The sequence below is a fragment of the Poromitra crassiceps genome (assembly GCF_964638095.1).
Source record: "Poromitra crassiceps genome assembly, chromosome: 15".
Classification (NCBI taxonomy): Eukaryota; Metazoa; Chordata; class Actinopteri; order Beryciformes; family Melamphaidae; genus Poromitra; species Poromitra crassiceps.
The window spans coordinates 18,572,620-18,709,504 of record NC_139634.1 but is presented as its reverse complement, the minus strand read 5'-3'; the positions used below and the strand labels follow the sequence as shown (position 1 = coordinate 18,709,504).

The 136,885-nt window shown below is 45.5% G+C and overlaps 1 protein-coding gene across 1 annotated transcript; it reads left to right on the top strand.

The window, feature by feature from the left end:
* The first annotated feature begins 48,852 nt into the window (after nt 1-48,852).
* tsc22d3 (TSC22 domain family, member 3) lies at nt 48,853-112,667 on the top strand. Its single transcript, XM_083651503.1, has 3 exons — nt 48,853-49,580; nt 109,675-109,726; nt 110,771-112,667. The coding sequence occupies exons 1-3, from the start codon at nt 49,243-49,245 to the stop codon at nt 111,053-111,055; spliced, it is 675 nt and encodes a 224-aa protein (XP_083507629.1). The 5' UTR covers nt 48,853-49,242; the 3' UTR covers nt 111,056-112,667.
* The last annotated feature ends 24,218 nt before the right edge of the window (nt 112,668-136,885 follow it).

The following is a 136,885-nucleotide window of genomic DNA, read 5'->3' as shown; positions in this document are numbered from 1 at the left end:
GTGGAAAGAAGTCTACAATCTCAAGGGCCTCTCTTCATAAAGCATCATGATCTTTGAATTAGAAAGAGTCCTATCCAATACTGCACAGCTACGATAACTTTCTCTTTTCCACATTTGACCGGGAATATTGTGACTTATTTTTGATCCAAACATCAGACAGAACTCTTTGAAGTCCAGGGTCAGGCCATCTTAAAATAAACGTGATGATTGATCTGAGACTAGCACCTCTTGGGAGTCCTGTTGAGTTTTATGTAGTTATGTGACCTGACCATGACCATATGATGGAACAGGTCAGCACTAAAGCTTTCAGCAGCCTCAGGTTTGATGAGTTTCAGGCCTGGTCATCGCTGTGAGAAGATGCCACATCAGTTTTTAGCGGGGGACAGTCTCTTGCTCTGTATTCATGAGAACAACTAAACAAGTTATTTTTATTTTGCAACAAGTTACGCCTCACCATGCTAAATTAACATCCCTTAATGATCCATTGAACTCAGAAGTCAAGGATCGAGTTATGGGGGCCGGGGGCTTGTCGGGGTTTGGCCCACATAGAGAGAGTCTGGACCCCCAAGAACACCCGTGGGGGCATCTGTAGTATGACTTTTTTTTTCTCAAATAATGAATTTTTTTAATGCAAGAATTAGTATTATTATAGTAAATGCTGCTGTTAAGTGCACTAAAACTATACATTTTTCATTCATACGTTTTTTTAGGTTAGTTTTTGATGTACTGTATTAAACGTGCATTGCAGACTGAGTAAGCAAACAGAGACAGAGTTAAATAAAGCAATTGTGTCTCATTTGTCAAATTAAATTGTTGTATTTTATCAGATGCAAATAAGTAAAACGATATCATGGCATTATATCGGCAGGTGGTGACGTGGAGGCGAGTACGAAAAGGATCGATTGATGGTTAAGAGTAAGACTGAATGATGACATCACTGTATACAGTCTAATAATTTTAAATGAGATATTCCTCTAAATCTGGCTTCAAACGGCCACAATTTGAGGAAAGAAATGCAAAAAAAATGTGGGGACGTCACCCCCATAGCTCTCAGGTTCTAACTCCAACCCAGTCAGAAGTTATGCCTATACAGTGATTCTCGTGAGACAGACAGACAACGCATGTCCAATTCATGGAGACATCATGTTGATGCCCTAACTTCAGTAAACGAGGATCTTTTACATCTCAAAACCAGAGGGGGAAATTACAAATCGGCAGCTGGTGAACAGGCAATGTGCAGGGTTCCTCCTCATTTCTGCAAGTGTAACCGCATGAATTGAATAATAGGCAATCACATGGCACACACACACACACACACACACACACACACACACACACACACACACACGGGCCCAGCTCATCAGCGTTCTCACGCTCCCCGTGTTTTGTAAACGCGTACAGGCCATCGCTTCATAATGAGACTTTACAAGACATTCTGATTAGAGCCGCCACCGTCTGACCATTCAGAAGAGCAGCGCCGGGGAAGAGCGCGTGATTGGTCGCTTCCGCTATTCTGCCTGCTGAATCGGCCCGTGATGAGGTTAAGCAATTAGTGGAGGGGGGGGGTCACTGAAATAAATGCTGGTGACCTTCTAGTTTAGTGACTATTTTCTTCTCTCACTAAAGCCTAATAATTAACATTCCTATCGACGCAGCGGAGATCATCTGACTGCAAACTGGCAGTGGTGCCCTGATGCCCTGATGCAACAGTGTGTGCAGATGTCGAGCAGAGAAGGGCCTGCCGGGGACATGATTACAGGCTATAAAGGTACGATTTGCATCATGTTTGCCAGGCTGTGAGCGTGTGTGTGTGTGTGTGTGCGTGCGTGCGTGCGTGCGTGTGTGTGTGTGTGTGTGTGTGTGCGCGCTCGCGTGCGTGTGTGAATGTAAAAGAGAAAGACAGAAAGGCACATAGAGAGAGAGAGCAGGAAGGGAAAGTAGAGTACGCTCATGCATGCATAACTGTAGGTGGAAGTCCTTACGTGGCAGCTTGGCAGCAGAGGTCGGGGCGACAGCGTGAGGTTAACAGACGTTTATCGCGGCGAATTAAAGCAAAGACGCCTCCTCTCTCCCTCGCCACCCCCCCCCCCCCCCGCTGAGATTTAAAGTAGAATGAGTGGTGACAAGGGGACGAGCAGAGGTCGCTGTCATCTTCCATTCAGCTCCCCCCCGCCTCAGCACAAAGACACTAATATATCACCACAGGGTGCTGATATACATCATCTCATCATGGCATAGCAAAGAGAAGAGAGGACCATCTACTATATGATGAAGAAGAGAAAGAGAAACATCTTATAGAAGAAGGGCACTCGGAGAGCGCAATATTGCTTGTTGGTTAGGCTTGTTTGTGAGTGGGATCTGGATCAGCTCCATAGTGTAACGGGTGCCTCCTTGGCCCATGCTGCACCCTTTCCACTAAGCCAGGCCAGTGGTTTTACTGTGACCCTGCTGACAAACCAACAACACAGAATCCAGAACCACCTCGGTGGAGGTAACAAGGCTCATCATCGCTCTATCGACACCGAGTGGAACAACAACTGGAATCGCATGATCTCTTCATACAACTCCCACACAATATGAAAAAACCACATACAGTACAATGTGCAGGTGAGGATTTTACAAACATGCAGTTTGAAGACAGCTTTAAGTAAAGGGGATAGGATTAAGCCTAATCCAAACAGACTATCTTTAAGGAGGTTTGACAGAGCTTGAGCCTCTCTGGAGCATGGCACAGTGACAGAGCTTGACCCTCTCTGGAGCATGGCACAGTGACAGAGCATGACCCTCTCTGGAGCATGGCACAGTGACAGAGCTTGACCCTCTCTGGAGCATGGCACAGTGACAGAGCGTGACCCTCTCTGGAGCATGGCACAGTGACAGAGCTTGGCCCTCTCTGGAGCATGGCACAGTGACACTCTCTGGAGCATGGCACAGTGACAGAGCTTGGCCCTCTCTGGAGCATGGCACAGTGACACTCTCTGGAGCATGGCACAGTGACAGAGCTTGACCCTCTCTGGAGCATGGCACAGTGACAGAGCGTGACCCTCTCTGGAGCATGGCACAGTGACAGAGCTTGGCCCTCTCTGGAGCATGGCACAGTGACACTCTCTGGAGCATGGCACAGTGACAGAGCTTGACCCTCTCTGGAGCATGGCACAGTGACAGAGCTTGACCCTCTCTGGAGCATGGCACAGTGACAGAGCGTGACCCTCTCTGGAGCATGGCACAGTGACAGAGCTTGGCCCTCTCTGGAGCATGGCACAGTGACACTCTCTGGAGCATGGCACAGTGACAGAGCTTGGCCCTCTCTGGAGCATGGCACAGTGACAGAGCTTGGCCCTCTCTGGAGCGTGGCACAGTGACACTCTCTGGAGCATGGCACAGTGACAGAGCTTGGCCCTCTCTGGAGCATGGCACAGTGACAGAGCTTGACCCTCTCTGGAGCATGGCACAGTGACAGAGCTTGACCCTCTCTGGAGCATGGCACAGTGACAGAGCATGACCCTCTCTATTCTAAATGCAGGACATGTCGCCTCAGTCATGGCAATCTGCTCCTAATAAAAGAGATTATTCCAATGGAGCTGGATGATACTGTAGCATCGCTCTGTTCAGAAAAGATAGTGCCGCGGCTCTGTGAGCACAAAAAGAAAGAAAGCGAGGTAGGGTAACACGAGGAAATGTATTTAAATATTCAATACGGCCCAATCGTTCAAACAAAGCTTACATGGCACATTCTGAAATCTGTTATTTCTATAAGCTCAGCAATAGCCTGCTTCCTTATTTATTATGCTGTCACTAGAGTCAGCCATCCATAAACATCACATAGCCCAGCAATGTGTCTTTCCCCCCCTCATCCTGTCACTGTGTGGAGGTGGGGAGACGGTGTGTGTGTGTGTGTGTGTGTGTGTGTGTGTGTGTGCGTGCGTGTGCGTGTGTGCGCGCGCGCGTGTGTGTGTGTGTGTATGTGTGTGTGTGTGTGTGTGTGTGTGTGTGTGTGTGCGTGTGCGTGTGCATGCGTGCATGTGTGTAAGTGTATGCACATTTGCATGACGGGCATGGAGGAGGCAACACTCTCCCCGAGGAGGAATTTATTTGAAGGCGGCCTCCCCTGACCTGGCCTGATCTTGTCCCTTCATTCCTCAGTGGGGGTTGTGTATGGTTGTCTGTGTGTGTGTGTGTGTGTGTGTGTGTGTGTGGGTGGGGGGGGTGTATGGTTGTCCATGTGTGTGTGTGTGTGTGTGTGTGTGTGTGTGTGTGTGTGTGTGTGTGTGTGTGTGTGTGTGTGTGGGGTGGGGGGGTGTATGGTTGTCCATGTGGGTGTGTGTGTGTGTGTGTGCACGCTCAATGCCGGTGGGGGATTTGCAGATCTCTCCAACGGCTGTCCCCCCGAGGAGAGACCCGCGCTCCCACCAATAGCTCATAGCTTAAGTCTGACAGCTTAGTCCAGCGGCAGGGCCCAGAACACCTGACCACCGAGGAGTCTTATCTGTGGCAGGGCGATAGGATATCCTGTCTTTCTCCCCACGCAAATGGCCAACTGCCTGTCTCGCTCTTCATCTGTCTCCATGTCTGTCTGTTAGTGGGCCACAACACTGCCTGTCTCGCTCTTCATCTGTCTCCATGTCTGTCTGTTAGTGAGCCACAACACTGCCTGTCTCGCTCTTCATCTGTCTCCCTGTCTGTCTGTTAGTGAGCCACAACACTGTCTCACTCTTCATCTGTCTCCATGTCTGTCTGTTAGTGAGCCACAACACTGCGAGGCCTACACCTACACAGCTCTCTGGGCTCGACAGGATGTGTCAGACTGTCGTAGCAACGCACTGTAGGCATTGTAAAGTTACTAAAAAAATACCTTTTTTAGCTTGGCATTTGATCCTCAATTTTACATTTACATTATTTCAGAGGAAACAGAAACACTAACACTAACATATCTGCGCTTTAAAATTTGACCAAACAATGCAATCTAATGGCATCACAGGGTTCCATTTACATATCTTGAGAACTCATAACTCAAAACCATCAAGGAAAACTCAAATACTTTGGCAGAAAAAGACAATAGCCTTTGCATTCTGCTTGTCTGTCTGTCTGCTTGTCTGTCTGTCTGAGTGTCTGTCTGTCTGAGTGTCTGTCTGTCTGAGTGTCTGACTGTCTGTCTGTCTGTCTGTCTGAGTGTCTGTCTGTCTGAGTGTCTGACTGTCTGTCTGTCTGAGTGTCTGACTGTCTGTCTCTCTGTCTGTCTGAGTGTCTGACTGTCTGTCTGTCTGAGTGTCTGACTGTCTGACTGTCTGTCTGTCTGTCTGAGTGTCTGAGTGTCTGTCTGTCTGTCTGAGTGTCTTGACTGTCTGTCTGAGTGAATGGAAACAACACAGTCTTCACTGAAGACTCTTCAGTGATGTGCCCTCATTAACAAAGTTACAAGAAGCTGCTGCCACGCCTGTAAAAACTGTAAAACTCCCCTACAGCCATCTGCCTCGCTTCAGTCCTCCTTCAGGGGCAAACGTATTTAGCTCAAATGCCCACTCATCAATCAGTGGGGTAGTTCTGCACACACCATTCAACACAGCTTGAACTAGAGGGCCCTCCTAATTGAATATTAAAGCCCTGATGAGGGCGGGCCCTCCTAATTGAATATTAAAGCCCTGATGAGTGGCAAGGTAAACTATCGAGCGCTGCTGACTGCAGGCTGTAACGCATTCCCGGCTTTGTGCTGGCAGAGGAACGCATCATTGGGCGATGATGATATTTGCCGATATCACAAAATCTGCCACGATACGATTTCGATACGAGTCGATTCAGGGCGCTGCAATCGATATTAAGACGATATGTGTTGATTTATATCAGAGGGGAGTGAATATCCTCTCCCTCTTTTTCTGGTGTGCTTGCCATATGGCCCTCGCATTGTTTGAGAAAGAGGAAAGAGGTGCGCTTGGGCGGAAATGGTGACGCAGACATGGAGTGGAATTTCAAAATAAAATACGGTAATAGTAATAATCACGTTTATTTCTCATGGTGTCACGGCGATTTATATCGATGTTTTCACCGTGCATGGATGCCTTTGGATCGCTGATCATTGAATCGATGCAGATCGATGTATCGTCCCGCCCCTATCTTTCAGATTGGCAAAGTATCTATGGACACACCCCCACGCTCACACAGAGGTGCACAGATGTGAGTGGGCATGAAGGCGTTTGGCATGTGCGTACATAAACACAGATGGCTTGAAATAAATGGTGGCACAGCAGGAGGGCTGCAGAAATGGCCTCATGTTCCACTGATATAAAGCAATACATTTGGCTGTGTGTGTTGTTGTGTTGATCCTGGTTTGCTGGAGCATGTTTGGGGAGAACAGGGAGGGAGAGATAATGGAAAGCTGTGGACAAACAGCAGATTAGATTAAGGATTATGGAACCGTGACTCATGCTAAAGTAGGCCAGCAGAAAGTACAGCCCAATTTCCCCCTTCGATAAATTCTTGTTTGCTGTTCCAGAGGGGGACACGATGTTCTACCTCTGTACTGATATAATTTAATTACATTTGAGAAGTTATTTGAAAATATAATGTTCTCATTACATTGCCTAAAACCAGGATGATGAAAGGAAACGCCTGGTATCTTTCTGTTCGATGTATTTCCAGTTGAAACGGGACATTGAAGCAGGATAGAAATAGAACACAGGGAAGGACTGATCAAAATGTGTTCAACAGTCCAAAAATGTTTTGTGCATAATCTTGAGCTGTCACAAAACGTTGATTCCTCAAAATAAATTAATTCGTTACCAGGGCAGTGGGAAAGGGAAAAGTTTTTTTTTACCACCACCTCTGTCTCTCAGATTTTATCTGATGGGAATCTGTGAGTGATGTAATATTGTTTTTAATATTTATGAAGGTCTACTGGTACATAAAGTGTATGAAATAGCCACCAAAACACACTGTTTTTCAGGTAGCCTAAAAATTGTGTTTTTGTGTTTAAAAATACAAGAAAATAAAGTGCCATGGGTATGTATGTCAAAAAGCACCGCACAATACTGTAGAAGGGGTCATATCAAACATCATCAAAACACTAACATTTAATGCAGGTAACCAGATATGCCCCGACAACCCCCCCCCCCCCCCCCCCCCCCCCTCCTACATAGTCACTAACGTCGGCCTCACGATGTCTGTAAATTGTGTTTTGTTTGTCTGATGGCTGGAAAAGAGTTTTTATTTCTGTTGAAGCTCTGACGCACTAAAGACAGCAGAAGTAAACATCAGACAGCAAAGTCTGTGATGTTTTGATGTCACAAGTCATATGCCACTTTTCAGTTATGTATTTAGTATGTATTATAGTTATGTATTATTTCAGTTTTCAATATGTACTGTAGATAAGCCATGCAGTGCCACTACCCATTAGCTCAACCTAAAGTATGTAAATGAACCTGATGTAAGTTAACTACGTCTGCATGCCCACAGGAAACGTCTTCACAGGAAGCTGTTCCATCCTCTGTGTGACTCCAGTGAAGCTGAAACAACATGACAGACCCCCCCTGGTGCGTAGAGGCGCCCTGTCTGTTAAAGCACGCCAAGGGGCTGACTCATGTCTAGTTTACACTACAACAGTGGTTCCCAACCTTTTCCAACTCAGGGCCCACTTTTATGTCTCAAAAATGTTCGCGGCCCACCTCCGACCCCATAAATACAAAGGCCATATAATGCGTTCTCAGAGCACTTTTTTATTGAAAATTGAACATAAAGGACTGAACTGAATACAGGAGAAACATGTTGGAAGCTCCACAGTCACTAACACAGCACCTGTAACATGTTGTAACACCTTCAGTATTACAGTTTTCAAGGAGCTGTCCACACACACACACACACACACACACACACACGCACACACACACACACACACACACACACACACACACACACACACACACACCAATCATTCAAGGAGCTGTCCATCAGCACCACACAGATGTCAGAAATGACAAGCAAGGGGCTGTCTGTAACAGGCTAATTAACAAATGATTAATAAATAACGGTATCCTTCAACAATGGAAAAATGCATTCTCATAACAATTTGACATCCAATATCAGATCCAAACAAAATCCAAATATCAGAAGAAAGCCCATTAAATCGATAGGGTTACAAATAAACACAAACCCAATATAAAGATGATGTAAAGATGAAACTTCAATTCAAGCAAAAGCAATAACATCAAAGAAACAAAAATCATACTTTTTCAAGTATGATTTTTCAAAATCTTTCAAAAAAAAAATTATTTTTTTTTTTTTTTTTTTCAAAAATCATACTTTTTTGGAAATGATTTGGCGGCCCACTTGCAATACCTTCGCGGCCCACCAGGGGGCCGCGGACCACAGGTTGGGAATCACTGCACTACAAGATATGTCCCCCGGTTTTACACAGGATTTCCAGTTGGGCACAGTCTGTCTTTGTATACACTAGTCGTCTGCAGTTGTTGTGCCAGTCGGCACCCAAATCTGTTAGTGTATGATGGGTAAAGATTTCTAATCGTCCTGCCTCCCGACGCCAGACGGAGCCACAACGATTATATCAAACATGTTTGAATTTCCAAGACGATTCTGAACGCAATCGGCTAGTGTCAACACTCAACTCAACAACTCATATAAATGCCTCACTCACACACTCAGCTGCTGACAGACAGACTCTTAGATAAACACCTCATTCACTCAGCTGCTGACAGACAGACGAGACCAAAAGTCATAAACGTCCTCATGATGGGTTTCCTTCCAGGCGAATCCAGAGCTCTGAGCGTGGAGCCTTTATTCAACTGTAGAGAGAAACGCCCAGGGCAAAGTGAGGGATATGACGAGTGGCTTTTAAAGAGAACTTCTGTAACTGTTGTCGGTGAGAGACAGAGTCTGATCTATTCCTCTTTGCATCAGAGAGTAAGTGATCCTCTGTGACATTTGGGATCTCTCTCATATCAGTGATGAATAGTGGATCTAAATGTGGGAACAACTTATCTAATGCTTTAAATATTTTGGAGGAGTTATCAAATTTTTACATTTCACTCAAGAGCGCTTTGTAATTATCCACAGGTATTTAGCTCCATGAAATGTCTAGCCATGACACATGGCTCAATTAGTAGTACGTTTTAGCAACAGCATAAGAGGGGCGGGGTTTAACCTTTTCGCACAATTTGATTGGTGTCTTTGCTTCAGGTGAGATACATCAAGCCCAGATAAGTCACTGGATCAAGAGGGAATCCAGTCTTTTAATTTGATTATAAAAACGTTAATGGTGTGAAAAACGTACGTGATTAAAAACAACAACAACAATTCAAGTAGGCTATACTCGATCCGTGCGCAGAGCACAAGAAAGCATTGTTGAAACTTAGTCTTTTCATTCATCTTAACCAGCATTGATAGGGCAGTACTTGCCTTGCAGTGGCGGGCAGTTCCACAAACTGATACCCTGATAGGTCAAATGTGCTGCAGAGGCAACCAAGTACTGTGTACTGCAGCTGTTTAGCTCGATTCTATCCTGGGGGAATCATTGCAGTCAGAGTATAAACACAGAGCACCAGCCTCATGTCACTGCTGCCACCATCCAGACAGAGCCTAGAACCAGCCTCATGTCACTGCTGCAACCATCCAGACAGAGCCTAGAACCAGCCTCAGGTCACTGCTACAATCATCCAGACAGATGCCTAGAACCTGCCTCATGTCACTGCTGCAACCATCCAGACAGAGCCTAGAACCTGCCTCATGTCACTCACTGCTGCAACCATCCAGACAGAGCCTAGAACCTGCCTCATGTCACTGCTGCAACCATCCAGACAGAGCCTAGAACCTGCCTCATGTCACTGCTGCAACCATCCAGACAGAGCCTAGAACCTGCCGGTGCAGGGTGCGACCTACACACTGGCTCTCCTTTAGAAAGAGGCACTGTTCTTGTCACCAGTGTAATGTCTTAATAATGATCATCTAGGGGAGAGAAGAGACAGAGACAGAGATAGAGATAGACAGTATGTAGGCAGCACCCTGTAGACTCATGATGAATGAGGTTGTCAGCTGTATTCAACCATCTAGCAGGACTGTCTCTGAGAGGGTCAGGCCCCATGTGCTGAGACCTGTCTCATTACCCAGCCATCGTGCATTAACAAAAGAGAGAGGAGAGAGAGAGAGAGAGAGAGAGAGAGAGAGAGTAGGAAAATAAATCATTTTCCATATGAACCACCAATTTCTGAAGTATAATTATCGCCTCAAAGCAGTAAGGTCATGCTTTCCCTGCCTCCTACATCACCATACTTTAGATTCCACTATGTGCTCACTGCTCAGTATAATACTGTATCATGTGCATGACAGTCTTAAGTAGTCGTTCACACCATACGCACACCACACCATGCCGAAACCACGCTGAAGCCACGGTGAAGCGATAGTTCAGGCTTCAGTTCTATTTTCCAAGCGTGCAGCGCGCTGAACCCGAGCTGCCAGGCATGAAGTCAATGCAAGTTGTGGGCGGGGGGGGGGAGGGGGGCAGCGCCGAGCGAGGCGCTCAGGAAAAGAGAGTGCTTCTTGTGTGACCAGTTTAGCGTTGACACTCAGCTTCTGTTCAGCGCAGCTTCAGCTCTGCTTCTGAATAGCACCCAGTGTGGAACCAAGGCTAAGGATGGGAATCTGATGATTTTGGAGTAACTCAATCGTTCCATATCAGTGTCAGAAATGCACAGTGAGGCAAAGGGAGCACTCAGCCCCACGGTCATGCTCCTGCTTTGTTTTGGGGTCCTGCATTATTGATGTGTGCTGCTGACATTTTACACTCTGCTCTTCAACAGCCACAGTGCCTCCACCCACTCACACCTGCAGTATGTCTCCATCACAGTGCCTCCACCCACTCACACCTGCAGCATACAGTATGTCTCCATCACAGTGCCTCCACTCACTCACACCTGCAGCATGTCTCCATCACAGTGCCTCCACCCACTCACACCTGCAGCATGTCTCCATCACAGTGCCTCCACCCACTCACACCTGCAGCATATGTCTCCATCACAGTGCCTCCACCCACTCACACCTGCAACATATGTCTCCATCACAGTGCCTCCACCCACTCACACCTGCAGCATATGTCTCCATCACAGTGCCTCCACCCACTCACACCTGCAGCATGTCTCCATCACAGTACCTCCACTCACTCACACCTGCAGCATATGTCTCCATCACAGTGCCTCCACTCACTCACACCTGCAGCTATGTCTCCATCACAGTGCCTCCACCCACTCACACCTGCAGCATATGTCTCCATCACAGTGCCTCCACCCACTCACACCTGCAGCATGTCTCCATCACAGTGCCTCCACCCACTCACACCTGCAGCATGTGTCTCCATCACAGTGCCTCCACCCACTCACACCTGCAGCATGTGTCTCCATCACAGTGCCTCCACCCACTCACACCTGCAGCATGTCTCCATCACAGTGCATCCACCCACTCACACCTGCAGCATGTGTCTCCATCACAGTGCCTCCACCCACTCACACCTGCAGCATGTCTCCATCACAGTGCATCCACCCACTCACACCTGCAGCATATGTCTCCATCACAGCCATACTTACACAAACTCGAGTGAGCTAATACTAGAATTGTATTCCTATAGGGAGGGACTCCTGTGGTATTCAATATTAAGTTTGTGGTGTCCTTATGTTGTGCTTTATTGTATTTTTTTCTTTTGTCTATTATGTCACAACATTGTAAACCTTTCCTGAGATACTTCGAGATTATATTGATTGGTAATAGTTATTTTATGGTTTTCTTGCTTTACTGTGTGTAAGGCTGAAGAATAAAAAGTAACAATATTGTATACAGTCATAACTTTGACCAGAACCAACCGACTACATAATGCCAGGGAATACTACTGTAACCCTTCAGGGATCAAGACAATGAAGTATCCAAATATGACAATTGCACTGGATAGCACCATGCATGTGCGTCTGCAAGTCAGTTTAGGTTATTGGCTCGAAAGCCCCCCATAGAAAGAGACCTGGGAGGGAATGCATGGAAAGTAATTATTTATAAGGAGCATGGGAATTATTCACTATCACCTAGTGGACTTCTGAAATGTTATGGGACAACCTTCCAGCTAGGATATCATCCAGAAATGTCAAACAACAGGCTCTAGTGTCACTCGACAGAGGTGACAGTTGCAGCCCCGACCATGCATTCACACCTGTCTTTTTCAAACAAAGATAAATGCATTCGCCTATAAGGCTGACACACTTAAACATTTGTTGCACCTTTGCTCTAGCACGGCGTGTTTTCCAAATGACCATGCAGCCAGCCCCTCCACCACACGCAGTTCCATCCGTGCACGAGAAATGCTTTCAACACAGTGAACAGCTGATTTGATCCGTTACCCTGTTGCAACGCATCATTCCACCACATCCATTACGCAGTGTTTTGCCTTTGATACAATAAAGTAACAATATGACGTTTAAAGCCGCACATTTCTGTCAGCCACACAACGTGCGTACACCTCCAGCAGCAGAAGTACACGCGGCTCTTTCATACCCATTAAAAACATTATTAGAAAGCAGCGCAGCTTACCTCGGTTGGCAGTGACAGCTCCAATATGTTGACTCGTAGTGGCTGGCTGGCAACAACGTCACGCTCGCAGTAACGATGATCACAGTTGGTATTATAAGTTTGGACGAGTCGGCGGCTGATCATACACAGAGACAGATGGAGCAGTCGTGTGGACTGAACGCTATGACAACGCCCCAAAACAAACCTGATCTGCTTAATCCGCTGCCGGGGATAATTAACGGTTGTCAAAGATGTTGCTGTCCAACTAGGCTGTGCGTAAACGGTGCGCGCCCTCTCCCTCCTCCCTCCCGACGTGGTCCCCAAACTAAACACTCCCCGAGGACACGTGACCAACCCACGGGGGACTGGAATAGCTCTCATCCCCCACGGCAGCAGCTGGGATCTGTTAGACTACACCGCTGCTCCGGTGCCGGTGCAATAGGCTACAACAGAGGTTTTCAAAGTGGGAGGCGGGAAGCAGTTTCAGGGAAGGCTCAGTAAATGGAAGTGAACAAATATTACGTTAGTTATCAAAAGGAGATCACATTAATTTATGTCAAAATCAACTTCCTACCTACATGACCAGTCATAGGCTACATCAGTCCAGCATTTGCCATAGGGTGTCTGCAAACACTGGTGTGGACTTGCACATTTCAAATGACAATAGAAAAACTTAACAACATTTGTCAAATTGTTGAAGAAAAATGTATTCATGAGCTGATGAAAGAATTGTACTGAATGTTCACTCTAAGTTGAAATTTGTGGTAACAAATAAACGTGTCGTTATTAGTTTGAAATGTGGTCTATAATGCACCAGTGTGTATGAGTGGACCAAGGCTTTCATTACATTTGTTGCATTGAGTCTCAAGATCAAGTAAATATAAATTAATTCAGGCTCTCTGTAGTCGTACTTTGAAGTTGGGCGAATGGAAACAACACAGCCTCTGTGTTCATTAGCCTGCTATGCACATGTAGGCAGCAGCAGAGCCATTACCGCTGACTCCACACACAGCACACTCCTTGCCTCTGCATTCCGTGTAGCCAATGTGTGGGATAATGATTGTCAAGTCCAATGTATTGATGTGAATGGCTGTGTAGATAGATGGCGCCGGTCTCCAGCACCTGAGATGTGTGGCACAGCAAAACTTGAAATGTTGGAATCCAGGGCCGGAAAGTTGAGCCTCAGCCTATTTCCTTCTGGAACAGCATGGTATTCACATGGGGGATGAAGTGTTTACCCTTTGGGGCAGCAGCCGGCAGACAGGGCTAATGCAAAAGAGCCATGGGAAATTGAAAAGTAGGGGAGTTGGAAGAAAAGTGAGTCTTATCGTTTCTGTGTCAGTCGAATTCAGCTGCCCTTGAAACGCTTGGAGACTAGCCTATGGGTCTGGAGATGGGGATGAGAGGAGTTACGGGCCTGTAGGTGAGCTGATGTGGGTGTGCTGCTGAAAAACAAGGATTTGTCTGCTGAATTGTTGGCTTCAATTCACACTGTCAGCTGTGCATGGGACTAGGCATCGAAAGGTAGCAGAACAGTACAAGTTGCTAACTTAAGTTGCTAACTTAATTAGTTCCTCTGTGACAGGCTGTGCATCATTCACTGGAGACGAGAGGCAACTCAATGCTGAAGTGAAAAGTGATAGGTAGTCTCTCATTGCTCTCTCCCCTCCCACAGATACACACAGCTACCACACACCATTTACCTCAAACAGATCATTACTGACTGATTATTGACGGATTTAAATAGACTGAAAGTGCCAAGTGTTAGCCAAGATCCCTCACCATTCGGCCTGTCGAGTCACAACATAGAAGAAAATACGGCAGAGCGCAGAGCCGGAGAGAGAAATTCTTGCATAAAATTTGATGGAGGGGGCATGGTTTTTCTGCCGCAGAGGTATATCAGGAATAGAAGGAGAAAATCCTCAGCAGAGGGAGCACAGAGGGAAATCTGTGGCACTTTTTATAATTTGCATGCTTATATACATTTCCTGAATGTGAGCAACTGCAGTGTTACTCAATTTCCTCTCGGCGATCAATTAAGTATTTCTGATTCTGATTGAGAAGAGGCTAACAGGAAATGCTACAACCCCCCGCACAGCCTGCATAGAGAATATGTGAGGATGTTTGCATTTGATCTGAGAAGCGGGAGCGCCCTGGGGGAGGCCGCACACAGAGGGCATCGCGCCCGCCCGCCCGTCTCGCACGCATGTTTCTGCAAGAAGTCGATAGATTTGGTCCCCCGGGTTCGCCGTGACCGCGGGTGGCAGGTGGTTCTCTGTGCCGCTGTGTGACGGCTGCAAAACAGGTTCTTCCCCCGGAGTACCAGGCATTCTGAGCTAGGCGAGTTTCAACTCGCAGCGGCGGCCATTTCAGAGCACAGTGCCAGGGAGACAGAGGCAGACACCACACCCGCCTGACTTCCTATGGTGTATCCCAACATCGACACAGAATTCATTTTGCGGTCTCGTTCACTTTATTCTTCAGAAATCCAAGCATTCAGGTGAACAAAGCAGCTGTGAGACAGTCAAGTCTTACCTGAGAATACTTACTTGAGTTGTTTTTGTGTTGTAGTGTTGAATTCTAACCTGCTTCAGGGATGCTGCTGGCTGACTCTGCCCTCTGACCTTTCTGTCACAGCCATGGACTTAGTATCCCAGAGTCTGCCTGTAAGAGGGTTTCTACAGCTTCAAAACAATACAGTCAAAGAAGTAAACTCAGCTTTGTACTTCACTGAACGTGACACGAGGAGAAAAGGATTCATTTGTTCCTCCGTTGTCTTCTTGTTGCCATGGCTACAGTGATGCTGTAAACAGAACTCAAATGGATAGAAGTCATGTCATGCTGTTATATCTTAATGCCATGCCGCCGGCGCCGGGCCTCTGGCCCAAACGTCTTTCCTCATCTACCGCAGCAACAGGCGGTGATTAACACCTTGGTAAAATGGTAAATGGACTGTATTTATAGAGTGCATTTTATGTAGTCTATCTGCTCGTCGGGTGCAGTTAAGGCTTCAGTGTCTTGCTCAAGGCCGCTTCGGCACACTGCCGGGAGGAGCCAGCCTCGAACCGGGAACGTTCCGATTCCCAGGCGACAGCTCTACCTCCTGAGCTAATGCCGCCCCTCTCGGCATGGTTCACTTGTTTTCTATCATAATCCTAAATATGAAGCTGGGATAATGAAGCTCTCATGGATTGTCTTTGATGTCAAACTGAAACTATATGGTTTGATGGAGGTTTACAGTTCAGTCAGTTTTCTATAGGACGACACCAAGATATGCCACCCGGAACCACAGCAGTTACTGTAACTACTATGACTTGTGCCAAACAAATGTTAATATCTCAAAAACTATACATCACATCGCTTATATTTTGACATTCTGAGTGAGAGTTGTGAGTGAGTTGTTGTGTCAGCTAGATTTAGCTAGACATATTCTCTGTGAAGCCCTCTGAGACATGCTTGTGATGAATTAGGGCTATACAAATAAATTTGACTTGAGAGCAGAAGTAACTCAAGGGTCTGATGTATTATGTATGTCGTGTTAAAGTTGTGTCTGTCACAGTTTTAAAATGAAGTGAATTTAGTAAAAAGCACAGCCTGCTAGCGTGAGACACTCAAGGCTGGCTCCATAGGGCCCTATTATAAGCTGCCGTTTGTTTATCAACTACTGATCCCTCGTATAGCAAGCAGCTAAGGAATATGCTAAACAACAAATGTTACTGTTTGTGCCCACTGCTGTGTGAGCCAGTGAGTGTAACTGCTTTTATGTTTTTGTTTATTGTTTCATGTTTATTTTTGCAGCCTAGGTTAGTTGTTTATTAAAGCATAGACTGTATAAAAATATGGACATAGCCACCGTGATGTCACTTCACTCATTGGTTTTTGTACTCCTGATTTGAAGCCTCGAGTTTCGCATTGTGACCGTCGCCATCTTTGTTTTCTTGGAGCCAGAAATGACCATATTTGGATGAGAAGAGCTGCAGCTCCGCCTGCTATTGATCTGTGATCGACGAGCTGCGCAATCACTGGACAGGCAACCTGTCAATCACGCCCCAAAACACAGTCCGCTGTATACGGGTGAGTTACATAAAAATTCACCACACAGTTGTTATGAATGGTAAAATAAGCTATATAGACCAAAAACCTTTTTTTAACCAGACTGTCCCCCCCCCCATTTTTTAAACCAGACTGTTTGTATGTATGTATGTATGTTTATATCTGCTGTAAAGTCGGGCGTTTTAACATGGGAGCGAATGGGGGATGACTCCCTTTTGCAGCCACCCTCAAGTGGCCATTCGAGGAACTGCAGTTTTTGGTCCACCCACAAACATCCTGAACCCTCAGAGGTCGTTAAAGCCCATGTTGCGATGGCTAACTGGCAAATTGCTTTATGTCTTACAAAGCTCCCTTAATTTACATAGCAATTAGAGCATATTCTTAATCATTACAGGGTTTATGAATAGTTAATTGAAGACGAGTACATGAAACTGGGGAAAAGTAATAATTAATGAGACCGTCTGCAGATGGGACAGTACATTTTGGTAGTAACAAGAGGCCTATTTTGGAAGCTGTTTAGGGTATTGGGTTAAAGTTAATTCAAAGAACCTGAACTCTGACAACATTCAAAACAATAAAGATAAATAATGAGATAAATATAATGCAATAGGATCATGTAGAACTTTTCTTTATGTTAAGTTTCTTGACTATCTTGCTAATCTGCAAAATCATATTTTGAATCATCACCGTCCAACATTTGCCATCTTCTGAACTGACCAGGGGCAAATCAGCAACAGACATTTTCTTTTAGGAAACCCAAGCTGGCTTCAGCTGATTGGACAAACTTTGACAAGTGAAGTGAACCAATCAGCATACACACACCCTAATGTCAAGCCTTCTAATCTAAATGACACATAGCCAACAATCTATTCTCAAAACTGAACTTATTGCTGTGTCATTATCACCAATAAAAGAAAACAAGTCTTCTTCTTCTGTCGTATGTCCTTAGACCTTCAGCTCCGTTGCAGCAAGCCAGTCCAGTGTGTCATTGTCTAGGTCAATTAGCCCACGATCACCATTCGGTGGCCGGTATTTGGGGCAGCTGGTCATCACATGTTCCACAATCTGTGATGGGTCCCCACATTCGCAGTGGGCACTGTCTGTGAGACCCCACTTCTGCATTGATGCAGCGAAACGACCCACACCTGTCCTCAGCCCCAGCGCTAGAAAACAAGTTGTCCTGACTTAATCTTGTTTGCGTGACAATCCACGACACAAAATCAGTGTGTATAATAATAATTATCTCAGCTAAGTTTTTCTCCAGTTAACATCTTGGGTATGAGAAGAGACACTAGTTTTGGTAGCGCACACTTTCGAAGAAAGATCTGAAGGGAAGAGGCGGCGGAAGGCCATGGTCATGCATAATAGATTGGACATTACGTAATTATCTCAGCGGATGATCCCTTCCCCCACCAGACAGCTTTAAGTCTTGAAGTTTGAGAGCATTTCTTGTGTTAAGTCGAGCTGAGGATTTAAGGGGAGCTTGCTGCCGGTCTGTCAGCTGTGATGCAGGAAATAAGCAACTGCCAGCTGCTTTACTCCCTGCTTGCTGTCAGTGAGCCAGCATCAAATAAGATTGTGAAGTCACACCACTTCAGAGCTCTGTAGGTCAGCAGCAGGAGACGTGAAGGTTCAGAAGCCCTCCATATCTCACTGATGAAATCCTTGTGTCATCCATCAGATACGTGGTTTACTGTACTATATTGTTCACTGCTCGACAGGAACTGCTACACTAGACCTGACACTAGACTTTGACCTGGACCTAGACCTTCAAAACGTTCTCAAGAGGATTTAAGAAAGGCTGTGCACTTACTGTAAGTCAACAAGCATTTCACCACCACCCCCCCCACCCCACCCAAACAACAACAACTTTGCACTTTACTGGTATTTACATGTTATGAGACTTTACACTTTTACCCCACTACATTTCGGGGGGGCTAGTTATGGCTACTTATTTACAGAATAAGGTTTTACATGCAAAACTTAAAATAAACTGATAATATGTTGCATTGCATTGTTAGAGTTTTACTCAACAGTAGGCTATATGGAGCAGTTAGAACTTCAACATTAAAATACGTTTTACAGGTTAATAATGCATCAATAATTTAACACTCAGAGGGATTGTGTTCTTCAGATACTTACAGTACAGTATAGTACAGTACATTGCAGTACAGTACAGTACAATGCAATAAGTACATTTTAGAGCTAGGCCTATATATAAGTATTTTATAGAAGTATTTTTCCATTATGGTATTGCTACTTCTACTTCAGTAAAGGATTTTGAGTACTTTTTCCACCAGTGAATCCAAGGAAAAAGAGTTGTATAGATGAGCCCAGAACCTGCAGGACTTGGTTTGGACCGTTTGGAATCAAAGAAAGACAGGTGGATTAGATGTTCTCTCTCTGTGGTTATTTAGGTTTGTTCCACAATGCTTTTCATTGATCAGCCTTAGAGTGAAAGTAGACTACACTTCAGAAATGCTCAGCAGGTTACAGCGAGCTTGAGTTTATTACCAGCGGGTAACCAACTGAACCGAGATTTCCTGACTGAAAATCTATAGTGTTGCCTTTGCCCAGCAGCAGGCCAGGTGGACGTGCATATAGCATTTTTTTTTTTATGTCAGACTCTGGCTCGTTTACAAGCTTGCCAGCAAGTATTTTTCATCCGCTGAGTTCTGGTTCCCTGGGCAGATGGATACAGTAGAGGAATGCATTTCAATTTGGGTCAGAGGCAGTGTCACTATTTGACCCACCCTGTGCGCTAGCTAGCCTACTAGAGGGAAGTCTCGATCTCCACATCAGTAAAAATAGAGAAAGTAGTAAAAGTTTGATAACAGATTAGCCCAAGGGGGGTTGGGGCTCTGGCAGCTGAGGAAAAGGCTTGCTATCTGGAGTTTTTCTTCGCCTTAGATATCTACCACTATCCCAGTTGCATGCTGATAACACACGCGGAGGGACTTGGATGTTTCCTCATAATTGAGATAGACATATGAAGTGAGGCAAATAAAAGGCGAATTAGAGACCGAAGCAGGTGGCGGCGGCGGCCTTGCTGAGGTACATAAAGGTAGTCCTCAGCAGGCGGCGTGCACCACTAAAGCCCCTTCTGTCAACAGTTGGCACTGCTCAGTGGGAAAAGTCTGCAAGCTCTCCTCACTGTTGGAGGACTGCTGGGTGAGAAAAGAGAGAGAGAGCAAGAGGAAGATAGACAGGAGAGAGAGAGAGAGAGAGAGAGAGAGAGAGAGGTTGGCGTCTGATTCTGGGTGTGGATGGAACAAGCTGGTGAGAGTGTTGATCAACCTGCTCACTTGCGTAGTTTTTTTAAGCTCCAGCTTTATTACTGCGAAGCACTTGGAACCAAATATAGCAAGCTGTGAATATGGAGTTTAATTGGTTTCTTGATTAATTAGTCACTAAAGGAAGAGGGGCGAGCATGGATTGTGGATCACTCCTAGGTTTGAAAGGCCCCTGCTTGACTAGATTTGCAAGTCTTTAAATCACTTAGGGATAAGAAAGTGTTTGCATCAGTAACCCACTCACACGTTCTGGACACAGCGGTACACGTTCTGGACACAGCGGTACACGTTCTGGACACAGCGGTACATGTTCTGGACACAGCGGTACACGTTCTGGACACAGCGGTACATGTTCTGGCCACAGCGGTACACGTTCTGGACACAGCGGTACATGTTCTGGCCACAGCGGTACATGTTCTGGACACAGCGGTACATGTTCTGGACACAGCGGTACATGTTCTGGACACAGCGGTACATGTTCTGGACACAGCGGTACACGTTCTGGACACAGCGGTACATGTTCTGGCCACAGCGGTACACGTTCTGGACACAGCGGTACATGTTCTGGCCACAGCGGTACATGTTCTGGCCACAGCGGTACACGTTCTGGACACAGCGGTACATGTTCTGGACACAGCGGTACACGTTCTGGACACAGCGGTACATGTTCTGGCCACAGCGGTACATGTTCTGGACACAGCGGTACATGTTCTGGACACAGCGGTACATGTTCTGGACACAGCGGTACATGTTCTGGACACAGCGGTACATGTTCTGGCCACAGCGGTACACGTTCTGGACACAGCGGTACATGTTCTGGCCACAGCGGTACATGTTCTGGCCACAGCGGTACATGTTCTGGACACAGCGGTACATGTTCTGGACACAGCGGTACATGTTCTGGCCACAGCGGTACATGTTCTGGACACAGCGGTACATGTTCTGGACACAGCGGTACATGTTCTGGCCACAGCGGTACATGTTCTGGCCACAGCGGTACATGTTCTGGACACAGCGGTACATGTTCTGGACACAGCGGTACATGTTCTGGCCACAGCGGTACATGTTCTGGCCACAGCGGTACATGTTCTGGACACAGCGGTACATGTTCTGGACACAGCGGTACACGTTCTGGACACAGCAGTGGATTTCTGGAAGCTTAGGTAGGGGATTGAACTCTTCCTGTCACTCGTTCCTACAGTGGACAGTGAGTGTTTTTGGTATCCCTGTAAATTACAGGAGCTTATTTATGCAGTAATGAAATAACTAAGTAATATATCTATATACAGTAGATGTAGTAACTAGTTATACAGTAGCATTAGAATGCCTGGTGGTATACTCCATACCAACTCAAAACAAATAACAGAAAAAAAGAAGAATGTGCTTAGCTGGTAAAAAGTTTTTTTTTTTTAATTATTACTTGTATATTTCAGCTGTAATTACCAGTCACTCTGATGTTGTAAGTAGTTATTATATCTATTTTACTTGGAAATTACTTATTTCCAGTAGTTGATGGACTGTAATTTTAGGGTTATGAAAACACACACTGTTCACTGTGGGAACTAGCTACAGAAAAAGTTCAAACTCTGCAATCCACAACTTTTTTGTTGCCGTTTACATCTAAAGAATGACGCCAGGTGGGTGTAGCAGTAGCTGTAGCCTAGTGGGAGCTTTTAATTCCCTGGATGATACCTGTCCCAGTTCATCCCTCCATAAAGATGGCCGACGCCAGCCTTGTACAGGCGGGACAAAGCATTCTCCAGCTGCTGAGCACCCAGGGAGTGTCACTTGTGCCACAGCAGAGTTGGACAACATAGCCAAGCACCTGCTCCTACAGTACCTGCCCGGCGGACATCTCCAGATTAAGAAACCCCAGACAGGTCTCTGATTATCTGGACCCCCGTCTAGTACAGCACAGGCCCGGCTGGCAGGGACCCACGGGGCAGTGTCACCAGCCTGAGATTGAATTGGGGAGGATTTAATGGGTTTAAAGGCTTTGGGTCTCAGTGTGATGGAGTCAGATAGGGGTGAAAACACCGGAAAGTCCTGACCGACCGACAGACAGACAGACAGACAGACAGACAGACAGACAGAGAGAGACAGAGCAACAGAGAGAGAGAGAGAGAGACATAGCAGCAGAGAGAGAGACCAGCACAGAGAGAGAGAGGGAGAGAGTTAGACACAGTTGAGGCAAGTAGATTGAAAGTGGGTGATGGGCCTGATAAGGTACAACTCCTCCGAGGTGAGTGTCTCTGTTGGGTTCAGTTCTGATGTATCCGACATGCATCACATACACCAAAAACATGATACGCAGATGAATAAGATCCCTATCTTCTTCCCCCAGTGTGTCATTGCTCCAGCGTTGTGTTATTGTTGCCCTCAGGAGGGAATGATGTAAACAATGATTACATTCATGAAGCATGGAAACAGAGAGTGAAAAATCTCCTCCTGCCCTGGTGCTGGGGACAGTACATGAGAAAGTAGAGCATGGAGCTATTCATACTGCTTCTATTATCACTGACGCCGAGGCTATTAGAGGCTCCAGTGACTCCAAACACTGTTACTGTACCAAATAAAAGTGACAATGCTGCTGAAAATTGCATTAACTTGGACAGACTGTGCACTACATAATGGAATCTCTGCAATCTTTAAGAGTACATTACAACACAGACCAGCTAATATTAAGCACAGAATGATTCTCGCCTTTTCTCTAGTCTAGTGCAACTCCGTGTCGCTTATGTTCCCTCTTGAGCTGAATTTAATCCCCTTGCAACAGGAATAATTGCTGTCCTTGAATAAGCATTTTGACTATTTTGCAACACTTCTGACTGAGAGAAAATGAATAGTTAATCCACTGTGGCCCCGCGGTGAAAAGGAAAATGAGTGATAGCTGAGACGCAAAACGATGACGGCTCTTGTGTAACAAATTAGCTCGAGGGCAAGAGTGACGGATGCATAAATTAAGGGGAAAAAATAAATCTCTGGGTTTGAAATGAAATGGGAGGAAAATGCTGGTGGATGGCAGGTAGAGCGTCAGCAGCATGTGCACTTTCATTTCTCTCCTGATGCTCATGAAAGACAGATCAATCTACGCAGGAGGAACATTCACAGAATAGTGTCAGGAAGTCTAGCGTGACGCCGCAACGCAGACTTCCGAGTGCGTTAGTATTTCAGATGGCAGCACTTGTCACTGGCTGTGGCCTGACCTGAAAAGGGAAGCGCCGTGTCAGCGGTACTGCGACGCAGACGGACTGACTCGCGATCTGCTTTGACAGCTACTACTTTACGTGTCAAAGAAATATATAAAAGTAGTAGATCTGCTTTGACATCTGCTACTTGATGTGTCTCTTTGATGTTGCTCTCTCTCCTGAGTCCCCTGTCCAGAGAAAATGCAGGAAGGAAGGAAGAAAAAGCTGATCAAAACACAAATGTCATGTTTTTGAGTCAGAATTCTACAACTGTGTATATTCATCTCACTCGTCAGAATAAAACGGCATTTCACATATCTGAAAACCAGGGATATGTAGAATATCAATGTACATTTAAACAAAATGTTTGCAAAATACATTTCTAAAGGCCTGTCCACACATACCCGGGTTTTGAAAACAGCTTTTCAATGCGTTCTGGCCTCCCATCCACACGCAAACACCGTTTAAGTATAATATCGCCGACTTTTGGAGTTGTGACAACCAGTGTGCATCGAGATTTTGGTGTGTGACATCACTAGTGTGCGCCGCTATTTCCAGTGTTTATGCCTGTCGCCTAGGCAACAATCTGCTCTTCAAGAGAATGTCTACTTTCGCTGTGACCATTATGGTAGGAGCAGTGTTACAGTATTTGAACGAATGTTTGACCAAGGGGGCGATGCTATTTTCAAGCAAATTAATCAAATTAATTGGCCCCCGCCTCCCGCACCTCTCCTCCCGCCACCCGCCTCCCACTCCCCTCCAGCTCCACTCCTCCAGACCTCCACTCCGCCACAGCGAGCAGTAAGCACTGTCTGTTTTCCCTTGTGAAGGAAGCTGCTGGTCCGGGCAGGCTGACTGTCTGTCAACACCGCTACACTGACAGAACTCTCTCTCTCTCTCTCCAATCACATTGCGTGACAAAATGACGGTGTCAGACACAACATTCTCCAGGCAGGCGACACCAAAGAAAAGTGTGGAGAGACAGTTTCAAAAGTGTCGAGAAACTAAGCATAAATGACAGATATAGCAGATTCGATTATAGAGGGTACCTTGCACGAGGTGTGCTCGTGTTTTATTTAATGTACATTATCAACTATTCTTACTGTTTGTTTATTGTTTGTTTTGTTGGTCTTTGTTTACCTTGTCTGACTGTAATTTTGTAAACTTTGTATAGCCTATGTGTTTTGTTGTAACAGGGCGCTCTTGTAAATAAGAGCTTGCTCTCAAGGGCCCCGTGTATAAATAAAGGCACACACACAAAAAAAAATCTGCGATCGCACAAACCCAATTTTCACTCTGCAGAGGGAACAAATGGCAACACATCGTCTGTTCCTGTAGAGGAGTGTTTGTTTGTGTCCCAAAGTGTTGTCAAGCCCAGTCTATATATATATAGCTTGAGGGGGAAATGTAGGAGGCTGAATGTGGCTGATTGTGCTGTACAGTTGTTTCCGACAAAGCACAGAGCTGAGAGATCACTGTATCCAGATAGCCATGCCAGCGATAAGGACCTGCTGAGAGATGGAGCTATGTGGGCAGAAACCAGAGCCAGGGCTCAGCTCCATGCTGGAAAGGCAGATGGAAAGAGGGCTCTGGCTTTTAGTGACAGCACATCTATCTACTCTACCCTAACTCACTGTGCAGGCCCATGGGCAAACAACCACCACAGAACTCACTGTGCAGGCCCATGGGCAAACAACCACCACAGAACCCACTGTGCAGGCCCATGGACAAACAACCACCACAGAACTCACTGTGCAGGCCCATGGGCAAACAACCACCACAGAACCCACTGTGCAGGCTCATGGACAAACAACCACCACAGAACCCACTGTGCAGGCCCATGGGCAAACAACCACCACAGAACCCACTGTGTAGGCCCATGGACAAACAACCCCCACAGAACTCACTGTGCAGGCTCATGGACAAACAACCACCACAGAACCCACTCTGCAGGCCCATGGGCAAACAACCACCACAGAACCAACTGTGCAGGCCCATGGACAAACAACCCCCACAGAACCCACTGTGCAGGTCCATGGGCAAACAACCACCACAGAACCCACTGTGCAGGCCCATGGACAAACAACCCCCACATAACCCACTGTGCAGGCCCATGTGCAAACAACCACCACAGAACCCACTGTGCAGGCCCATGGACAAACAACCCCCACAGAACCCACTGTGCAGGTCCATGGACAAACAACCACCACATAACCAACTGTGCAGGCCCATGGGCAAACAACCACCACAGAACCCACTGTGCAGGCTCATGGACAAACAGCCACCACAGAACCCACTGTGCAGGCTCATGGACAAACAACCCCCACATAACCCACTGTGCAGGCTCATGGACAAACAACCACCACAGAACCCACTGTGCAGGCTCATGGACAAACAACCACCACAGAACCCACTGTGCAGGTCCATGGACAAACAACCACCACATAACCCACTGTGCAGGTCCATGGACAAACAACCACCACAGAACCCACTGTGCAGGCTCATGGACAAACAACCACCACAGAACCCACTGTGCAGGCTCATGGACAAACAACCACCACAGAACCCACTGTGCAGGCTCATGGACAAACAACCACCACAGAACCCACTGTGCAGGCTCATGGGTAAACAACCACCACAGAACCAACTGTGCAGGCCCATGGGCAAACAACCACCACAGAACCCACTGTGCAGGCCCATGGGTAAACAACCACCACAGAACCAACTGTGCAGGCCCATGGGCAAACAACCACCACAGAACCAACTGTGCAGGCCCATGGGCAAACAACCACCACAAAACCCACTGTGCAGGCCCATGGACAAACAACCCCCACATAACCCACTGTGCAGGTCCATGGGCAAACAACCACCACAGAACCCACTGTGCAGGCCCATGGACAAACAACCCCCACATAACCCACTGTGCAGGCCCATGGGCAAACAACCACCACAGAACCCACTGTGCAGGTCCATGGACAAACATCCCCCACAGAACCCACTGTGCAGGCCCATGGACAAACAACCACCACAGAACCCACTGTGCAGGCCCATGGGCAAACAACCACCACAGAACCCACTGTGCAGGCTCATGGACAAACAACCACCACAGAACCCACTGTGCAGGCTCATGGACAAACAACCACCACAGAACCCACTGTGCAGGTCCATGGACAAACAACCACCACAGAACCCACTGTGCAAGTCCATGGACAAACAACCACCACAGAACCCACTGTGCAGGCTCATGGACAAACAACCACCACATAACCCACTGTGCAGGCTCATGGACAAACAACCACCACAGAACCCACTGTGCAGGCTCATGGACAAACAACCACCACAGAACCCACTGTGCAGGTCCATGGACAAACAACCACCACAGAATCCACTGTGCAGGCCCATGGACAAACAACCACCACAGAACCCACTGTGCAGGCCCATGGACAAACAACCACCACAGAACCCACTGTGCAGGCTCATGGACAAACAACCACCACAGAACCCACTGTGCAGGCTCATGGACAAACAACCACCACAGAACCCACTGTGCAGGCCCATGGGCAAACAACCACCACAGAACCCACTGTGCAGGTCCATGGGCAAACAACCACCACAGAACCCACTGTGCAGGTCCATGGACAAACATCCCCCACAGAACCCACTGTGCAGGCCCATGGGCAAACAACCACCACAGAACCCACTGTGCAGGCCCATGGGCAAACAACCACCACAGAACCCACTGTGCAGGTCCATAGGCAAACAACCACCACAGAACCCACTGTGCAGGTCCATGGACAAACATCCCCCACAGAACCCACTGTGCAGGCCCATGGGCAAACAACCACCATAGAACCAACTGTGCAGGCCCATGGGCAAACAACCCCCGCAGAACTGTCGGTCCTCCGGGAGGGACTGCTGCCTTCAGCTGCGCATCAGAACCAGCTGGCCTGGGGCACGGCTCCAAGACATGGCTTTAGAAGGAGAGACGGAGGAAGGGAGGGAGGAGGCTGGTGGAAAAGACAGTAGGCTACATCTTCATAAGTTTACTCTTAAAGAGGAGAAATAAGTGGGTTAAACTTTACAAAAGTCGTTAGAACTTCATACACAAAACTGAAATCCCACTGAAGACTAATCTGCAGGCGAACGCAAACTGGGAAGGTTTCTGAAGACTTCTCTCATCCGCAAATGCCATCAATTGTAGGTGGAAAGTGATGAGAGGAAGTGAGAGAAGAGGTATCTCACCCAGAAAACAACAGATGTTAAGGTTACTTCCTGCTCTCAGCAATTTAGATGAAATGGGACTTAAAGGAAGTTCAGCCAAAAATGAAAATTCAGTCATTACCCGTCCTTCCATGCCAATGGAAGGGAGGCTTTTTAGTCCACAAAACATCATCATCAGCATTCCAGGGACGAATGCCATCAAATGTCGGTGGGAAGTCGTCGTGATGAAAGCAAGGAAGTGAGAGAAGAGGCAGCGAGACATGTCGAGGTATCTCGCCCACAAAACAATTCAGATGAAGTGGGGACTTAACCCTTCGTTTCCAATTTTGCTTCCTGGCAGAGGGGAACATGGCGGTGACGACATGTTGGAGCGTGTGGGCAATGAGCAGCTTAGAGAAGGAGACGATCACGCTGCGTTGTTGGAGGAAACATCAAAGGCTTGTGTGACACACTGGGTGACCCAGCAGCACTCCACTTCCTCCATATGCTCGCATGCTAACACATACAACTCACACATACACACTCCTGCATTGCACGGGTCTACTCGTCCCCAATCACCCTGCCTCCTCCTTTTCACTACTATCAGTTCTTTGCTGTCTTAAGGTCTTATCAGAACAAAAAGCAAATAATCCATGCAAATAAATCAAACTTTGCGGTGCAGATTTTGATTAGTTGTGAATAGTCCCAAAGAGGTTGCTTCCAAACCATCCGAGTGAACTAACCCTGGGCCCCTGAGCGATCACAGTCTCCCAGATGGAAATCGGTCACGGTTGTCTTGACCCCTTGACCTCTAACCCCTTTGAAGCCCAGTCACACCATCCCACCGGCACCGCCCCCCCCTTACAGTACGGTACCTCTCTGTGTGGCATGTGTGGCAAAGCACAGCCGTGTGTCTGTTGCTAAAGATAGAGTAGTAGAAGTCAAGCCACACAGGGGGGAGGAGACTGCAGATGCTTTCATTTGAGTACCACAGTACAGTGGTACAGTATGTGTACGATCAAGACATAATATGTGTATATTACATGAGAATCAATCATAGAACAAAAATGCTAATTATAAACAGACTTTGGGTGGGATTAAATGTTTGATTGACAAGAACAAGAACAGCCCCTTATTTGTAGCGGCTTTCAGGTCTCGTTGAAAAAGCAGATGGCATTTGGGTAGAAATTGTCCCTGAGGTTCTGGTACCGCCAGACACCAGTCTTCTGCCAAGGAGAGGACCTAACAGCCCGAACACACCATACGCCGAAGCTACGCTGAAGGTACGCAGCGCGGTGGCCGTTTCATTTCAGCGTCCTTGGTAACAGGCGAGACGGATCACACCAGCCACACGCCACGCCACGCTGAAGCTACTCTGCATGCGTGCTGCAGCGATAGTTTCTGCTTCTGTTCTATTTTGTAAGCGTGCAGCACGCAAGCAGCAGCCAGGCATGAAGTCAATGCAAGTTGTGAGCGGGAGGAGGGCAGCGCCGAGCGAGGCACTGAGGAAAATAATGCTTCTGGTGCGAATGGCAAGGCTCCTGCTCAAAGCTTCCGTGAAGCGCTGCTTCAGCGCTGCTTCAGCGCTGCCTATGCCATGGTCTGAACCAGGGCTTAAATAGTTTATGACCTGTGAGAGGTAGGCCATGATTGTGCGAGACCGCTTCCGCGTCCTGACAGTATGTAGGTCCTGAAGAGATGGCAGGATGCATCCGGCCACCTTTTCAACACGGCGGATGATGCGCTGCAGTCTGGAGATGTCCTTGCGGGCAGCAGCAGCAGCAGCAGCATACCAGACGGTGAGGGAGGAGGTGAGGATGGACTCGATGATGGAGGTGTAGAAAAAAATCTTTGGCACCTTGAACTTCCTCAGGCGCTGCAGAAATTTCAGAAAGTAAAAGACAATACATAATGCATCAAATTCAAAGGCTGTGTAAGAGTGCACTCGACAGCAGTCTGACGCATGCCTTACCTGAGACACTGCAAATGTGTCTAGCAGTCATTTTGAAAATCTGCTGCATAAACATGATTTGATCAGTGTTTCATCAGAAAACCTGTCATAACCGCTACTCGTAGGAACAAAAGTGTAGAAGGCACTCAGAACTATTACAGAATAGCCATTACACAGCGGACCAGAGAGCTGTTAAGACCACTCTCCTCTCCTCTCCTGTCACGATGACAGTTATTTTTCTCTCCAAACTCTCTCCTTGAACTAACACACTGAAGTGAGTGAAGAGAACAACCTTACAGTATGCAGGGGTAAATCCAGGACAGTATCGTGAGACCAATCATTTTGAGAAGCCCTTCAGGAGGAGACGGCAGGAACAAGAAACACACTGACTTCAGACATCCAGCTGGTACTGCACTCCTCATTACAGCACTGTTTACCATTAGGTGACCATTTTCTCTCAAAGTTGCCAGTGTTTGATGTAAGTGACCTTATACTGAGTCTACTATTTTCAACAGTGAGGCTATATTTTGGCTTCCAAACTAAACTGCCTGATCAAAACACACTCCCCTCTTGAGGTGTACATGAAATAATACGCACGCACAAACTCTCTCTCTCTCTCACTCTCTCTCTCTCTCTCTCACACACACACACACACACATGCACACGCACGCGCACGCGCACGCGCACACGCACGCACACACACACACACAGTAGAAAAATGCATCATCATCAAGGCTGTTGTTCTTTCAATGTCGTTTTAAATTCAAAGTTTCAGAAACGCTAAAAACCCACAACATTGTTCCAATTAAGAACAGCCACCGTCCACTCTTCCTGTCTCTATCAGCTGACAATTCATGGCAGAGAACAAAGCACATGACAAACATGAGGAAGAAGAAGAAATCATTTCACTGCGATGATTCTCTTTGAGAACATCAGTGTGAACGCGATGGCACAGCACCTGCTGCTGCCAGTGTGCTGGGTGTGTTTGACCAAAAGCACAGGAGGCCTCTCCATGGAACCACCGATGGGAATTAATTAGCGGGTAGCGCTGGTGCAGACTGAGGAGCGGGGCGCCGCTGTATTGTCCCCCATCCTCTCACACAAGATACGGCTCTGCTGCCCGCCACAGCAGGCACATTCTAAGCTGCTTTGTAGTTCTTCTTGGCTTGCGGCAACTAACAGTCCCAATCCAGCTGGTAAAGTTTGTGAGTAAAGCAAAAAAAAATCACTTTGCTCAAGTATGATCACTTCATGGCCAAGTATGACCTTTGACCCTGGAGTCTTACTCTGAGAGGCTTAAACAGGATCAAATACTTCATCCTTTAAGGATCAGGCTGGTGTGTTTTTCAATGCATTTTTGGTGTGTTTACCATCAACAAATCCTATGAAAATTAGAAAATCAACAATGTGTTTGCTCTATCCGTCACTTTCCCTTTTGATTTTCCACGTTCTGCTTTTAGCCATCAACCCGGAAGTCATCGGCTCCAATTGTAAGCTCAAAACCTTGAAACACAGCTCACAAAGACAGTTCCAAGTTTGAATGCATTAAAAACACACCAGCCTTTAGCCCCTGGAAACCCAAATCCACAATAACCTAAAGTGATGTTGAACTTTGATAGGCCTGTTGTGTAACTTCCTGGTCATGGTAATGTCCCAAAATTGGTGAATCTCTGTTGCTCTATTGTAGAGGCGATTGGATAATCATCCCCCCCGCCCCCCCTCTCTCTCTCTGCCATTGTATTGAGGAACAGGTCTGAAAATCATACTTCGAGCACATTAACGCGAACAAAGCAGATTTTGACAATATATCTAAAAAAAGAGAATATTTCTGCTGAATCATTTTGATGTGATCTCTTTATGACCCTGAAGAAGGCAGTAGCCGAAACATGTTGGTGTAGTCCAATTAAATATTTTTTTAACTGCAAGAGACGAGTGTGCAGTCTTCATTTCTCTTCTTTATTCTCACTTTCTTTATGTCATTAAAACTTTCAGTTTGAAGAGTTGTAACATTGAAATCTGCAGGAAAGTGTAAGTGTAATTTATACTGAAGTGAGAAACTTTGACAAAGCAGATTCTGCCAAAGTATAAAAACGAGTCTCACTTTTTCGTTGATTGAAATGTTGATTTGTCATTTCAGTATGCATCGTACTGTAAACTAGCAGTGAACCTGGTTTTGACTTTGCTGTGATGTGGATAATTGACTTGTTTGCCCTCAACCTGCCACTGAGGACACACATCCTCTCCGACTGGCCAAACAAATATTGAGTGTTACAACTGGCCTCAGGAACAAACACACAGGCATCAGCAGCATCAACTCACCTCAGGAACAAACACACAGGCATCAGCAGTGTCAACTCCCCTCAGGAACAAACACACAGACATCAGCAGTGTCAACTCCCCTCAGGAACAAACACACAAGCATCAGCAGTGTCAACTCACCTCAGGAACAAACACACATACATCAGCAGCATCAACTCACCTCAGGAACAAACACACAGGCATCAGCAGTGTCAACTCACCTCAGGAACAAACACACAGACATCAGCAGCATCAACTCACCTCAGGAACAAACACACATACATCAGCAGCATCAACTCACCTCAGGAACAAACACACAGGCATCAGCAGCATCAACTCACCTCAGGAACAAACACACAGGCATCAGCAGCATCAACTCACCTCAGGAACAAACACACAGGCATCAGCAGCGTCAACTCACCTCAGGAACAAACACACAGGCATCAGCAGCATCAACTCACCTCAGGAACAAACACACAGGCATCAGCAGCATCAACTCACCTCAGGAACAAACACACAGGCATCAGCAGCGTCAACTCACCTCAGGAACAAACACACAGGCATCAGCAGTGTCAACTCTCATCAGGAACAAACACACAGACATCAGCAGTGTCAACTCCCCTCAGGAACAAACACACAGGCATCAGCAGCATCAACTCACCTCAGGAACAAACACACAGACATCAGCAGTGTCAACTCCCCTCAGGAACAAACACACAGGCATCAGCAGCATCAACTCACCTCAGGAACAAACACACAGACATCAGCAGCATCAACTCACCTCAGGAACAAACACACAGGCATCAGCAGCATCAACTCACCTCAGGAACAAACACACAGGCATCAGCAGCATCAACTCACCTCAGGAACAAACACACAGACATCAGCAGCATCAACTCACCTCAGGAACAAACACACAGGCATCAGCAGCATCAACTCGCCTCAGGAACAAACACACAGGCATCAGCAGCATCAACTCACCTCAGGAACAAACACACAGGCATCAGCAGCATCAACTCACCTCAGGAACAAACACACAGGCATCAGCAGCATCAACTCACCTCAGGAACAAACACACAGGCATCAGCAGCATCAACTCACCTCAGGAACAAACACACAGGCATCAGCAGCATCAACTCACCTCAGGAACAAACACACAGACATCAGCAGCATCAACTCACCTCAGGAACAAACACACAGGCATCAGCAGCATCAACTCACCTCAGGAACAAACACACAGGCATCAGCAGCATCAACTCACCTCAGGAACAAACACACAGACATCAGCAGTGTCAACTCTCATCAGGAACAAACACACAGACATCAGCAGTGTCAACTCCCCTCAGGAACAAACACACAGGCATCAGCAGCATCAACTCACCTCAGGAACAAACACACAGACATCAGCAGTGTCAACTCCCCTCAGGAACAAACACACAGGCATCAGCAGCATCAACTCACCTCAGGAACAAACACACAGACATCAGCAGCATCAACTCACCTCAGGAACAAACACACAGGCATCAGCAGCATCAACTCACCTCAGGAACAAACACACAGGCATCAGCAGCATCAACTCACCTCAGGAACAAACACACAGACATCAGCAGCATCAACTCACCTCAGGAACAAACACACAGGCATCAGCAGCATCAACTCGCCTCAGGAACAAACACACAGGCATCAGCAGCATCAACTCACCTCAGGAACAAACACACAGGCATCAGCAGCATCAACTCACCTCAGGAACAAACACACAGGCATCAGCAGCATCAACTCGCCTCAGGAACAAACACACAGGCATCAGCAGCATCAACTCACCTCAGGAACAAACACACAGGCATCAGCAGTGTCAACTCGCATCAGGAACAAACACACAGGCATCAGCAGTGTCAACTCACCTCAGGAACAAACACACAGGCATCAGCAGCATCAACTCACCTCAGGAACAAACACACAGACATCAGCAGTGTCAACTCCCCTCAGGAACAAACACACAGGCATCAGCAGTGTCAACTCACCTCAGGAACAAACACACAGGCATCAGCAGTGTCAACTCCCCTCAGGAACAAACACACAGGCATCAGCAGTGTCAACTCGCATCAGGAACAAACACACAGACATCAGCAGCATCAACTCACCTCAGGAACAAACACACAGGCATCAGCAGTGTCAACTCGCATCAGGAACAAACACACAGGCATCAGCAGTGTCAACTCGCATCAGGAACAAACACACAGGCATCAGCAGTGTCAACTCGCATCAGGAACAAACACACAGACATCAGCAGCATCAACTCACCTCAGGAACAAACACACAGACATCAGCAGCATCAACTCACCTCAGGAACAAACACACAGACATCAGCAGCATCAACTCACATCAGGAACAAACACACAGGCATCAGCAGCATCAACTCACCTCAGGAACAAACACACAAGCATCAGCAGCATCAACTCACCTCAGGAACAAACACACAGACATCAGCAGCATCAACTCACCTCAGGAACAAACACACAGGCATCAGCAGCATCAACTCACCTCAGGAACAAACACACAAGCATCAGCAGCATCAACTCACCTCAGGAACAAACACACAGACATCAGCAGCATCAACTCACCTCAGGAACAAACACACAGGCATCAGCAGCATCAACTCACCTCAGGAACAAACACACAGACATCAGCAGTGTCAACTCGCATCAGGAACAAACACACAAGCATCAGCAGCATCAACTCACCTCAGGAACAAACACACAGACATCAGCAGCATCAACTCACATCAGGAACAAACACACAGGCATCAGCAGCATCAACTCACATCAGGAACAAACACACAAGCATCAGCAGCATCAACTCACCTCAGGAACAAACACACAGACATCAGCAGCATCAACTCACCTCAGGAACAAACACACAGGCATCAGCAGCATCAACTCGCCTCAGGAACAAACAGGCATCAGCAGCATCAATCCGTCACTAAGCTGTCACGGCACGATGGATTTTAGCCGCACAGGCAGCCCGTCCAGACTGTTTGTGATTCCATTTGGACCGCCGACTCACTCATCGCCCACGTAGAAAACAAATGAAAAAGGAGAGTTGTAAATAAACATATCCATTGTTCTGATGCTTTAGTGAAGGGCTATAATTAGCCAGGAGGAGGTGAACCAGAAGCCAGGCGAGACCAATCAATGCTGACCCTTCTGGGCACTGAGCAGGAGAGGCTTCCTCTAACTCTATAATCCCTGGGTAATCAGGTTGAGTGCTCAGGCCATTTCCAACTAGCAGAGTTGAAACTAATTCTAATAAACTAAGAAATGTCATGTCTTGAAATTGAAATGTGTGAACGACAAGTGAGACAAAGACATTTCCCCTCATGAAAGCATTCTGTGGAGGAGACACAATAGAGACATTGAACAAGCACAATGGGAAGTAAAGGTGTGGAGGTCGGAGTGGTGGATGGGTGTTTACAACATACACCAATGAACACCAATGACGACCCGGGTTCAAGTCCCAGCTCATACCAAGATGTGTTATACTATGAGTGAAGGAATTGTTTTAGTTGCCTAAACCTAACCCTAACCCTAACCTGAACCCTAACCAAAGCCTTCAAACGTGCTTTAGCACAACGGTTTGCTCACCTTTTCACGTGACGAACACAAGAAAATGGCATGTCCAATTTGTGCTATTGTCACGTAATCATACAATTCGTGTCCACGACCTTGTGCTCATTTTGCATGTGTGTGTTTTTGTGTTGATCTGAGTGTGTGAGTCACACAGTATACGTCACTTCTAAAATGCGCCGTGGTCTGGAATTGAACTCTCCCCATATGAGCTTATGGTCGATCTTTTACTGCCTGCTTTTAGCTGCAGTCGTTTCATTTATTTTGCCTCCATTAAAGATAATCAATACTTTATGGATTGCCATTTTGCTCCATTTCACGAGAGGTTCCCGTACACAAGGGCATTTGGAACATTTAGAGCAGGGTTGGACGTGTGCATATCCCAAAATGAACGTGTTCAAACCATTTGCACATTCATCAACAGCTCCGATTTTATTTCCAGAAATGCCCACAGGCTCATGGTCACACTATGCCTCCCCATGGTTGCAAACATAATCTAATGTGTTTTCAATGTTTCATAATGCAAATTACAGGGATTTTTCAATAACAAGGATATTATTTATCGGGTTAAGACAGACATCGGTCCATATTGAAAGGCAGATATAGAGTGTACAGGTCTGGCTTTAAGCAGCACCACTGGTATGAACCTTGATCTCAGCGTCTGCTCCAAGCTTAGTCTTAATTTATATCTTTACTCCAGGATATGTTGCAATTCACAGAATGCCGCTAATCCCCCTTTTCCAGCCTTTACAAAACAAACACATGTGCCAGTCTGCAGTAGAGACTGCTTGAAAGCAGGCCACGCTCGCATAAGAATATCCTCTTTCAGTGTCAAACACCATTACCCAAAATCCTCATTTTGTTGCGGCGTACTTGATGTTTCCCAGAAGAAAGAGAGGCGGTAATGAAAAAACGGGCTTCACTGAGTGATCATGGAAAAGGATCTCCGCACGCTGCCGTCCAAAGCAAATGGACTGTCATGCAGAAATCTGTTTGAACTCGGACTAAAGCCGGAGACAAAAGCTGCAGAGACGTCAAGCACATAAATCAAAGATGCCAGCACTTCAAACGTCCGACTGCACGGACAAGTGGATCAGAACCGCTGCGCTTTTTTCTGCCAAGAGACAAAAACGTTATCGATCTTCAATATGTGACAATACCGTCCTCTAATCTGTCTGCTCCGATGATATAAATCATATTTTATTCATGCTGGGCTCAGGCTGTGGATATAAAATTCTTATTCTTATGTAGTTAAAAAAAAGTATATTCAGGACATCACAGGTCATTGTTGCATCAGAACCTCTCGCTGTGTCTTGTTCATCGTTTCTCCAAATGTTAAATTTAGCCGGGAGCTCAAAGGTTTCTAGCCATTGAGAGGAATCTAAATTTAGTGTGGAGCTCAAAGGTTTCTCGACATCTGCCATTGAGAGGAATAAGGAGACTTTTCCCCGTGTGGATATATAGCTTGTCACAAAGCATCATGAAAGGACGTGGCCTTCCTTCCTTCTGTGACTTTGAAATCACTTCAGGTCTTATTAGGGGGCATGATAAGACTCTATAGTGCCTTCTCTGGCAATTATTCTCAACCACAGCTCTCTGACAAACTTAACAGCTTTTCTGACTTTCAAATGACTCTGCTGTGCTGCTCTTCTCTCACACAGTCTCTCTCTCACACACACACTCTCTCTCTCTCTCTCTCTCTCTCACACACACACACACACACACACACACACACACACACACACACACACACACACACACACACACACATTCTCTCTCTCTCTCTCTCACACACACACACACACACACACACACACACACACACACACACACACACACACACTCTCTCTCTCTCTCTCTCTCTCACACACACACACACACACACATTCTCTCTCTCTCTCTCTCTCTCACTCTCTCTCTCTCTCTCTCTCTCTTTCCATTTTGGAAACCTTACAGGCGAGTGTGAGAAAGCGAAAGAGAGCTACGTGGGGGAACTCGCGACAGTTTGCAACAAAGTTGGCGGCGAATGGTAATCAGGTTGAAACAAAGTGGTGGTCAGACGTCACGGCGGGTACAGTGACACCGGATGGATAGGGCGACCTCCTTGCTAGGGGAGAAGAGTGAAATTGTGAAATTAAAGTAAAATAGACGGGAAATAGAGGAGAAGGATAGAGAGAGGGAGCGGGAGAGAGAGAGAGGGCGAGGGAGAGCAGTGAGTTCAGACCTCAGTTTCCTGACAAGGGTAATTACTTCCCTGGCTTAACTCATGGCCTGAATCTCCTTCACAGCCAACTAATACTTACCACTTGGGTATGCTACTGTATATTCCTGTGATGGCAGATTGCCTGTAAAGCGTTTGTGCTTTCGATCCGCGGCTAACGGAGGAGGGAGGACGGGGGATGGGGGACGGGGGACGGGGGGAAGGCGAGGGCGGTCACACTTCTTAAAGATGACCAAATTTAATCCCCAGAGGGCGAGCGAAGTTTAGGATGAAACTGCCATATCTCTCTCACCCTCCAATGAGAGGATTTGAGCCGTGTGGCCCCCTGGTGTCTTCTCTGCCAATCGCGGCCCTGAGGCACAGGATCAAACTCACACAGAAGAGAGCAGCCGTGAGGAAACGGTGGTGCACGATAACGGGTGCAGTGTGAAAGAGCCTTGATGCTTTCTTATGTGTTATTTAGATGCTTCTTTGGCCTTCTCGTGATGAAAATGCACCATGATCAGGATGACATGGAATGTGTCGTTTGGTTTGAAGAGTAATGGCATGACCATGAATGGGACTTATAGTATACAGTAAGTCTGTATAGTATACAGACTTATAGTATATAGTATACTTACTGAATGGGAGTTATAGACAGATGTCTCATTTAAAATAAAACAATAAGTTGTTGAAGAAGTTGTCTGTAGTTGTCCATACAGTAAATGTATATCTATCTGCATCCTTTTATGAAATTAGGACCTAAATATATTTTGGATCTTTCAATTTCAAAATAAAAGCTGTTTTAATATTGCTTTTTTACTGTGGCATCTTAATATATTGTGCACATTTTGTGCTCACTTGAGGCGATGTTGAACTTGCTTGCATCACTCAGCTGGCATGAATGAGCCAAGTCTCCAAAAGCCCCGAAATGCCAAGTTGAATTGAAAATACATCATTTACGCCCTTTTTTAGCTGAAATCTTCACTGTATGTGAGCTGAAAGTCTCATTTTCACTTTGACTTTTTCTCTTTAAGCTCACGGCTACAGTGAAGATTTCAGATAAAAACAGGGTATTTAAATGTCTTTTCAAGTCGCCTTGGCTTCTCAGGACTTGGGGAGATCCTAACGCCAGGATTGTTTTGTGGTCTAAAAAAACTTCATAGTAGATAATGACTGAATTTTTATTTTTGGGTGAACGTATCCTTTAAGTTTGGCATGGATGCGTAATGACTTTCATCTGTTATGCATTAGCAGTGGCTAGGTTTTGCTGATGCTTGCGAGACAATTCAATGAACTGAATCAGATATCCCTCTTTCACTGGGTTCTTAAAAGGCTCTGAGGCCAAATGGCCATCTCAATATCCTGTGAAAAAGAAAAATCATTAACTTATGTTATCTTTTCCCTGGTCCCTGCACTGCCTGCATCGACCCCTGGTCCCTCCACTGCCTGCACTGCCTGCATTGACCCCTGGTCCCTCCACTGCCTGCACTGCCTGCATCTACCCCTGGTCTCTGCACTGCCTGCAGTCCCTGTATCTACCCCTGGTCCCTGCACTGCCTGCACTGCCTGCATCTACCCCTGGTCCCTGCACTGCATGCCTGCATCTACCCCTGGTCTCTGCACTGCCTGCATCGACCCCTGGTCCCTGCACTGCCTGCATCTACCCCTGGTCCCTGCACTGCCTGCAGTCCCTGTATCTACCCCTGGTCCCTGCACTGCCTGCATCTACCCCTGGTCCCTGCACTGCCTGCAGTCCCTGTATCTACCCCTGGTCCCTCCACTGCCTGCATCTACCCCTGGTCCCTCCACTGCCTGCAGTCCCTGTATCTACCCCTGGTCCCTGCACTGCATGCCTGCATCTACTCCTGGTCCCTGCACTGCATGCCTGCATCTACCCCTGGTCTCTGCACTGCCTGCAGTCCCTGTATCTACCCCTGGTCTCTGCACTGCCTGTAGTCCCTGTATCTACCCAGCTCACTTGCACCAAGAAGTCATTTAAGTTGTACACAAATGGTATAAGGTCAGCTGAGCTTGTTGCACTGTGGTAGACAAACAAGCTGTTTCAACCTTTATCAGTAATAATAATTTGTTGTTGTTTATATCCTTTGTTGGGATTGTTTGGATTTAAAAGTGTAACCCCCCTCCCCCCAGCACGCATGCACGCACACACCCCTTAGAGCAGAGCAGCAGTAGCATGTCTTCTGTTTGCTCTCAGCACCCTCTAGTGTCCACAGCACAACAAGGATTACTGAGTCTAAGGAGGATTCTACATAGTATACACCAGATTGGCAATACATCATTTTGTGTAGGCGGCTGCTGGTGGCACATGTTCCCGCCCCCTTTTAGGGGGGAAACACAAGTGGATGAATGTAACTACAATGGGCCTCAGGATCTCATCACGGTATCTCTGTGCATTCAAATTACCATCAATAAAATGTACCTGTGTGTCTGTAGCATATGGCCAGGCTGCCCATACCATAACCCCACCGCCACCATGGGGCGCTCTGTTCACAACGTTGACCTCAGCAACCCGCTCGCCCACACGACGCCATACACAGCTGCCATCTGCCCGGTACAAGACTCACGTGTAAAGAAAAAAAAAAAACACAGTGCCAGACGCCATCGAAGGTGAGCATTTTCCCACTCAAGTTGGTTACGACAACGAGCTGCAGTTGCAGGTCAAGACCCTGGTGAGGACAACGAGCACGCAGATGAGCTGCCTTGAGACTGTTTCTGACAGCTTCTGCAGAAGTTCTTTGGCTTTGCAAAGTACCAACTGCTGCATCAGCTGTCCGGGTGGCTCATGGTCTCAGATGATCTCGCTCGCCGGTGAAGTAGCCGGGTGTGGAGGTCCTGGACTGGCCTGGTTACACGTGGTCTGTGGTTATGATGAGGCTGGTTGGATGTACTGGCAAATTATCTGAAACGACATAGGAGATGGCTCATGGTAGTGAGTGACATGAATATTCAATTCATGGGCAACAGCTCAGGTGGATATTCCTGCATTCAGCATGCCAATTGCGCGCTCCCTCACATCTTGTGATATCTGTGGCATTGTGTTGTGTGATCATTAAAACTGCCCATTTTAGAGTGGCCTTTTATCGTGACCAGCCCAAGGCACACACCTGTGCAATAATCATGCTGTATAGCATCATGATATGCCACACCTGTCAGGGGGATGGCTTATCTTGGCAAAGGAGAAATGCTCATTAACACAGCTTTAAACAAATTTGTGTGAAAAACTTTAGAGAAATATACCTTTATTTCAACTCATGAAAAATGGGAGCAAAAACAAAAGTGTTGCATTCATATTTGTGCGTCTCAACTCTCACTCTCAGATCAGACCATTGCTTGTACAGTAGACCAATAACGATATGGTAACACAAATACAAACAAAGCAAAGTTCATTATAGACTTATGATGGTTTGAGGCTGCTCTGTTCTTCATGGATGGACACAGGAGGACTTTGATCCCTTCTAGTGGTAACTGGGTCACTGTGCTGAGTGCAGCTGCTACTGTGTCTGTTGATTTCCAAGCAATGGCCTGTCCACCAGTGCAAACAAGGAAGAATATCGTTTCCAGTTTGAACCGCTTTCAGTGGTTCTCAGAGATTCTTTGGTGTAAAGGTGACTCATTTTATGTGCCCGTCTTGCTGCAAGTGTTATGCAGAGACAAGAGACAACCTGTAGAAAGAAGACATATTTTTTCTCCTGAAGATTAGGAAGCGTGAAATGTCTGAGTACAGAGACACACAAAAAATGTCTTAAAAATAATCGTAGGTTCGGTTGTCATGCTGTACTTTGCAGTGCAGTCTTGCCATAGAAGTGGATGACCCAGCAGGTACAGGCTTTGGGCCGCCCCGTAGGCAGATGACCCAGCTGCAGCAGGTACAGGCTTTGGGTTGAACACAAAGCTTAGTATTAGTAGGCAGATGACCCAGTTTGCCGTGGCCTCTATTGATAGTATTCTGTTACATCACCTGCACGGCCATCTTGGTAGGAAGATAACAGGTGATTGTAATCAATTAACAGGTGATTACACAAACAGCCAATGAGCTGTGTGTATTATAGCGCCATATTGGTAGGAAAATGCTTGTGACATCATGTTTCCACTGACACAACCTCTCCATCCACCACTGTCCTCACCTCTTTTCTGTTTGTCTATTTGATCGTTTCTTTCTCGTCATCCTACTCTCCTCTCTGTCTCCCCCTAGCTGTCCCAGAAACCCACACACAGTGATGGGTAGCTGTGCATACTTCACACAGTAATGTCCAAGGTACACTTCACAGCTAACTGTCAAACTCTAACTTCTCAGCTCTCATGATACAGGTGGGACTCAGTGTATGTGTGTTAGGTTATGTAACCTTCAGGATGCCAGTTTACTGCTATATTTCCAGCCATCCAGGGCCAAACTCATACAGTACAGCTTAATTTCCTTCTGACTCTGCCAGGTCAAGTTAGGTAACCATTTGCCCTTTATTCTTTCATGTTCATGGCAGGCATGTTTGGATTGGTCTGTGGAGCGTTTACTTATTTAGTTTGATTTGTTTGAGTGGGTAAGGTGATGCATACTCCAAATAACCGCATTGAGATGGCTGAGAATGCAGGTCTCTTCTGAGCTGCAGTGCAGTTTGTTAGGAGTAGAAACAAAATCTGAACTAAATATCCACCTTATTCCTAGCTGCCATGATGCCTTACGTGAAATATGGGTGCTTCTTCCGGTGTCATCCTCCCAGCCCCCTCCCCCCGTTACGTTTCTGACACGGACACAACATAGCCCGTCTGTAAACGATGTTTCAAAGCTGCCGACGAAACATTGGCCAAACATCTCGCCGATAAATATCCCAACTTGTTCAAAGAGCAACAGGTTAGCGGATAGATGTGATAGATAACATACCGGTAATTACATTCCCTTAAATAAGTCATCAAACAAGTGTTATTTCTTTGTGACAAGCAAACTTTTTTCAACGACGGAGTTTGACGAGGAAATGCGCTCAGTACGAGCAGCGCAGACCCTCTGCCAACAAGTATTTAAGTGAACAACCAGCTGCTATATTCTGGAAGGTCAGTCATGTTCTAGACCGGACCTTGCACCCATAATCATTTTACAGCGGGGCATTCCAAAATAAGGTGGATAGGAAACAACCCAAAATGACTGGTTTTATGGGCATAAGGAGATGGAGGTTTGACAGCCAGCAGTTCCTTAGACTAACATAACAATGCAAACCAAGGCCTGAAGGTCAAACCGCAGACTGATGCTCATATTGAGCTATATTTTGTATGTTTTCTTAACTGGTATGAGAACACCAGAGAAGGTCAAATACAGCAACGGGATTGGAATCAATCAGATGTATTTAGACTGCCAAAATCTATAACCTCACGAGATAACAAAGTTACCAAATCTCCATCCAATAAACGAGCTACTTGTAGTCCATGCGGCTTTTGTTTACAAGCTCTGGTTCATTGTAATTGGGCAGTGTGAACCTAAACGAACCCGATACAAAAAATGCAATAAAAGTAACATTTTCCACTGTGCTCCAGACCAAAGAAAACAAACTGTAGGTGTGATCGCACCTTCAACGCTTTTGGTGCCAATAACCCCAATTGACCCATGTAAATGTTATTCACACTGACAGTCTGCTTCCTGTAAGTGAAGTGAGCAGAGGAAGCCAGAGAGCAGCACAACACTGAAGCCCACAGTCCAGCTTGGTGTGGCAGTGCAAAATGACTTCAATATGTCTCCTGCCAGGGAACTGTTCCCACCAGAAGGTGTTGTTTACCATGCAGCTGCCTGGGCACTGCAGCCCACGCACGCACGCACGCACACACAGCCAACTCTGCAGATGTGTGCTGCAAAACACTGCCAGTCATTCAATCCCCTGCCATTGTGATAATATGGGACAGGGAGAGGTGTGATTATCGCACACTGAGGGCATAGCGTGTCTGCAAGACCGAGGCTTTCAGAAGAAAGACGCTCACGCCAAGGGAGAGATCCTGTTACTGCATTTTTTGTCATCAAAATTGCCTGGATATTGAATACTACTGTAGCTGTTTCCATTGTTTGGTTGCATGAAAGAACCTACAATATTCTTCACAAAAGTAAGAAAACATAAAAAAAAATCAATGGAATTTTAAAGAAAAAGGTTGAAAAGGGCTGAAAAGGTGGTCGGGTGCAGCCTGCCATCCCTTGGGACCTACACACTGCCAGGATGCTGAAGCGGTCTCAGAAAATCATGGCTGATCCCACCCACCCAGGATATAAACTCTTCAGGGCCCTCCCCATGGTCGAAGACTGATGTCTGGCAGTATCAGAACCTCTCGACACCGGGACAGCTTCTACCCAACTGCCATCTGCCTCTTCAATGAGGACCGAAAGTCCCCACGAATCAGGGCTTTGTCACTCCCCCGATGCCACCTGAGCACAACTCTGTAGTTGATTGTGGAACAGCGGTATGGGGAATGGGTAAAATAAGCCAAAATTAGGATGTGATCTGTGGAAAAGTGATATGTTTAATATGAGAGAACTCCAGAAGTAGTACTAACATAGAGTAAATGCTACATGTGATTTCACTCGCAAAGTAAAAAAGATGTTAATAATTTTGCACTCGGATCTTATATTTTACCTTGTAACACTCTGCTCTCTTCTTTTGATCTATTTTATGTAAAGCCCTTTGAATTGCCTCTGTGTATGAAATGTGCTTTACAAATAAACTTGCCTTGCCTTGAATTATGTTTTTGTACCGATAAAGCCCTTTATTGTACCGATAAAGTCATTTTTGAAGCCCTGGCCACTGTCTTGCTGCAGTCTCCTTTAGAACCTTCTCCTGTCTGGCTGTCTGCCATTTTTGGGGTCGTTCCAGTACTCCAATACTTAAACGCTACTCAGTCGAACTTATTAGCCCACACCACTTTACTAGCTAGGAGATTGATACTGTTCAAATGGAAGGAGAAGCCCCTCCCACTTTTGCACGTTGGATTAAACAGGTTATGCAGTCATTAAAACTAGAAAAAGTCAGATATACCATGAGAGGATCAGTATCCAAATTGTATTGAACATGGAAGACAATTCTTGATTTTGTAGAGGGTTTAGATGCTCAGGCTACTAGCCAAGATTGATAAGTCTATAGCTTTGACTCTTTCACCCTTTTACTTTACTCCCCCCCCCCTTTTCTTATTTTGTGTGTGTGTGTGTGTGTGTGTGTGTGTGTGTGTGTGTGTGTGTGTGTGTGTGTGTGTGTGTGTGTGTGTGTGTGTGTGTGTGTGTGTTTGTGTGCGTATGTGTGCAATGTAATATTCTGCACTATCTTGCCAAATGGGGTGAGAATATGATGTTTTTATGGGTTTGTGGGGTGGGTGTGTGGGTAAAGGGAGGGGTACCGGAGCTATGAGCCCATTGTTTATTTCATAATTTCTTGTATCGCCTGTTCTTTACTTTAAAAGCTGAAAATAAAGCTTGTTGAAATAATCACCAGCACTTTCTACAATTCAACTCCCCTGAAACGTCATCACACGGCCTTCTGCAATATACTGAGCATGAGAACAAAACGGTCATGTGCCTCCTGACCTATTTTCATACAGCCGATGCTCCTGACGGACTAAACTTATCTGTCATTTGGACAGATTTGAGGAATGTACCAGACAGCAACCAGCTTCCACTAACCTAGTTTTACTGACCTACTTTCGACAGCTGTGGGAGTCCGTGTGTGTATGAGGCAATTCTGCTCAATTTAATCATTCATAAATACTATCTGCATCATTGAGCTCCTATTTCTGAACAGTAAACAAGCTACCAGAGAAACAAAGCTAACCTGATTTATGAAGTCATGGACTGTTTGTCCCTAAGTTTTATAGCTATTAATTCTGAATTACAATATGTGTTTTTATCCCTTCTGTGCACTGTTTCTGGCCCTGCATGGGAGACAGTAGTGAATGTTCACAAATACAGCATAAACTGCCTCAAGGCATAGGAATATTAAAGGCTGAAATTATGTTGTATTCCTCATCTTCAACACAGCAGCTGTGTCCTGATGCAAAGATCCTTCGTACTTAGCATTCTAGTGGAATTACATCAGTACAATTGACTTCAGTATCCAATCAATGACTAATTAAGAAGCAGCAATAATATGTACTGTATATATTATGTACATTGACAATTCGCCCTTATGGTGAAGATTAGGGGAGGGGGTGCCAGATCATTAACAGACACCCCAGGGTAACTTGGGTAACTTTGTGTGGTACTATAGTATTATATTATCATATAACGCTAGTGCAATTCTTACTGAAGTGATAGTGTTGGGAGGGTTACTTTTAAAAAGTATTCCACTACAGATTACTGAGTGAATACATGCCCTAAATTTGAAACGTAGTCCATTTGATTACCCAATTTAAGTAACGGATTCTAAATACTTTGGATTACTTCAAAATCGTCCTGCTGAGCCCATTTGTGTGGCCGGGTCAGTCTGAATCCAGTTAACACTGGCACATGGATGGATCACTGACCAACCAGGCACACGCGCCTCCCAGGAGCAGACAGGACCATTCTCTTGTGGTGCAGGTGCACTGCACGCACACACAATTGATACCAATTGTTTTAAATCTGTTCATGGGAAATGCATGCCGCATGAATTTTAGAGTAAATAAAACAAAATGAACAAATAAAGTAATCCATTAAAGTAATACTTTTTTTTATAGATGGAAACTGTATTCAGAATATCAATTTAAACTAACTGTAATGGAATACAGTTATTCATATTTTGTATTTTAAATACTGTATTTTAAATGTATGGATTTCCCAACCCTGATGATTGATGCAGTGATCCCGAAGCTCTGTTGTTTCTGTGAGTCTTTCCCTTATGCCTGTCTCTATCTGCAGCCTCCCTCTCCACCCACCCAGTCTAAACTCCACCCACCCAGTCTAAACTCCACCCACCCAGTCTAAACTCCACACACTCAGTCGTCTAAACTAGTGTTTTAACCAGGGATATAGTGGAGGCTAAACTCATCTACACTCAGTTTACCCTATATAGACTGATGTAAATCATTATAAGGTTAATTCAGATTATACATCATAGGAAGTAGCATCAAATGTAAATTATATGAGGATAATATCTTCAGGAAAAAAAGCTTAAATTATTGAATAAGAACGAACCACTGATTTTGTTTATATTCTTTGCTGTTTTCCTTATGATGATCAACAGACCGGAGGTCACAGCTTAGCCACTTTATTTTCACTACATCCCTGACTGTGACACCAGTCGTCCCCTAGAGGGCAGCCTCTACCCAAATGCGCCCTCATCCCCATTCTTCCGACAGCCAAACCGAGGCAGCCTTAGGAGATCATTACACACTCAATAAAGCAATAGTCAGTCATTTTCTTTGCCTAATTGATCCCACTGCTGCCCGGCAATGTGTGCTGTGACATCTCTTATTGCAGTGGTGACAGCAGCAGCAGTGCCTCAGAGAAAGACATGCTATTTGCCATTATGCTGTAGCTGTGTCCCTGCCTTGCCCGGGCCATCTGTGGCCAGCATGGAGTACACTTGTTGGCCAGCGGTGGAGGTCAGGGGCTCAGCGGTGTGCCCTTCTCTCAGCCGTCTGCAGTGCGGCTGTAATCACACTGTCCCGGCCACTTGGTACTGGGCCTCGTTGCGCAACACTCGTCTGGGAGACAAGAACACAGCATTCTGTTGCCCAATCCAACACTATCTGTTTGGGAACAGATATGGAAATGGGCAAAATCATAAACAAACACAGGGGAGGCCTGATAAGATAGTGTTTATGTTTACTATGCAAGGAGGGCAGAGTCTGTCTCTCTCTCTCACTCTCACACACACACACACACATACATACATACACACACACACACACACACACACACACACACACACACACACACACACACACACACACACACACACACACATGCAAGTATCTTGACATAATTATTTATGACATTAATGAATGCATCAATTTGTAAAACATGAATTGAATTTGTACTTTAACATTCCTTTGAGTCGTTTATTAAAAACAAGAATAGGTGTGGTAAATGCGTCGGAATATTCATAAACCTTCAAAGAGGAGGCCTACTCAGTAAAAAAATCTTGCATTCTAAACAACTAGCGCACTGCCCGTCCCTATTCAGTTAGTCAGGCCTCACTCACAGACTTGGCATGCAGCCTGTCCTCTCTCTCCCCAGAGGGGTTTCATAGTCCACTTCACTGGCTGATTACAACTCTGCTCACCTGTGTGCTGCTCCACTCTGGAGCTCTCCATGGTGCTGAACCTGTGTCGAGGCATTTTCACCAATAATTAACCATTATAAAATCCAGCTCCGTTAGGGCAGGGGTGCTCTTTACACTTCCTGAAAGAGTCAGGGTGATCGCACGTAAAATGGCATAGCTGTGGCCGAACCCAATTCTACACACACACACACACACACACACACACACACACACACACACACACACACACACACACACACACACACACTCACACTCACACTCACACTCACACTCACACTCACACTCACACTCACACACTTTACGTTCTTATTATAGGATGAGTAATAAACAAAACTAGATTTCAGATGTAAAGAGATGATCTTGCGATGAGATCACACCAGCCGCGATGCTTGTGACTTATTACGAATTGACCAGGGCCGTAAAGTGGGGGGCCCTACTCCCCGGGCTCCCTGCTCAGACCACACCCATTTTTGAACTGATGTCAACTACACACCTGTAAAGTTCCATGACTGCATCTTGCACGGTTTTAACAAAATCAAAAGTCCACAGACACACAGACAGACAGACAGACAGACAGACAGACAGACAGACATATAAACACCTGGCAAAGGATCACATTTTGCCATGGCACACACACACACACACACACACACACACACACACACACACACACACACACACACACACACACACACACACACACACACACAGAGACTCACAAGGTGAAAATAATACCAGCCACATGCTTTTATGGCTCGTAAAAATATTCAGTAGAAACTGGTCCAAATGTATTAGAAACACACAGACAACACTGCTTTAATTTGACAAACCAAAAATGGCATGCAGGCAAGCCCCCCCCCCCCCCCACACACACACGCACACACTTTTCACAAATCAGCGAGAGAGACAAGCTATCGTAGCGTTGTGTGTGTTCCTCTCTCCCTCGGCGGGCCACGCCTTTGCGCTGTCAGCATGGCAGGGTGGAGCTCAGAGCTGCACATGTTTGAAGCATGCTGGAGGCTGTCTGCCTCTCCTTCCTCCTCTCTCGAAATGCGTGCCGGCCGGGGCCGGACTGAGAAGGTAGAGGGGGAGGAGGGACCCGGCATGCATTGACCAATCAGCAGGGTTCCCCCACCCGCTCTCCATGTCCCTCTCTCACTCGCTCCATCCCCTTTTCCTCCCTCCCTCTGTCTCTAAGCACGCCAACCCAAGAGAGAGAGAGAAAAAAAGAAAAGTGCAGGGAAAAAAGTGATAAGCAGCTTCTGGGTTTTGCTTTCAGGCGCACTCCTGCTGAATCGTAGGGGTGTGCGTGTGTTTGTGTGTGTGTCTGGGCGTTCACTCTTCCTCCTGCCACAGTAGCAACACATCGCAGCAGCGAACAAAAGGCTAAACGCAGCAGAGCCACAGGAGGGGAAACTCAGGGATAAGAAGCAGGCCCAGAAGACGACACTTCTCAGGGAGGAACCCAACCTGCTGGCCCTCGGAGCAGAGACGGGACACCAGGCTAGCCCTCTGTCTGTCTGTCTCAGCTGGGGGAACACGCCCTGTTGCTGACTGCCTCTCTCTCTCACGTTTTCTCTCATCCACACACCTCTGCCTACACCTGCCCCTCTCTCCACCTGCACCTCTCTCCCCTCCTCTCCAAGATGTCGGACGACGACTGCCGCTCGCCCATCGGCCTGGACTGCTGCAGCTGCTGCCTGGACCTGGCCAACGGCTGCAACGACGAGTCCATGTCGGAGGGCCCGGGCCACGGTGCCGGCGGGGGCCTGCCGGCGAGCCCCACCGGCCCCAGCGTCAGCCACTTCCGGCAGCTCCGCGACCAGCTGATGTACGAGAACCTGAACACGGACAAGCTCAACAACATCATGAGGCAGGACTCCCTGGACTCGGTGGTGAGGGACCCCTGCTTCCTGCTCAACGAGGGCATCTGCAACTCCAACATCGACCAGACCATGCTGTCCATCCTGCTCTTCTTTCACAGGTACGGCTGCTACGGCCCGGGGTCACTTCACTTCACTTCACTGCCTCCCACTCTATTAGGCTGCTAATGACTGCTCTCTCATTAGGAAATCAATTGGTGTTTGCATTTTGTACTAATTGAATTTGTAAGTTCATTGAGTTCCAGCTCTCTTTGGGCCATTCAACAACACCAACACAACTGTCTGACCTGTGGGTCTGCAGGTATGAAGAGTGTTGCTTAAAGGAACACTCCGCCCATTTTCAACCAGCTTTGTATTATTAGAACATCAGTAGTATATCAGAAAACTGTAAACGGTTTTGAAGTCTGTCATTTAATTTGACAGTTATTGAGTGTTAAAGTGTGGACCAGTGACATCACTGGTCCACACTAACTCAAATTAATAACTCATTAACTCAAATCAACTCTCAATAACTGTCAAACTATTCATCATTCATCTAGTTTGACAGTTATTGAGAGTTGATTTGAGTTAATGAGTTATTAATTTGAGTTAGTGTGGACCAGTGATGTCACTGGTCCACACTTTAACACTCAATAACTGTCAAATTAAATGACAGACTTCAAAACAGTTTACAGTTTTCTGATATACTACTGATGTTCTAATGATACAATGCTGGTTGAAAATGGGCGGAGTGTTCCTTTAAGGAACAGGTTTACCGCTTAGTTTCACTAAATGAGATGGTTAAAGGGGATTGGGTCAGTTGTCCATAGTCAGAACTTCTACTTTAAGACTGACACTGACACAGTATAATGCTTAGAATCGAGAGTTCATTCTGACTGTGTTCAAGAAACTAGTTGAAGTTCAGGCTGTGGAAAAGCCCCTCATTGTTAGCATGTAATTACTACGTAAATACAATTAGCTCCACAAGAAATGACAGAGCAGTATATTGAGATGTAAGTGCAGACTGTCAGGTTGGCTTTGAGTGGATTTCCAAGTCTGATTTCCTTAAACAAAGCTGACAGTCTGTGTTTAATCTCACAGTGGTGTCATTTCACACGATCCAAATCAACAGAAGTAATGGAGCCAAAACCTGAATCAATGTTACTGACATACAGTAGTATCTTGGTACAGCTACGTCTTCCATGTCCACATATTGTTCATGTTATATCTGATTACATTCACTTACATTGACAGTGACTTCCTTCCAACTTTCCTTTCAAATTGATGTTGTCTCAGCCAAGTGTGAATGTTTCCAATGACTTTTCCCCCCCAGCTTTGAGAAAAATGTTTACTTTCAACTGTGCCCAGATTCAGCTGCAAAATAGAACTGACCATCAAACTAAAGAGGACTCTACTTCAAAACAACAAACGGTTGCATGCAGCAGAAAAAACAAAAACAAAACAGCCAACCTATAAAGTCGGCCTAACAAACACGAGGTTCTTCTAAAACACCAGTTTGTTGTCATATTGCTTCAATTAAAATGAGCTTTATTTGCTAGAGGTCAATTAAAACTTGGCCTCATGCCTTCCCCGTCGCTGCCAAACAGTGTTTATGAAGACGTTTGTTTGGCAGCTCGCTGACATGTGTTTGTGAGGATTAGGTTGTCCTGCTACATACTTACTGCCAGTTGGCTACTTTGTTTGGCAGTTATTTTTCCGATGACTTCAGCCTCAAATGAACAGTTAGCGTCTTTTCAGTCAGCGAACTCCTGAAGCCCAGCCAGCCGTTGGTTCTGTACAATGCTGACTTTGAGAGGGCATCATTACAAACGGTCCGTCTAGCTATCGAAGCAGTAAAATGTGGAGAAACGGCAAACAGGCGCACCTGCTACCAGACAACACAACCCTGTTATCATCTTAAAGGCCACCTTTGAATGTCGTATACTCGGAAGTCGCCGGCGTTCCTGCCAGTAAAGCGGAGATATGAGTTAACGGTTCATGACATAGGCCTACAGTACATGTCGGACGTGTGTCACATGATAACGTAAAAATGATCGTTCAGTAATAAAATAGGGATTTTCCATTTCTGGGAGGCCTCGTGATATGATCAGTCACCTTTGACCCGGCGCTTCTCCTTCTGAATCCCGTCTAAGGACTGTTATCTTGAAGTCTCTGTGCATTCAAAACCACACAGCCGTTTTTCCACCCTATTGACTCTCAACCATGCTTTTGCTTAGATGTTTTTATTTTCCTCGTATTCCCGACGCCGCATATTCATAACATCCAACAAGCAAGTTCTTGTTCCATCAACATTTCATGGTCAAGTGGAAAGAAACAATTTGAGGAAAACGATCTGTATCTTAGATGGAGCTGGTTGCTATGCACTCCCAGCCAAACTGTAGGATACAGTACTTATGTGCAACTTTAAATCACACAACTCAGGCAAAAAACAACAAAATAAATCGATATATATATATTATTGTTATTTGCAAAATCAGATATCTCTATTTGTATTTACTATCATATATACAGTATATATATATATATATATATATATATATATATATATATATATATATATATATATATATATATATATATATGGTGTTCATTTTGGCTTTTATCGGTATTTGCAAATTAACTCTGCAGTCAAGCCTCTCCTGATGAAATGGACGTGGAATGGACATTAGGTACATGTTATCACGGATTCAGTTATTTGCAGTTCAGTGAAAATGATAACCTTACTGTACCTTAATGTTCTCTGGCAAGAAGGCTTGTCAATATTTTGTATTAAATGTCTCCAGCAGCCAAGCTGCCACAGAATATCCAAACATCCAAGTTAAACTTTAACATGCGTTATCGCAAGGAGGCTGCCTGGCTACGTAGCTACAGTACAGTGTGACTGTAGGCATATTTTTATCACTTAGAGATGATAACTAGATATTACATAAGTACATTCCGCAGAATAAAGGCAGTAAAACCATCTACTGGATACGGTCAAACAACTGAGTGGGCTTATGGCAGCAAATTATTTCATGCTTTTTGGCTGTGAAAACAACTTGTGCAACATGTAGGAATTTGTTTTTAATTTCATATTAATTATGCCTATTTTTTAGTACCTGACATACAGCCGGATTAGCTTTTGGCTTCACATGTAGGCTATTTAGTGAATTTCCATAGATTTCCATAGTATTTTCCCACCTGTTAACTTACATAACGGCTCTTTTAATGCTCATTAATCTGACAGCGCTTGCACCGGAGCTATGGTTCTGGCTCTGGCGCTCCATGATTTGCCGCGGGAACACTGTGTACTTGATTTCTTTATGATAGGCGGGGCGTGGCGCTGTGATAGGATATAAGAACAACGGGTGGAGAACCTCTGGCCCGGGGGCTGCAGCAGGCAGGCTTTATCTGCTGCTTCCTCCTGACACAGAGAGCTAATGAACTCGCTAATGAACTCCATCAACTAATAATGCTTTTCCAACTGACCTGCATTCTGATGAGTCTCGAGACCATACGATACGCTCGGACCAAGTACTATTCAGCGCATTCACTATTTAGCATACCGTGAATTATGCAAAGCAAGGAGAGCTTGGGCAAACTGTTACAAGTGGTTTGTTGTTCTACACTCCAGACATGCTCATAAACTACTGTCTGCTTTTCCAGCTTCAGCTTCACGCATTCCCTCAGGCCCTGATGCCTCAATCAATTAGCCAAGGGGACATTAGACTTCCATAGGGTGTCCCAGCTTTATAGTGGAAAGCATCGGTATCAATGAAAATATCAGTTGTACATCATTACAAATTGATTCAATATTGATAGCTTGACGTCCTTATTCAGTTATGAGAGAGATCAGGACACAAATGTACAGTGTAGATGATTAAATGACACAGAGCAGTCAGGTTATAGATAATTCTGGCTGAGAGGCAGTGTGTTCAGCCTTCTCTTTGCCCCGTGTGACCCCTGCATCTGCCTGTGCCAGCTCAACTGTTTGCCTGACAAACAGAAGGTTTGAGTCAGAACACTTTGTCCCTGCACCGCCCCCTTTCCAGAGGCACCGCCCCCTTTCCAGAGGCACCGCCCCCTTTCCAGAGGGAATAACGGATGCGGATCATGTGGCCTCTGCGGAAGGCTTTCTCACTGGATTAAAACATTGATTTTGAACGTGGACCCTGATAACACTGCTGCATGTGCACGAGTACATGAGTACACGCTCAATCACACGTGTATCATACATGTATCATTTTCATACATGTATGTGCACACAAAGTGGAATCCTGTCAGCTAAAGTAAGAAAGCTGTCCTATTGAAGTGAGGCATGCAGAAGTTCAGACATTTTTTAAATACTTGGCATCAGGAGGGCCAAGATTGGGATGAAAGCCTGGCTGAGGTTTGTGCTGTGGGTGTCCAAATCCACAGAGCAGCCATCTTTAATCCACAGAGCAGCCATCTTTCCCATTTGTTAATAGAATGAAATGTTCAGTACAGCCCGGAGAAGCCCAGCCAGGACATCTCTTGGACTGCAGCAGCAGCAGCAGTGGTGGCCAGAAAACTGGTTACGTAAAAATGCTTCAAGGGTCACAGCAGCCGGCATGCTGGCTGGAGAACTTCAGCTCTTAAGTCTTGTTTTGGCGTTTGAGCGAGAGCCAGAGAGCCAGAGAGCCGTGAGCAGGGAGAGATCTGTGATTTCCACTGGATAGAAAAGCAGAGGAAATGGGCTGAGTACACTTTGAGGCTGAGACAAAGAGAGCCATGATTGGCTGGAATGAGAGAGATACTCTTCTGCACCTTCACCCCAGGCAGGCAGGCAGGCAGGAGGCACGCAGGCACACAGGCAGGCAGGCAGGCATGCAGGCAGGCAGGAAAGCAGGCAGGCAGGCAGGCAGGCAGGTAGGCAGGCAGGCAGGCAGGCAGGCAGGCAAGCAGGCAGGCAGGCAGGCAGGCAGGCAGGCAGGAAAGCAGGCAGGCAGGCAGGCAGGAAAGCAGGCAGGCAGGCAGGCAGGCAGGCAGGCAAGCAGGCAGGCACGCAGGCAGGCAGGAAAGCAGGCAGGCAGGCAGGCAGGCAGGCAGGCAGGCAGGCAGGAGGCACGCAGGCACACAGGCAGGCAGGCAGGCATGCAGGCAGGCAGGAAAGCAGGCAGGCAGGCAGGCAGGCAGGCAAGCAGGCAGGCACGCAGGCAGGCAGGAAAGCAGGCAGGCAGGCAGGCAGGCAGGCAGTGCTGCTTAGTAGCTGCTAAATACCATCACAGGTCAGGTTGAGGGTGCACAGCATCTTTCTCTGCTACTGGATGTACTGGATGTGTCAGAAATGCACAAATGAGGCTCTAACTAATCTTCAAGAGACAAAATGCACGATTCTGCTCTCAAAATGCAGTTTCATTTGATCTGTAAGTAATGCAAAGATGAGGCCACTGTCCTTCTCCCAGCTAGAAAAAGAAGAAGAAAGAGAGAAGTTGCACAGTGAGATATAAAGATGACATTACTTTCATTTCTTCTTTTACAATGAGGGGAAGAAGTTTCCAACCTGCTCCACACCGAAAACTCAGATTATAATTTTTTTAGGGTCAAGCAACAGGGCCTACTGTATGCCAGCAAGGCACTAAGACCAAGGTGCTGCTTTGCAAGATTAGATGCACAAGAAGGATTTTGAGTTACAACCTCTGACCTGCAGTGACGTCCTGGTTTGAGACGATGAGTACGCATTGCCTAGTGATACGTGCAACTTCTGCCTCGTTATATGGCCCGGGAAGTTCTCCACTTTGTGCTAAATCGACAGCTTGGCCGTTGGCTTTGGTCCAGCTGACTACTGAACACACTGTCCACAGCAGAGTGCAGACAGGATCCAGATGTGTGACTACTGAACACACTGTCCACAGCAGAGTGCAGACAGGATCCAGATGTGTGACTACTGAACACACTGTCCACAGCAGAGTGCAGACAGGATCCAGATGTGTGACTACTGAACACACTGTCCACAGCAGAGTGCAGACAGGATCCAGATGTGTGACTACTGAACACACTGTCCACAGCAGAGTGCAGACAGGATCCAGATGTGTGACTACTGAACACACTGTCCACAGCAGAGTGCAGACCGGATCCAGATGTGTGACTACTGAACACACTGTCCACAGCAGAGTGCAGACAGGATCCAGATGTGTCAGCAGCCTCCACTAGGGTTTAAAGGCCCAATCTGTAATCCTAATGTCAACAAAACGTTACAGTAGCCCCAGCACAAAAGGTCTGAGAGGGCAGGACTATTTTTAGGGATGCACCGTGGAAGTAATGGGAAGCTTATTTTCTATCGGCGAGTCTGCCAAAAGTTCATACATTATACATATAAATACATATAAAACCATGACATTACCCAAAACCATGAATGACAGTGGATAATTACACTGCTTAATGACACCACAGAATAAGAAATATGAATCCTCTTCCTGGCAGAGATGCTCACAAGTCATTTTTTGCAAGTCCAAGTCAGGTCTCAAGTCTTTGAGCTCAGGTCCAAATCAAGTCTCAGGTCTTTGGTCACAAGTCCAAGTCAAGTCTCAGGTCTTTGGTCACAAGTCCAAGTCAAGTCTCAAGTCTGCTTAGAACACTGCATAGCTAAAACGAAGGAATTCAAAGCATGTACTGTATTATCCTCCTCACTCCTTTATCTATTAGCATACAGTATATCAGCAATGATTGGATGACATTAGTAGACATTTCCTTAATGTTAAGGCACCAACAAATCGAAATAAAATAATAAAGATTGTTCACAAGTCCCAAACCTCAAGTCTAAGTCAAGTCTCAAGTCTTTGAGGACGAGTCTCAAGTCACTGTGTGTGACTTAAGTGCGGCTCAAGTCCAAGTCTCAAGTCCAAGTCCCCATCTCTGCTTCCTGGACATACTAGTGTCCAGTACCGTTAATTGACATGCTGGTCAGACGTGAAAACAGGAATGCTCCTACAGTAGCAGGCAGAGTTAGCAGAGTCCAGGCTGCTGCTGCTCTTTGAAGGCATCAGATTTGCATAGATCTCTCGGGTTACAAAGTGATACATGTGAACTCGGTGGCTACCTTTCAACGCACCTTGTTGCCCTCCTGTCTCAGACGTCACAGCCAAGTGAAGCCGCTGAAATCATCTCACATTTTGCATGAAGAGCACCATTTAGAGTAGCACTGTTAATCAGGCCGCATGCCTTCAAAGTCTTTGAAGGTGATCTGTCCTCAGATCAGCACTCCTTTCTTTTGATGTTTTGATGGAAGAATGAGAGGATTAACTGAGCCGAATTTTGAACCGAGTTTCAAATTGCCAACACCTCCCACCGCGACAAAGAAACTCCTGAGAGAAAACACAGTTATAAAGTCAAATAAGGGAAAGTCTAGGGAGAGGCTATGTAATGTGGATGTGACACACTACAGTATGGGGGGAGGCCTTAGATGCTGAGTTCACAGAGTTTTTATACCATTCTGCTCATTGCTCTGCTTGTTTCTGTCCATGTTGCCACATGAAAGACTCATACATGTCACAAACAGCCTTGTTGACGACGGAACCTGCGTCCAATTACAATGTTCTGCTTCTTTTTTGGACTCAGATGTTGCTTTGTCCTTCATAATGAATCAACACAGTGTGACTCGGTGTCCCTTGAGCAAACACGGGTCCCACAGATGTTTCCAGCAGAGTTACATAACTCCATGCAGGTGACACAGGAGGCGGATGTAAACGCAAGTGGGCGATTAGCGGAGAGAAGGCGGAGGTACGAGCAATGCAACGGAATGGAGAGAGAGAGGGAGAGAGAGAGGGGGGGGGAGAGAAAGAGAGAAGGGGGGGGGGGGAGAGAGAGAGAGAGAGAGAGAGAGAGAGAGAGAGAGAGAGAGAGAGAGAATCAGAAGGGGGGGGGGGCAGTATGAAGACAAAACAGAAAGAGTTGCTAAAGTGGAGACGTGGAGGACTTCTAAGATACATGATGTACGCAGGTAGAGTGCAGAGCTTTGTAGCTTTGTATGACTTAGGAAGTCATTGTTTTCCCACTTTGAAGCGGAGGAAGTGCAAAGCCATGAAACGCGTTTGTTTTACGGCTGCTTTTACGGGTTTCCTCAATAACTTTTAGACTTCTTAGAATTCTGCGTAACATAAAGAGAGACGCCCAGGGAAAGCCAGATTGATTTACAATATCAAAACAGCGTTAGGCTTTCTAGAGCTTGGAGGTGGGATGAGCGTCTGCACCACAGACTAGCCCTGCACTAAATGGTATCACTCAGGGAGCGATACATACTGTAGAGAGGGCTACAATAATGCCTTTTTAATGGACCTCTTGAGTTACTGCCTTGTTGTGGCTGCGTGAATAGGCTGCTCTTGGTGCCAAGCCAGAAGATGCCTGGAACCATTGGCGAATGGTGTGTGTAGCATGCGTGTGTGTGTGTGTGTGTGTGTGTGTGTGTGTGTGTGTGTGTGTGAGTGTGTGTGTGTGTGTGTGTGTGTGTGTGTGTGTGTGTGTGTGTGTGTGTGTGTGTGTGTGTATGTGGGGGGGGGGGGGGGGGGGATTGTTTGGACGCTTGCTCTACTGGGTGCACCAGGCACTGTCTGTAAAGTGGTAATCAAGTTGTTGTTGCTGCTCTTTGTGGGTACGGCACCCAATGAATCACACACACACACACACACACACACACACACACACACACACACACACACACACACACAAACACACACACACACACACAAAGTAGCTCATTGAAAATGCCATCATCATCATCATCATCATAACTGAGTGCAGCAGACAGACAACAGTGTGTGTGTGTGTGTGTGTGTGTGTGTGTGTGTGTGTGTGTGTGTGTGTGTGTGTGTGCGTGCGTGCGTGCGTGCGTGTGTGTGTTATGTCACAGATCCGCCCAGTTAGCAGGCACACACCCTCCACCATGGCTCACCACACCTGTGTACAACTGCGGTTACACATTCAATTACCATTGGGATCAAAAAAATGGGTGTGTTATGCTATAAAAGTATATAATAATATGCTATAAAATGTATACATATATAAATAATACTTTTATATGAAGATGCTGAAGGATCATGTTCATGTCTGTGCGAAGACTGTACACTTGATCCCTGCAAACAACAACAACAACAACAACAACAACAACAAAATCGATATTTCTGGATAATCCAGTAGAATTTAAGGTCTGAATGTCAGGAAGAAAGAAAATAACCTAGTCCAACACTCCCATTGGAGGCATTCTAAAAACTCACATATCGAGCTGTCAGGTAGTGTAGCACCTCCAAAAACATCTCAAATAAAAAAGGAGTCTAATGATAAGGTGTGCCTGGCTTTTCGGGGAGAAGTCCAAAAGTTTAGTGTGGTGTTGGCACCTTGGCAGAAGTTGGCAGCGATGATTGGTGCTGGTCATTTCAAGGGTAAGCCTGTAGTAATCTGTTAATAGAGCCATTCTGTACTCAGTGACAGAGGCAAGGGTCAAGAGTGAGTTATCAGTGTGCCCGTGCCTGCCAGCTTAAGACACACACCTTGGACACACACTGTTGACATGTCACCATGGCAGAAACTGCCTATGTTATTTTGTCCCAAGTGACAAGGCACAGATATGTACAAGAGCTGGATTAGAAATCCACTTGCCTAAATTGCCGCCCAAGCCACATTTTCATGATTGGGAAATTCATTGAAGGAAAAATTATGACGAGGGATTTATGCCCCAATCTTACAAATGTACTTGGGATCACCTAATTATGTAAAAGTTCAAGTTCAAGTTCAAGTTCAAGTTTATTCATATGTCCCAGAAGGGCACTTTGGGTTGCAGCAGAGCAAAAAACAAAACAGTCATAAAATCACACAAGACTCGAAATAAAAACATGAAAACAAAGTGCAGACACAAATAGACCATAAAAACCATAAAAGACCATAAAACCATAAAAACAAAATGGAGACACAATAGACCACGACATAGTGCAAAGTAAGTTCAGTTCAAAAGTGCCAGTGTAGTTTAAAGTGCATTAGAGGCCGATAAGTGCAAATACGATGAGTGCAAAATGCAAGGCAGTCTAAGAAGGAGACTTAGCCACACAGCGCTACATATTACAGAAAGTAAATGCTACAATATAACTATTGTATAGGAGAACACAAATAAATAAAAACATCAAATAGATGTTACATTACTGTATATTCTCTTAAGTAGCATTTAAAGCTTGAATCGAAGCAGGCACAAAGGAATTCCTATATCTATTTTTCTTGGCCAAGGGAGCACGAAGACGAAGGCCAGATGGAAGCAGCTCATATTCAGAGCACAGCGGATGGGCATTGTCTGAGCAGATAGCCCTTGCTTTTTTCAGCAACTGCAAGTTGAAAATGTGGTCTAGGCTCCTAAAATGGATTCCGGTTATTTTAGAAGCCGTTTTCACGATTCTCCCTAGGGAGTTCCTATTCTTGATGTCGAGGCTGCCATACCAGCAAGCAATAGAGAAGGTGATCACCGATTCAATGAAGGCGCTGTAGAACAATTTCATCAAGGTCTTGTCTACCTGGAATTTGGCAAGTTTCCGGAGACAAAAAAGGCGCTGCTGACCCTTTTTGCACAGCGACTCTGTGTTTAGATCGAACTTCAACCTGCTATCAATTACAGTGCCCAGATATTTATATTCAGTGACCAGGTCAACTATCTGACCATTAACAATACTACCTTTCGGAACAGGGGGGGAGCGTCTAAAATCAATGCAAATCTCTTTCGTTTTTGAAACATTGAGTTGCAGAAAGGCATCTTCACACCAGGATACAAAGTCATCAATGACTTGGCCATGGCCGACTTCATCATCGTCAAGCAGGCTGACGATAATCGAATCATCAGCATACTTGATAATGAATCTATCGGCATAGCGACTACGACAATCATTGGTATACAAAATGTACAGAAACGCAGATAAAACACAACCCTGAGGTGAGCCAGTCGAAGATGTTAGAAAACTAGACAGTATCCCATTTACTCTTACCTGTTGAGATCTGTTGGTAAGAAAATCTAAAATCCAGCCAACCAAACATGAGGTTAAAATAGATTTTGTTTGCCAATTTTAATGTTTTTTTTTGTGTTTTTCACAGCCAACATGTACTGTGAACCTTTTACAGTCACTGATATGGATCTGCCCCTATTGCCACTGCCACTGACACTACTCTCACTCTTAAGATAACAGATGCTGGAAAGCTCACTCAATTTCAACGTCATCACGCGTCAAACAGATCACTTTCAAATCTTCAAGTAACAAAATGCCAAATTTTGTAAAGCGTCCATTTCCAAGGGCAATTTTGTGATTGTGTCCCAGGCTTAGGCTACGAAAAGCATTTTGTGATCAGTGGAATGCTGCGGTGTGTTACAGTACGCCATAAACCATAAATGTCCAAGGACAAGGTTAGGGACTGTTTGTGTTGTGGACATGGAGGGAGACAATTTTGCAGAATTTCTGTTGAAAACAATTTGTAAGGCTCAACTTTGCCTCACTTAACATGGCTAACACACTTAGGGTAGGCATTCCTGAAACGGAGCCATGAAAAATGAAATGAAATCAATCAATAAAAAAGAGTCCACCTCAGTCTATAGACACCTTTTAAAACCCTTTTGGGAACTGCAGATTTGACTATGTTTAAAAAAAGATATATATAAATACATAAGGCCTCTTGACAACATGATTCCACAAATACTTCAAAAGAGGAAAACAGAACTACCCATTCATTAAAATCCTTTCTTCTGGCACGCTTCAAGTTTGTGCCACTCTCTGTCCCTCCCCCTTTCATTTGCTCTCCATCTGTCTTCCCCCCTCCATCTCTCCATCTGTGCCCCCCTCCATCTCTCCATCTCTCCATCTCTGTTGTTCTAGTTGGCAGCGGCTGGTCTTATATAAGTCAAAGTGAAGGGGGGGTTATGGGGTTGGAAGTGGCCATGGCTACTGCCTATTGCCTTATCTGTTTGGACCACTGCTGTGGCGCCTATTTAGATAATAAAGTCTGCCTGTCAACAACACTTGCCATCGCACACACGCCATTACACACACACACACACACACACACACACACACACACACACACACACACACACACACACACACACACACACACACACACACACACACACACACACACACACACACACACACACACACCAGTATACCTGACTACGGGGCTGTTGTTGTGAACTCAGGAGCGGTGAGTAATAGCAATACAAATAGCCATTATGTTGTAATTGCTCTCTTTAAATAGCCATTAGACAATGATACAGGTTGCGTCATGCCAGACGTCGGGCACGGCTTTCACCTCGCTCTCTTTACAGAACATGACTGCATCAGACAGCACCCTAAAACCGCAGACAGACAGACAGACAATGGCAAACGTCTGTATCGTAATGTCTACCGTATAAATGTGTGGTCTGCACGCAGGGCTGCAAGCTGAGAAAATTGGGCATCACCCATGGGTAATGTGCTGTTATCAGGCTTCAACAAGCCTGGGGCGAGCAGGCCCGGGGAATTCAGATGTCTGTCTGTCTGTCTGTCTGTCTGTCTGTCTGTCTGTCTGTCTGTCTGTCCGTCTGTCTGCATGTCTGTCTGTCTGTCTGTCTGCATGTCTGCATGTCTGTCTGTCTGTGTGTGTCTTATTTCCATTAGCATGGGTTCCCTCACTCTTCACTTTCTCAACGTCTGCATGAGAGAGGGGGAAGCCTGCTCTCCCACCCTGCCAGCGTGGGCCAAGTTCAAGTTTGGCTTGGCGGATCTGGAGTGAAAACCTCACTCAGTCTGCATGAAAACCTCCTTCTCCAGATCCCGGTGGAAGCACGTAATTCTGCTGCCTACATTTGTCTGCTAAGCTTGAAAGTGCCTGTCCTTGAATGACTCTTTATGGATCCAAACTGAAAGGCAGTTTTCATATCAAAAAGCGAGGGTGAGATTCAGGGGCGGAGCGACCCTATCAGCCCAGAGGGGGCGAAGCTCTTAGGGGGGGAGGCCCCATCAATTTTTTTTTTTTTTTTTTGAAGGCCAGGCCAGGCCGCGAAGAAAAATTTGCCTTTTTTCGTTTGAATCGGTTTTAGCCATATTTAGTGGAATATCTAATTTTAAACACCAATGTTATTGTCTATTGATTGAATTCCTCTCACACTCACACCACTGACTTTATTAAATAGTCATTTTAAGTCACAACTGTAAAATAGCTGATAGCCCCTATATCTGAAAACACAATTTGTCACTCATTGAGCCAAGTATTATGTCCAAGAAAGCCTACAGTGAAGCCACTTTACAGACAAGCTTGTTCTGAAGAAGAAAAAGAAAAACACAGGTTGCCAGCTGGCAGGTGGCCTGGCCTGGCCTGCAATTTTTTTTTTTTTTTTTTTTGATGGGCCCCCCTGACGAGTGGGCCCCGGGGCGGGCGCACCCTCTGCCCCGGTGTACGCTCCGCTACTGGTGAGATTCCTACGCTAAATCCTGCATTTTTTGCCTGGCAGCGCCCCTTAAAAGGACGGGCATCCCGCCAGCCTGCAGCGCTGATTCCCGTCCGTGTTTATCCTGCCTGTTTCTCTGGAAGGCCATTTCATAATCCCAAGTGCCTCCATTCCAACACAGAGTCAGAGTTTTCCTCCATCCCAACACAGAGTCAGTGTTTTCCTCCATCCCAACACAGAGTCAGAGCTTTCCTCCATCCCAACACAGAGTCAGTGTTTTCCTCCATCCCAACACAGAGTCAGTGTTTTCCTCCATCCCAACACAGAGTCAGTGTTTTCCTCCATCCCAACACAGAGTCAGTGTTTTCCTCCATCCCAGCACAGAGTCAGTGTTTTCCTCCATCCCAACACAGAGTCAGTGTTTTCCTCCATCCCAACACAGAGTCAGTGTTTTCCTCCATCCCAACACAGAGTCAGTGTTTTCCTCCATCCCAACAGAGTCAGTGTTTTCCTCCATCCCAACACAGAGTCAGTGTTTTCCTCCATCCCAACACAGAGTCAGTGTTTTCCTCCATCCCAGCACAGAGTCAGTGTTTTCCTCCATCCCAACACAGAGTCAGTGTTTTCCTCCATCCCAGCACAGAGTCAGTGTTTTCCTCCATCCCAACACAGAGTCAGTGTTTTCCTCCATCCCAACACAGAGTCAGTGTTTTCCTCCATCCCAACACAGAGTCAGTGTTTTCCTCCATCCCAACACAGAGTCAGTGTTTTCCTCCATCCCAACACAGAGTCAGTGTTTTCCTCCATCCCAACACAGAGTCAGAGTTTTTAGTCGACACACAATAGCCAGACAGAGGCTTTGTGAAGTGGGCTTGAGCCGGGCCTGTCATTAGCCTATCTCATCCTCCCTGGGCACTATTCACACACAGGTCAGGTACATGCTGTACCCCACACGCACACACACACACACGCACGCACGCACGCACGCACGCACACACACACACACACACACACAGGGAAGAGGGGAGCGGCACTCAAATGCGCATCGGGGCCGTATCTTTTGTCGGCTGAATGCACGCAAAACATGCACACCCACTCTCGCGCAAATCCGTGCATGCACACGCACGCGCACGTACACGTACACACACACACACACACACACACACACACACACACATGTACACACACACACACACACACACACACACACACACACACACACACACACACACACACACACACACACACCACCCACACACACACACACACACACGCACACGCTAGCAGAGTGTTTTTGCCCCCGCAGGGCACGGAGCTAGCATTCGGCACACTTTAGCTAAGTGTTGCCACAGCTCATTACTGAGAAGTGAAGAGTGTGTGTGAGAAGAGATCATTACTCCTCCCTATATTTCTGCATGTCATGGAGTCATGTTTTCCAACACAAGAAAGGTTGCAGGCAGCGACAGAAGGGACTAATGACAGGCTGGATTTGTAGAAGTTGCTGGACGCCTGCCGTTACGCAACAAACAGACTTGAGTGTTGTTCTTTCCGAGCTGCACTTCTGTATTCTCCAGTAAACAATTTGGAGCTGCGGAGCCCAGTGTGTCATTTAACTCTCCCAAACACGAGTCTGCTGTCATGCAACAGGTGAAGAGCAGTAAGGGAACACAATTCTGGTTGGACAACATGAGCGTTCACTTGACAAGCCCATTAAACAATTCATTAATGGAAGTACTTGACAGTTAATGTCTAATCACACTTATACTGGATGCTCCTGCAGCTGCTTGCCATCATGTTATATAGACTTAATTGAATCTATTTGTGTGGTGTTCTAACATTAGCCACACCAAAAACATTTTCTGAAGTGTTTATCTCATGTTGGGAAAAAAATGTCACCACAACACAACCCAACCCAGATCTGAGAGCTTTCACTGTCCCATCTGTCATTGCATCATCCAAGTGGGCCTTTTCACAATATTGAGAAGAGGAAAAAACCAAAAAACCTGAGTGACTTCACAGCTTCTCGAGCTGGAAACTGGGTGGAGAACAGTTGGGCAAGCTGCTACTTAGGGCGATGCAATCATTTCCTACATTGCAGTGCTGCTGTGTGTGAACCCGTTGAACTTGCACTTCTCCCAAAGGGACACCTCGCCTCGTATAGGGGATCCTGTGTGCAGATGGGCAGCTGTCACCACTCCCAAGTGGAGAGCACAAATGTCTCTGTGAAGGCAAACGTTGGCAGAACCTATGTGGAATATGTAGTAACTTCAATACTAGTAAACAGACTCAATTCTCTATTGACTCAGCAACGGCACTGCAGTCATTTATTGATTAGTCACTGGTTACAACTCCCGTCTCAATCCCCTATACTGAAACACAGGCTCCCGCTAGGACCCCCACCAGGACCCCTTAGTGGTCCTCTGCCTGCCTGATAGAAATTCCCAAACATGAACATTCACATTACAACATTCCCTCCCCCCATAGTCCACACATAACAAAATATATATATGTGTGTACTTGAACTTTTCCAGTGTTTCTCTTTTCTTTGAACTTCAACTAATCTACGAGGTAGGGAGTCGACGGCCCTCCTCGAGACACCCCAGGGGATATTTCTGCCCCTTCAAGTATAATAATCCTCAAGATAAGGGGGTGCCCTCCTTACTCGCTCTGGATAAGGGTTGTCTCTGCAAGGGTCCGGTTCTGGGGGTACAGGCACTCCCGCCTCTGGTGCTTGATCCTGTCGCTCTGGATTCTCTGGTGCTTGATCCTGTCGCTCTTGATTTTCTGGTGCTTGTGGTGTCGGGTCCACCGGGAAACTCTCCTCTTGAAGATTGGATTCAGTTTGTGTCCTGTCGTAACGTGGGCGGATTTGATCCTGATGTCGCCTCACCAGCTTGCCGTCATGTGTTTTCACTCTCCACGATACTGGGCCTGTTCTCTCAATGAGTGTTGCTGGAATCCACTTCTGCCCCGCATACCCACGCACATAGACTGAGTCCGCCTCTGTGAATGTGCGGTCCCGGGCATGCTTGTCATGACGTTCTTTTTGTTTGGCCTGGTTCAGTCCCACTTTGCCCGCCAGTGACGGACGCACCAGATCCAACTGAGTCCTGATCCTCCGGTTCATGAGCAGCTCAGCCGGTGTGGCTCCGGTCGTGGTCTGAGGGGTTGATCGGTACTTGAACAGGAACCTGGATAGCTTTGTCTCCACACTACCCTCCCCCATCTTCTTGATTCCTTCCTTAAACACTCTCACAGCACGCTCAGCACAGCCATTAGATGACGGGTGATATGGTGCGGTTGTGACATGCTTTATGCCATTCTTCTTCACAAAATGCTCAAACTCTGCACTCACCAAGCTAGGCCCATTATCACTGACCAACACTGCTGGGATTCCATGGGTGGCGAAGATGCTCCTCAGCTTCTCTACTGTAGCTGCGGAGGTTATAGACGTCATTGGGTGAGCCTCGATCCACTTTGAGTAGGCATCTATTACGATCAGAAACATTTTTCCAAATACTGGCCCACAAAAATCCAGATGCAGTCTCATCCATGGTTGGTTGGGCCACTCCCACGGATGTAGCGGCGCTGCGGCTGGAGTGGCTTGGTTTGACTGACATGCATGGCATTTGCGCACTGCTGACTCCAGATCTGCATCCATGTTTGGCCACCACACGTAGCTGCGGGCCAATGTTTTCATTCTTGAGACCCCCGGATGAGCCTCGTGAAGCTCTACGATCATGGTTTGTCTCCCCGGCGGTGGTATTATTACCCTGCTGCCCCACAGAATGCACCCCTCCTCCACGCTCAGTTCATTTTGCCTCCTCATGTACGGCTGCACCTCTGGATCTGTGCACTCTCGGGGCCAGGAACCCTGCAGCACCCACTGATGTACTCTGGACAAGACACGGTCCCGGCGAGTCCACTCCCGGATCTGTTTCACCTGCAGTGGTGTTCCATTCATGTGCTCCATGAGCATCACCACCTCCCCTTCTCGTGGCGTGGTGACAGGGCTGGTCGGCAGTGGGAGCCGGCTCAGTGCATCTGCGTTCCCATGTTTTGAGCCCTCCTTATACTCCAGTGTATACTCGTATGCTGCCAGGATTAACGCCCACCTCTGCATCCTGGCCGCCGCCTGCTGTGGGATGCCCTTACTCTCTCCCAAGAGACCCAGCAGCGGTTTGTGGTCAGTCACGATGGTGCAGTGCATACCATACAGGTACTGGTGAAATTTCTTCAGGCCAAAGATGATGGCTAGCCCCTCCTTCTCGAGCTGAGAATATCCCCGTTCTGCTGGTGAGAGTGAGCGAGACATGTAGCCGATCGGCCTGTCTGTGCCGTCAGGAAAACGGTGGGATAAAACCGCCCCAACGCCATATGGCGATGCATCACAGGCGAGGTAGAGGGGTTTTGAGTCATCAAAATGCACTAGCAATTGTTCAGACTGTAGGCACTTCTTTGCCTCCTCAAATGACACGTCCTGACGTTTGCTCCACCGCCATGGGGCCCCTTTCCTCAAAAGCTCATGTAGCGGCTCCAGCACGGTTGACACGTTTGGCAGGAATCTGTGGTAATAATTGAGCATGCCTAGGAAAGACTTCAACTGTGTCTGGTTAGTCGGCTGTGGGGCCTTCACGATGGCCGTAACCTTATCTGAGACGGCTTGAATCCCCTTGTGGTTAATTCTGTAACCCAGGTACACCACCTCTTGTGCCATGAAAACACATTTGTCTCTCCTCAGTCGTAGTCCGGCCGCTGAGAGCCTTCCCAGTACCACCCCTAGGTTCTGCAGATGGCTGGCATCATCGTTCCCAGTCACCAGAATATCATCTACTCTCACTACCACCTGTGGAAGTCCTTGCAGTAGGTTGTCCATGGTGCGCTGGAATATGCCCGGCGCCGATGACACCCCGTAGGGCAGTCTGGTGTACTGATACAACCCACGGTGTGTGTTGATTGTGGTGAACTTCTTAGATGTGTCCTCAAGAGGGAGTTGTTGGTATGCCTGAGACATGTCTAGTTTTGTGAACTTTTGCCCCCCCCCTAGTACGGCCAGCAAATCCTCTGTCTTTGGAATGGGGTAATTGTCTAACTTGGACACCGGGTTCACTGTGACTTTATAGTCCCCACATATTCTCGTTGTTTGATCTGGTTTTAATATGGGAACTATAGGAGCAGCCCACTCTGAGAAACTCACTGGCTCAATGATGCCCTCCTTCTCCAATCTGGCTAACTCTGTTTCCACTTTCTCTTTGAGAGCGTACGGCAGCGGTCGGGCTTTAAAGTAACGTGGCTTGGCCTCTGGGTCCACATAAATTTTCGCCGTGGCCCCCACTAGAGTCCCCAGTTCGCCCTTGAAAACATCCTCGTATTTTGAGAGTAATGCTTTTAACTCCTGCTGCTGCCCTATCTGCAGCCTGAAAATAGCTCTCCAGTCTAACTGAATGGCTTTAAGCCAGCTTCTCCCGATTAAATTTGGGCCCTCCCCTTTTACCACCAGTGCTGCCAACCGTTTGGTTTCTCCCTTGTAGACCACTTGTGCGATCAACTCACCTAAGACCCCCACCTTGTCTCTGGTGTAGGTGTATAGGTTTATTCTCGTTTTATGGAGTGGTCCCCCTCCCATCTCCCTATATGTTTTTTCATTAATGATGGTCAGGCCTGCCCCAGTGTCTATTTCAAAGTCAATGTCATGGCCATTCACCAACATCCGCTCTTTGTATGGCTCCACTCTCTGTCCATCATCCAGATTGTACAGCATGTGCGTATACTCCTCTTCATTTTTCTCATCCTCCAGCATGTGGGTTGCGCCTCTTGCCGTTCCCCTTGCATCACCTCTGTCCTGTCTGGGTTGCCTGGCGCTGCGACATTTTCTAGCCAAGTGCCCCCTCTTTTGGCAGTTGTGGCAAACTGCATCTACAAAACGGCAGTCAGCAGCTCCGTGACTTCCTCCACATCTGAAACAACCTGTCGCCGCCGGTGAGGTTCTGGGCTGGACTTTGTGGACAGGAATCTCCACTCCTGCCTGCTGTAGCTCTGCTACGTCTTTAGCTGCCGTTTCCATTGACGTTGCTAACTCCATGGCCCTCGCCAACGTTAGTCTGTCGTCCGCTTCTGATAACAAACGCCTCTGCATGCGATCGTCATTAATGCCGCACACCAGTCTGTCTCTGATCATATCATCCAGTGCCGTCCCAAACCCACAGTGCTCAGTGAGTCTCCTCAATTCGGCCAAAAACGATGCCACTGACTGTCCCTGGCGTCTCACCTTTGAATGAAACTTGAAGCGTTCCACAATGATGCTGGGTTTCGGTGTGAAGTGGTTGCTCAATATCGCCAGTAGCTCCGTCAACGTAAAATCTACCGGCTTGTTCGGCTGACATAAATCCCGTATCACAGCATAGACTTTTCCACCACATGCACTCAGGAAGATGGCACGCATCTGCAATGCATTGTCAATTTTATTCGCCGCAAAGTAGAAATCCAGACGCTCCATATACTGCCGCCAGTCGTCTGTTTCCGGATCAAACTCGGCTATTTTTCCGTATGTCGCCATGCTGGGCAATCTCCGAAGTATCCTCGTCGCCAATGTAGTAACTTCAATACTAGTAAACAGACTCAATTCTCTATTGACTCAGCAACGGCACTGCAGTCATTTATTGATTAGTCACTGGTTACAACTCCCGTCTCAATCCCCTATACTGAAACACAGGCTCCCGCTAGGACCCCCACCAGGACCCCTTAGTGGTCCTCTGCCTGCCTGATAGAAATTCCCAAACATGAACATTCACATTACAACAGAATATAACTGCCACTATAAATTACACTTGCCAGTATGTGTGTTTAAAAAGAAAAAGGCCAACTGACTGGCAAAACCCCATGTCCTCTTACCATAATCAACCTCTCAGCGCTGTAATGAAGATGGTTTCCTGTTTGTTACCGGGGGCTTCCAAGTTTCCTAGCTCTCATTTGCTCCAGGTCTTCTCGCACTTTGGGAGACAGCATCTGTGAGAAAGAAAGAAAGAAAGAAAGAAAGAAAGAAAGAAAGAAAGAAAGAAAGAAAGAAAGAAAGAAAGAAAGAAAGAGAAAGAAAAAAGAAAAGATGGAGCAACAGAAAGAGAAATGCACGGTCACTTTATTCAGTGAGCAGCACATTTTGAGTCAGCGGTGACGATGCAGTGGGTTAGATGGTGTCAACAACCCGATGCTGCCTTGTGCTGCTGACTGCGACGGTTTCACTGTGTGTAAGTGCAGCTCTTAAAATGAAGTCAGTTTTTTACTGACTGCACCTTCAGAAGAAAGGCGAGGCGTGCCAGACCCTGGTCCAGTGTGGGCCCATTAGCATGGCAGCCATGCTGCAATGAAAAGGTGGATTTGTTCTGCCAAAACTCCCCCCCCGCCCCCTCTCTCTCTCTCTCTCTCTCTCTCTCTCTCTCTCTCTCTCTGGATGCCTTTCTGGCAGATGAGAGCAAGTGAGAGAGAGAGAAGAGAAAAGAGAGCGCGCATGCCAGGTTTCACTGAGTCAGTGATTGTTTCTGGCCTTTCCCCAGCAGAGAGAGAGAGAGAGAGAGAAAGAAAGAGAGAGTAGGAGAGGGAGAGAGAGTGGGAGAGGGAGAGAGAGTGGGAGATGGAGAGAGAGAGTGGGAGATGGAGAGAGAGAGTGGGAGAGGGAGAGAGAGATGGAGAGAGTGGGAGAGAGAGAGTGGGAGAAAGAGAGAGAGGGAGTAGCACTAGCAGACTCAAATGAGCGAGAATAACAAGATGTATCCTGTCCAAGACCTTTGGCTTTTTGTCCTTCTGTTTACCAGAAGCAGGCACACCTTGCGTTGGGGAGGGCACCTTGGGGTGGGGAGGGCACCTTGCGTTGGGGAGGGCACCTTGGGGTGGGAAGGGCACCTTGCGTTGGGGAGGGCACCTTGGGGTGGGGAGGGTCAGAAGCAGGCGCACCTTGGGGTGGGAAGGGCACCTTGCAGTGGGGAGGGCCAGAAGCAGACGCACCTTGGGGTGGGGAGGGCACCTTGGGGTGGGGAGGGCACCTTGGGGTGGGGAGGGTCAGAAGCAGGCGCACCTTGGGGTGGGGAGGGCACCTTTGGCTGGGGAGGGCCAGAAGCAGGCACACCTTGGGGTGGGGAGGGCACCTTGGGGTGGGGAGGGTCAGAAGCAGGCCCACCTTGGGGTGGGGAGGGCACCTTGGGGTGGGGAGGGCACCTTGGGGTGGGGAGGGGACCTTGGCGTGGGGAGGGCACCTTGCGGTGGGGAGGGCCAGTGGCATCTGATGGGGATTTATGATGCCTTCTTATGGGCCATCAACAAGGGCCATTAACAGCAGTGACATTCAAAGAGCTCCTCTGCATTCCTTCCAGTGTGGAGTCATGGAGCAGAATGAGTCACTCATCATCATTGAGACACACATCATTATGTTGTTTGCATGCTCTGTTTAAACAGTCAGGATTTAGGGTCTAAACAGCTGGACTCTGTGAAACACAGAGCTGGTGCTGGACTGCAGAGCTCCGGACCTGCCAAGACAGTCCCGGACACTCCAGAACACAGGAATGTTCAAGAACCCCCCCCCCCCCCCTTCCATCCATCTCTCCCCCCTCTCTCCCCCTCTCTAGTAAAACTTTACAATAAGGGGTGCATTAACTAACCCTTAATTAACAGTTAATTAATGTCATTAATCATTTACTAATGGTGTTATTAATTTATACATTATTTAATAGTTTAGGCTTGGTTAATGGTTAGGGTTAGGTTAACTACCCATGAGGGTTAGTTAGTTAATAAGCTATACATTATTAAAGGATCCATTAAAAGACATACAGTAATGTCATGTCATGTCATGTCTATAGTTTGCATTTTGGAATCTCTTGGAATAAGTGCACTACAATAACAATTTCCACCACTGCCCAGGGTGAGCGAGTTAGTTAAGCGTTAGTTAATACACATTGACTAGATGTCAGTTAATGTACGCTTATTGTAAAGTGTTACACCTGGAAACACATGCACAGGGAGTCCATACAGGCTCAGACACAAGGTCTTTCAGGAGGCCTCTTCCCTCCAGACAAAGACCTGTTTGTCACCAACCTGAATGCAAGGTGTCATATAAGAGGGATGAGAGAGAGAGGGAGAGAGGGGGGAGAGAGAGAGAGAGGGGGGGGGGGCGGGAGAGAGAGAGCGGGGGGAGAGAGAGGGGGCGGGAGAGAGAGAGAGACATGGGGGGGGGGGAGAGAGAGGGAGAGAGGAGGGGAACTTATGTAACGCTGGGGGTCATGGCCTCTTCATTGAGTGGACCGTGTGGAAGTCCAAACTGACAGTTTGACCTCCTCTTCACCTATAAAGTATCAGCTCAGGGTTCAGTAGGCAGCGCCCACAACAAGCCGGAGAAGTGAACTCCCAAGAAAAACCACGTAACTAGACAACTTAAGCCTCGGATAGTCGCCTAGACAACTTAAGCCTCGGATAGTCGCCTTTTCAACACCGTTTTATATTTTGAGCACTCCGTTCAGTTTAATCCTTTCCTATACGATACTCCACTGTGTGGAACGCCCATGGCTCAACAGGAAATCACAGTGATGATGAATCTGTATGCGCTTCCTTCTCTCAGCCCTGAGACACATGCTCCCGCGCTCACCCCAACGTGATGTTTGTACTGATATGGCGCCCTCGGGCGTATAAGCACCGCTCCATAGGCTGCCCTGCCGTGCGGGGGCGAGGCGAGGCGAGGCGCGTGGGAGGAAGATGGCGAGCACACAGAGTGAACACGGTGATTCCCGATGAACTGTCGGGATTCCCGGGCCAGAATGTAACTGTCGAAACGACCGCCGTAGCTGGTTAGTCGAGTGTGGTGCTCACTCCAGCGGGAATAAAGTGCACGAGCGCACGCAACAAAGACAGATCTAACCTAGCAAGGTCAATTTACAGCAAATGAGAGGAAGTCAGTTGGACTTGCATCCTCTCATTTTGCTCAATTGGCCTGGTGGTATTTATAGCTTCAAAATATACTCCACTTTACATCAAGCATTACAAAACAGCAGCAAGTCATACATTATGAAAGGATCTGCTAAAATATAGTTGTTGTCTAGTTTGCATTTTGGGAATCTCTTGGGATGAGTGCAAAACCTACAATAAGATCATTTCCAGCTTTGATCCAGTGTTAGATTCCACCCAAGCACAGAACGAGCAACACTGTGGTATCATGGAGCCGCTGTGGCACGAGGGCAGGTCAACATGAGGCTGATGCTGGATGGTTCAGGGTCCGGAGCTTCTCGCCAGCGAGTGCAGGGCCCCAGACTTCAGACACGAACCATCTCTGTGAAGGCTGCTGCCTCTTTGACTCCCAGACGCCGATGTGTTCTCACCGCCAGTTACATAACAAACCAGACAGACGCAACAGTGCCTACATGTTAGCATATCAAAGACAATCACGCCGTGCACTTTTCACCATCACGCCGTGCACTTTTCACCAGCGGGATCGTCCGTCTGAGAAGGAACGGGCGCGTTGTTGTTATCTGATTGATGTCGTGTTATGAGCGAGGGTGTATTTCCAGCGTTCTTCTCATGCACGGCCTGACTCCCTATAGCGCTGCAGAGGAAAAGGATGCTATTGTAAGCTGCTATCAATGGTAAATTCAGAGAAACACCCTGATAAAGAACAAGCCCCGAGCTGTTTTTCTACGGGGGCCAGCAAGGGGCCGATAAAAAAAGACTTGTATTCTTACGCTCTTCAGACGACCAAGATGCTTCCTCCTATTCATATTGAAATTAGCCTTCCAGCGGGAGATATCAGATTCAGACATGATAGTGCAAGTCCTGTGAGCGCTGTGTGTGTGTGTGTGTGTGTGTGTGTGTGTGTGTGTGTGTGTGTCTGTGTGAGTGTGTGTGTGTGTGTGTGTGTGTGTGCGTGTGTGTGTGTGTGTGTGTGTGTGTGTGTGTGTGTGTGTCTGTGTGTGTGTGTGTGTGTGTGTGTGTGTGTGTGTGTGTGTGTGTGTGTGTGTTTGTGTGTGTGTGTGATACGACAATATCTGGGGCACCACAGTGAAAACAATGTCTTGAGGGATCTGAGTCTTTCATGTCGCTTCTCAAGTTGCCGTCTAGCTGACTAGGTGTGCATGTTATGGAAACAGAGATCATTACATACGTTTGCTTTGGAAAGATGTGATGTTTTAGGAGATATTGGGTGGTGGGATTCAGGCCTCCATAGAGGAATACTATACTACCCAGCTTGTATCATTCAATATGTATAACATATAGAGGATAATGTGTTATCATCTTGTCAACAAAGGGCTTAAGTTACATAGGTTCCATTCACAAGTAGTGCAACTAGTTTTATTTGATGCTATCAATCATTTTATAAGAGTGTAGGTGCCATTTAAAAAAATGTTTTGTTGAGTTTGGATCGAAACTCTTCGGTGGTAAAACTACGGGCTTAGCATGACATCTCGGTGACATCACAGGTTCATGTCCTGGTTTGCTGGTGTCTGACTACAGGAGAGAGTTGCCAAAAAACCTCTCTGTGTTGTCCTCCAGCATGGGAACAGCATGCAATGAAGTCATAAGCTTGAGAGAGGTGTCGCAGGTCACTGTCAGCGCGCTGAAGAGTGGAGCGCCAAGCACACGCTGTCATCAAGCCAGCGGTACATACAGGACAGATTAAAGACTTAGATTCTGCTTATCATCTTAATCCCGCGATAAGAGGTTAACAGGTTCTGCAGATCTCAGCGTTATTACCCGGGCACAATGTCACACCGAAACTGTAAACACAGGTGGCAGTTTGGGTTGATCATATTACTGTATATAATTTTTTTTATAGTTACAGTATATAGTTTTATATTTACTTCTTAATTAACAGGATGCCAAATTTCCCATTACATACATTTGTTTATGTATATTATATGAACTAAAAAAAATATATATATCTCGTGACTGAGGCTGAAACATGAAAATCAACCAAAACTGGAGTTGCAAGGTTTTCACATGATATATAAAAAAATGGCTGCTTGAGTAAACAGCATTTAGCAGAGAGCGGCTCGCTGCGGTGCGTTTAGTGCTGAATGCAGGCCAAGTCCTACAAACAAAACCCATCAAATAAGGTTAACTAAACAAATGTCGTACGGGTAAGACGCTCTCTCTCTCCCCCGTCTCCCTCCTCCCTCTCCGCTCAAGGTAACCATGTTTTTCGACAGTTTACCTAAAGAACTGGGAGTACAGCCAAATCCTCCTATCAGAGGAAACACTGCCTAACAACAGCTGTGAAACCCCTCTCTCCCCTCCCCTCCCCTCCCCTCCCCTCCCCTCCCCTCCCCTCCCCTCCCCTCCCCTCCCCTCCCCATCTCTTCCTCATTTTTGCATTTCCCTGTTTTGGGTGTTGGGTAGCGCCGCGCTCGGGCTCCGACACAAAGCCAGGGGTTGTCCTCAGGGCTGTGGAACACACAGAGAGAGATCTGCTCAACTGTGTCGTGACGGAAGGCGATACCGCACATTCTTGTTGCAGCGATACTTTGTGCAGGGGGGGTTTCTCATCTCACTCTCTCTCTCTCTCACACTGTGTTATTATGCAACTTTGAGAAGAGGGTATAATATCATTAGAATAGAATAGAATAGAATAGAATAGAATAGACGTGCTGCCATGTCTAGTAGTCATCACTAATGGAAAGATGATTATGATGTGGTCAGCCAATTACATAATGTCCTTTAAGCTCAACAGAGGAAATACTGCCTGAAAATGTGGTGAGCTGTATCTCTGCCAAAAGGAAATGTGCATATCTTGCAGCACTTCCATCACTTCCATGTTAGTGTGAAAAAAGTCTGATATCTGACTAAACTTATTATGTTCCCCATTTATTGGAGTCCTTGTCACGCAAAAGACCGACCCATCCCTTCCACCAGCCGTGCAACATCCTAACAGACTAAATAAGACAACAGCAACAAGTTGCTGGACGGTGTGTAAGCGTGCAACATCCTAACAGACTAAATAAGACAACAGCAACAAGTTGCTGCACGGTGTGTAAGCGTGCAACATCCTAACAGACTAAATAAGACAACAGCAACAAGTTGCTGCACGGTGTGTAAGCGTGCAACATCCTAACAGATTAAATAAGACAACAGCAACAAGTTGCTGCACAGTATGTAAGCGTGCAACATCCTAACAGACTAAATAAGCCAACAGCAACAAGTTGCTGCACGGTGTGTAAGCGTGCAACATCCTAACAGACTAATTAAGCCAACAGCAACAACTTGCTGCACGGTGTGTAAGTGTGCAACATCCTAACAGACTAATTAAGCCAACAGCAACAAGTTGCTGGACGGTGTGTAAGCGTGCAACATCCTAACAGACTAATTAAGCCAACAGCAACAACTTGCTGCACGGTGTGTAAGTGTGCAACATCCTAACAGACTAATTAAGCCAACAGCAACAACTTGCTGCACGGTGTGTAAGTGTGCAACATCCTAACAGACTAATTAAGCCAACAGCAACAAGTTGCTGCACGGTGTGTAAGCGTGCAACATCCTAACAGACTAATTAAGCCAACAGCAACAACTTGCTGCACGGTGTGTAAGTGTGCAACATCCTAACAGACTAATTAAGCCAACAGCAACAAGTTGCTGGACGGTGTGTAAGCGTGCAACATCCTAACAGACTAATTAAGCCAACAGCAACAACTTGCTGCACGGTGTGTAAGTGTGCAACATCCTAACAGACTAATTAAGCCAACAGCAACAACTTGCTGCACGGTGTGTAAGTGTGCAACATCCTAACAGACTAATTAAGACAACAGCAACAAGTTGCTGGACGGTGTGTAAGCGTGCAACATCCTAACAGACTAAATAAGACAACAGCAACAAGTTGCTGCACGGTGTGTAAGCGTGCAACATTCTAACAGACTAAATAGGACAACAGCAACAAGTTGCTGCAGGGTGTGTAAGTGTGCGTGCGTCTGTGTGTGTGATTACACAGTTGGTGCCATGTCTTCGGCACTGTGAAAGCATGGTGGATGGTCTGGTATCTTTGCAGCTTTTCTTGTTTCATAACGGCGTGCTAGCAGGGCAAGACTGGGCAGCTTGAAGCATGCGCTCGAAAGCACTCCTGCGTTGGAGAACACGCCACAGACACGGAACACTGGCAAAGTCAACACGAGTATCTAGGATCATTGTGATGCGGTTTTACCCTGACCCGCCCTCCACCCCATACCGTGTTAGCATGTACAGTACAGTACAGTACAGTACAGCAGGGCGCTCTTACCCTGTCAACAGAACACGCATGGCGCAATAAGCCAACACCTGTGCCACAAATAGGTTCGCTTGTACCAGACGAGCTGTAGGGCCGGCCAGACGGGTCAGAGACAGGATAATTACCTGCAGGGCAGAATCAGGGTTAGGCAGGGCTCGAGCCTGCCAGCCAGATAAGGTGGCTCACAGACTGTGTAAACGGATAGCAACAACAACACTGAGGAGAGGCAGAGCGCATCAGAGAGGGACTAAGTGAGAGAGAAACCAAAGAAGAGACAGGCACACACAGACAGACAGCAGGGCAGAGGGCCGTGCACAGAGAGACAGACACACACACACACAGACAGAGAGCAGGGCAGAGGGCTGTGCACAGAGAGACAGACACACACACACACACAGACAGAGAGCAGGGCAGAGGGCTGTGCACAGAGAGACAGACACACACACACACAGACAGAGAGCAGGGCAGAGGGCCGTGCACAGAGAGACAGGCACACACAGACAGACAGCAGGGCAGAGGGCCGTGCACAGAGAGACAGACACACACACACACAGACAGAGAGCAGGGCAGAGGGCCGTGCACAGAGAGACAGGCACACACAGACAGACAGCAGGGCAGAGGGCTGTGCACAGAGAGACAGGCACACACAGACAGACAGCAGGGCAGAGGGCTGTGCACAGAGAGACAGGCACACACAGACAGACAGCAGGGCAGAGGGCCGTGCACAGAGAGACAGGCACACACACAGACACAGACAGACAGCAGGGCAGAGGGCCGTGCACAGAGAGACAGGCACACACAGACAGACAGCAGGGCAGAGGGCTGTGCACAGAGAGACAGGCACACACAGACAGACAGCAGGGCAGAGGGCTGTGCACAGAGAGACATGCACACACACACACAGACAGAGAGCAGGGCAGAGGGCCGTGCACAGAGAGACATGCACACACACACACACACAGACAGAGAGCAGGGCAGAGGGCCGTGCACAGAGAGATAGACACACAGACAGACAGCAGGGCAGAGGGCCGTGCACAGAGAGATAGACACACAGACAGACAGCAGGGCAGAGGGCCGTGCACAGAGAGATAGACACACAGACAGACAGCAGGGCAGAGGGCCGTGCACAGAGAGATAGACACACAGACAGAGAGCAGGGCAGAGGGCCGTGCACAGAGAGATAGACACACAGACAGACAGCAGGGCAGAGGGCCGTGCACAGAGAGATAGACACACAGACAGACAGACAGAGAGCAGGGCAGAGGGCCGTGCACAGAGAGACAGACACACAGACAGACAGACAGCAGGGCAGAGGGCCGTGCACAGAGAGACAGACAGACAGACAGCAGGACAGAGGGCCGTGCACAGAGAGACAGACACACAGACAGACAGACAGCAGGACAGAGGGCCGTGCACAGAGAGACAGACAGACAGACAGACAGCAGGGCAGAGGGCCGTGCACAGAGAGACAGACACACAAACAGACAGACAGCAGGACAGAGGGCTGTGCACAGAGAGACAGACACACACACACACAGACAGACAGCAGGGCAGAGGGCTGTGCACAGAGAGACAGGCACACACACAGACAGACAGCAGGGCAGAGGGCTGTGCACAGAGAGACATGCACACACACAGACAGACAGCAGGGCAGAGGGCTGTGCACAGAGAGACAGACACACAGACAGACAGCAGGACAGAGGCCCGTGCACAGAGAGACAGACAGACAGACAGACAGCAGGACAGAGGGCCGTGCACAGAGAGACAGGCACACACACACACACACAGACGGACAGACAGCAGGACAGAGGCCCGTGCACAGAGAGACAGACAGACAGACAGACAGACAGACAGCAGGGCAGAGGGCCGTGCACAGAGAGACAGAGGAGAGAAGCAACCCGTCACCGGCAAGACACATGCAAATATTTCCCATGCTAATAAAAAAGCGCCTCCAAATGCAAAGGGGCACATATGCTATTAATGAGTATTGTTAGGGGGCGGGTGTGTTTTATAAGCCGGCAGCTCCCTCGCAGGCGCCACGCTGTGCTCCTTCCTTTGCGGTGGGACCATAATTGCAGCTTTGCCAAAAGAAAAATACCACACTTCTTAAACCAGTGTGAAGAAGACGATCTGTTACTGCATGTTCTTAAACCAGTGTGAAGAAGACGATCCCTTACTGCATGTAGGCTCACTTCTTAAACCAGTGTGAAGAAGACGATCCCTTACTGCATGTAGGCTCACTTCTTAAACCAGTGTGAAGAAGACGATCCCTTACTGCATGTAGGCTCAGTTCTTAAACCAGTGTGAAGAAGACGATCCCTTACTGCATGTAGGCTCACTTCTTAAACCAGTGTGAAGAAGACGATCCCTTACTGCATGTAGACTCACTTCTTAAACCAGTGTGAAGAAGACGATCCCTTACTGCATGTAGGCTCAGTTCTTAAACCAGTGTGAAGAAGACGATCCCTTACTGCATGTACTGTAGGCTGGAGAACCAAGATAAAATGTGCTTTTAGTGTCAGCTGGTATTGTTGAAAAACGTTGATTTGAATGAGTGAGTGTGATTGTGACTTTGTGCATGTGTGTGTGTAGGCTTGGAGGCATTCAGGCGGTGTGAGAACCTGTGAAATATCCCATTTTGTTTCAGTTCTGCAAATTCCAAAAGAGTTCCTCAACATCAGACCTCAACAGCTGTTTGACATTTATAGATCCTCGCTGGATTTACTGTCATAACAAAGCCGGTTCCATCGAGTGGGTTAGATGCTGGCTTCAATGAACTAAATTTGCAATGACCTGAAAGTGAAATATCCACAGAGAAACACTGTAGATGACATTTACATCCAAGAACATGGTGATTTGACCTCCTGTCCCCTCCTCATTATGATTCATCTGCACTCCCAGCAAAATGGTAGGCCTGAAGATCTCACATTTCACCACATCCTGTTATAGTGCATGCATATAGACATTAAGATGGATGCATGGCAGACATTCAAATATATTAAAGGCACTTGCAGGATGAGGTTAGGTGAGCTTCTACCAGCAGGCTGGTCCGATGCTCTCAGAGGGCAATCTATAGAGACTGAGGCTTCAGATGAACATCCAAAAGGAGACTGGAGCATACGGATCAAGTGTATACAGGTTTCTTTATTGACTAACATTTCCACAGTGTGTCTTGTCTTCATCTGATGAAGACACACTGTGGAAACGTTAGTCAATAAAGAAACCTGTATACACACTTGATCCGTGAGCTCCGGTCTCCTTTTGGATATTTAAAGGCACCTCACACCCGCTCACGTGAACATGCAGATGCCCCACATGCACACGTGACATCATTCACAACACGATGTCATCGATAGGCCCGGGCACACATCGCTCCTATTCCACGATGCTGCTGCGGCACGCAGGCTGCTGTATCATTGCAGGGTTGAAGCCAAAGAAAACCCTGGATCAGCACATTGATATGGAACGGAGCCACTTAGCGTTTAGCCCTCGCTGACCTCACCCCAGTGTCTCTCTACCCCCTCTCTCTCTCCCGACCCCCCCCCCGCCCCCCTCCCCCTTCTCTTATTTCTTCTCTGGAGGGTTTCGATCGCTCAGGAACACATCTGCATACTGTATATAAGCTGCCTTCATTCACGCTGTCGCCCGCTGCTATCCGTTTCTCCTTCGCCTCTTGTTGCGCTGGCAGGGCGCCAAGGCGCTGCCATGTCGGTGGGAACCTCCTCCATCGACGCCTGAACTCCTGTGATCCGGCCAGCAGATAAGGTGACAGCTCGCTGGCTCCCGAGCACTGCCTACGTGGGCAAATGTAGGTCCCATCTCCAAAACAATCTGCTGCTCTTACGCACATCTCCGCCGCCAACAGGCCAGATCTGATTAGGGATTTTTTTCCCCCCACCTTTCATACACCGCAGATCTCATGCTTTACCATCGTCTTCTCAAATCGCTTTCTTTTGTTGTCCCCGACTCACAAACACGTTTGCAAATGATGCAAAGCAGTCACTCAAAGGCAGCGTTGAAAGTCATTATCGTGTGATTGTCAGCAGCCGGGAGTGACTCGCATTCAGCTCGCACGTCTGCGTTCATCTCCAGGTGGGAGAAGGTGTTTTCAAGGAGGATCTCATTACAAAAACACACGCTATTCTTCTCTTTTGTCTCGTCACAGCTCAAGGTAGCGTGAACGCCGCCGCACGGAGCGAAGAGAGGGAAGGCTTTTCTTTCACACGGGAAACAGGATAACAAGGTGGCACTTGTTAGATTTGTGCTTTAGAGTGCAACAATGTCACCGAGCATGTCCTGAAATCCCGCCAGTATCCGGTCCCTGCTCCCCGCCCCCGCTGCACGTCTACCAGTGGACTGAAACCAAGACGAAGAAAGAAAGAAAAAGGCCCCCGAATGACCAATCAGTGGAGCTGAAACCAAAATGACCAATCGGTGGAGCTTAAAACCAAAATGACCAATCAGTGGAGCTTAAAGGATGTGCGTGTGTGTCTGAAGGGCTTTTGAAAGCAGGATAGGCTGGGGTTCCTGTAAACACCCAAACAACCTCCCTGCCTCGTTCAGCCCGGCACAGCGCTGTCTGCTGGGAGCACGCTGCAGCTTTCCCCCCTGTCTGAGTCACATCCTGAAATAGTGCTGCTCTCTTGCTACAATATGAATCCTGCCGCACTGACATCACTCACGGGCAAAAAATAGACTGGAATAATATGGCTCCACATATGTCAGCCTGAGCCCAGAATCTCAGACTTTTGGATCGCCTCCAACACTGGAGAACGTCAACACAAAGTGAAGCCTTTTGAACCTTTCCAAATATTTGGGTCAAACTCAACTATTATTTGATTGGCTATGACAGAGCCAAAACCACAGTCAGTGCAGATATGAGCCGGGGGGGGGGGGGGGGGGGGGGTTGAAAAGTGTAACTTGCATTGTACCTTTCTGTGTGTGTGTGTGTGTGTGTGTGTGTGTGTGTGTGTGATAGAGAAAATTTAAGTTCCATTTGCCTCATTTCATAATCAATAAGGTATAATATATCTATCTATCTATCTATCTATCTACATTTGGCAATGTCGACTGTTTCAAGAATTTTGTCCAGCCACAGCTATGCTGTTTTACGTGCGATCGGGCTGAGACTTTCAGGAAGTGTAAAGAGCACCCGTGAGGGACCTGATACCTGACGGAGCCTGATTTTTTAATTAGGGCAGATTAATTGCCCTAAGGCTGATTGCCCTAAGGCTGAGGCTATAGTTCAGTGATGATGTCACTGATGAGATCACTGATGACTGACATCACTGCTCAATACAGATACTCAATACAGACGTCATACTCAATACAGACGTCATACTCAATACAGACATCATACTCAATACAGACATCATACTCAATACAGACGTCATACTCAATACAGACGTCATACTCAATACAGACGTCATACTCAATACAGACGTCATACTCAATACGGACATCCTACTCAATACAGACATCATACTCAATACGGACATCCTACTCAATACAGACATCATACTCAATACAGACATCATACTCAATACAGACATCATACTCAATACAGACGCCATACTCAATACAGACGTCATACTCAATACAGACGTCATACTCAATACAGATGTCATACTCAATACAGACGTCATACTCAATACAGACGTCATACTCAATACAGATGTCATACTCAATACAGACGTCATACTCAATACAGACGTCATACTCAATACAGACGTCATACTCAATACAGACGTCATACTCAATACGGACATCCTACTCAATACAGACGTCATACTCAATACAGACGTCATACTCAATACGGACATCCTACTCAATACAGACGTCATACTCAATACAGACGTCATACTCAATACAGACGTCATACTCAATACAGATGTCATACTCAATACAGACGTCATACTCAATACAGACGTCATACTCAATACAGACGTCATACTCAATACGGACATCCTACTCAATACAGACATCATACTCAATACAGACGTCATACTCAATACAGACGTCATACTCAATACAGACGTCATACTCAATAGAGACGTCATACTCAATAGAGATGTCATACTCAATACAGACGTCATACTCAATAGAGACATCATACTCAATACAGACGTCATACTCAATACAGACATCATACTCAATACAGACGTCATACTCAATACAGACGTCATACTCAATACAGACGTCATACTCAATAGAGACATCATACTCAATACAGACGTCATACTCAATACAGACGTCATACTCAATACAGACATCATACTCAATACAGACATCATACTCAATAGAGACATCATACTCAATACAGACGTCATACTCAATACAGACGTCATACTCAATACGGACATCCTACTCAATACAGACATCATACTCAATACGGACATCCTACTCAATACAGACATCATACTCAATACAGACATCATACTCAATACAGACATCATACTCAATACAGACGCCATACTCAATACAGACGTCATACTCAATACAGACGTCATACTCAATACAGATGTCATACTCAATACAGACGTCATACTCAATACAGACGTCATACTCAATACAGATGTCATACTCAATACAGACGTCATACTCAATACAGACGTCATACTCAATACAGACGTCATACTCAATACAGACGTCATACTCAATACGGACATCCTACTCAATACAGACGTCATACTCAATACAGACGTCATACTCAATACGGACATCCTACTCAATACAGACGTCATACTCAATACAGACGTCATACTCAATACAGACGTCATACTCAATACAGATGTCATACTCAATACAGACGTCATACTCAATACAGACGTCATACTCAATACAGACGTCATACTCAATACAGACGTCATACTCAATACAGACGTCATACTCAATACAGACGTCATACTCAATACAGATGTCATACTCAATACAGACGTCATACTCAATACAGACGTCATACTCAATACAGACGTCATACTCAATACGGACATCCTACTCAATACAGACATCATACTCAATACAGACGTCATACTCAATACAGACGTCATACTCAATACAGACGTCATACTCAATAGAGACGTCATACTCAATAGAGATGTCATACTCAATACAGACGTCATACTCAATAGAGACATCATACTCAATACAGACGTCATACTCAATACAGACGTCATACTCAATACAGACGTCATACTCAATACAGACGTCATACTCAATACAGACATCATACTCAATACAGACGTCATACTCAATACAGACGTCATACTCAATACAGACATCATACTCAATACAGACGTCATACTCAATACAGACGTCATACTCAATACAGACATCATACTCAATACAGACGTCATACTCAATACAGACATCATACTCAATACAGACATCATACTCAATACAGACGTCATACTCAATACAGACGTCATACTCAATACAGACGTCATACTCAATACAGACATCATACTCAATACAGACATCATACTCAATACAGACGTCATACTCAATACAGACATCATACTCAATACAGACATCATACTCAATACAGACGTCATACTCAATACAGACGTCATACTCAATACAGACGTCATACTCAATACAGACGTCATACTCAATACAGACGTCATACTCAATACAGACATCATACTCAATACAGACATCATACTCAATACAGACATCATACTCAATACAGACGTCATACTCAATAGAGATGTCATACTCAATACAGACGTCATACTCAATAGAGACGTCATACTCAATACAGACGTCATACTCAATACAGACATCATACTCAATACTCAGATCACTTATAAGGCACATTAGCAGCCCCTTCCTATCTCACACGTTCACGTTCTCACGGTGCCCTGTCACGATGCCCTAGGGCTCAGAGTCTTCCATGAGAACCAACGTTGCCAAACCTGCGTCTGCGTAAATCTCTTGGCTGTAACTCCCCCTCCCCTCGACTAAGAGACGTGACATGATGTACTGTATGTGAGAATACTATGTGAGATATGTGAGAATACAGTATAAAACCTTTGACAGTGTGTCATTCGGTACTGCGCTCCTGACCTGGAAACTTCACTCTTGGCTTTATTATTATTTTGATCTCAAATGGTTTTATCTCAAAGCTGCCCACCTGCACACTCTCCGCAACAGAGGTGTTGCTTATGCGGGAGAATGATGATTCAATTCCATTCTACAACTGCCGTCACGAACTACAGGATACCTACGGCAGTTCTCAGGTAAGGTGAATTCATTTCAGAATTCCTTACCTGTGAACTGTTGTCTGATATCAAAAAGAACATTGGTTACTATGTTGTGGGTTTCTCAAGACGAGGGGGACGCCCCATGTTTAGATAACCTCAGGACCATTAGACACTCTCAGGGGTCTCACCTATCAAACCTTTCGTAGAATGAATCCCTCCTAAAACCATGACATGAAAGTCTGTTTTCCCCGTTCACACTTCCCCGCCTCAAGTCAGTGGAAATGTTTAGAACGTTGGAACAATCATAGTCTACCAGCCAACAGTGTAATTTTAAACTCTGTGATTAATTATTTAAATCCATCTGGTCATGAATGGGCTGTTAATGGTCATTTACGGTATTTCTTTCTTTCTATATGAATAGTTCACTTGCAAAAACAGATTTAAAGCCATTCTTTAAATTAGCCTTTTAACACAACACAACACAACACAACACAACATTTTAACACATGCTGATACGCCATAGCCTATCAAAGTGAAAATGATTAGGTGAAAGTTGTAGGCCTAATTATGAAGAAATATTAAAAGATTATATGACAGGTGTCGGACGCGATGAGATGCGAGTGCCAAAATGTGACATTCACACTTCAAGTTGTACTCTTTGATTGAATGGTGATAAGAACATAATTGACACACATAATTAGCGAGCAGATGACAGAGATTACAGAGAATTTCTAACCACAGGAATCGGAGAATCCATGGTGACAGGCAGGTTTTGCGTCTGTGCGCATTTGGCACAGCGGCGAGAGGAGGGGAGGAGAGCCACGGCTTGGCGCTGAGAAGTGAATACAGTGATTAATACATGATGTTTCAGGTGCAATGTTATAATACACGTGGCATTCTGATTATCACACCAAATCCCCCTTTTTTCCCTCCATCTCCAAATCGGACCACTTTTTTTCTTTTTTCCTCTGTTGCGCTCACTGCATTCACCGCAATTAGCAACATGTTGCCACTCTATTTTATTTTGAAGCGATAGTCAGGCTCGTTTATATGCGCTGTAACTTCATGTTGTGGTTTGCATTGACCATTGGTTGGATTTGAGCATGCAAGGGACGGGATATGGGGCAGATCCCCGTGCGTAATCACTGTGGCAGCTGCGCTGCTGGTAACGGGGAATTGCGTGCAGGTGTAAGCGCAGTCACTGATAGCTTAGTCATTCTTTTGAACACAGTCGTAGTAGGGATTCTATGCAAGGTTTGATAGATGAGACCCCAGGATGGTCCAGCGGGAGCTGCACGGCGAGTGAGCTTGAGTAGCAAATCTCAAATGGCTGAATACATTTCTGTGCGACAACTTTCTTGACTCCTGGCTTTATTATTATTTTGGTTTGATAAAACCATTTTTATCTCAAATGGTTTTATCTCAAAGCTGCCCACCTGCACACTCTCTGCAATAGAGGTGTTGCTTAAGCGGGAGAAGAATGATGATTAAATTCCATTCTACAACTGTGTGTGTGTGTGTGTGTGATGACTTCCATGTGCTCACACACTCCTTTTTCTGTTGCACAACCTCTGCATGTAGTCCATGAATGTATAATGAAGCTGTAAACGGAGCAGATCGAGGCAGAAGGGACAAGTGCGTGTGTGTGGCTCTGAAAAACACAACGGCAAATAAGAAAACAAATTGCAAATCAAATTAACACTTAAAACTGGACAACAAATGAATCAGGGATGTTCATCAATTATCGAAAATCGATAATTGATCGTTAAGGATTGGAATCGATCCTGTGGCATTTGGATCGATTTTTTAATTATTAAAAAAAAAAAAAAAAAAAAAAAATTGGACTAGGTTTGGGTGGAATTCGTTCCTCCTCGCCCCACTCCATTGCACAGCCGACTAACGTGAGGTGGAGCTTCATATAGTCTCTAGTTTTCTGGCTGGGCACGGGCCTTTGTGCCAACAAAACTGTTTTAAACATGGGAAATTCACACCGGCATGCGCCGGGGACAGCAGTGTTGGAGAGGAGACACATTGAAATAAAGAGTTAATTGAGGAGAACACGTTGTCTTATGTATTTTCTGCCATAGGCATTCATTTTGAAAAAAAAAAAAAAATGAAATATATAATATAATAATAAGTATTAATATGATCGATAATCGATAATTGATCGTTAATTTTCACCAATTATCGATTTTGGAAAATTTTCAAAATGAACATCCCTAAGATGAACCAACACAGACATTCCATACAATGAAGAAAACAAAGCGTAGTACTGGTATGGTATGCATACAAAAGTAGATTACATGTAGAAAGTAATGTATGGTTAAAATAACTTACAGTATGTGCTCAGAATGATGCAGCAAAATGGTATGTTTTTAATTTCCCCTTAAAAGCACCATTTTAAGCCTGTGCGTGCGTCTGCATTGATACCCGATTTAATCCATACTCCAGGCATGTGTGCATCATGGCTCAGACTTATTATGTAAGTCGTCCACTCAGTGACAGATATACCACACTTGCTGGCAAGCCATGCAGACTGTTGCATAATCACAGGTCATCGATCATAGTTGACTTGTAGCAGCCACGCATGAAGAGCACAGATCAAAGGGCTGAGGTGAGAACAAAACACCATCAACCCACCAATTATGAAAGCGTCTCGCTCCGCTTGAGGAAGAGACGCTCATCCAGACGGGCGTTTAGGGCACAGCACAGCTGGACAGACAAGTGCACGGCTAATGGAGCGTTTCAGAGTCACAGGATCACGCTATGCTGCGAGTGGTCCTAAGCAGAAAGACACTTTATCCTGACAAGTGTAGGAACTGGTAGGGTTGGCTATCGGAACCCCGTACCACTATGGTACCGGTACCTTTACAACTGGTACTACCGGTACTGAATTGCAGATTTAGGGAGATTTAGGTGGCTCATTTAGGTGCCATGCCCGAGCATGTATCCGCCCTCTGCTGCTCCGAAACTGGCGTTTGGAACGCGCCACTTGAAATCCTCTTTAAGTAAAAAAAGATCCACTTTAAATCTGCTTTAAAGTAAAAAAAAAAAAAGCAACAACAGCAATAAATGGGTGAACCCAAGAAGAAATAGAGTCCGCACACTGGAATATATGGCTCCCGGTCAGTTTAATAACGTTTCGATCACAAAGATCTTCATCATAAACTTCTGAGTCTGGTTTGACTCTGATGAAGACGCTGTCGCGTCGAAACGTTAGTCTGCACCTATTAAATTAATTTCCAGTGAATCGAGTGCTCCAGGTTCTTCTTGGGTTCACCCATTTATTACTGTCGTTAATGCTGTCCTGTCCTGAGAGGCCCGACCTTCCTTTGTGGAGGGGCTGAAGCGAAAGAGACCTTCTAAAAAAAGTATTAGTTCAGGCACATTTTAGGGTAGCATTTTTAAAAGTATCGTTTTAGCACCTGGGATCGGAAAAATATGAAATGATACCCATCCCTAGGAGCAGGTAGATCAAGACAGTTGCTACAAGTCACACTTGCATTAGCATTACTACAAGTCGCACTACAGAGCAAAACATCCTTCTGGCTTCAATTACATTTCCAAAATGTTCACTACAATGTGATTTCTTTTTTAAAGTGCGGTGTCATTAACACTGCAATAAGTCCTCATTACCTTCACTCATTCTAGCAGATTGAATGATGATGTAATATTTGTGTTTACGGCCCAGCCTGTTTCTGTTTACAGTCTGCATGCGGGTGGCCTGGAAACATCTGGAGATACGTTTCAGTCTCTCTCCTTAAGGAGATGTGGCCGCCTTAATTGCACTTTCTCATTAAGTCTTCTCAGGGGCTTTGTTCCATTAAAAACAGCAACATGTTTCCCTTCAACACTCAGTGGAACGGGGGCCTGCACATCTGGAGCGGCCCCGCGTCCGTCTCGCCGCTGTCCCGACTTGGTACAGGAGGGGATCCTCCTCACCAGGCAGATGGGCTGGGGGGAAATATAGCGTACACCATGTTCTCCCAGCCTCCTGCCTCCGCTCATCTGCTCACATGTGGTCCACTGTAGTGCTCTCGCACTGCATAGATCTTCTCCCCATGTGGCTTTTGCAACTCAAAAGTTGAATGGATTTGATCCACGATGCTATTGGGACCGGAGAGTTATACACTGCTTTGAATATACATGAGGTCCGTATTGCACAGTTCCTCAGCTGCATTCTGAGTTATATCGGGTTCCCCTGTGAGACACATAAAAAAACGAGTCTTTTCCTTCTGAATGGTTCTAATACAACTGTACGGCTTGGCTGGATTTATGTGCTTATTTACATATGAACACAACAATGCTTCATGTCCGTTTGCACAGATGCAGCGTCCGAAGCAATAAATCACGGCTCAAAGCTGTAAAGCGAAGTCTTGTGTGTTGAGAGAACAGCGGGTGAGATGAGACCCCCAGAGCCGTTACAGTGCCCCTCTGGATCAAATGTGTACATTCAGTATGTGTAAACATTTCACTTTTTATTTCGCCTAACTGGCGACCCCCCGATTCCAAACTATATAATACTAATGCTAACCTGTGGGTTCATACTGTATGCACATGTATGAACATTTTCCCATGTATTCCCTTTTTACCCCCAGATAAATCCATTGAAATGAAGCTAAAATAGTGTGTAAACACTGCCCCTTACAGTAGCTATCAAGCAATGTGACTTCAACAGGACAGGCCCCTGTATCTGGAATGGATTTGCACATGAATTCACACATGGCGCAGACCGCAGGGGCACTTCTGCGCCGAAACCACAAAACTGTTCTATTTAATTGAATACAATACTATTATTTCACAAGCCACATTGCTGCTGCTGCTTCTGAGAACATGGCATTATCTAACCTCTATCTGAATACGTCTCAGTCCAATTTCATAAACCAAATTGCATTAGATAAAACCCACCGGTAGATCAATATTGTGATATTCTGTCATGATGGTTGAGGTTGACGGCGTTGCTGCTTGTGAGTCAGAGCATGTTATGTGTGGACGGAGGGGAGCTGGGCCTGAGTTATTGCTGTGGTCTTGTTGTTGAAGGAGAATCATGTGATTTATTTTGGAGCACTTGTCACTTGGAAACCGGGCCCCCGGGTGCCCCGGGCCCTGTGTCCCGGCTCCAGTCAGCATTGTGGTGGCAGAACTGCCCCAAGCTAATATCAGCAACTTATTACACACCACAGCCTGGGGACCATCGCTATCTTTCAGTTAGACGCCATTTCTAGCAGGGTTCTTATTTATATGATTTGTAGGATTTATTTGTATGTCATGGCTTTTTGCGTCTGAAAAACCTAACACTTTTTATTTTTTATTTAACCAGAGCTGCTTGTCCAGTTGGCAAAGTTTCACCATTGTAACTCACTATACCATATGATTCATGGCCTTGGAGATTGAGAGGGATTGACACATGGCACAGAATGAAAATTGATAACACAACAGACAGGCTTTAAGATACAAATAGATGTCCCTCCTTATTTTCATCAAAGCTACGCATCGATATCGCCTTGAGCTGTCCATATAAAACAGACATCACGAATGACCGCCAATGACTTGTCTCATTACCCGTGGGAACTTAATTGTTGCTCCGTCGTCACTCCGCAGGTGACAGCCGCTCAGCTTTTAGTGCTCAGCGGAGTCTGTGGGAACCGTCCAGTGTTTGGACGACGCACGCGGCGACAGTTAGCGGGGCGGCCCGTCATCCAGTCCCATCCAGAATGTGCCGCTGAGGCCAGACGCACATCAGCGTGCAGACACACACGGCAAACACAAACACACGCACAGCATCAGCGTGCAGACACACACGGCAAACACAAACACCCGCCAGCACACAAACACACCCGCCCGGGGGACGGCTCACCAGGGCCCGACGCCCCCCACTCGTCCCAGTCGCGGGTGACTCGGGTCACGCAGCTGCAACAAGAGATGATCGAGAGAGGATTGGATGGATGGTTGGAGTGAGGGAGATTTAGAGAAGGGAAGCTGGACATGAGATGGTTGGAGTGAGGGAGATTTAGAGAAGGGAAGCTGGACATGAGATGGTTGGAGTGAGGGAGATTTAGAGAAGGGAAGCTGGACATGAGATGTGTGGCCAGAGGGAAGCAGATGGAGATGGATGGATCGGATGCCACTCAACCAGAGAGGAGGTGGTGACCAGTCAAATCGGCTGCTGTAGGGTTTTCTAGCCCTGTACTGAGATATGGCAACTGGATGAGGTGAATGGATAGGAAATGCAATTTAGAATTGAGCTAATCCACTACAGTATTACTGGCCTGGGCATAGTATGGGAAAACTCAGAGAATCATCATCCTAAATTGACATTTATAGCAAGCATTTCTGAATCTAGCAACATAGAAACTAAATATTATGGTACATGTAGGTTTACTGCGTTATTATGGAACCCACCGCGGTTCCGGCAAAACCACGCCCTGTGCCCGCCTACGCAGCCAGGCGCCAATGAGGTCTAATAATAATGCTCGCAGCTCATCACTCAATAGGGAAATAAGGCAATGATGACTGAACTTCTCTTAAGGAAGTTAAGGAAGAAAAACAAGTTACAAACACATGAATAATGTCATGGGCAAACTAGAGGAGTGCAGAAACGCCCGTTGGATGAGCCGATGAACGGATGAGCCATGGGTGGCGGCAGTAAATCAATTGGCAACTTTGATATTTCATCTGCGCATTGAAGCCGTGGTCTCCCCTCCTTTCTGCCAGCTCAACTAATCCAGCCGCTTTGATCTGTTACAGCCCCCGATTCGCACGCTACAAGCCGAGAATATGAACTTGTATTTTGCTACAATTAACTCATTAACAGTGTGTAACAGAATATATTCAGTGTGCAACATAATAGCCTACATTCTGACTGTGTGTTATGGAACGCATCTTGTCGTTGTGGTGGCCACTGGTAGATCATCTACCAGTGGCCACCACAACGACAACTGGGCCAAGTTAGAGAAAGCGTGTTAAACCAGAATACGGGACTATCTGGAGAAAACAAAACAAATAAAAAATCTGAGCTAGCGATGTTGTTTTGTTGTGAAATGCGCAGTGCAGGGAGACCTGCACTGCTGCCTTGACCGAATAGAGGTGAGCATTGCTTCTTTGTGAAGAATGGAAAATTTGCACTATCTCAATTTGGCCATACCAGCGATAATTATAATAATTTTGAGCATATTATGCATCATAATTTAATATTTTATTTCATGCAGATGTGGCCTTTCTTATCTCATATAGTGCAAGTCCAGCTGTTTATGTGCTTTTGTCCCATGCGTGATGCCCTCGCGCTGCCTATGATTTACATTGACATTGAACATTTGTTTCACAAGCGAAAATAATTTTGTTCGGGGCCGTTAATGAAATCGCCGGCCTGGGTGCGGACGTGTTTGTGGTGTGGGAGATTCAAGCTGTCAAGAGGCAAGAGCTGTCAAAAGGGAACAAAACACTCGCTCCTGGCCAATCCCGGCGCTTGACTGCTGCGTATGCGGGCACAGGGGGTGGTTTTGCCAGAACCGCGGTGGGTTCTACAATAATGCAGGTTTACTATGTGGTGCAAGACTTTAGCTTCTTACTGTATCTCCTACATCCAGTTCTACAGTATGCTAGGTTAGCTCACATAGTCACATATTGTCAATTTTCTCTGTGTCTTCCATATTTACTGTTAGTGTCTCCTGTTATATAATCTGGCATGAATAAATAAATAAATAAATAAATAAATAAATAAATAAATAAATAAATACAGTAAAGGTGCCATGTTTTTTAAATATAAATATATACCGTAAATTCCGCACTATAAGCCGCACCGGAGTATAAGCCGCACCTGCAAAGTTGACTGTTTTTTACATATATAAGCCGCACCGGACTATAAGCCGCGGGTGTTTTAATGGTATTTTTTTTTTTTTTTTTTTTGTGTGTTTTAATGTTTAATTATCATATGTAAGGGTTCATGCACAGAGGGGATTGTCGGGAAAGAGATGGCTGTTTGAGGAAGCTCCCATTTATTAACATTTCAACAAAACAACATAACACAACACCACCTGTGTTGTGTTATGTTATGTTATGTTATGTTATGTTATGTTATGTTATGTTATGTTGTTAAAAGAGGGCAAGAGAGGAAATTAAAACAGAAGTGGATTTATAGTTAGAAAGAGTGCTAAAAAAGAGAGATTTTTTTTTTTTTTTTTTTTGAAAAAATCCATAGATAAGCCGCACCGTTATATAAGCGGCAGGGGCCAAAAAAGGCCAAAAACGGGAAAAAAGCCACGGCTTATAGTCCGGAATTTACGGTAGTTGTCAAATTAAGTGTGATACCTTGGTATAATTACTGTAAATAAGTCACCCCATGAGATTGGTAGCATCTGTCTATCACTAATAATATCGGTAGTCAAAATGAAGACCATGTTTCCCATAAACACCGTTGCCACCTGTTTTCTCTTGGACTTTACGGCAGAGGATAAACATGTTCGGAAGTGATTTTTCCATCTGTTTCACTCCCTGCACCATCTGCTATTGTGAGAAACTCCAAAACTCTCTTGAGCTCTGTTTACACTGGATTTACATTTTCTGTTTTGTGCCATAAAGCAATCTCCCTCTGTGCCTAAAGCAATCCAGCAAATGTCCCACAAAATCCGACATAGCACACAATATAATTGCAATGTGGAGGCCGATAAAGGCTCTCATTTGCTTATGGTAATTATAGCTACTAAAGTCTGAAAAACAAATGGATAGATGACACATTTAGTGAGTCATGCAATAAATATTGAAACTACAACCTGGGATCAAAGCTTTGTGAAAACCTTGTGATAATCCGGCCTGTGCTTCAGCCTCACATCACATGCTGTGCTTCAGCCTCACATCACATGCTGTGCTTCAGCCTCACATCACATGCTGTGCTTCAGCCTCACATCACATGCTGTGCTTCAGCCTCACATCACATGCTGTGCTTCAGCCTCACATCACATGCTGTGCTTCAGCCTCACATCACATGCTGTGCTTCAGTCTCACAGCACATGCTGTGCTTCAGCCTCACATCACATGCTGTGCTTCAGCCTCACATCACATGCTGTGCTTCAGCCTCACATCACATGCTGTGCTTCAGCCTCACAGCACATGCTGTGCTTCAGCCTCACAGCACATGACCTGTGCTTCAGCCTCACAACACATGACCTGTGCTTCAGTCTCACAGCACATGCTGTGCTTCAGCCTCACAGCACATGCTGTGCTTCAGCCTCACATCACATGCTGTGCTTCAGCCTCACATCACATGCTGTGCTTCAGCCTCACAGCACATGCTGTGCTTCAGCCTCACAACACATGACCTGTGCTTCAGCCTCACAACACATGACCTGTGCTTCAGTCTCACAGCACATGCTGTGCTTCAGCCTCACAGCACATGCTGTGCTTCAGCCTCACATCACATGCTGTGCTTCAGCCTCACATCACATGCTGTGCTTCAGCCTCACAGCACATGCTGTGCTTCAGCCTCACAGCACATGCTGTGCTTCAGCCTCACAGCACATGCTGTGCTTCAGCCTCACAGGACATGCTGTGCTTCAGCCTCACAACACATGCTGTGCTTCAGCCTCACAACACATGACCTGTGCTTCAGCCTCACAGCACATGCTGTGCTTCAGCCTCACAGGACATGCTGTGCTTCAGCCTCACAACACATGCTGTGCTTCAGCCTCACAACACATGACCTGTGCTTCAGTCTCACAGCACATGCTGTGCTTCAGCCTCACATCACATGCTGTGCTTCAGCCTCACAGCACATGCTGTGCTTCAGCCTCACAGCACATGCTGTGCTTCAGCCTCACATCACATGCTGTGCTTCAGCCTCACAGGACATGCTGTGCTTCAGCCTCACAGCACATGCTGTGCTTCAGCCTCACAACACATGACCTGTGCTTCAGCCTCACATCACATGCTGTGCTTCAGCCTCACAGCACATGCTGTGCTTCAGCCTCACAGCACATGCTGTGCTTCAGCCTCACAGCACATGCTGTGCTTCAGCCTCACAGCACAGCCTCACAGGACATGCTGTGCTTCAGCCTCACAACACATGCTGTGCTTCAGCCTCACAGCACATGCTGTGCCTCAGCCTCACAGGACATGCTGTGCTTCAGCCTCACAGGACATGCTGTGCTTCAGCCTCACAGGACATGCTGTGCCTCAGCCTCACAGCACATGCTGTGCTTCAGCCTCACAGGACATGGTAGATTTCTGTGTCGCAACAGACTCATGATGGATTTCAGTGCTGCATGTACCGTTAGCCTGATGTCAGCATTTCACAGCTGAAGGGGACCCCTTCTCAGAGTACGCACACACACACACACACACACACACACACACACACACACACACACACACACACACACACACACACACACACACACACACACACACACACACACACACACACAGACAGCTGAGGTACACACTGACTAAAGGAACATGGGGGGATATATACAGACAGATGGCTTTGACCTCAGTAACCTTTTGTTCTGGGATGTGACTCAACAGTGTATTTCTCCACTGGTGCCACGCCAAGCGACGGCCGTGGCCACTCAGTGAGATTTGGAACCAATTTTTTCCAGTGTAAACTCCCAGACTGTGCACCAAGCCTATGCGATGCCTTTCATTTATCACAATCCAAAGCTGATTCTTTTGTTTTTCTACCCTGCATTCTACCCCATTGATTTTCAGTGGTGTGTGTACGTTCAGCAGAACAGGCAAAACAGGCAGCACAGCAGTGGACCAACAGATCTTTGACAAGGTCTGTGATAAAGCAGCCGACCCATAATGAGTCAAAGAGCTCAGATATGGCCGACTGAATCCACAACCTTTGACCTTTTCTGGGGCATCTATGGAGCTATTAGCGAGACAACTTTACTGTATCCAAAATAGAGAGCAAAAGTCACGCCCCCTGTCGATTTAGGCATAGGAACCAAGGGATTTCATCTGCCTTCATTTTTTTCCCCACAGACATTTGGTAAAATGCTTATAGAAATCGTTTTACTTGGTCAAACCAAGCGATTCAGCGAGTCCATAGAACATTTCACTCGGAACTTAAAAACAAAAATTTAATCCGCAATTTATTATCATTATTATTGTTATGTTAGTATTATAATTATTATAATTATTATAATAATAATTATTTTATTTATTTATTTTGGTCCGAGTGAAATGTTATACGGTCTCTCCTGACCCCTTATCTTTCAGAACAGACAGTCTGTGTGTACGTGTGTGTACATGTGTTTTCATGCCCTCATGTGTTTGCACTAAAACACAGATGGGACTTGTCTTTAGAATGGCCTGCATTTATATAGCGCTTTTATCCAAAGCGCTTTACAATCAGTAGATAGTCTACATTCACCCATTCATACACCGATGGCGGCAGGCTGCCACGCAGGGTGCCTACACACCATCGGGAGCAAGGAGGGTTAAGTGTCTTGCCCAAGGACACAACGACAGCAGCTGGGAGGGAGCGGGGATCGAACCGCCAACCCTTGCGTCATTGGCCGACCCGCTCTACCTCCTGAGCTAAAGCCGCCCTTTAGGAGAGGACACAGCTCCTCTGAGCGTCTGAGGTGTGTTTCTGCATTTGGCCTAACAAGGACTCACCATGCAGTGGTCCTCCCTTAACACTCCCCAATGAGTCTCTGTCCTATTTCAGTGTTTTCACACTAAATCAAGCCACTTTCTCCCTTACAAGCCAACGTAAATCTTGACATTATAGCCTACAGCTGTCTGACTAAAGCTGACTCACACAGCCTGCGGCCGGATGCCAAGTCCCCAGCTTTGCTACGTACAGTATGTGCTCGTTTCAGTGTAAAGGAACAGTTCACTGGCGTAGCCAGACTTGGCACATTGGGTGTGCCACAGAAAGACAGGGTGTGCCAGGAGGTGAACCCCCCAAAAATTGGCCTTTTCAAGCCCGATTTAGAGGAATATGATGATAGGACGATGTAACCATAACCATCAATGTTTGCTCCTTTTCGCACTCATTATTAGCAGATAGAAGCAGTCAATTAAATTTTATCTTTTGGCAACATGTAAAACCACTTTGGTATCTCAAAAAAGTCTCACCTACTTTTTCCAAAGAGTGTTCTAATCGGAATGCATTTGTTTACTTTACTAGACAGCTTAGCTAGTTTCCCATCATGCTCTGGGGCACAGAGGCATATGTCAGCAGACAGTCGGACACTTGACAGCTGATCTGTTTTGCAGACAAACAAACAAAAAAAATTACCCCCCCCCCCTTTTTTTGGGGTGTGCCAGCTGCCTCTTTGGGTGGCACAGGCACACCCTGGCACACCCGTGGCTATGCCATAGGTTCAGTTGCCTGAAAATTGGAACGCTGTTGCTCGTTGGGTCCCTGAGACAACTGGAGGGGACAGCGTTCCCACGAGACAATGGACCACTGTGCTGTCTCTCAGCGTGAACTCCAATGAAGCCTAGTGGACAGCACATCAACTGAATGACCATCTCTGAGGTTGTTGTGTAACGAAGTATCGGCCAGTGTATGTGTGTGTGTGTGTGTGTGTGTGTGTGTGTGTGTGTGTGTGTGTGTGTGTGTGTGTGTGTGTGTGTGTGTGTGTATTGTGTGTGTGTGTGTGTGTGTGTGTGTGTGTGTGTGTGTGTGTGTGTGTGTGTATGTGTTTCCCCTTCCTGGTTGTGATGAATGAGGTTGGGATGTCTTTGTGACATATGTTTTTAACTAACAAGGCTCTCTGTCAAGATTCTTATCAGACAGTCGCAAATCACACACACACACACACACACACACACACACACACACACACACACACACACACAGACACACACACACACACGCACGTCTCCTACAGTAACAATGTTAGGTATGTTAAGTAGGGGAGCACGGGGTAAAATAAGCCACTTTTTAAATGTTGTGATACTATGGCATTATAAGTGTTGGAGAAAAATATAAGTTCCATGCCATTTCCTAATCAATAAGCCACATGAGCCAGGTGGTATGGGAGGGATGTTTTTCTTTTCATGCTGTCTAAGAATGTCTCTCGCCCGCAGACGTTCCGCTTTTCGTAGTTTCCAAGGTTCTGGCTGCCCCACTCTCTGACCTATTATCACTCATTTTTACAGGTCCCAGAGAGGGAATCAAGCCATTTTTACAGTATGAGACAGGAAAAAAGAGAGATAGCTACTGTTTTGTTTATCTTACTTGTGATCTTGATCTGTCCGTGTGTGTAAAGTAATTTTCAACACCTTACCTTTTTCAATGTGGGGTATTAATTGTTATGTTTATCAACTATAACAATAATAATAACAAAATTTAAGTTCACTATTCAATATATGCTTGTATCTGTACTTAATTGTGGGCCAGGGCTGGGGTTTGAAAACATAGGAAAATATTAAACATTGAAAAAGGTTTGAGTATATTTATTCTCTATCAATAAGTGTGTATCTATTTCCAACACTAATTGGTATGTACTGTACAATTGGTATTTGTTTGGCATTCATGGAAAATAAAACATTTCTGTAGTAGTTTCAAAACATATATTAAATAATAATTACATAAATAAATAATATAATGAAATAATATATATATATATATACACACACACACACACACACACGCGCACACACACACACACACACACACACACACACACACACACACACACACACACACACACACACACACACACACACACACACACACACACACACACACACACACACAGGTGTTGTACAGTACAGTGTGAATCACAGTGTGTGTGTGTGTGTGTGTGTATATTCTCAGGTACAGAGAGTGTGAATCACAGTGTGTGTGTGTGTGTGTGTGTGTGTGTGTGTGTGTGTGTGTGTGTGTGTGTGTGTGTGTGTGTGTGTGTGTGTGTGTGTGTCAGATCGCAATTACTTTGTCTGAGGACACATAATTACATGGCACTATTTGCGTGGGTGAAGAACCAAAATAAGATGTGTTCTCTCATTTCCTTTCTCTCATCGCTCCATGAAATGCATCAGTGCATTGACATGGAGGAGAGGGTTTTGTATGGAAGCATTGGAGCAGGTTATCCTCTGAGCAGCAGCAGCAGACGAGCGCCACACTTGAAGAGAGAGTCACACCTACCCAGAGTTGAAATAAAGGCCATATCATATATCAGCAGTAGAAACTCGGCATGTTTCCATGCTTAAAGGTGATCTCACACTGTTTTCTTTGGTCTGAAGCAGAATGGATGAGTGTACTTTTTACGACTTCACTTTGCCTATTTACCAGAGAAGCAGTCCCAGGTAAAGAAGTTGAGTGCTGATTGTGATCAGTAATGGTCAGGGATAGACTGGGTTTATATAGGGATCGAGCGAATCAAAATGGCAGCACTGCGAGGATATTTATGACGGTGTTTGTTGACTTAAAGACTGGTGTGGTGATAATTCACTCGAGGCACAAGCTCTCATTGTAAACAACACGGCAGTGAGATTTACAGTTTGTAAACATCACAAATCATTTATTAAGCCCTATTTTGACCAAATTAACCTTTTCTATTCTTCTGTCCGTGCTCTTCTCTAAGACCACTACTTGTAGGTTAGTGCATAATGCTTTATCTGAATCTGAATGAGCGTTCTGGTGCTCATATGGCACTGCAAGATCAAGTCCTCAATACTGCTCAATGCTGATGCCAAAATATTACACACCAAATCATCTGCATGCCTCGGGAGAAGATTAAAGAACAATAGAGAATACTTAGGTGAACAAAAAGACAATTATGCAGATACTGGTTAAACATGACGTCAATGGATTGGATAGATATTTACCCGGACCTGCCAAACTAGATACCAGCGTGCCATCAATCTTGAGGGAGGCTTAGTTTTGCCATTCCACCTCTAGCAGCACCAGAACCTCTCCCTGCATAAGTGCATTCATTCTAGCCGTGATGACACAGGAGGCTTATTGAAACCCGACATACCCACTTAGTCACAAATGAAAGGTGTTGAGAGGATAATGAACACCAGGCATCTCTGCGCTTCACCTGACCTATTATATAATGCCCCACTTAGCCCCTTTCATCTGCCTCAACTTGATTTGATAGTGAAAACAAAACTCGCAGGGCGTCCGGGTAGTGCAGGGGTAGATCCCCTTCCTACCAACATGAGGGTCGCAGGTTCGAGCCCCCGTGTTACCTCCGGCTTGGTCGGGCCTCCATACAGGCACAATTGGCCGTGTCTAGGTTAAGGGTGTGTGTCCTGGTTGCTGCACTAGCTGGGCTTGGACTTCCGTGGGCACCACTCTCTCTTTAAATATCTCTCTCTTTAAATCGATGTTTCTCATCTCCTCCCGATCAGAAATGTGGGCTTTTCTTTTCGCATGCCAGAGATGATGGATTATTATGATTATATATCGCCTCTTCTAGTGCTTTCTAGCACACATCAGCTGACTGCAAACAGGCAACATGCGTCGCAAACTGCAGTTAAAACCCTGATTGAGAAGCATTATTCCGAATGCGCTGTATACATGATCAAATAATCCTCTTTGATCAATCCCAAAACCCGAATAATACTGGAATAACCCACGTCTTAATCGGAAAATGCTGAATTCGGAAAAAGGCCAAATTCGTAAATTGCAACTTGCTGCTTACATGACCCTTATCAAATTCGGAATAATGTCATTTTCCGAATAACAGTGGAATATTGTGTGCATGTAAACGTAGTCAGTGAGACAGTTTCTCTATGATGAAAGGCTGAAATATCAAAGTGCCCTTTCCATAAAATCCAGAATGTCAGTTAGCATAGTGAAACTATAGCTAATATCAAAATAACCTGCACTTATTGTTTGACTGCGTTTCTTGCCTGGGAAAGTCTGGTGTAGGATAAGATCACAATGTGGAGACTTTTAGTTTCTTACACATCATGGAACAATGGTGCAGCTGTACACACATCACTGTTTGAATGAGCTATGGAGATAGGCATCATGAGATCAGCACCATGAGATCAGCACCATGAGATCAGCATGATGAGATCAGCAGGTACACTTAGAGATCTTTTGATTGAGTTGTCTGCCATGGAGTTCCAGTAATGTAAAGATGAAACACTGGCACCGAATCATGTTGTCATTTTCGTTAGGAATCTAGAGCTATCTGTAATGCATTAGCTAATGCATCACACGCATGCCAGTCTGTGCATGACACATCACATGTGTGCCAGTCTGTGCATGGCACGTGCCAGTCTGTGCATGACACATGCCAGTCTGTGCATGGCACATCACACACGTGCCAGTCTGTGCATGACACGTGCCAGTCTGTGCCTGGCACATCACACGTGTGCCAGTCTGTGCCTGGCACATCACACGTGTGCCAGTCTGTGCCTGGCACATCACACGCGTGCCAGTCTGTGCATGGCACCTCACACGTGTGCCAGTCTGTGCCTGGCACATCACACGCGTGCCAGTCTGTGCATGGCACATCACACGTGTGCCAGTCTGTGCATGGCACTTGCCCCTCAAGGCTGCATGTCCAGAGGTATCGCAAGTGCTCAATTGTCTCTTTGTTGCTTGGAGAGCAGGCTGCTGCGGGCAAACACCAGCGCAGCAGCAAGCAAGAGTCAAAGGGTCCCTGCCTCTTGAGCGTCCCCTTCATTCGGCAGCCAGGATGGGGCAGCGTCGGTCGCGTCCTGCCGAGGTCCCCCCCACCGGGGCCGAGCCGCCGTCTCCCGGGGCGGTGTGCGCCCGCCGCCTGGCCGAGCCGCCCCACAGGCCCTGCTGTCACTACCAGCACATCAGCTATCCCCACAGAGCCGAGTCCTGCTGTCACTACCAGCACCTCAGCTATCCCCACAGAGCCGTGAGCTACGCGCCCCCTTACTCGCCCAGTCTGTTCAAGAGGCCGGACCGTCGGTAAGTGGCGGGGAGGGAGAGAGGGAAGTTTGATGTGACGGTGACAGGTGACAGTGACTGATGATGATGTGCAGGTGGAAGTGGCTTCATGGGAAAGATGAAACGTGCGGGAGGCGATCGACAGAGAGCGCGGCTGTGTTGTTCATTCGGAGGGCTTTATTATGACACTAATTAATGCAGCAGGGCTGTGGGATATTTCAGTCAGAAGGCTTTTCTCTCAGATGATCACAATGCCACTCAAAGAGAATGCTCTTTGAAAGCTCTCCTGCAGATTGTTAGCGTAATTGTTGCTGACAAAGGTCAGACATCTCAGATAGTTCAAAAAGAACCACAACTGAGGAGGATTTCTCTAAAACATTTTCTCCCTGTCGGCTCATCTCCAGTCGGTCTAAACGCATATAGCATCTCCAGTCTAAACGGATACAGCGGCAAAGAGAAGGATTTGAGATGCTATTCACATTGTGTTGAGAGTGTAGAAAGCAGAGACGTCTCCACCAGCCTCTGGGTAACAATGTCAAGACTGTCAGTGTCTCGTGAAGCTTACCAGCCTTCTTAGTACCTCACACAGACTCAGTGAGTCACTCTAACGCAATATTCAAGTAGATAAATAGCATGTGTGGTCTGTTCTGTGAATGGCAAATGAGCTCGGGCTTTTGCCATGGAACCGTATAGATTTTGTTGGCATCATTTTGGACACGCGTACACATGCAACAAGGCAAATTGATTTGTTGTTTTCACATTGCAGCCCTTTGACAGACATGCGGCATGCAGAATGTCACACAGTTTTACATCCCCCAGTCCGAGGGCAGAAATTGACAGTCAGGTATATTGACAGTCAGGTAGATTGACAGTCAGGTAAATTGACAGTCAGGTAGATTGACAGTCAGGTAAATTGACAGTCAGGTAGATTGACAGTCAGGTATATTGACAGTCAGGTATATTGACAGTCAGGTAGATTGACAGTCAGGTATATTGACAGTCAGGTAGATTGACAGTTAGGTAGATTGACAGTCAGGTAAATTGACAGTCAGGTAGATTGACAGTCAGGTATATTGACAGTCAGGTATATTGACAGTCAGGTATATTGACTGTCAGGTATATTGACAGTCAGGTAGATTGACAGTCAGGTATATTGACAGTCAGGTAGATTGACAGTCAGGTATATTGACAGTCAGGTAGATTGACAGTCAGGTATATTGACAGTCAGGTAGATTGACAGTCAGGTAGATTGACAGTCAGGTATATTGACTGTCAGGTATATTGACAGTCAGGTATATTGACAGTCAGGTAGATTGACAGTCAGGTATATTGACAGTCAGGTAAATTGACAGTCAGGTATATTGACAGTCAGGTATATTGACTGTCAGGTATATTGACAGTCAGGTATATTGACTGTCAGGTATATTGACAGTCAGGTATATTGACTGTCAGGTATATTGACAGTCAGGTATATTGACAGTCAGGTATATTGACTGTCAGGTATATTGACAGTCAGGTATATTGACTGTCAGGTATATTGACAGTCAGGTATATTGACTGTCAGGTATATTGACAGTCAGGTATATTGACAGTCAGGTAGATTGACAGTCAGGTATATTGACTGTCAGGTAGATTGACAGTCAGGTATATTGACTGTCAGGTATATTGACAGTCAGGTAGATTGACAGTCAGGTATATTGACAGTCAGGTATATTGACAGTCAGGTATATTGACAGTCAGGTAGATTGACAGTCAGGTAGATTGACAGTCAGGTAGATTGACAGTCAGGTAGATTGACAGTCAGGTAAATTGACAGTCAGGTAGATTGACAGTCAGGTATATTGACAGTCAGGTAAATTGACAGTCAGGTAAATTGACAGTCAGGTAGATTGACAGTCAGGTAGATTGACAGTCAGGTATATTGATAGTCAGGTATATTGATTGAAAACCCTCCTGAGTGAGACCGAGGCCACACGCCTTCTTTGCAATTCCCGGCCGAGGAGACTTCTGGGTGATGTGATAATAATGATTTTCCCTGCGTGCCCGGCCTAGTGTATTCCGCTCAGTATTCATGGCTTGTAGCCGGCTCTCTGTCTTGCCCACACTGACAGCCCCCTCCGGGACCCCTGTGGCAGTACAGCCTATGGCGAGCGAGGGTGTTGCCACGCATTCCAAACACTGAGAGCACGGACGGGACAGACAGGGAGAATATATAGCAAAAGAGCGTCCAAACAGGATAGAAAATGCATTTCTCCAACCGGACAATGTTTCTAAGCCGTGTAAGGCTGTGTACAGAACGCCTGAAAATGATACGCAAACAAAGGCAGAGTGCTTGGAGGCATGTGGGCTGTTTGGACGTGCGGCGCAGATGAATCACAGCGCTGGCTCTTTTTCAAGGGACATCTGACGGACAGCGTGCTCCATCGCCAAGCTTTATAGTGACTCACTGGATTTGGCATCAGCCAAACATGGTCAGCCAGTTGCTATCCTGCAGGAATATTGGAGTGCACGCACAATTTCCATTTAAATATGTTATTTAGACTTCAAGTATTAGTCTTTTAGTATGATTGAGTCCTGAAATTGTCATTTTCTTATTAAATCAAGTGACAATTCACTTCTTGTTTACAATGCCAATCAACTTGCGGTGGGAATTTTGAAGAATTAAGTGTCGTTTTCTTCGATCATGTGTTGCAGTGATCTGCCTTGTTTCAAGACAGTCATTGCTAGAGAATTATTGAAGCAAGTGCGCAAAGTTCTGCATGGGAAACATAAATGGAATGATCTCATCATCCCCTTGGCAGAATTGTGATCTCGTTTTAAGAAAAATAAGATCTGAAGGCTGAATATGAGACCTGTTAAGATGGACGCACAGTAAACTGTGGATAAAGAACACGAAACAGGAGAGTCGTGAGCAGGACGGCTCCCCCTGCTGTCTTCAGTTTGTATCTGTGCACCTCGACCGAGCCACTGGCAATCAGCGCCCCCCCCCCCCCATCCAAACACAACCCTATGTGAAACATGTATGTAATTCAGGGGCTATATATATCCTTCGCAGATTTAACGTTATTTGGATAAGTGACAGCCTCTACTGTGATGCACTGTGATGTCCGCTCCAGCCTCCAATAAGACTTGGCTTACTTGATGTGCACGCCCACTATTTTCTTGCCAGCTGCTGCGAGACGAGAAGGAAGAGAAACGAGCATGCAGCCGACTCTGCTGAGCTCATGTTATTTGTAGTGAGCAATGCCATTGCCCAGGCGTTTAAACGCAAATGAAAACACCCTGGCCTTTTTATCTCTTTTATTCTTTTGAGCGGAGCGGTGAGTGCGAGCGGGTGAAATCTGTATCGAGCAGGGATCGGTCTGGAGCGGAGCGGTCTCCCCAGGACCTGATACCCGTCTTCCGGGGTGTCAAACTAGGCGAAACCATGTCCAAAAGACTGACATGCCAGTCTTTTCGTCAGGGCGTCATGAGGCGTCCCCGACGGTCATATTCGGGCCCGACGCTGAAAATCTGTCGCGCACGACCAAATCGGTCTAATATCGGGCTGAATTTGTGTAGTCTGAACCAGGCATAGTCTTGTTAGGCTGACCAAAACTCACCAGTCTTTCCAACCCAATTGTTTTGTTACGTAAGAAAGCTCTTTTCTCTCTGGCTAGAACATGGCAGACTGAGCCTGAGGTTACGTCGCACTATCTGTGATGCGGTCCCTTTACCTGTGACAGATAACTCTAGAGCTGCTTATGGAACGCCAACAGCGCTCTTTGTAACAGGTGTTTTGGCTTTATGTTCCTTGTGTATTAAAGAGAAAATGAAACTGCAACAGCAATTCCCTGGTAGAACGTTAATGGTCTTGTTATCACTAATGAGTCTGAGAAGTGGAACACCAAAAGGCAACATGATATGACAGCTGAGCAGCACTACAGGCTATTAACCTGGGCACCAGCAAGCTAAACAACAAAGGGATATTGCGCGATAACAGCTACAGTCAGTGTTCTGTGGAAGATGCCGTGCAGGAGAGAGAGAGAAAAAGAAAAGAAAATATATAAGAGACAGGTGATGGTTTTGTAAGTGAACTTTTCACTCTGTGTCTTCTGTGTTTTGGACTTGAACTGCAACTTGTTGATGATCATGTGAGGCGAGCTCTGTATGTGCCATGAACATTACCATGTAAATTGGAGAGATTATCTCAAGTGCAAGAGGTCATAAACCAGGGCAGCACCAGCATTCCTGCTACAGGCTGACATTATGTATGTATGACGATATGGACAGTGAGAAGAGACACTGTCAGGTTTGATCCTGAATACAACCACTTTATAGGGAGGGATAGATCAAAATCACATGTTTTGGCCTAAATACCTTTGACTGTGACTAGATTTGCTCCACAAATTGTACTAATTTAACGCAGGGTCAGAAAATACATTGCACTGTCTGTTACTGCTGTTAGTGTAGTTAAGTAAGTCAACAAAAAATGCATTTGGGATGTCCTTCAGTCTGATTTCCACATATGTTTTCCCAATTTATGGGGGGAAACATCCTGAAGCACGCAAGAGGCTCATAAAAAGGAGCACGGAAAATTCCTTCATAAACATTGTGTCCTGAACCATAAGCCATATGTGATCAATATTGTCCCTCATGGGCCGGTGCATTCTACACTGTCGCCACTAGAGGCCGATAGAGTTCTGAAGTAGACAGGAAGGGAAATGTACTGGGAGTGACGGTGGAAAAGTACCTTTGCTTTGGACGGGAAAACCATGGAAAACCGGAGTGGGGGATGGTGCAAGACGTTCTGTTATTGCAGCATCTGCAGTTACTGCAATAATAAAGTGAAAGGAACAAACTTTAATATAAGCAATTAGTGCATAGTCAGAGTATGAAGAACATGGACTGTCACAGTTAAGGTTTACATTAAGCAGGAACTCGTGACAATGTAATGAGGATAATATGCACATTAATAGAATAAAACGATATGGTCCTTTACAAAAGCACTTAAATGAGCTTAGTGATTAAATGAGAGGGTAATAGACAAAAGAAACACCTGGTGTTATGCAACTTTTCTGGTGGCCATGGATCAGCCGAGCAGCATCGCGTCACTGGGTGGCAACGGCAATGGAACCCTATGGAGCCCAAGTGGTGCGAGGTTGATTGTCTGACTCTAGCCAGTTAACTATGTTTACATTTTAAAAACTGCGACAGTTCACACAACTTTAACACAACATGCATATATTATACATCAAGCTCTTGAGCTACTTCTGCTCTCACTCATAATGTCAAAATATAAGCGATGTGATGTATGGTTTTTAAGATATTAACATTTGTTTGGCACAACTCATACTATTAACTGCCGCGGGGTTCGGCATTTCTGGGTGTCAAGTGACGTCACGCTGATTCGTCCTATTCTAGTTTTTTCTTATATGAGAGATGTCGACTTCTATATAAACCCAGTATCGTTACCTTGGTTTTTATTGTGTTTGTTGTCGAGTTTGTTTGTTCGGTGAGGAGTTTCAGTTTTGGTGAAGTCGGTCTGCAGGTCAACTGAGCAGAGGAGAGTTCAGAAGCGGGACAGAGTCTATGCTGCCTTCACGTGTTCTTCCTAAGCTCGTACTTTCTGTAACTGTCAGGTGTTTTTTCCTCGAGAAGTAATGACAACATGGAATCTGTAGCAGTAGTTTTTTGTATTGCCCCTTTTTATTTTAGAAATTAATTGACACATAGCTACTTGCACTGCAAAGACTGATGTTGCATGAAGTTACTTTATCCACCAATTTTAGTACATTTATCAATATCACGTTGTTATGGCTTGATATTCTCACATTCTGACATTCCCAGGTGTATTTACCCATCTTTACAGAGGTAAATAATAAATGTGTGTAAACAAACTCCAGGTGGTGTTCATCATAAGGAGAACAACCACAAATTAAATAAAAATCAGTCACTTTCAAATATCCCCATTTCATAAAACATACTATATAAATCTGTTTGGTATTACACGTTCAAGTGTCATATGCATAGTAGTGATTAGTCCAAAACGTGTAATAAAATAGCAAAAAGTAGCTAGTGAACATAGTCACACTAAAATAAAGTATTAACATTCAAGCAAAAATATTTACAATACAAGCAAAAAGAAAATAGCTATCAAAGGCCATAATACAAAGTTGTGCAACTTCAAGGTTTGTGCAAATATAAAACAGAGATAAAGTGGCAAAAACCTATGTGGGTTGTGATGAAAAATATAATAATATAAGTTATGTTTAAAAAAAAACATACTAATGCATGGTTTTATAACATGAAATTATGTCCTAAAGATTATGTCCGGCTAAAAAGGCAGGTAAACTGTATTCAGCAAATGAATAGGTGGATAAACTGAGTTCAGATGTGTCTACTCTCCACTGACCTACTTTCTTGTATTTATTTACCACTCGGTCGATGATGTGTGCTCATTGTGTGCTCCAATTTCCGACCTCATGTGAACGCACCACACAGTATGGCCTCACGAACTCATTTGACTAAAATATGCGCGCGTAAAATGACGTCAGGATCTGAGCCACTCATATACCGGCCGGTGGCAGAAATAGCATCAGTCGCTAGTGAAACCTAAACGAAGCTCACATCACACCGACACTGCACTGCGCTCAGCCAGCAGAGAGTTAGTGCATCGTGATTTAAGCTGAACACAAATCCGGATTGTAATCTTAGGTGACCATCCAGTCGCAAACGTGGCGAAAAGTTTTATCCAAACGAGTCTGGTACTCAACATGAGCACGGAGATGTTCGCCAAAAACCCAATGGAAGTGGCCGTCTACCAGCTGCATAACTTCTCCATCTCTTTCTTCTCCTCGCTACTCGGGGGAGACGTGGTTTCGGTCAAACTTGACAACAGGTAATTAGCCTAATTATTCGATACAATAACCTCATGCGTAAATACATTGTTTCTGTTAATAATGCGTAAGAGAATTGTTATAAATAGACTTCAGTGTATAGGTCTAGTATCAAACTGGGGAAAAAAGGGGGGTGACAAAATGGTTAAAAAAAAGAATGCACCGAAGTACCGATTTTAATGTAAACTTTTGAATTATGTAGAACCCATATACTGTAAAAAGAGTTCCACTGTCAGTTTGTGGCAGTGGCTGCTTCCCTGCTGCCGTTTGTTTGTTTGGACTTTGCACTGAACAGTTGCGTCTCCCGTCTGCTATCTCTTGTGTAACCATTTGAGCCACTGCCCTGTAACACTGTAACCCAGATCTAAACGTGATGTAAAAAAATAATATTGTAGGACTCATTAGAAATAAACGAGATAACAGGCGAGTGAACAGTTTCCCTTTCAGTTCCTGCAGGGCTCTCTTGGTTACAGTAAACAGAAACGAAAAGAGTGAATTCAGGAGGCATCTATCTGTAGCCTACATGTCTTCTTGTGTTGTTGGATAGGCTGGAAATGGGTTGCTATTAAGCCTGGGGCTCTCCACAGTATGGGAGAGAGCAGGTGTGCCTGTGAGATGTTTTGACCGGTTCACTTATGGCCTCTCTCCCTTCTCTTCTGCAGTGCCTCTGGTGCTAGCGTTGTGGCCATCGACAACAAGATTGAACAGGCGATGGTAAGCTGAGATCACACAGCAACACCACCCACACACACACACACACACACACTGCTTGCACCATGTTTTTTTTAAGCATTCAAAGTGCATTCAACTCCTAATGTTACAACTTCTGCAATGCACGTATCTCTTTGATCTAAAGTTTACATACACATTTTAGTCAAGTAGATGATGCTCTTATCAAAAGTGACTTGCAGTGAGTAAGAGCACCCGGTTCCACGTCTTGCTCATTGACACTTGGCTGGTAATGGACCCACATTGGCTATCGCCGCCCGGGATCAAATCTGCAACCTTTTTGCTATTATCTCGCGGTTCAGCTAACCACTAGATTTCCTTATGAAAGCAACACATTTGCATATTAGTACAGCGGGATCAGTCACTGACCTCCCAAGCATTAACAAAGAAAACAAACAAATGAAGAGGGAAGGGCCTGTCATGTGTACGCAGCACGGGCTGCAGCACGGAGTGCACGCTTCAAACACGTGAGATAGACAGACGGAGCAGAGCTCTCTGTACCGCAGGAGAGCTGGCAGCAGGAAGCCATAGAGAGAGAGAGACAGATGACAGTCAAACATGAAACTTATTTACTGACACAATTTGTTTGTTTACTGCCACATGCCAAATAAAGCAATCCCATAGCAGTATTTACAGACTTCCACACCAGGGTTCACACAGGTCCTTGAAATCCGTGAAAGTTTGTGAATTGGAGCAAATGAAGTCACAGTTCAGAAGTGTTTACAAATTCTTGTTATAAAAATTCAGTGTTGTAACAGTAATTAAGCTTGAGCCGTGCCTCAAACTATGCTGTGTTGGGTCCTAGAATTTGAGGCAATTGAGCCTGGAAAGTCCTTGAAAAGCCCTTGAATGTGATGTTTAAGGAGCTGTGGGAACCCTGCTGCCACAATTAAGAGTTGTGGATATCCACTGATGGCAAAAGCCACTCAAATACAGTAGATAAGCTATGCAAGCTGATCAGTCTGCACATCTCTGTATGCTCCCCCCCCCCTTCTAAACGGATGTCTCTCTCCCTCTTCCCTATGGCAGGATCTGGTCAAGAACCACCTGATGTACGCGGTGCGCGAGGAGGTGGAGATCCTCAAGGAGCAGATCAAAGAGCTGGCCGAGAAGAACAACCAGCTGGAGCGGGAGAACAACCTCCTGAAGAACCTGGCCAGCCCCGAGCAGATGGAGAAGTTCCAGTCTCGCGTCCCGGCAGACGCGCTGTCGCCGCTGGACAACCAGCCCGCCCACCTGACCCCGGAGCCCTGCACCCTCAGGGCCCACCTGACCCCTGACCCCTGCACCCTCAGCGCTGGCTCTGCCGTGTAAGTGGCTCTGCCTTGGGGCGGGCAGAGCCACTGCCTCTTCACAGTAATGGACCTCCTTTTTTTGACGTACGCGTTGAGAAATCGTCACCGGCGAGAAACCCCTTCTCCGAAATGGAGCTGACGAGGGAGAAGCGTCGGTGCTGTACACAAGTGATCGATGTGGACACATGACAACTGTTTTGACATTGAAAAAAAGCACAATGCAGAATGAAAAGACGCTCGGAGCCGGTGCGGCCTCGCATTGGGGCCCCGTCCTCGTGGACACCGTTAAAAACTCATTTCTTGTTAGTCTCTCTTGCGTAGACAAAAGCGCTACGCGAGGGGACTGACTGTGCACCGACGAGCGCTTGCTTTCAGACAGAGGGCGGAGCCTGCCCTGCCTAGCCGTACCCTCCTAACAAGCCCCCTTTGCTCCAGAGAGAGAGGGGGGGTGCGCGAGGAGGTGTGATCGGGCTGGCCCTGCAGGTGCTAACTTGGGACGGGGGGAGGGGCTGCCTCTCCCCCACCCAGAGGAGACCTGATGAGATGGTGTCCTCCGTGTCTCTCAACACAAGGAGCCCCATCATGTGGATGTGTCTGATCTCATACTAGCTCCGTGGATTCACAACTACTGTATACACGCAATGAGGACTTTTCACAACTATACACTTCAGCCATGCTATGAGGACTTTTCACAACTATACACTTCAGCCATGCTATGAGGACTTTTCACAACTATACACTTCAGCCATGCTATGAGGACTTTTCCTGCATCCACGCTGTATTGCTCACATGTTAATGTACATTTAAGCATAACCAGAATAATCAACGGGACAAGCTAAGGCGACAAGAGGTGGAGGTTAACGCAGTATATAGCCTTATAAGAGCTGGTGAAGCAGACTCTGATCAGTCTGCTGCCATGATTGGTTAAAATGCAACGCTTGTATTGTCTGCAGTTGGGGCTTGCTGCTTATGGGGAGGGGATAGAATCCTGCAATATCTTGTTTTTGTTTGTGATTCTGAACAAAAATCAGCTGTAAAATAGGAGCCATGTACATTGTTCTGTAAAGATGATTTTGTTTTAATACCGGGAGGGGACGGACATATCTGCCTGTCATTGGACCGCCTAGCTCTTCACAGTAAAGGAAGACTATGATGTAGATACAGTCGGGACACCCCGAGGTTAGCCTAGTGGAGACGGTGTGGCAAGCGAGTGGGACACGGTTGCATTTCTTGCTGCGGATGCACTCCTGTCTATTGCAGCGTCACACAGTATCTGGTCTCCTTGTTATGAAATCATGTTCCAATGCCAACTTGAAAACAATGGCATGACAACAGTGCCTGTCTGTAGTAAAGAGAGGAGCATGTATCCACACAGCGCTCCGTTGTTGTTTCCTAGCTACCAAAGACTTTGCCTTATAACTGTCAAAGCAACAGGAGCCAAGCAAACCCAGGACCATGTGCAACACTTCAGAGAGAAGTCTTGTTAGCTAGTGCTAAAAGTTTCTATTGGTTTTTGTAAAGATAACGGTGTTGTTGCTGTACTGTATCCATGAAACAGGTGTTCACTATGGTGTATGGATACAACTGCACATTTGCAATAAACCTTATGTTTACATAATACTTGACGCTGACACCAGTCTTTTCTTCCATTCTCCTAGCTGGAATAGCCTGCATGACACAGACAGAAGGATGCTGTTCACTATTTCATTAATTTAATGACAACACAGGGAAATGAGATCATGTCATACTGTACCTATTGAGACCCATTACAGAATGGCGGGAAGTAAAATTCATTACAACCACACTATTATTGAAATGACTTTTCAAAACCATAACAGTATACAGTATAGTGTTTTTGAAGGTTTGAGTAATGAGTATCTGGTAATAATTATTTGGGGATTTATGAATGAAACCTCTTACTGGTTATTTTGCTGTTAGATATTTTGGGATTAGCATTTTATTCTACATTTGTTAGACGTTGACAGTGGAGTCTCTTGATGCCTTATGCAACAACAGAATGTAGTTAAAGGGGGATAGCACTGACAACAGAGCCACTATTTATTTCCACATCCTGTAAGTCTCTTGCGGGTGTCATTTTGAGCTTACATACACAGTTCCCATGTGTTTTCATTGGAAACCCAGTGGGCAGATGAGGCGGCTGTGACGGCACCCAGGATGAGTTTAATCTTCCTGGTGCCGGAACAATAACACAAGGATGAAATCCCTCTCGTCTGAGTTTCAGAGCAAACAAATAAAGAGTGTGCCTTCACAATATCCAGCTCATTCTCTGAAACCCACACCCCACAAACTCCAGGCTCAGTGTATATCTATCTACCTAGATTCATTTCCAGTTAAGGATATTTGTCAAATTCACCACCATATTCAGTTTCTCTAGGAAGAGGAATCTCTGCGTTCAACGTTATGGATTCTTCTAAGAACAAGCTGGGCCGACAACGCCAGTGCATAGGCTAGGCAGTTTTCTCTAAAAGTGCACACGAGAGTGACCGCTAATGACAGTGAAGTAATAATAGCTAGGTCGCCGGCCGAGTGGAATCTGCAAGAGAGGAGGAAAAACACTTTGTCCTGGTAGCGTTTCCCCCTCAGACGGGTTGGCAGCCAGTCAGCGAGGCCTGTGTGTAACTGGAGACGTTGTGGCTTCCCTGGTGTGCCGTCCAGGCCCGGATCCATCCAGCGCTGAGAGCTGGGAGCTGATGAGTTGGCCTTTGGAAAAGCTTCAAACCGCCACGGATCAAATGGCAAAAGAGTAAACACGGTGTCTCACCCTTTTGTGTCCCCCGATACAGGAAACCGTGAAAGCGATGGACCTGATCGATGTACCTGCTCTAAAATGCCCTCCGTATTGCATTAGTGTCAGCTGGGATGGGCAGCGTGCACTGCTGCTCAGTGAGGACAGTAGTCTAAGGCAGTGGTTCTCAAAGTGGGGTCCGGGGACCCCCAGGGGTCCTTGAGTGGGTTTCAGGGGGGTCCCCAGCAAAAAGGTGAATCATTTATTTCCACTATAATGCCATCCATAAGTAACACTATGACAGAATGTATGACTATTTTGGTCATGGGTTTCATACACGTTCTGGAATAAAACATCTAAAAGCAAAAGTCTTATCAGATGGGGGACCCTGGGACAAAATCTTATCAAATGGGGGTCTGTGGTCTATTAATTTGTGCCAGTTTAGGGGTGACGTGAAACCGTTTGAGAACCACTGAGCTAACGAAGTAAATATAAGAGAGGAACAAACATTTATTGGCTCTCTCACAGTGTTTTTATATCTAAATGCATGAATACAAAGCAGCATAGTGGTAGTTTTATAATGCTTAGCTAACGGCTAATGTGAGCATTTCTTAACCAGCTGCCTCACAAACACTGTGGAAAATTCAGCTGGCTGAACAGCAAGTGTGGACATGCCACAAACTCCTGAGGTTCACATCCAATCTGGAGACAATTAGACATCAGTATTTTGTTTTTGCACTCGTTCTGTCATTCTATTTCCAGGCTGGTTTGGTAACGCTGTGTTCCTCGTTCTGTCATTCTATTTCCAGGCTGGTTTGGTAACGCTATGTTCCTCGTTCTGTCATTCTATTTCCAGGCTGGTTTGGTAACGCTGTGTTCCTCGTTCTGTCATTCTATTTCCAGGCTGGTTTGGTAACGCTGTGTTCCCTCGTTCTGTCATTCTATTTCCAGGCTGGTTTGGTAACGCTGTGTTCCACATTCACTTTTGCACATTGTGCTTTATTCTGAAACCAATCGACCATAACTCTGAGGACATAACTTTGAGAACATTTTATTTTCTCATTGATAAAATCGCATTCTCTGTTCAGGTTCAGGCCAACGTTTTTCTGTTTTTTTTTAAAGTCAAAAACCTGATTTAGTAGAACTGATCAGGTTAGAGTTCCGGCACTAATATGAAATGGTACGCCGAATGCGCCTCCACAAAGGCACCGATGACTCACACTGTACTTGGGTTTGTTACTCTTAGTTCACTGACACACTAACGAGGAAAAGCATCTGTTGGACAGTGACTCAAGCACTGGTTATGTAAGCCAATAGAACACTTTGCTAATCATTATACATGCATTTACATAACCTAATTTACACAACGAGAGCATGTCTGCATTTCAAAGTTGAATATTAACCAATGATCTCACGTCTGGTTGAAAGCCTGCTATATGGTTTACAGTACGTGTTCACACACACTTGTTAATGACTGAAGAATCCATCCGTTGTTGGCTGTCACTGGATTTAAGAAAAAAAGAAGAAGAACGCATTGCTCGTTAATTTCAAACAACTCGCCGTGAAGTACAGTTAAACATTAAAGGTGATGGGAAAAGCCTATAGGTGTAGAATGATACTTTTTGACCGGAGTTTGCTTAGAGATTTCCTGCATCGATGCTTCCAGAAGGCATGGCAGGCACTTGCTGTGGATTACTGCTGTTATGCAATGAAAAAAACAGACATCTGTTTCAGATGGAAATCCAGTGGGTGCTCTCTCTCTCTCTCTGGGATAAGCAAGCCCTGCCTAAATGTGGTTAGGTTTGCATGCGAGGCGATCATTTGGCTAGACCGCTCCTCATGCAGACATACACAACGTGTGTGTCCCTTGAGATAGCAGTATATTCCCTCGTGTCAACATTGAAGCCGAAAATTGTATGGAACAAACATCTGGAGCTATATGTTGTGGTGCTGTTGTATACTGGGCGTATGTCGTGGTATCAACAAGTAGCAGTTGTGTTTTCCACACGCAAAAAAGCGGTCACAAGAGCTGCAAATGTTTGTTGACAGCTGGTTACATAACATGAAAGATGTAACAAAAAAATAGACTGTCACAGTATGCCGCAGTAGAAATCTAGGTTACGAGACACAAGACTTCAAACGTGACTTTATTAACATGTTCATTGACTCCACGTATCTGCTTGCACTGCTATGGCCGCATTAAAGTGGACATACATTTTGACCTCTGAAGGAGGCGGGGTCAAGGAACACACAACAAAATACAAGAGCATCCATGGTTTAGATACAAGCTGTCTGAGGCACAACGATTCACTGCTGCCTTAGTGGCCTGTTAATGTGTTTCTCTAAAGGGTCTGTGTCTGCTGTGGCATCACAGAGAAAAGAAGACAAAAGAAAATACTATATATATATATGTATATAAGATTCCTGGAAAATCAAATTAGATTATGCCATTTTATTCAGATCGTGTCTGTAGGATTGTCATCAATTACACGAGATGAGGTGTTTTCCGGCCACAGAACCGGAATCCGGTCATGGTTTTGATCAATAACGGCTTCACCCACAAACGACATGATGTTCTATGATGTTCTTGGCCATGCAAAGTCCAACCACAGAGACAGGGAAGTGGCTGCATGAAACAGATGCTCCTGGCCTTGGATCAGGCATAACCAAGTTAATCCATAGCTAAGTCTTTGTACATCTAACATAGACGGGTTTACCTCCCTTTAAGTTGTACAGTATGTACGCTTCTATTCCTGTCGACGTGTTCCATTGACAATCCTGGAGCAGGTCATCAGAATCAGAAAGGATAGCAGGAGTAGACTGGTTCAAAGTGCGTGCAGGATCTAGACTCCTTTAACGGCCATGGCTCTGGATCAGTTCAGAGTTTAAAACAAAAAGAGAGAGATTTCCAGGAATGAGACCTTTGCAATGCTCCTCTCTTACACAACATGCTGGCAGCCATGGTTTGTAAACAACATTATGATGCTTGCAAGCTAGATTGGTGTGAAATCAGCTTTTAAATATCACATTTGTTTTTCATTTGAAATGTCACATTTGCCAAGTGTTTGAGACGTGGCACCTACAGCTATATCAGTAGCAATGCTAATGTCAGTAGGAGGCTGAACTCAGTGAACCCATGTGAGCATCAACGTTGGGTCAAGTGTCTGGACTCTGTCATGCTGCTGGAAACAAGACGCAGCATTGAAAAGCTAGTCATGACCTCACCTGAGGAGGAGGAGGAGGAGGGGCTTGATTGAAAAGCTAGTCATAACCTCACCTGAGGAGGAGGAGGGGCTTGTGTGAGCTAGACTGTGACTAACTCCCGTGGCGTGTAGTGATAGCTGGGCTCTGAAGCAAAAACAAGCCCATCCAAAGCCTATTTACATAGGGGTTACTCTGTACATTCTCACTGCTCCACAGGTGCGCTACGGGATCCTGCCAAACAGTGAGCGCTTGTTTTCAGAACTAGTCATATTTTAGAACTTTACACTCGCAAAATCTACGATGTCATTTTATCGCAATCATTATGCAAAAGCACAAAAGAAGTTCATTCAAGATTTGACTTCACTGTCAGCAGCATCGTTTCAATTCAGAGAATCGGCCTAATTCGATCACACAGGAGAGATTGCAGAAGAAAAACAATGAAAATATAATCCGCAATAATCCAGTCCCTTTGCCCAAGATATTACTCTACTCTGTCGTGAGTAATCCCCTGCAAAGCTCTTGAGTCCCAGCGGTGTGGGCCGGGTCGGTACCTAATGGTCAAAGCCACTTCAGGAATGCGGCCAGCTCAAGTCATCTCATTCAAAACAAACAGGGTAAAGACAAAAGGTTGAGAACTTTTGGTTCTGGATGTGTTGTAATACCCTGGTTTCACGGCACCGCTGGCTGCACAGCAAGGGCTCGCACCCCTGCCCCAACATGTAACACGCACACACGGGTCAAAGGGGAGACGCTTACATAATCTGCACACTGGAGAAAATGGGTGCAATTTACACAATTCCTGTGCTTGATCCTCCACGACTGTGACATCATATTCCTGGTTGCTCTTAAAGCCCTCTCACATTAATCAGAATGATCCCTATGTTGATCACTTAAAATGAACACGCAACCCCAGTTCACTCTCTTAACCTTAATTGCTATTTAAATTTCATAATGTAAAAGCCAACCTCCCCCTTCCCCCACACCTGTTCTCCAAAATAGTCCCAGCATAATTGGATCTAAGACCATTTGTTTTGTTTTCACACGATCATCCAAAGTGTAAAAAAAAAAAATCATGTTGAGCAATATAACTTTGTTGTCGAGACTCAGATGGTTTGTTAAGTTCTTCTTAGTCATTTTTCAAAGAGGTTTTTGTTTATCGTTGTACACAGAGAAATGTCAGTCTTGCTTTTAATGTGATGGTGGATGTTGTTCAATTTAATTAAGGTTGATAGTTTGTCACACACCTGTACCGAGCTGCCTACATAAATACACATTTGAAAGGTGACAAAAAGTAGATACAATTATAGTTAAAAGTGTCACTTGCCCATTGTGACAATTGCAAGTATCAACAAATAGTCACTTGATAGGAAGTTCCGTATCAGCACTGCAATCTATTCATTGCTTGCTACTGTAGACTGATTGCTTTCACAGTGAAGTCCAGGAGTGAAGCTTGTGTGATGACTGACTGCTTTCACAGTGAAGTCCAGGAGTGAAGCTTGTAGTATGTGTTAGATGTTTGAGGTTGCATGTGAAAGGAACGGCCAAAGGGCCTTTTTCAGGTCTAGTCCAGCGCAGTAAAGCTAACACTGGGGTGAACATTGACGCTGTGCAAACCAAAACGTTCTATTTCACAGCATCTGTATCAGCTGGATTACATTTGAACTGCACTGCTGAGAGGCATGCATTTCTTAGTATTACTTCAATGTTGAGAGGGCGTTACTGCAGTCAAGAGCAATGGTTCCCAAAGTGAGGTCTGAGGGCCCACTAGGGGTCCTTGAAAGGACCTTTGGATCTTTTGGATGTGCAGGTATGAATAGAGAATCTTCAAGACCTATACGGTAGATTTCAAACAATGTCATTTGGAAAATCGCAATCAAAGCTAACAGAACAGCCACATTATGCAGTACAGTGCAAATACAACTTGAAAGGGAACCTTTCATCTATATTTAGCCAGTGTATCTGACACAAGCTATAAGAATGTGAGAGCACATGATAACCAGTGAAAGATGTTGAGGTTTTGTGTGGGAATACTTAAACATGTTAAATTCATTCCAGAGCCTCAACAATTCCAATAAACCGCTGCAAAAAGTGCAGAGACACGTTACACTTTTCAGTGCAAAATGAACATTGCATTATTGCAAGTCAAAACTAAGGGTGGCCTAAAACTGCAGTACGCCTTTCTGATGATATCAAGCTCTACCGCAAATACAGCTGCTTGAGCAGTTACCTGGTGTTGGGTGGATTATTATGTAACCATCTCCACTCCATCGTGGTGTGGTTGTGTGACTGACTGTGCCCTTTGTGTGGTACGGCCCTCATCCTGTGTTCCAGTTTTGGCGCCTGTGAAGAGAGCTGTCACTGAGTCTCAGGAAGTTGAACATGTAAACACAGCAGGAAATGAACTGCAGATAACCTTGGGAATAGCTTTGTGTTACGGTATAAATGACTTGTAGAGGGTTTCCCATCGGACCTGTGTACTGTAGGCGGGAATCAAGTCTCGTCAGTAAGGAACTAGTCTCACTTGCCAGACTCTCTCCCTGCACAGTAATGAATGAACAAAGGTTGAAAGTCTTTGGTGAAGTTATTTTATTCATGGTTCACCTCAGCGTCCCAGACGAGTGTTATTATAGGAGGCACAGCAGTCGTTGTTTATTCCTTACACCTGTAATACACAAGCATGTGATGAGATGTTGGATATCATTGTCAAAGCGTGAAAAGATCATACAAAATCATAAATCCTAACCTTAGGGGTAAATAGATTTTTAGGATGGGAAATATGACAGTATGAAGGAGGAGGATTTGATACATTTTAAGGCATACAGGCTTAAGTGGGATTGCTTGCAACATGTATATGACATAACTTCCTGGCATCCACATAATGCATCTATATCCTGGATTAGTCTATGCTGCTGGGTAGACAAGTCCTGTCAGCGCCGAGTCAACGATCCATCCATCACAACCATCACGCCACTCTGACTGTCCCATTTATTACCACACAGAAAGGCCATGTTGTTGATGTTGTGACACAGCAAGGGAACAACAACAGTGTGAGAAACCTGACCAGGGCAGAGTTGATATCCTGGAAACTTTATGCCATTAAAGGCAGGTAGCAGAATGGTTTTCAAACAAAACCGATCAAAGATTGATGTCGTTTCATGTGCCCAAACAAGTGTTGGAATTGAGGAGTGCAATAAAATCACTCTCTGCTTTAGATCATTGTTAACATCCATGGCTACATTTGAGAGGCACGTGTACAGTAAAGGCAGCCAGGAAACAGCACTCTTGTCACATTACTTTGTACATTTTGTGTGGCAACAATGTACTTTTATTTTTCTCCCATTTAGTTTCACTTTTGTTTGCACAAAATTAAAAAAGAAAGGAAAAAAATCAGCTGCTGCTTGCAGGGGGGGGGGGGGGGGGTCTATCTGATCTAATTGAGATTGGCTGATTAACAATGATCAGCAACATGCATGGCAGCACAAGCCACAGTGTCCATTTTTGGTTGACTCCAAAGTTAACCTCTTAGTGTCAGATGATGCACAGAGTGACGAATAATCACCCCAGGCATTTCTGAGACACTGAAGGTTGTAAATAGTGAATGAGGTTATTGGGTTCCTTTCCCTGAGAGGGCAGAGATACGGAGGCCCAGGCAATGCCACGCAGGATGTCTCAGATTTTGTCTATTTAAGGAGACGCATACCAGAATACCAGAAATAGCAGAAATGAGCAGGTGAACATTAATCAATAGTCCCACACCTCCCACAGTTTGTCTCAGATTGAGAGACAAGACGACATTCTGCAAGTAGATCAAATACCAGTGGGATTGTGAGAGAACAAATCATCAATAGTCTAGTCACACATTTTCCTTCTCCGTTACAGTTCCAACATTCGTGGAATCCAGTCAAACATGTGTGTGAACGAGCAGGATAATGTAACAGAATATGCGTGAACGAGCAGGATAATGTAACAGACACTTGATGATTTCCATTTTGCTGCATGAATTTTGGCCAATTGGAGACAGAAGCTCCGGGGCATGTGCTCACCAACGAGCTCCAGGTGCTGCGCCTGCTTTCCCATGGGCAGAGCGTGTTCTGAAAGATCCCCTCACGCTGCATACGAGGAGACCTCTTGCCATGGATTTCCAAACTGATTTCTCATAAATCGACTTAGAAATGGAAAGGAGAACTGCCTTATTCAGCAGAAGTTCCCTTCCTTCAACCCCATTCTTGCTCAAATATGTTTCCAAATTCTATGTCAATAATGTACTGGCTATAATAATGGAAGGCTGATGATAGACAGTAGCAAAACATATTTTATTTTCTTCTTTACCCTCTGGCTCTCTCTCTCTCTCTCAGCGTGTCTGACAGGTAGACATCCCAGGGGTGCGTGCGTCAAACAGTTACATGTTGTCAAGCTGTTGCATAAGGTGCAGCCCGACAGCTTCCTTCACCAACAAAATTGTAACAAAAAGCCCAATAGGCACTGATCCGGTTTAATCTGGTCCTAGGGCATATTGGAACCAGACAGGCCCGGCTCTTCTTCTTTTGGTCCCTACAGCGCTCACACGTCTGTCAGACACAACTGGGATGAGATGTTTCAAATATTTGTCTTCAGCTGCAAATGAAGGAGAGCCAAGCAAATAGTTGATGGAGATGTAACCTCTATGTCTGCGTGTAACATCTACAGTATGTGTCTGTGTTCTACTTTACTTTGTGCCTCTAAATCTATGGCTAATAGATTTCTATTTTTGGTTTATTTGTTGACCATGCAAAACAATGACAAATCATTTTATATTTTCACCATAACTAAAGAAAAATATGTATTTTTCTTAACTTCTTTGCCTGCCCATCTTCATGATGGACAGAACATTTTCAGCCCTCTGGCCTTTGACAGTGTCAAATAATAACTGATCATTTTCTTCTATATAAAAGGCCACGGGGCAGACCGAGAACCAGATGGAGTGACATCTCCACACTGGCCTGTGAACACCGTGGGATCCCCCCAGTCAGAGCTGGTTAATCTGGCCAGGAAGAGGGACATTTGGGGTCTCCTGCTGGATCTGCTACCTCTGCGACCTGTCTCCGAATATGCGGTTGAAGATGGATGGATAAAAGGGAAACTTAATTGTCACAGGTTTGTGGTTTTCATACAGTATATTATGTGGAAATAACCCTATACCATTTAACATATAAGAAGTCCTGATATCAAGGATCATTGTGTGAAGGTATAATTGAGTACAATCCGATAACTGGGAATAATCAGGGAATGGCAAAGATCTGATTGCCGTAAATAGTAAATAGTGGTAACGCGCCTCAAAGTCTGCGAGTGTGGACATTGAGATTGGGCTATACACTGAATAAAACTGAAGAGTCAGCAGAAAGCTACAGTAGGTGCGTTTATTGGATTTCTCATAATCCAATAGCGGCCTTTATCCGATAAGGCATATTGGACTTTGCTGTTTACATGACCAGTTGAATAATCTGGTAACTCCATAAATCAGATCATAATCGGTTTATTAGTGTGCATGTAGACGCACTCACCAATGAAGGCCGGAGGGCTGAAAACGTTCTGTCCATAATGAAATCAAATAAGTGCTTAACAAAGTCACTTCCCCACATTTTCAACTAATCTGATCTAATAATTGGATCCTGTCTGAACAGTCTGAGCTAGCGCAGCGGCCATACTACGGCTTCAATACTCAAAACTTTAACATCATGCAGAATTCAGTTTAAAATGTCTAAAGTGAAATGTCTGTGATAGCTCTATGGAAAACAGTTACCGTAAACAGTTACCATTCGTTTACAACCTGCCACCGAGTTGCTTTGAATCCTATAATTGCAGCCTGGTAAAAAAAAAAAAGGGAAAGAACAGCTCAGGGTGAGCGTTTGAGGCTTGTCTGCAGTCTTCTCCACACCTGTGCTCATCTGTCAACACCTGTCCTCACCTGTGTTCACCTGTCCACACCTGTCTTCTCAGCACGTGTGCGCGGAGGCCCAATCCTTTGGACGGCAGAACTGCATGTTCTCTGGAGGGGCTTTAGCCTTCCTTTTCCGGGGTTGTGAACTTTTTACTAGAGTTGCTTTACAGCCCCCCCCCCCCCCCCCCCCCCCCCCCCCCCCCCCCCCGAGCCCCGCACAGCTATTGTGAATCAGGTTCAGATCAGGTTGTTGTGTTGCTATATTGGCAGCTACCTACACAGGATGATGTTGTTCACAATACAAGCCAGGCCACCCCTGTTTGTTTGTCTTGCTTTATGCAACTGTTGAATTCCAGCGTTTATTGACTTCAGATGCTGTTTCTCTGAGTGGAGGCCCCACACACCCACCTGGCAACGAGCGGGACGAGCTTCAATTATACCTGCGTGTGTTATTAGACACAAACACAACTAAGTGTTTTCTTTAACGAATAGACAGCGTTTGTTTGCTGAAAACAACAACAAGACCTGTCAGGACTCATCCCTTCACCTTGTATCTCACACTTAAGGAAAACTACCTGAGGACATAAATCAGTTCTAAGAAAAAAAGTGGCAACTGCTAACTAAAGGTGATGCCTATAGATGTGTTGTGCAAGCAGTCTTAACTTAACTCAGCCGTCAAATGTCAAACAAAACTTTCATCACCACTGAGGCCCGACAGGTAATTCTATAATCCACTGTTTGAGATGTTTTCGTGTGCTGTAGGCTCAGACCCTCCAGGTTAGAATCTAAAACACATTTAGGGGAATTATGCCTCAATGGGAAAGCAAAATGTGAGAGGAATCAAAGTTTGCGTGACTTGCATGACATTTGGATATCCTTTTAGGCATTTAGCTGCCCTCGCTCTGCAATAAGACTTTGAAAATAAGAAGCACATGGTTTGTCAATTATGATTTGTAATCAATCATGGACGCAGGATATGCTGACAGCTTTCCTAGATGTCACCCCTGAGGCCGGACAGGAACTGTATACTATCTGTATGACCTTGGGCTACTTTTGTCACTATAAGCAGCCACTGCTATAAGTACACCACTTTTCAATCATGAGTAGAATGTTTAACATTCAGTCCTGTGAGTAAAGTCAAAGTGGCTGTAGCCAGGGATAGGAATGTGGTAGAGAGTCGTTATTCGAGGGGTGGGTTGGGGGAGTGGCTAGGTGTATCTGTGTGGTGGGAGGAAAAGGGGCTGTAGCTATAGGCATAGGAAGGTGCAAAGTGATTGAAGAGAGTGTCGACATCGGAAGTCCAAAATGCTTGATCATCACGTAACTCACATAGCTATAGTGTGTGTGGGGGAATAGTTCCAGGAGGTACGTTTGAATGCATAAAATAATGCTGATAATATACAATTTGATTCTTTAAATGTCTTACCCTTTCAAAGTACATCACAAACGGCCCATTCTGGTGCAACTCTACAGTGCTGCTTAATTCAGAACCTGACTTCCGGGAACTATTGCGAGGTAAAAACAAACAAACAAACAAACAAACAAAAAAAAAACATAGGAGTGAATGGAGATGACACAACTCTTATATCTCTATGGCTCTGGGAAGGTGGCTGGGGGGATGTGGGTGGTCAGTGAGTATTGGCCTGGGTGGAGGTCTGCGTTCTCCAACTGCACTTCTAGTTGATTTAAATGTCTTGGATTTATAACTTTGTATTCACTAACAGCTTGCAGGCATCTATTATTAACACAATTAGTGTGGATGACAATGTGGAGTTCATGGATAAAATGCCATTAAAAAAGTACAATTTTTGAATTTTACAAACTAAAACACCCATAAAAAGTGTAAATACAAAAATGTCAGTGTTTTCGTTTAGCCTGCAGTACTTGTGCCTTGTGACTCTGTAACACTGTCATGGAAGTTCAGGCAGGAGGTCACAAGTGAAATGTGTCGTAGCAGCGCGGTTTGTGCTTTCGTGTTTATGACATCACACGCTTTCTTGCCAGCCGCACATATTAACACACTGGCAAACACACACACACATTCACGCACGCACGCACACACACACTAAATGCACGTCATATCTTAATGTACACGAGAATTTTACAACAACATGTAAAACACAAGTCAAATGTGATAACTCCATGTTTCACATTATAATGTGATGCAATTACACAACAATGATTTACTTTCACCAGTACACAACCCCAGCCAAGACATTATTATGATCACATTACTACAGCACTGGATCAGCTGAGACATTATTATGACCACATTACTACAGCACTGGATCAGCTGAGACATTATTATGACCACATTACTACAGCACTGGATCAGCTGATACATTATTATGATCACATTACTACAGCACTGGATCAGCTGAGACATTATTATGACCACATTACTACAGCACTGGATCAGCTGATACATTATTATGATCACATTACTACAGCACTGGATCAGCTGAGACATTATTATGACCACATTACTACAGCACTGGATCAGCTGAGACATTATTATGACCACATTACTACAGCACTGGATCAGCTGAGACATTATTATGATCACATTACTACAACACTGGATCAGCTGAGACATTATTATGACCACATTACTACAGCACTGGATCAGCTGAGACATTATTATGACCACATTACTACAGCACTGGATCAGCTGAGACATTATTATGACCACATTACTACAGCACTGGATCATTATTATGATCACATTACTACAGCACTGGATCAGCTGAGACATTATTATGACCACATTACTACAGCACTGGATCAGCTGAGACATTATTATGACCACATTACTACAGCACTGGATCAGCTGAGACATTATTATGACCACATTACTACAGCACTGGATCAGCTGAGACATTATTATGACCACATTACTACAGCACTGGATCAGCCAAGACATTATTATGATCACATTACTACAACACTGGATCAGCTGAGACATTATTATGATCACATTACTACAGCACTGGATCAGCTGAGACATTATTATGATCACATTACTACAGCACTGGATCAGCTGAGACATTATTATGACCACATTACTACAGCACTGGATCAGCTGAGACATTATGATCACATTACTACAGCACTGGATCAGCCAAGACATTATTATGATCACATTACTACAGCACTGGATCAGCCAAGACATTATTATGACCACATTACTACAACACTGGATCAGCTGAGACATTATTATGATCACATTACTACAGCACTGGATCAGCCGAGACATTATTATGATAACATTACTACAGCACTGGATCAGCTGATACATTATTATGACCACATTACTACAGCACTGGATCAGCTGATACATTATTATGACCACATTACTACAGCACTGGATCAGCTGAGACATTATTATGACCACATTACTACAACACTGGATCAGCTGAGACATTATTATGACCACATTACTACAGCACTGGATCAGCCAAGACATTATTATGACCACATTACTACAGCACTGGATCAGCTGATACATTATTATGACCACATTACTAACACACCCTCGTCAAGTTGACAATTCTTCCGATTTTAGATTACGGCGATATCATTTATAGAACAGCCTCAGCATCAGCCCTCAAAAAATTAGACACGCTTCACCATTCAGCTATCCGTTTCGCCACCAATGCACCCTTCCAGACTCACCACTGTGACCTCTACAATCTGGTAGACTGGCCCTCCCTTAAAACCCGACGATCCCTCCATTGGCACCACTTTATTTTTAAGTCCATACTAGGCAAGACACCACATTACCTCTCATCTCTCCTCCACATAGCAACAAACACCTATAGTACAAGATCAAGCGGGTACATCAAACTTTCTATCCCCAGCTCAACCGCTTATAGAACTGTCTTCGGCCGCACCTCCTTCCGTTTTGCAGCAGCATACGACTGGAATATTCTTCAGAGCACCCTCAAACTTGCAACCCTGACATCACTTTCCATTTTCAAACAGCAACTCCAACAGCTCTTTGTTGACCGCTGTGTCTGCTTCCCCCCCTCATAGTACCCCCCCTCCCCCTTCTCCCTTTACTACCCCCCCTTTCCCTCTCTACCCCCTCCCCCTTCTCCTTTTCCTACCCCCCCTTCTTCCCATCTCCCCCTCCCTCTTTACCCCTTCCCTCCCTCTACCCCCTTTCCCTTCTCCTTTCCTCCCTCCCCCCTCCCTTCTTCCCATCCCCCCTCCCTCTACCCCCTTCTCCTCCCCTCCCCCTCCCTTCTTCCCTCCCCCCTCCCTTTACCCCCTTTCCCCTTCTCCTTTCCTCCCTCCCTCCTCCCTTCTTCCCATCCCCCCTCCCTCCCTCTCTACCCCTCCCTCCATCTACCCCCTTCCCCCATCATGCTGTGTTTTGTTTGGTTTATCCTGTATTGTTTTGTCTTGTTGTGTTGTGCTACGTTGTACTGTGTTGTGTTGGTTCTACGTTGTGCTGTGTTGTGTTGTGTTATGTTGAGTTTTGGCTCTATCCTATGTGATTGCTGTTATGTTTTATACCCTGTTTTATAATGCACTGTTTTTATCCTTTTTATCCTTAACATGACTTTTTTTGCAGCCCCTCTCCCTTACCCCACAGGCCGTCAGTGTAAATAAGAATTTGTTCTTAATGACTCGCCTGTCTAAATAAAGGTTAAATAAAAATAAAATAAAAACTACAGCACTGGATCAGCTGATACATTATTATGATCACATTACTACAGCACTGGATCAGCTGAGACATTGTTATGACCACATTACTACAGCACTGGATCAGCTGAGACATTACTATGACCACATTACTACAACACTGGATCAGCTGAGACATTACTATGACCACATTACTACAGCACTGGATCAGCTGATACATTATTATGATCACATTACTACAGCACTGGATCAGCTGATACATTATTATGACCACATTACTACAGCACTGGATCAGCTGATACATTATTATGATCACATTACTACAGCACTGGATCAGCTGATACATTATTATGATCACATTACTACAGCACTGGATCAGCTGATACATTATTATGATCACATTACTACAACACTGGATCAGCTGAGACATTATTATGACCACATTACTACAGCACTGGATCAGCTGATACATTATTATGATCACATTACTACAGCACTGGATCAGCTGATACATTATTATGATCACATTACTACAGCACTGGATCAGCTGAGACATTGTTATGACCACATTACTACAGCACTGGATCAGCTGAGACATTATTATGACCACATTACTACAGCACTGGATCAGCTGAGACATTGTTATGACCACATTACTACAGCACTGGATCAGCTGATACATTATTATGATCACATTACTACAGCACTGGATCAGCTGATACATTATTATGACCACATTACTACAGCACTGGATCAGCTGAGACATTATTATGATCACATTACTACAGCACTGGATCAGCTGATACATTATTATGATCACATTACTACAACACTGGATCAGCTGAGACATTATTATGACCACATTACTACAGCACTGGATCAGCTGAGACATTATGATCACATTACTACAGCACTGGATCAGCTGATACATTATTATGATCACATTACTACAGCACTGGATCAGCTGATACATTATTATGACCACATTACTACAGCACTGGATCAGCTGAGACATTATTATGATCACATTACTACAGCACTGGATCAGCTGATACATTATTATGATCACATTACTACAGCACTGGATCAGCTGATACATTATTATGACCACATTACTACAGCACTGGATCAGCTGATACATTATTATGACCACATTACTACAACACTGGATCAGCTGAGACATTATTATGATCACATTACTACAGCACTGGATCAGCTGATACATTATTATGATCACATTACTACAGCACTGGATCAGCTGATACATTATTATGATCACATTACTACAGCACTGGATCAGCTGAGACATTATTATGATCACATTACTACAGCACTGGATCAGCTGATACATTATTATGATCACATTACTACAGCACTGGATCAGCTGATATATTATTATGATCACATTACTACAGCACTGGATCAGCTGATACATTATTATGATCACATTACTACAGCACTGGATCAGCTGAGACATTATTATGATCACATTACTACAGCACTGGATCAGCTGATACATTATTATGATCACATTACTACAGCACTGGATCAGCTGATACATTATTATGATCACATTACTACAGCACTGGATCAGCTGAGACATTATTATGATCACATTACTACAGCACTGGATCATTATTATGACCACATTACTACAGCACTGGATCATTATTATGATCACATTACTACAGCACTGGATCAGCTGATATATTATTATGACCACATTACTACAACACTGGATCAGCTGAGACATTATTATGATCACATTACTACAGCACTGGATCAGCTGATACATTATTATGATCACATTACTACAGCACTGGATCAGCTGATATATTATTATGACCACATTACTACAGCACTGGATCAGCTGAGACATTATTATGACCACATTACTACAGCACTGGATCAGCCAAGACATTATTATGATCACATTACTACAACACTGGATCAGCTGAGACATTATTATGATCACATTACTACAGCACTGGATCAGCTGAGACATTACTATGACCACATTACTACAGCACTGGATCAGCCAAGACATTATTATGATCACATTACTACAACACTGGATCAGCTGAGACATTATTATGACCACATTACTACAGCACTGGATCAGCTGAGACATTATTATGACCACATTACTACAGCACTGGATCAGCCAAGACATTATTATGATCACATTACTACAACACTGGATCAGCTGAGACATTATTATGATCACATTACTACAGCACTGGATCAGCTGAGACATTATGATCACATTACTACAGCACTGGATCAGCCAAGACATTATTATGATCACATTACTACAGCACTGGATCAGCCAAGACATTATTATGACCACATTACTACAACACTGGATCAGCTGAGACATTATTATGATCACATTACTACAGCACTGGATCAGCCGAGACATTATTATGATAACATTACTACAGCACTGGATCAGCTGAGACATTATTATGACCACATTACTACAGCACTGGATCAGCTGATACATTATTATGACCACATTACTACAGCACTGGATCAGCTGATACATTATTATGACCACATTACTACAGCACTGGATCAGCTGAGACATTATTATGACCACATTACTACAGCACTGGATCAGCTGAGACATTACTATGACCACATTACTACAGCACTGGATCAGCTGATACATTATTATGACCACATTACTACAGCACTGGATCAGCTGATACATTATTATGACCACATTACTAACACACCCTCGTCAAGTTGACAATTCTTCCGATTTTAGATTACGGCGATATCATTTATAGAACAGCCTCAGCATCAGCCCTCAAAAAATTAGACACGCTTCACCATTCAGCTATCCGTTTCGCCACCAATGCACCCTTCCAGACTCACCACTGTGACCTCTACAATCTGGTAGACTGGCCCTCCCTTAAAACCCGACGATCCCTCCATTGGCACCACTTTATTTTTAAGTCCATACTAGGCAAGACACCACATTACCTCTCATCTCTCCTCCACATAGCAACAAACACCTATAGTACAAGATCAAGCGGGTACATCAAACTTTCTATCCCCAGCTCAACCGCTTATAGAACTGTCTTCGGCCGCACCTCCTTCCGTTTTGCAGCAGCATACGACTGGAATATTCTTCAGAGCACCCTCAAACTTGCAACCCTGACATCACTTTCCATTTTCAAACAGCAACTCCAACAGCTCTTTGTTGACCGCTGTGTCTGCTTCCCCCCCTCATAGTACCCCCCCTCCCCCTTCTCCCTTTACTACCCCCCCTTTCCCTCTCTACCCCCTCCCCCTTCTCCTTTTCCTACCCCCCCTTCTTCCCATCTCCCCCTCCCTCTTTACCCCTTCCCTCCCTCTACCCCCTTTCCCTTCTCCTTTCCTCCCTCCCCCCTCCCTTCTTCCCATCCCCCCTCCCTCTACCCCCTTCCCCTTTTCCTCCCCTCCCCCTCCCTTCTTCCCTCCCCCCTCCCTTTACCCCCTTTCCCCTTCTCCTTTCCTCCCTCCCTCCTCCCTTCTTCCCATCCCCCCTCCCTCCCTCTCTACCCCTCCCTCCATCTACCCCCTTCCCCCATCATGCTGTGTTTTGTTTGGTTTATCCTGTATTGTTTTGTCTTGTTGTGTTGTGCTACGTTGTACTGTGTTGTGTTGGTTCTACGTTGTGCTGTGTTGTGTTGTGTTATGTTGAGTTTTGGCTCTATCCTATGTGATTGCTGTTATGTTTTATACCCTGTTTTATAATGCACTGTTTTTATCCTTTTTATCCTTAACATGACTTTTTTTGCAGCCCCTCTCCCTTACCCCACAGGCCGTCAGTGTAAATAAGAATTTGTTCTTAATGACTCGCCTGTCTAAATAAAGGTTAAATAAAAATAAAATAAAAACTACAGCACTGGATCAGCTGATACATTATTATGATCACATTACTACAGCACTGGATCAGCTGAGACATTGTTATGACCACATTACTACAGCACTGGATCAGCTGAGACATTACTATGACCACATTACTACAACACTGGATCAGCTGAGACATTACTATGACCACATTACTACAGCACTGGATCAGCTGATACATTATTATGATCACATTACTACAGCACTGGATCAGCTGATACATTATTATGACCACATTACTACAGCACTGGATCAGCTGATACATTATTATGATCACATTACTACAGCACTGGATCAGCCAAGACATTATTATGACCACATTACTACAACACTGGATCAGCTGATACATTATTATGACCACATTACTACAACACTGGATCAGCTGATACATTATTATGACCACATTACTACAGCACTGGATCAGCTGATACATTATTATGATCACATTACTACAGCACTGGATCAGCTGATACATTATTATGATCACATTACTACAACACTGGATCAGCTGAGACATTATTATGACCACATTACTACAGCACTGGATCAGCTGATACATTATTATGATCACATTACTACAGCACTGGATCAGCTGATACATTATTATGATCACATTACTACAGCACTGGATCAGCTGAGACATTATTATGACCACATTACTACAGCACTGGATCAGCTGAGACATTGTTATGACCACATTACTACAGCACTGGATCAGCTGATACATTATTATGATCACATTACTACAGCACTGGATCAGCTGATACATTATTATGACCACATTACTACAGCACTGGATCAGCTGAGACATTATTATGATCACATTACTACAGCACTGGATCAGCTGATACATTATTATGATCACATTACTACAACACTGGATCAGCTGAGACATTATTATGACCACATTACTACAGCACTGGATCAGCTGAGACATTATGATCACATTACTACAGCACTGGATCAGCTGATACATTATTATGATCACATTACTACAGCACTGGATCAGCTGATACATTATTATGACCACATTACTACAGCACTGGATCAGCTGAGACATTATTATGATCACATTACTACAGCACTGGATCAGCTGATACATTATTATGATCACATTACTACAGCACTGGATCAGCTGATACATTATTATGACCACATTACTACAGCACTGGATCAGCTGATACATTATTATGACCACATTACTACAACACTGGATCAGCTGAGACATTATTATGATCACATTACTACAGCACTGGATCAGCTGATACATTATTATGATCACATTACTACAGCACTGGATCAGCTGATACATTATTATGATCACATTACTACAGCACTGGATCAGCTGAGACATTATTATGATCACATTACTACAGCACTGGATCAGCTGATACATTATTATGATCACATTACTACAGCACTGGATCAGCTGATATATTATTATGATCACATTACTACAGCACTTGATCAGCTGATACATTATTATGATCACATTACTACAGCACTGGATCAGCTGAGACATTATTATGATCACATTACTACAGCACTGGATCAGCTGATACATTATTATGATCACATTACTACAGCACTGGATCAGCTGATACATTATTATGATCACATTACTACAGCACTGGATCAGCTGAGACATTATTATGATCACATTACTACAGCACTGGATCATTATTATGACCACATTACTACAGCACTGGATCATTATTATGATCACATTACTACAGCACTGGATCAGCTGATATATTATTATGACCACATTACTACAACACTGGATCAGCTGAGACATTATTATGATCACATTACTACAGCACTGGATCAGCTGATACATTATTATGATCACATTACTACAGCACTGGATCAGCTGATATATTATTATGACCACATTACTACAGCACTGGATCATTATTATGATCACATTACTACAGCACTGGATCATTATTATGACCACATTACTACAGCACTGGATCAGCTGAGACATTATTATGATCACATTACTACAGCACTGGATCAGCTGAGACATTATTATGATCACATTACTACAGCACTGGATCAGCTGATACATTATTATGATCACATTACTACAGCACTGGATCAGCTGATACATTATTATGATCACATTACTACAGCACTGGATCAGCTGATACATTATTATGACCACATTACTACAACACTGGATCAGCTGATACATTATTATGACCACATTACTACAGCACTGGATCAGCTGATACATTATTATGACCACATTACTACAACACTGGATCAGCTGATATATTATTATGACCACATTACTACAGCACTGGATCAGCTGATACATTATTATGATCACATTACTACAGCACTGGATCAGCTGATACATTATTATGATCACATTACTACAGCACTGGATCAGCTGATACATTATTATGATCACATTACTACAGCACTGGATCAGCTGATACATTATTATGACCACATTACTACAGCACTGGATCAGCTGATACATTATTATGACCACATTACTACAACACTGGATCAGCTGATATATTATTATGACCACATTACTACAGCACTGGATCAGCTGAGACATTATTATGACCACATTACTACAACACTGGATCAGCTGAGACATTATTATGACCACATTACTACAGCACTGGATCAGCTGAGACATTATTATGACCACATTACTACAGCACTGGATCAGCCAAGACATTATTATGATCACATTACTACAGCACTGGATCAGCTGAGACATTATTATGACCACATTACTACAACACTGGATCAGCCAAGACATTATTATGACCACATTACTACAGCACTGGATCAGCTGAGTCATTATTATGACCACATTACTACAACACTGGATCAGCTGATACATTATTATGATCACATTACTACTGCACTGGATCAGCTGAGACATTATTATGATCACATTACTACAGCACTGGATCAGCCAAGACATTATTATGACCACATTACTACAGCACTGGATCAGGTGACAACCCTGGAGCCTTTTGGATGTGATGATTGTGAAAACATACACACATATTGTGTATATATACAGTCTTTGCATAACTTCTTCCTCTGTCGCTCAGGAGGTAGATCAAAAGGTTGATGGTTCGATCCCTGGCTGGCTCCTCCAGTCCGCATGTCGAGGTGTCCTTGGGAAAGACACTGAACCCCAAATGACTCCCGATGGCTGTGCCAGCACCCTGCGTGGCAGCCGGCCGCCTTCGGTGTATGAATGTGTGTGTGAATGGGTGAATGTAGGCACATTGTAAAGCGCTTCGGATAAAAGCGTTATATAAATGCAGTCCATTTACCATCCATTTTTCTTTTATACATACTGTATACAGCAGTAATTCTTGGACTTTTTTAGCTTCAGTACCCTCTATCCTGGATTTCTGAATCCAAGTACTCCCTTTACCCGACTACAACTTTTGGCTTTTAAAACGGCAAGAGAAAACTGAATGAATTTTTTACATCTTCCCCTTTCTCTCAAGTACACACGCTGTCTTGAAGCACAGGAGCAGCAGCACGCAATGACGTCACCACACAGTAGCTGCAGACAGCAGCCTTCAACAGCGGGAGGGAAAGGTGGATGCTCTAGTTGCTACAGGTATTTATTAATGGGCGATTGATTGATGTGGAATTCAACTGGATTGGTTATGTAACGATAGTAGATTGGTTGTGTAACGAGGGTAGATTGGTTGTGTAACAGAGGGTAGCTGACTGAGGGGGCATGACAAAGCTGACATAAACTAAGGGTTACATCTCTTAGGTTTGTCACGCCCCCTCAGTCAGCTACCCTCGTTACACAACCAATCTACCCTCGTTACACAACCAATACACCAATACATGTGGTCACATATTGATCTTATATAGCTACAAAGGTATTCTTTGGGTGAAAGTCCCAAGGTGGCGTTGTCAACATCTTAACTCATTGAGTGCCAGCCACTTTTGGAGAACGGACGCTCCCAGTGCCAGAGTTTTCAGAGCGTTTTCAGTGATTTCTCGAGGCCCACAGAATATTGTGTGATATTACTATGTAAACACCGAACATGCACAAAGAACGAGCTGGCTCTATTGTATCATCAGCAAAAAAAAGTTTATTGATACCATTTTCCGTTCTTTAGTTATGAGCCGGAGAAGATAGGTCGTTTTGAGCAAATACAGGCGTTTCAAATTATTAGCTGAGATATTCCGCCTTTTGTGAAATGAAGCATTTCAAGCACATTCACTGAGTCTGAAGATAATATTTTCTGATGTAGTGACGTGGTGTAGTTGTGTGATGCCCTGCGTGCCCCACCCCGCTCTCCCCCCTCCCCCCCTCAGCTGCAAACTCCTCCCCACACGAACACACAGCCAACACGCACCCACTCTATTTTCGGAGGGCTCCGTTTTTGTTCCCAGCGCGATACGGAAATGCCAAGCCGGACTGCAGGGAAAGGTTTGGCCCTTCGGCGTCGGGTGCTGCCTTTCTGGCGGCTAATCGTGTGGATAAACTATGCAGACAGACAGACAGAGGCAGAGGAGCTGAGTTGTGTGCGCGGATTGACTGCTGTGCGCAGCCAACGTCAGTTGCAGACAGAGCAATCTATATGGCTCTGGCTGCATCATGCATCGGTTTCTCTTTGATCACGGCTTTTTCCAGCTGTTTTCCGGACCTCTCTCTAATCTGGAGAGCACTGTCGCCACCTAATGAGTCCGTAAAATAGGTTATACACCTTCAATAGCTACAATATTTGTACAGGAGATGCCCGAGGCTTTCATCCACGTCCCACCGTCAAAAAACGCATTTGACGTCGATCGACGTCCTTGGCACTCAATGAGTTAATACAATTGGCCGAGCCTTCTGGCACAATAGACAAATCACAATTTTCAATTTATACATGTTTGCGTCTATGCTTCTTGAGTTGAGTGACAGCCAACCATAACAACAATAATAAATAAACAATAATACTGTACCACAAAAGAAGGAAACTAGAGGGCACTCGGTAGAGTCATTACCTCCGCCAACCTTTCTACAAAGTGTCGTGGTGTTACGTGAATTCATTTGGAAGTTAGGCGCCTTTCTTTGATTGTCCACACCCATTGCCACACCCCAATTTTGCCAGTGGGCATGGAAAGTTAATCAGTTCTAAATTGGCCCATGACCTACTTTTCTACCAAGTTTTGTCCAAATCTGTTCATAACATTTTGAGATATCCTATCAACAGTCAGACAGACGGACAGACAAACAGACAAACAGGCAGACAGACAGACAGACAGACAGACAGACAGGGCCGATAAAATGACCTCCCAGCCACTGGCGCAAGACTTGGCACATTGGGTGTGCCACAGAAAGACAGGGTGTGCCAGGGGCCGAAGGATTTGGATTTTTTTTTTTTGGCCTTTTCAAGCCAGATTTAGAGGAATATTAAGATAGGAACATA

Coding starts and splice junctions, on each gene's coding strand:
- tsc22d3 (XM_083651503.1), top strand. CDS start 49,243: ATGTCGGACGACGACTGCCGCTCGCCCATCGGCCTGGACTGCTGCAGC. Junction 49,581..109,674: donor ATCCTGCTCTTCTTTCACAG/GTACGGCTGCTA, acceptor TCTCTTCTGCAG/TGCCTCTGGTGCTAGCGTTG. Junction 109,727..110,770: donor ACAAGATTGAACAGGCGATG/GTAAGCTGAGAT, acceptor TCCCTATGGCAG/GATCTGGTCAAGAACCACCT.